The sequence below is a fragment of the Musa acuminata genome, chromosome BXJ2-7 (assembly GCF_036884655.1).
Source record: "Musa acuminata AAA Group cultivar baxijiao chromosome BXJ2-7, Cavendish_Baxijiao_AAA, whole genome shotgun sequence".
Classification (NCBI taxonomy): domain Eukaryota; kingdom Viridiplantae; phylum Streptophyta; class Magnoliopsida; order Zingiberales; family Musaceae; genus Musa; species Musa acuminata.
In genome coordinates this window covers 35,578,953-35,692,500 of record NC_088344.1, presented here as the reverse complement: position 1 = coordinate 35,692,500, position 113,548 = coordinate 35,578,953, and the positions used below count along the sequence as shown (strand labels likewise).

Genomic DNA, 113,548 nt, shown 5'->3' with positions numbered 1-113,548 from the left:
AATGACCTATGGAATGACATGCAAAGCTTATGAAGAGCATGAGGACACCCTTCCAAAGAACATGAAAGATATGACACTTAGAACTTAAGAAGACCACTTGAGAGAAAACAAGTGATGAGGACTTTGACGATGACTTACACTTTTAACAAGAAAATTCAAAAAAATTATTAAAAGAAACAAATTTAAAAATGACACTAAAAATAAATTTGAACCCAAGAAAGATCAAGTAATTTGCTACGAATGCAAGAAGTCGAGACACTATAAAAGTGAATGTCCCCAAGCTAAGAAGAGAACACCAAAGAAGAAGGCGCTCAAAGCAATATGGGATGACTCAAGTACATCCGAAGAAGAGGAGTCCAACACCGAGCAAGTTGCTCATTATACACTTATGGCCATTGGAGAGGAGAAACATATACCATCACAAGCTAAGAGCAAGAGATGATACCTTGATAATGGATGCTCAAGGCATATGACCAGAGATCCATCTCAATTCTCTAAGCTCACTAGCATAGACGAAGGATATGTCACCTTCGGAGACAACAACAAGGGTAAAATCATTGGCAAACGAACCATAGGTAACAAATCCAACTTCTTTATTGAAGATGTTTTGTTAGTTGATAGTTTAAAACATAACCTCTTGAGCATTAGTCAATTATGTGATAAAGAATATATTGTTAAATTCGAATCTAATGCTTGCATCATTGAAAAACCACATAAAAACACATCTTTGATTGCATTAAAACAAAATAACGTATACACCATTGACATCAATGATCTTTGCAAAGAAATATATTTTTCGGTTTTGAATGACGATGCTTGACTTTGGCATAGGAGATTAGGTCATGCTAGCATGAAACTAATCACCCAAATTTCATCCAAAGAACTTGTAAGAGGAATTCCTCATATCAAGTTCATCAAAGATAATATGTGTGATGCTTGTTAATTAGGAAAACAAACAAAAGGTAGCTTCAAACCTAAGAATCAAATAAGCTTAGGAGGTAGCAAATACGCTTGATCCATATGGACTTATTCGGACCAATTTCTACATCAAGCCTAGGAGGTAGCAAATACGCTTTTGTCATTGTAGATGATTATAGTAGATACACATAGACTTATTTCTTGACACACAAAAGTGAATGCTTTAAATATTTCACTAAGTTTTGTAAACTCATTCAAAATGAAAAGGGTTCTATGATTTCGTCAATTCGAAGTGATCACGGTGGTGAATTTCAAAACCGTGATTTTCAAGAATTTTGTGAATCAAATGGATACAACTACAACTTCTCTACTTCAAGAAATCCTCAACAAAATGGAGTAGTAGAAAAAAAGAATAGAAATTTGCAAGAAATGGCAAGAACCATGTTTAATGAACACAGTCTACCCAAATACTTTTGGGCCAAAGCTATAAACACGACATGCTATGTCTTGAATAGAGTTCTAGTAAGACCCTTACTCACCAAAACTCCTTATGAGTTGTGAAACAACAAAAAACCCAATGTTTCATATTTTAAAGTTTTTGGGTGTAAGTGTTTTATCTTGAATGAAAAAGATGCCTTAGGAAAATTTGATGCTAAATCCGATGAAGGAATTTTTCTTGGTTATTCTTTGATTTCTAAAGCATTTTGTATCTTCAATAAAAGAACTTTAATTATAGAAGAATCCATTTATATTGTTTTCAATTAGATTTCCGAAATCAAGAAAAATGATTTTGATGATGATGTTAATTTTGATACTTTGAATTTAAATGAAACCCCTTCTCCAACTAGCAACTTGGATGCATCCACTTCCGAAGCATCCTTACCCAAGGATTGGAAGTATGTAGATACTCATCCAAATGAGCTAATTATAAGATACACATCTAAAGGGGTTCAAACACGTTCTGCTCTTAAAATTTTTTGTGCCAACGTCGCTTTTCTCTCCCAAATTAAACCTAAATGTATTGACGAAGCCATGAAAGATGATTCATGGATTATCGCAATGCAAGATGAGTTAAATCAATTTGAGAGAAATGAGGTGTAAAAGCTTGTTCCTAGGCCAAATGACCATTTAGTTATTGGTACTAAATGGATCTTTAGAAACAAACAAGATGAATATGGTATCGTGGTTAGAAACAAGGCTAGATTAGTGGCCAAAGGTTTTAACCAAGAAGAAGGTATCGATTACGAAGAAACCTTCGCTCCTGTGGCTCGATTAGAAGCCATAAGGATGCTCCTTGCCTATGCTTGTAGTAATAATTTTAAGTTGTTTCAAATGAATGTTAAAAGTGCTTTTCTTAATGGATTTATTTCCGAAGAAGTTTATGTTGAACAACCTCCTGGATTTAAGAATAATAATTTCCCTAATCATGTGTTTAAATTGACTAAAGCTCTATATGGTTTAAAACAAGCCCCAAGGGCTTGGTATGAGAGACTTAGTTCATTTCTTATTGAAAATAATTTATCTAAAGGCAAGGTTGATACTACATTGTTTATCAAAAATTTTGAAAATAATTTTATCATTGTTCAGATTTATATTGATGATATTATTTTCGGTTCCACGAATGAATCTCTTTGTGAATCATTTGCTAAAAGTATGAGCCTTGAATTTGAAATGAGTTTGATGAGAGAATTAACCTTCTTTTTAGGTTTACAAATTAAACAACTAAGTAATGACTTCTTTATTAGTCAAAATAAATATGCTTTAGATTTGCTAAAAATATTTAATATGGATAGCTCAAAAGCTATCAACACTCCTATGAGCACATCCACTAAGTTAGAAATTGATGAAAGTGGAGAAAGCTTTGATAAAAAAACTTATAGGGGTATGATAGGAAGTTTACTTTACCTCACTGCAACTAGACTGGATATCATGTTTAGTGTAGGACTTTGTGGTAGGTTTCAATCTAATCTTAAGATATCTCATCTCAAAGTAATTAAAAGAATACTTAGATATCTTAAAGGTACCACAAATCTAGGGTTATGGTATCCAAAATTCGAGAATTTTAAGCTAATTGCTTATGCTGATACGGATTTTGCTGGGTGTAGAATAGATAGAAAAAGCATATCAAGAACATGTCAATTTTTTGGGACATGCACTTGTTTCTTGGTCATCCAAGAAACAAAACTCGGTTACACTATCTACAACCGAAGCTTAGTACATTGCAGCTAGTGCATGCTGTGCACAAGTTGTGTGGATGAAAAACACTTTAGAGGATTATAAGATTCATCTTAAAAATATCCCCATAAAATGTGATAACACAAGTGCAATATGTTTAACAAAGAATCTCATTCAACACTCAAGAATAAAACATATTAATATTAGACATCACTTTATACGAGACAATGTCACTAATCATGATGTAATTAGCTGATATTTTTACAAAGCCTTTAAGTGAAGAACAATTTGATTTCATTAGAAGAGAATTAGGAATGTTGATTTGTTTGAATGCATGAATTAGTTAAATTTCATTTTCGGACTTTCTTGATTCTTTGATCAATCACTTAAACTCAATGCTGAATAACATTGTGTGACTTGATGCCAAAAATTTCCATGATGATGAGCATGTTTTACCTTCATGATTGTGATTGAAAAGCTATAACAAAATATTGTTCGGATGCATGATTTTGTATTTCTCTTCCGGACTTAATGTATTTCTTGAATGAAGCTTTCATGAGCTTATGTCATATCAAGTTTAATTCATATCAATGCTCCATCACTTAATGATTTTTGACACATGGAATTAATTAACAAATGCATCTCTCATGGATTTATTTTTTAAATTTTTAATCGAGAAATGAATTTGATGTAATGATTCTTTCACATGAATTTCTTCTTGACGAAGGAAGATTTCTTTTTTAGATGAACACTTGCAAGGATTTAATTTCACATGTATATCTTGATCGTTATAAAAAATGAAGCATGACTTTATCATTTTTAATGAAAATGAAATGAAACTCTCTTATCGTTTTTAACTTAATTCAAAATTGGTTATCTATGGCTTTTCCTCCTTACTTTCCTCCTTTATGCAAAGCGTTAATGATAAATAAAAAGGAAGAAGTAATGAAAGCTATCTCTTTTACGTGAGAACTTTTGAATGATACCATGTCATGGATGCTTGAAATATGATTGGTATGATTTTTTTATGACATGAATTTTTACCACACTTATTGTTAATTGTTCTCCTTTTTGTTGATGACAAATGGGGAGAAATATGTGATAAATTGATGATAGAATAAATTGCCATATTTACGTTAGGTTAAGATATCTAGAGCTTACATTACAATTTTACAAAGTTGATATTTTGCCATATGATGAATTGCTATGATTGCTATCATTCATGTTTGAAATATAAGACTTGAAAATGGATGTCATGCCTTGACATCATTTTCAGAAAGTTACATCATGATAGGAATCATGATGGGAGTATTGATAAGTTTAAATGAACTTAACTTATAAATATGTCTCTTGAATTCAAAGGCTTTGAATTCAAGAATGACTTTTCTCAAGTATGGCATATAGATAGGGGAAGTTAAGGTTAACTCCGTCATCAATTGATTGTCATCATAAAAAAGGGGGAGATTGTTAAATCTCAGATTTTGATGATGAAGTCAATTATCATTTGTTTATCTAATCTATATGTTGAGAAAAGTATGCAGGATTAACTACGATGGCAGTAAGACATGCAGCAGGTGTTGAGCCGGAGCCAAGACCAGGATCACGTTAGGGGTTCAAGAGTTCGTCGGAAGTTCTGTAGGAACAATCCGAGAAGTCCAGGAGCTTGCTAAAGAAGCTTGTCGGAACTCGCCAAGAAAATCGTCGCGAATTCCAGGAGCTTGCCGAGAGTCCACCGGAGCATCGCCGACGGTTCGTCAGATGCTCGCCGGAAGTTTGCCGGAAGCTCGCCGGAAGAAGCGATTGACGCACCGGAACACAAATTACAGTAATGATGTCTTAATTATTGTAGTTAGAGTATAGATTAAGTTAGGATTGGAAGGTGATCCCACTAACTTAATCAGGGGCTAATTAGGCCCTTAACAGACCCAAATTGGGCCGAATGGAACAGCCCATTCGAACCTAGAATTCCTGGCTGGTGGTGGCACCGCCCAGGAGACTCGGTCTCCCAGGAATTCTGGGCGGTAGTACCACCCTTGTTAGGCGGTGATACCGCTGGTATTTATTGCTGCTAGCGGTGGTACCACCCTTGTTAGGTGGTGGTATCGCCTGAGCTCGGTCTTCTAGCGCTGTTAGGCGGTAGTACTGCCCATACTGAGTGATAGTACCGCTCAGTGACAGATTACAGACAGTAGTACCACCCAGTTATGGCGGTGGTACCGCCAAGACCTCAAAAATCTAGGAATGGACACTTTTGGGCTCCATTTTCAAACTCATTGGGGCCTATATAAACCCCACCCTTTCCTGCATGAAAGGGCACCGAAATCTTGCTTTAATCTTGAGTATTTGAGGGCTTAAAAGTGTTGTAAAAGCTAGAGTTCTCCTCCTTCTTTCTTCTAAGTGTTGAGATCATTCAAGAGAGGAGTGAAACTTGTAAGGGTTGTCTCCTAAGCCCGACAAAAGGAGAAGAGCTGTAAAAGGGTGGTTGGCCTTCGCCTATTGAAGGAAGGCCTCTGGTGGATGCCGGTGACCTCGTCGAAGGAGGAAGCCAAAAGTGGATGTAGGTCAAGATTGACCGAACCACTCTAAATCTCGGTTTGCATTTACATTCTTCTCTCTATCTTAAACTGCAAACTGCCTCCATTACTTTACTTCAACTCTACTTTCGCTTAATCTTAAGTTGAAGTACTTTCCGAATCGGCTTTCGCATCGAAATCATTTTCATCGTATGAACATCGTTTCCAATCGTCAAAAGTTTTTCGCTGCACTAATTCACCCCCCCGCTCTTAGTGCTCTTGATCCTAACAATTGGTATCAGAGCCTCGTTTTCTCATTTGGTTTAACACCCAAAGAGAAATGACTCTTTTCAGCTTTCAAGAGGGTCACTCTCTCATTCGTCTTCCCTTTTTCAATGGGATGGACTACACTTATTGGAAAAATCGAATGAAAGTTTTATTACTTTCTATTTATTTAAGTTTATGGAATTTGATCGAAAACAGATTTCAAAAGTCTTCTCTTCCAATAAACCATTGGAATGATTTGGAGAAGAAGGCGTTTTCTCTAAATGCAAAGGCTATGAATACCTTGTTTTGCGCCTTAGATAGAAAAGAGTTTAATCATGTTTCTACTTACGAAATGGCTTTCGATATTTAGCGCACTCTTGAAATCACACACGAAGGACCTAGCAAAGTTAAAGATTCAAAAATTAATTTTTTAATGTATGATTTCGAGCTTTTTCGAATGAAGCCGAGTGAAACCATTATTGACATGTACACCCATTTTACGAATATCGTTAATGGTTTAAATGCTCTTGACAAATGTTTTTCGGACTTTGAACTTGTAAACAAGATTTTACGATTGAAGCCGAGCGAAACCATCGCTGACCCGACGCCGGAGGGAAAGGCCCGAGGAGATCGAGCCCCCATTGGGCAAAGGGGCAAGCCACATCAATGGGGGTCAGGGGGACTGCCGGTTGGTGTGGCAGTCGGGCGTGCCGCTGGCACTGCGGGCACTGTCGTGTGTATGTCATGGCGTCCGGGCGCATGGTCGGCCAGTAGTACCCCTGCCGAAGGGTCTTGAAGGCCAAGGTCCGCCACCCGACATGCTCCCCACATATTCCCTCGTGGAGCTCGGTGAGGATGGCTTCAACCTCTGATGGCGCGAGGCAATGCAGGAGGGGTTGAGAGAATGCCCTTCGGTACAATCTTCCATCGATGTGATTTCAATCTTTAACTTTGCTAGTTCCTTCATGTGTGATTTCAAGAGTGCGCCAAATATCGAAAGTCGTTTCGCAAGTAGAAACACGATTAAACTCATTTCTATCTAAGGCGCAAAACAAGGCATTCATAGCCTTTGCATTTAGAGAAAACATCTTCTTCTCCATATCATTCCAATGGTTCATTGGAAGAGAAGACATTTGAAAATCGGATTCGACTATGTGCCATAAATCGAGATTCAACGAAAGCAAGAAAACTCTCATTCGAGTTTTCCAATAAGTGTAGTCCGTCCCATTGAAAAAGGGAGGACGAATGAGAGAGTGACCCTCTTGAAAGCCGAAAAGAGCCATTTCTATTTAGGTGTTAAATCAAAATAGAAAACCGTGGTACTGATACCAATTGTTAGGAAAGAGATCGATCGGGATCGGCACTAAGAGGGGTTGAATTAGTGCAGCAGTAAAAATTACATTTTCAAAAACTTTCGTACGATAAAACCATTTACGTTGAAAATCAATCTCGGAAATATAACTTGAAAGCGTACATTTATGAATTGAAGGTAGTAAGCACTTGAAGAGGTTTGCAGTAAGTAAATGGCCGGAAGTAAATGCAAACCAAAGAACACGACAGTTTTATAGTGGTTCGGTCGTCGTGACCTACGTCTCTCAACGCTTCGTCCGATTCTTCGGCGCATCATCCTCTCTTGCGGTCTATTGCCCAATCGACCAATTTACTCTGCAACTCTGATATCCTTGGCACAATATCTGCTCTTCTTGGCCCGATGCCCAAATCCACAACCCGAAGCCTTCTATCGGTACGTCGACCGTTCCTCCGACCTGACGTCCAATCTTCTAACATATTTTCCCCCGGCACAACATGATTCTTCCTGCTTTAATTGTCTCATCTGGATCAAAGCATCCTACATCACTCAAAGCACATATTAAAACATAAACACTTATCAATTGGTTTCATCATCAAAATACGAGATTTAACACTCATGGCACAAAGTCTTCTACCGATAGGTCGACGTTCCTCCGGTCTGATATCCAATCTTCTGATATGTTCTACTCCGGCCCAACATTAATTGTTCCTGCTTTAATTATCTCTTCATGATCGTAGCTAGTCTTGCATCACTCAAAACACATATTGAATCATAAACGCTATTGATACGGTATATTTTGGCCCAAGACACGTCAGAATCCGACGCTATCAGCCACAGTTAGAATCCGTACTAAGGCATTGCTCGGCCTTGGGAACCCTGAGGCCGACGCCGCCCCCAAGACACGCCAAGTCAGAATCTGTGCTAAGGCACTGCTCGTCATATCCACCACGCCAACCTGCGTACAACCGACCCACGTACAATAATATAAAGACCTCTAGCCAGCATCTAACAAAAGGGAGAGAAAAAGATCAATTGATCACTCCACCGACTTGCTCATCGGAGGGGCCTTATTGGGTGATTCCGACGAGGGCCATTTTTGTAGGAAAACACGGCCACCTCACGAAGACGAGCTGCCAACCACCCGGGAATCGCCATCCAGTGCACGAAGGAGAACAACCAATCGGTCCGGATCCCGACCAACGCCAACCAACACTCCTTCCTGAGGGCACGACCACCTCATAATGACGAGCTGCCTACCACCCCAGAGAAGGAGAGACGCAGCTCGACATACACGGCGCCCGGATCGGCACACTAAGGAATGCTGATCAACACCCTATCGCGAGGGCCCAGTCGACCTCGGCATCCAGCTCAGTCGACAGAAGACTCCCGACATTGACCCGTGGACTAGGCCGTGCTGACTCACCAGCCATGACACATTTGTTCACCAACATTTTAGAATAGGGAAGGACTCAGCGATATGAGATATCCAAGAGCCTCTTCCGCGCTAAGATGACTGAGGGGACACCAATTCAGAACTATGTCCTAAAGATGATTGAGTGGATAGAGAAACTCACAGGTCTAGGAATGGTCCTAGAGGATAACTTGTGTGTGGACATTGTGCTTCAGTCCTTACCAGATTCCTTTTCACAGTTCTTAATGAATATGAATAAGCTTGAGGTGACTCTCCCAGAGCTCATCAATATGTTGAGGGGGGCAGAGAGTACTATTAAGAAAGAGAAGCCATTTCTCTATACTAGTGAGACCAGAAAGAAAAGGAAAGCAGAAAGGTCCCTTAAGAAGGGAAAGGGCAAGGGCAGACCAGGTAAAGCAAAGGTTGCTAAGAAAGACCCAGCAAAGGACAAAGGCCAGTGCTTCCACTGTGGTAAAGATGGGCACCGGAAGAGGAACTGCAAAGAGTACCTTGCAGAAAGGGCGAAATAGAAGCTTGGAGAAGCTTCAAGTACATTCATGATTAATCTCCAATTGTCAGATTTTTGTGATAGTGCATTGGTATTGGATACCAATATTGCTTATCACATCTACAATTTATTGTAAATTCTAGCAAAGCCGAGGGAAGATTGACGAGAGGAATATTGCATAAATGTTTATTTATGCAAGACACTACTCCATATATCATGAATGTAAATATGTCCAAAAGGAAACGAGATGAGTTGAACAGTGCATATATGTGGCATTGTAGGCTAGGTCACATCCATGAAAGAAGGATTCAAAAGTTGCTAAATAATGGTTATCTAGATCCATTCGACTATATGTCATATGTAACTTGTGAACCTTGCATTCGTGGAAAACTGACCAACTCTCCATTTAGTGGAATTGGAGAGAGAGCCACTAAGTTGTTGGAACTCATACATAGTGATGTATGTGGACCCATGTCAACTCATGCCATTGGAGGTTACTCCTACTTTATTACATTTACTGATGATTTCTCAAGGTATGGATATGTGTACTTAATAAAGTACAAGTCCGAGGCCTTTGAGAAATTCAGAGAGTATAAGAATGAGGTGGAGAACTAGACTGGAAAGAGTATCAAAACTCTTCGATCAGATCGAGGAGGTGAGTACTTAAGTACAGAGTTTACTCAGTTCCTCAAGGACCATAGGATATTATCCCAATGGACACCTCCTTATACACCTAAGCTCAATAGTGTCTCTGAAAGGAGAAATCGTACATTATTAGATATGGTACATTCCATGATGAGTTTTGCTAACCTACCCATCTCATTCTGGGGATATGCCCTAGAAACCGCAGCTTACCTTTTGAACAGAGTTCCAACTAAGTCGGTAGTGTCTACACCATATGAGATATGGAAAGGGAAGAAGCATGATCTTAAGGTTGTTAAGATTTGGGGCTATCCTACCCACGTTAAAAGACACAACCCCAATAAGTTAGAATCAAGGACAGAGCGATGCAAATTTGTGGGATACCCCAAGGAAACTTGTGGGTATTATTTCTATCATCTTGAGGACCAAAAGGTCTTTGTAGCTAAGAGAGTAGTGTTCCTTGAGAAGGAACACATTCTTGGCGAAGATAGTGGGAGAATGATAGAGTTGAGCGAGGTTGGAGAACCAAGCTCAAGCACCACTCTACAGCCCGAGTCTGTTCAGGTACCTAATACACAAGTTTCGACTTTACGCAGGTCTGATAGAGTATCCCATCCTCCTGAGAGATATGTGGGACATATTAAAGGAGAGGATGTTGAGGATATTGATCCTTAGACCTACGAGGAGGCTATTATGAGTATAGACTCCGGGAAGTGGCAAGAAGCCATGAATTCTGAGATGGATTCTATGTACTCTAATAAGGTTTGTAACCTAGTTGATGCGCCCGAAGGTATTGTACCCATCGGTTGCAAGTGGATCTTTAAGAAAAAGATCGGAGTAGATGGAAAGGTAGAGACCTATAAAGCAAGGCTAGTGGCTAAGGGGTATCGTCAAAGGCAAGGTGTTGACTACGACGAAAACTTCTCACCCGTAACAATGCTAAAATCCATCAGAATTCTATTAGCTATTACAGCACACTATGATTATGAGATCTGGCAGATGGATGTGAAAATCGCATTCCTCAATGGGAACCTCGAGGAGGAGGTGTATATGATACAACCTCTGGGATTCGTGTCCAAGAACTGCCCAGATAAGGTGTGTAGGTTGCTTAGATCCATTTATGGACTAAAGCAAGCTTCCCGAAGTTGGAACATAAGATTTGATGAGACAATCATATCTTATGACTTCGTTAAGAACGAAGATGAGCCTTGTGTGTACAGGAAGGTAAGTGGGAGCGCTATCACCTTTTTGGTGTTATATGTGGATGACATCCTCATCATTGGGAACGACGTAGGAATGCTATCCATAGTAAAGACTTGGTTATCTAGACACTTCTCCATGAATGACTTAGGGGAAGCATCCTATATCTTGGGGATTAGAATCTATAGAGATAGATCCAAGAGGATGCTTGGCTTGTCCCAGTCCAGGTACATAGAAACCATTGTCAAAAGGTTTGACATGGAAAATTCCAAGAGAGGTCTCATACCGATAAGACATGGGATATCGCTTTCTACGAGTATGTCCCCAAAGACTTCAGAAGAAAGGGCGAACATGAATATGATACCTTATGCCTCAGCAATAGGGTCTATCATGTATGTTATGCTATGTACTAGGCCTGATATAGCGCATGCTCTGAGTGTCACGAGCAGGTATCAGGCGGAACCAGGCTTGGAGCACTGGAAAATAGTAAAGTGTATCATTAAGTACTTGAGAAGGACTAAGGATCTTTTACTAGTATATGGAGGTAATAGCCTTAAGGTTGAAGGCTACACTGACTCAAGTTTTCAGTCTGATGTCGATGATAGCAAGTCGAATTCAGGGTATGTGTACACCCTGAATGGAGGAGCAGTGTGCTGGAAGAGTTCCAAGCAAGATACCACTACTGACTCGACCACAGAGGCGGAGTACATTGCTGCATCAGATGCAACAAAGGAGGGAGTCTGGTTGAAGAAGTTCATCACAGATTTGGGAGTCGTTCTGGATAGCGAGAAGTCGACTTCCTTATATTGCGACAACTATGGGGCGATTACTCAAATAAGGGAACCCGGGTCTCATCAGAAGTGTTCTGAGGAGGTTCTAGCTTATCAGAGAGATCGTAACCCGAGGAGATGTAGCAGTGGAAAGAGTTCCATCCGAAGATAACATTGCAGATCCATTGACAAAGCCGTTGTCTCATATTGTCTTTGAGCGTCACAGGGGTGTGATGGGGATCAGACACATAGTTGATTGGCTTTAGGTCAAGTGGGAGATTGCTAGTCATAGGTGCCCAGTAAGCCAATCACGTGAGCGATGGCACGTGTGACTTGATCCAAAATCTTTTTTGCTTATTATATTTTGGCGTATATCACTTTATAACTATTGCATATGTGCATATATATATTGTGATACCCTTGGATTTGTGCAATGGGAATCGAATCGTGATGAGATCACGATAATGAGATTGATTCACCTTTAAACACATATCTTAAATAATCCCGGTCATAGGTCACTCGAGAGGGACATCATGATAACCGGACAGACTGGTGTGCTGTATACCCGTCCATATGATGGATGTAGTTGGTCTCATAGCTGCTCGTGTAGGGACACTAGGGATACAGTACAGGTGCTCATTGGAGAATGAGTTCACTGATTGATCCGCTTACGCAATGCTGGATGGTTGATGATGCCTTATTGTCAGACAGCGATTCCGTAGTCCTAGTGGTGTATTTGGTCCTTAGACTTGAGACACCAAGGATGTCCTGTATGAGTGCTCCACTCTTTGATACCAGACTTATAGGTTTGGCTGTCCCAGATCTAGTACAACTGGTCATTGGGAGTGGTAGTCGACCTTACGAGGGCTATTGAGTGTCAATAGAGTTTCATCCACTCTCGGCGTCATGAGAGAAATACCTCATGTGTTCTTGCTCAGACAAATCCCTGGCCAGGGTCATTCGGGTTGAGAGAGAAAGAGTTCTCCGGGAGAATCCGATTAGAGCGAGACTCGAGTAGAAACCGTATGGGTCTGACAACACCATGCTCGATATACGGTCTCTGGGATATTAGATAAATGAGGGACTATAGGTACACGGTAATTGAGGACAGACAGGTCCAATAGATTGGATTCCCCTGTATCGTCTAGGGACTACGGCGTAGTGGCCTAGTATGTCCGTAGTCGATGAGTCAAGTGAATTATTACAGAGATAATAATTCACTGAGTTAGAAGGAGTTCTAATAGGTATGACTCACGGCCAGCTCGATATTGGGCCTAGAGGGTCACACACATATGGTAGGCACTGCGATGAGTAGAGGTTCGGATATGAGATATCCGATGGAGCCCTTGTCTTATTTGATGCAGATCCAATACCCACTAGGGGAGGACCTATTAGGGTTTGATAGGGGATCTCTATAAATAGGAGGGATTTAGAGCCTCATAGGCTAAAGTCTTTGCTTGCCTTTCCTATTCTCCTCTCCCTCTCCACCTCAGAGCAGGCCTGGAGTTTTGAGGAGCGTCGTCGCAACCCTGCTGTGTGGATCACCACTAGAGAGGAGGACGCTTGACCTCCTTCACCCTCTCCTAAGGATCTACAAGGAAACAGGGATATACGATCTCCCTAGGTAACACAATCTACTCTATACGCAGTTTTGAGTTTCGCGGATTTTGCGCACCAATCTTCGCACGACGACGAACATTTTTTTGGGAATCGGGGATTTTGTTTTCTTGTTCTTCCGCTATGCATATGATGTCGCCCCCAAGATTTCCCAACACCTGGCCTCGACACCAGATCGCTACTGGCGACCGTTCAATGACCCGGGGTTACCACCTCCCGGACTTACCGTGGGATCCTCGGCCGCGTCGCCCGAGGTGTTCCTCAGCCTGACCAAGCAAGTACAAGCGATGGCAGGGATGATGCAGATGCTCGCCCCGCTCATTACCCAGATCGTGCAGCTAATAGCTCCCTCGATTGACTCGACCCGACAAAGGCCGAGCAGGGAGTAGGTCGGAACGGCAGAAGCCCGAGACCAAATGATGGACCCGAGAGGTCCCCTCGAGCAGAGCATACCTGCTAGTCATAGGTGCCTAGCAAGCCAATCACGTGAGTGATGGCATGTGTGACTTGATACAAAATCTTTTTGCTTATTATATTTTGGCGTATATCACTTTATAACTATTGCATATATGCATATATATATATTGTGATGTCCTTGGATTTGTGCAATGGGAATCGGATCGTGATGAGATCACGATAATGAGATCGATTCACCTTTAAACACATATTCTAAATAATCCCAGTCATAGGTTACTCGAGAGGGACATCGTGATAACCGGATAGATTGGTGTGCTGTATACCCGTCCATATGATGGATGCAGTTGGTCTCATAGCTGCTCGTGTAGGGATACTAGGGATACAGTACAGGTGCTCATTGGAGAATGAGTTCACTGATTGATCTGCTTATGGAATGCTGGAAGGTTGATGATGCCTTATTGTCAGACAACGATTCCGTAGTCCTAGTGGTGTATCTGGTCCTTAGACTTGAGACACCAAGGATGTCCTGTATGAGTGCTCCACTCTTTGATACCAGACTTATAGGTTTGGCTGTCCCAGATCTAGTACAGCTGGTCATTGGGAGTGGTAGTCGACCTTACGAGGGCTATTGAGTGTCGATAGAGGATCATCCACTCTCGGCATCATGAGAGGAATATCCCATGTGTTTTTGCTCAAACAAATCCCTGGCCAGGGTCATTCGGGTTGAGAGAGAGAGTTCTCCGGGAGAATCCGATTAGAGCGAGACTCAAGTAGAAACCGTATGGTTCTGACAACACCATGCTTGATATACAGTCTCTGGGATATTAGATGGATGGGGGACTATAGGTATACGGTAACTGAGGACAAACATGTCCAATGGATTGGATTCCCCTTGTATCGTTTGGGGACTACGACGTAGTGGCCTAGTACTTCCGTAGTCGATGAGTCAAGTGAATTATTACAAAGATAATAATCCATTGAGTTAGAAGGAGTTCTGATAGGTATGACTCACGGCCAGCTCGATATTGGGCCTAGAGGGTCACACGCATATGGTAGGCATTGCGATGAGTAGAGGTTCAGATATGAGATATCCGACGGAGCTCTTGTCTTATTAGATGCAGATCCAATACCCACTAGGGGAGGACCCATTAGGGTTTGACAAGGGACCTCTATAAATAGGAGGTATTCAGAGCCTCATGGGCTAGAGTCTTTGCTTGCCTTTCCTATTCTCCTCTCCCTCTCCACCTCAGAGCAGGCCTGGAGTTTTGAGGAGCGTCGTCGCAACCCTGCTGTGTGGATCACCGCTAGAGAGGAGGACACTTGACCTCATTCACCCTCTCCTAAGGATCTACAAGGAAACAGGGATATACGATCTCCCTAGGTAACACAATCTACTCTATACGCAGTTTTGAGTTTCGCTGATTTTGCGCACCAATCTTCGCACAACGACGAACATCTCTTTGGGAATCAGGGATTTTGTTTTCTTGTTCTTCCGCTGCGCATGTGATGTCGCCCCCAAGATTTCCCAACAATACCCTCACCCTACTGAGTCACACTACCCCACTTCGAGCATGACATCGTATCATCCGACTCGACGGACGACTTGCTTAGGGCCCAATTGTCCTAGGTCAACCAACGTCTAGACGCGTTCTAGCGTGAGTTTCGAAAATCGCGGGGCGAGTCCAGCGAAGGCGGCTCGGGCAGGTCCCCTTTCACTCAGGAAGTACAGGACAAGTTGATACCTCTCAATTTCAAGCTGCCGACATTGGAGACATACGACGGCGGCTCCGATCCCACGGAGCACGTCTTCGCATTCCGGGCTCAGATGGCCCTCTATGGCACTTCCGATGCATTGATGTGCCGAGCATTTCTGACCACTCTAAGGGGACCGACACGAGCATGGTTCAATCGGCTACACCAATCCTCGGTCTCATCCTTCGACCAACTCATCGGGGAGTTTGAGCAGAATGTCCTCGCCAGCGCGCGACCTCGGACTTCTATGGCCACCCTGCTCGCGCTATCCCAACACGAAGATGAGTTGCTCTCCTAGTTCATGGCATGCTTTGCCACTAAGGTCTAGGGATTCCCGGATGCTCACCCTGTTAGGATCAAGAGCACTAAGAGGAGGGGGGGTGAATTAGTACAGCGGAAAACTTTCATCAGTTAAAATATGATTTCGTTGAAAACTATTTCGAAAAGATTTTTAAATTGAGAGTATGCGGAAGTGTAGTTGATGTAAAGCAATGAAGACAGTTTACAGTTAAGATAAATAGCAGAAAGTAAATGCAAACCGAGATTTAGAGTGGTTCGATCAATCTTGGCCTACATCCACTTTTGACTTCCTCCTCCGACGAGGTCACCGACGTCCACTAGAGACCTTCCTTCAATAGGCTAAGGCCAATCACCTTTTACACTCTTCTTCTCCTTTTCATGGGTTTATGAGACAACCCTTACAAGCACTCACTTACTCCTCTCTCAAACTAGTCTAACACTTTAGAAGAGGGAGAGGAGATCATACAAGATTTCAGCAGCGTTTCATTGCTTTTAGACTCTCTGTGCTTCTGTGCTTTAACTAGGGATCAGAGGGGTATTTATAGGCTTTAAGTTGATTCAAACTTGGAGCCTAAAACTTTCCCATCCCGGGTTCCCCGGGCACGGGCGGTGCCATCGCCCAGTGTTAGTTTGACTGACACTGTCCTGGGCGGTACCACAGCTTAGGGCGCAGTGCTGGGCGATACCATTGCCCAGACTAGCGGTACCATTACCTGACACTCTACCAGGGGTGGTACAATTGCCCAGACTGGCGGTACCACCACCTAACATAGTCTCAAAGACTGTGCCATGACGGTGAGACTTCTTGGGGCACTATTTGGGCTTTTTATTGAGCCTAACACAGTTCTTACATGGGCCTAGCTGGCCCCTAATTGTGTTGGCCCAAATCCAAGCCCAATTATGTGCTAACTACGAAATTCTTAGACATTTGCTAAGCTAAACAAGTCCCTATATCTATTCTTCCGGCGAGCTTCCGACGATCTTCCAGCTAACTTCCGACGGACTCCCAACAAGCTCTTGGACTTCACGATGATCTTCTTGGTGAGTTCTGACGAGCTTCTCTGGCAAGCTCCAAGACTTCTTGGCTGGTTCCTCCAGAACTTCCGACGAACGTCCGGACTTCCGACGAACTCTCGAACTCCCAATGTGATTGCGTCCTTGACTCCGGGACTTCATTTTGCTCAATGCCTTGCCATCGTAGTTAATCTTGCACATGTCAAACATACTTCGATCTAGACAATTAATACTAAGCATTAATCAAGTTATCTGGCATGTCATTGGTCCCTCGACGCTTCGTCTGATTCTTCGACGCATCGTCCTTTCTTACGGCCTATTGCCCAATCGGCCAGTTGACTCTGCAACTCCGATATCCTTGGCGCAATGATCGCTCTTCTTGGTCCATACCCAAATCTACGACCCGAAGCCTTCTGTTGATACGTCGACCAATCCACTAGTCCGACGTCCAATCTTCTGACATGTTCCTCCGGCCCAATATGATTTTTCCTGCTTTAATTGTCTCATCCTTATCGAAACATCATGCGTCACTCAAAACATAGATTAAAACATAAACACGTATCAATTGGTTTCATCATCAAAATATGAGATTCAACACACCCTTCTCTTATCATATTGGCGTTTTTGATTGGCTTGAAGCATTCAAGGTTCTTCTGGTCACTGATCGAGAGGCCGCCAATAGCCATCCCCGAGATGCTCTAGCGCGCCAACCAGTACATCATCGCCGAAGCTCTAGTGGTGGGAAAGCGCATGAACAACAAGGGGCCAAGGATGGAGCAATCTCGGGGAACAACTTCAGAAGCCCCGGTGCAAACCCGCCAGAGGCCCGACTGACAAGAGCTACTGCTCCCGAGGCCTCCGCCTCTCCCTCTGAGCACGTTCCATCGGGACTACGGCCATGGCACGGAAGATTGCCGTGACCTCCAGAATCAAAGCGAGGACTTCATCCGTAAAGGTCACCTCAGGTGCTATCTTGAGAAACCCCGAGAAGCAACTCCACGTCCCAAGGGACCCATCGAAAGATGCCTCGTCATCCAAAATCACCCGTTGAAAAGCCACTCACGACAAGAGGTCCACAGGCTCTCCAGATCGGTTCCCGACCTACGGCTCGCTGGCCCAGTTCTTGCCCGAGCCTCTCTAGATCAGTTCCCGGCCTATGGCTCACCAGACAAGCTCTTACCCGAGCCTCGCCAGATCGGTTCCCGACTCGCGGCCCGCAGGCCCAGCCCTTGCTCGAGCCTCTCCATATCGGTTCCCAACATATGGCTCGCCGGCCCAGCTCTTGCCCGAGCTTCTCTAGATCGGTTCCTGACCTGCGGCTCACCGGCTCAGCTCTTACTCGAGCCTCGCCAGATCGGTTCCCGACCTGCGGCCCGTAGGCCCAACCCTTGCCCGAGCCTCTCCAGATCAATTCCCAACCTGCGGATCGCCGACCCAACTCTTGCCCGAGCCTCTCTAGATCGGTTCCCAACCTACAGCTCGTCGGCCCAGCTCTTACCCAAGCCTCTCCAAATCGGTTCTCGACCTGTGGCTTGCCGACCCAGCTCTTGCCCGAGCCTCTCCAGATCGGTTCCTGACCTGCGGCTCATTAGTCCAACTCTTGCCCAAGCCTCGCCAGATCGGTTCCCAACCTGCGGCTCGCCGGCCCAGCACTTGCCCGAGCCTCTCCAGATCGGTTCCTGACCTGCGGCTCGCCAGACAAGCTCTTACACGAGCCTCGCCAGATCGGTTCCCGACCTACAGCCCGCAGGCCCAGCCCTTGCTCGAGCCTCTCTAGATTGGTTCCCAACCTACGGCTCACCGGCCCAGCTCTTGCCCGAGCCTCTCTAGATCGGTTCCCGACCTGCGGCTCACCGGCCCAACTCTTACTTGAGCCTCGCCAGATCGGTTCCCGACCTGCAGCCCGTAGGCCCAACCCTTGCCCGAGCCTCAACAGATCAGTTCCCAACCTGCGGCTCGCCGACCTAGCTCTTACCCGAGCCTCTCCAAATCGGTTCCCGACCTGTGGCTTGCCGACCCATCTCTTGCCCGAGCCTCTCCAGATCGATTCCCGACCTACGGCTCGTTAGCCCAACTCTTGCCCAAGCCTCGCCAGATCGGTTCCCGACCTGCGGCTCGCCGGCCTAGCTCTTGCCCGAGCCTCTCCAGATCGGTTCCTGACCTGCGGCTCGACGGACAAGCTCTTACCTGAGCCTCGCCAGATTAGTTCCCGACTTGCGGCCCGTAGGCCCAGCCCTTGCTCTAGCCTCTCCGGATCGGTTCCCAACCTACGGCTCACCGGCCCAGCTCTTGCCCGAGCCTCTCTATATCGGTTCCCGACCTACGGCCCACCGGCCTAGCTCTTACTCGAGCCTCGCCAGATCGGTTCCCGACCTGCGGCCTGCAGGCCCAACCCTTGCCCGAGCCTCTCCAGATCAGTTCCCAACCTACGGCTCGCCGGCCCAGCTCTTGCCCGAGCCTCTCTAGATCGGTTCCAGACCTACGGCTCGCCGGCCCAGCTCTTACCCGAGCCTCTCCAAATCGGTTCCCGACTTGCGGCTTGCCGACCCAGCTCTTGCCCGAGCCTCTCCAGATCGTTTCCCGACCTACGGGTCGCTAGCCCAACTCTTACCCGAGCCTCGCCAGATCGGTTCCCAACCTGCGGCCCACAGGCCCAGCCCTTGCCCGAGCCTCTCCAGATCGGTTCCCAACCTATGGCTCGTCAGCCCAGCTCTTGCCCGAGCCTCTCTAGATCGGTTCCCGACCTGCGGCTCACCGGCCCAGCTCTTACTCGAGCCTCGCTAGATCGGTTCCTGACCTACAGCCCGTAGGCCCAACCCTTGCCCGAGCCTCTCCAGATCAGTTCCCAACTTGCGGCTCACCGACCCAGCTCTTGCATGAGCCTCTCTAGATCGGTTCCCGACCTACGGCTCGCCGACCCAGCTCTTACCCGAGCCTCTCCAAATCGGTTCCCGACTTGCGGCTTGCCGACCCAGCTCTTGCCCGAGCCTCTCTAGATCGGTTCCCGACCTGCAGCTCACTAGCCCAACTCTTACCCAAGCCTCGCCAGATCGGTTCCTGACCTACGGCCCGTAGGCCCAGCCCTTGCCCGAGTCTCTCCAGATCGATTCTCGACCTATGGCTCACAAGCCCAGCTCTTGCCCGAGCCTCTCCAGATCGATTCCCGACCTGTGGCTTACCGACCCAGCTCTTGCCCGAGCCTCTCTAGATTGGTTCCCGACCTACGGCTCGTCAGCCCAACTCTTGCCCGAGCCTCTCCAGATCGGTTCCCGACCTGCGACCCACCGGCCCAGCTCTTGCTCGGGTCACTCTAGATCGCTCTCGATGGCCGACCCGTCAACACTCAATTCGAAGCCGAGCTCACAACTCGGTCCCCAGACTTAATTCGGAGTCGAGCTCACAACTCGGTCACCAGACTCAATATGGAGCCGAGCTCACAACTCGGTCCCCGTATTCAATTCGGAGCCGAGCTTACAACTCGGTCCCCAAACTCGATACAGAGGCAAATCTACCCACCAAGCCATCCAACGCCCAAGTCACATCTCGGCCAAATCCAGCGTCCGAGCCACGCACATCGGCCATCCAACGTTCGAGCCGCATCTCGGCCAAATCCAACGCTCGCGTCGCATCTCGACCAAATCTAGGATCCGAGCCACGCATCTCGGCCATCCAACACTCGAGCCACGCATCTCGGCCAATCCAACACCCACGTCGCATCTTGGCCAATCTTACGCCCGAGTCACATCTTAGTCAATCCAGCGCCCGAATCACTGGCCTAGTTCGTTAATCCAAGTCGCTCCACGTTGATCCTCGACTCGCTTGCCAACTTGCAAACTCATCAGTCGTAACTCCGAGCCATGCCAAACCCATTATCCGACCTACGACACGTCGTTTTCACCACGTCGGTTTCAACACGTCATTTTCGCCTCGTCGGTTTCGCCGCGTCGGTATCGACACGTCGGTTTTGCCTCATCAGGCCCCTGCCGCTCGATCAACAGAGTCAATCTTGCCCGAAGAACAGGGTGTTGCCCCTCTAAATCGCCCCCCGATGAGTCAATCCAGCCTCACCGCATAGGTCTCGCCTCGCCGGTTTTGACACTTCGGTTTCGCCTCGACAAGCCCCTACCGTTCGACCAGCAAGGTCAGTCCTGCTCGAATCATGGGGCATCGCCCCTCTAAATCATCCCCCGACGAGTCAATCCAACTTCCCCGTATGAGCAGCCAACACAATCGCGTCATTCGGACCCAGGGATGCCTCCCGGCCCTTCAAGGACCCCACGGCACGCCTTGAAGGGGGGGGAGAAGTGATATGGTATATTTTGGCCCAAGACATGTCAGAATCCGACGTCATCAGCCACAGTCAGAATCCGTACTAAGGCACTGCTCGGCCTCGGGAACCCCGAGGCCGACGCCGCCCCCAAGACACGCCAAGTCAGAATCTGTGTTAAGGCACTGCTCAGCACGTCCAGCACGCCAACCTACATACGACCGACCCACGTGTAGTAATATAAAGACCTCTAGCCAGCATCTGGCAAAAGGGAGAGAAAAAGATCAATTGATCACTCCATTGACTTGCTCGTTGGAGGGGCCTCGTCGGGTGATCCCGACAAGGGCCATTTTTGCAGGAAAACGCTGTCACCTCATGAAGACGAGCTACCAGTCACCCAGGAATTGCCATCCAGTGCACGAAGGAGAACAGCCAATCGGTCCGGATCCTGACCAATGCCAACCAGCACTCCTTCTCGAGGGCATGACCACCTCATGAAGACGAGCTGCCTACCACCCCGGAGAAGGAGAGATGCAACTCAGCATACACGACGCCCGAATCGGCACACCAAGGAATGCTGATCAACACCCCATCGCGAGGGCCCAATCGACCTCAGCATCTAGCTCAACCGATAGAAGATTCCCGACATTGACCCGTGGACCAGGCCATGCTAACTCACCAGCCACAGCACATTTGTTCACCAATATCTATAAATTGGTTTCATCATCAAAATCTAATATTCAACACTCTATGCTGGTGAGACTATAAAGAATAGGAAGGTAGAAAAGTCCCTTAAGAAGGGTAAGGGCAGATTAGGTAAAGTGAAGGTTGCTAATAAAGATCCGACGAAGCACAAAGGCCCATGCTTCTATTACGGCAAGTATGGGCACTGGAAGAGGAACTATAAATAGTACCTTACAGAGAGGGAAAAACAGAAGCTTGGAGAAGCTTTAGGTACATTCATGATCAGTCTCCAATTGTCATATTTTTATGATAGTGCATGAGTATTGGTTACTGGTAGTGCTTATCACATCTGTAATTTATTGCATATTCTAGCAGAGCCTTAGAGATTGACGAAAGGAACATTACATAATAGTTTATTTATGGTAGACACTACTCCATATATCATAAATGTTGAGTCTAAGAGGAAACGAGATGAGGTGAACAATGCATACCTGTGGCATTATATGCTAGGTCATATTCATGAGGGAAAGATTCAAAAGTTACCGAGGGATGAATACATAGATCCATTCGACTATGAGTCATATGCAACTTGCGAGCCTTGTCTTCATGGAAAACTAACCAACTCTCCATTTAGTGGAATTAGAGAGAGAGCCATTGAGTTACTAAAACTCATACATAATAATGTATGTGGTCTTATATTAACTCATGCCATAAGTGGTTACTCCTACTTCATTACTTTTACTAATAATTTCTCAAGGTATAGACATGTGTACTTGATGAAGTATAAGTTCGAAACCTTTGAGAAATTTAGGGAGTATAAGAATGAAGTGGAGAACTTTTTGACAATGGTGTCTATGTTCCTAGACTAGGACAAGCTAAGCATCCTCTTGAATCTATCTCTATAAATCCGAATCCCAAAAATATAGGATGCTTCCCCTAAGTCCATGGAGAAGTGTCTAGATAACCAAGCCTTTATTGTGGAGAGCATTCCTACATCATTCCCAATGATTAGAATGTTATCCATATATGACACCAAGAAGGTATAGCGCTTTCACTTATCTTGTTATATACACAAGGCTCATATTCATTCTTAACGAAGTTATAAGATCTAATTGCCTAATCAAATCTTATATTCTAACTCCAAGAAGCCTATTTTAGTCCATAAATGGACTTAAGCAACTTGTACACCTTATCTGGACTCTGCTTGGACATAAATCCCTCATGTTGTATCATATATACTCCCTCCTCGAGGTTGACTGTTGAGGAACATGATTTTTACGTCCATATTCCAGATTTTATAATCATAATGTGCTACAATTGCCAATAGAATTTGGATGGATTTTAGCATAGCTAGTTTCGTCATAGTCAACACTTTACCTTTAACGATACCCCTTAGCCACTAGTGTTTTCTTATAGGTCTCCACCTTTCTATCTACTCCGATCTTCTTCTTGAAGATCCATTTGTAGCCGATGGATATGATACCCTCAGGTGTATCAATAATGTTCCAAACCTTATTAGAGTACGTGGATTCTATCTCAGAATTCATGGCTTCTTATCACTTCCCAGAGTCTATGCTCACAATAGCCTCCTCATTGGTCTAAGGATCAGTATCCTGAGTGACCTCTCAACTGATATGTCCTATATATCTCTTAGGAGAGTGTGACACTCAATTAGACTTGCTCAAAGTTGAAACTTGTGTGTTAGATATCTAAACAGACTTGGCCTCCAGAATGGTGCCTAAGCTAGGTTCTCTAACCTTGCCCAACTATATCATGGTCTCACTATCTCTACCAAGAATGTGTTCCTTCTCAAGGAACACTGCTTTCTTAGCAACAAAGATCTTTTGGTCATCGGGGTGATAGAAATAATACCCACAAGTTTCCTTGGGGGTATCCCACGAACTTGCACCGTTCCGTCATAAATTTCAACTTATCAGAGTAGTGTCTTTTAACGTAGGTAGGGAAGCCCCAAATCTTAACAACCTTAAGATCGAGCTTCTTTCCTTTCCATATCTCATATGGTGTAAACACTAATGATTTAGATGGAACTCTATTTAGAAGATAAGCTACAGTCTTTATAGCATATCCCCAAAATAAGATGGTTAGGTCGATAAAACTCATCATGGACTACACCATAAGAGATATTACAGAGGTATCTCAAATAATCTTATACATATGGGTCTGAACTATATTGGGTTGACTAAGATGTCAATTATATATTCCCCTAACATTTTTAGCGCTAGAAGAAGGGCTCGATGTCATAGGAATGGCCACCCACCAACCCTTTCGATAAACACTTAAGTGACGAGGCATTGCTTCTGACCTATAGTACTTTTACTCAAGGGGAACAACAATCATGCTTTCCATATGTGGATACATCCATCTCAATGCAAACCCAATGTGAAACTGGTGTCTATTTAACAACCTAAACCTTTTGCCCTTAGGGGTGATGGGCCACCTACTCATCCTTGTTAAGGTGTTCTTGAATCTCACATAGCATGTGCAAATGCTAACCGGCATGACATAAACTATCGCTCCACTTTTGCCCTAACTAACCTAATAGGTGACACCACCAGCTCAATTACAATCAATAGCATAACCACTACTAGCACTGACACTCGTCAGGGTCCTCCTACCTAACATTGTGCTAACATCTTAGGAGCACTCGAGGCTCGTCGAACCACTTGCCGAGGGAGCACCTCGATCCCCAACCATAGAGGACCACACCACCACTCTACCCCACTTAAATCCAAGACCCAATCGACAGATTCAACGGACGAGTCCCTACAAATCCAACTATAATAGATGGATCATGTTTGGAGGAGAGATGATGAGAGTTTCAACAATCCAAAGAGGAAGGGTCAATTAATGACATCTTAGGTCGGTCGCCATTCACTCAAAAAATCCAAGAGGAATCGATCTTAGCAAGCTTTCCTCGCTCGTCATTAGAGGCATTCAATGGCGATACCAACCCAATGGAGCACATTATTGCTTTTCTCACCTAAATTTCATTGTATGATGTTTTGAATGTCCTGATATGTCATGCCTTTTTTTATCACATTAAGAGGCTCGACACGAGAATGGTATGCCCATTTGAAACTACTCTATATCAAATTTTTTGGTCAGCTCATAAGGGAGATCAAACTTCACTTTCTCGGGACATGCGCTCAAGGCCATCGGTGGTAACACTTCATAGATTTAGGCACGGGGAGGAGGAAACACTTTTAAACTTCGTCACTCAATTCACTAACAAAATTTAATGCATGAAAGATGTTCATTCGTCGCTCATAATGTCTACCTTCACGAGGGACTCAAGTCCTCTCATCTCTTTTGGTTGTTGGTAGAGAGGCCACCAATGCAGTACTAGAGATACTCTAGAGGGTCAATCAATACACGACCGTTAAAGCAATGGTTTCAAGTAAGCCTGAGGAGTCATGCAAAAGAACAAAACAAGAGTGACTATAATCTGCCCTGATCCCAAGGTCACCACAATGAAGGAGAAACAAACAACTCGAGTTGCCATGTCCAAGGTCTGAGCTAACCCCCATAAATATGACTATTACTAATTTTTTTTATAGATAAATGAGAAGGGGCTCTTAAAAGACTCTTAAATGATAAAGACTTCATTGGAGAAAATAGACAGATCTAAATACTATCACTTCCACCGGGATTATGACCATGACATGGAGGATTGTCAGGATTTAAAAGAGTATATTGAAAAACTCATGCAATAGGGATACCTCAAGCAATTTGTTTGAAGGCACCGAGAACCTTCACCTTGACCTTAGGAGCCACTAGAGAGATAGATCGAAGTCATCATTGGTGATCCCATCTTGAGAGGAGATAGCTCATTGGGTCATAAAGGTTATATCAAGCTATCATTAAAAAGCACTTGAGGATGGGGGACAATTTAGAGATAACCTTCAAGGAGGAAGAGATGGAGTATCTTAACCAGAACCATGATGATGCCTTAGTAGTCTTCATGAAGATGATCAATGCTTGAGTGAAGAGGGTCATGATTAATATAGATAGCTCTGTTGATATCCTCTACTTTGATACTTAACAAAAAATTCAAGTTATTCACTAATGACCTTACTCTTATGACTTCTTCACTAACGGGATTTACTAATGACTCTATCTCACCTCTTGAGATCATGAACTTGCACATCACATTTGAAGACAAGGCATGCTCCAAAATAATACTAGCTAAATTCATATTAGGTTATATCCCCTCATTATACAATGCGATTATAAGTCAATCCACGCTGAATAGACTAAAGGCGGTGCTGTCGCCCTACTATATGATGATTTTTTTTTATATAAGGATTGACATTAGAGAGTTGAGAAGCAACCAGATGGTGGTCTCCCTATCAAAGAAGGCCCAACCTGAGATGCCACCTATGGACCCTTGAGATTTCGCCAAGTCCATCCCATATCCTATGACAATAGAGCCACTAATTGAAGCACCCCTAGATGAGACCTAGTGTTTCAAAAAGCTAAAGTTAGTGACCCAACTATATCCTGGGGAGAGCTAGCGCCAAACTATAAAGGGTCATTTTGAGTCATCGAGGTCTTCTGAGATGAAACCTATCACCTTGGGACAATAGAAGGGGTGGTGCTTCTTAGGACATGACATATTACAAACTTTAAAAGATTCTACCCTTGAGGCATTCTTTAAGGTTAGGTCAAGTGACTATACCTTGAGTGCAAGCCTTGGTCTACCATGCTTATGGTGCTAGTTGTAAAAAAAAGGATCACCTTAGAAGACAAGATAAGGATCACCTCTAGCTCTCGACGAGACGTCACTAGACCTCTTCTAGTGCCTCCCTAACTTAGCTCCTTGAGCCTCCACCTTAGTAAAAAGCACCGGGTCTCCCCTCTTCTTCTTGAACCCCTCCACCTCCTTGTGGAGATTATCGATTATAAGAATTTGTAATGAATGATGAAGCCGGCATCTCATACATAGTCGAGAAGGACTATTACATAATGGTGATGCCATAAGTCAAAGAAGAAGAGGTACCTTGAAAAGTATAAAAGGAACTCGTTATGACGGGAGGCACTAGACAAAATGTGCCTAAGGCACATGTGTCAGAAAAACTCAATCTGCATAAGAAGATACCATACCCCAAGATCAAGCAAGGGTAAAGTCATTGTCACTCTTAGTTTGAATAACTTTGAATCAAATAGCAACAACGAAGATTCATAAGGTTCTTGAATGGGAGAAAGGCATATATTGAATGGATTATAGGGTTAAGTGGGGGAGCAACCAAGGACAAAACAACATAAAGTAAGGAGTAGCAAGTTGACATATGTGGACATTATGATCAATGGCTGAAAGACTCATGTGATGATGGATATGGGTGCTACTGATAATTTTATCAATGACCACAAAGTAAGGCAACTCGAGCTAAATCTAGAGAAGAGCCTAAGTCGAATGAAGGTTATAAAATTAAATGCTATGCAAATATTTAAGTTGGTGAATGAGGTTCTTATCCAAATTGAGATATGGAGTGGAAGCATAAATATAATGGCGATGCCATTGGATAACTTTCAAGTGATCCTTGGAATAGAGTTCATGCATGCAATCAAGATAGTTCCAATGTCATTCCTCAACTCTGTGCTTGATATCGATGAAGGCCTCTATATGGTCCCAATCTTAAGGAGAAACTAAGGATCTAAAAAAGGGTGCACAAAGGTGAACTAACTATTCTAGCTATAGTGAAGTTGGAGCCACTTAATATGAAGATTGCTTAAGAATATATTATAGTGGTAAATGTCTTGAAAGAGTTTATAGACATTATGCCATTAGATTTATCAAAAACTCTACTAGACATTATGCCGCTAGAGTTATCAAAAACTCTACCACCATGTAAAGGTGTAGATCATCTCATTCAATTGTAATCGGAACTGAAGCCTCTAGCGAGACTACCATAACACATGGTCCCCTCTTGAGTTGATAATGCTCAAGAAGCAATTAGATGAATCATTAAGTCTTAGCCTCATTTATAGTTCTAAAGCACAATTTGGAGCTCTAGTTCTTTTTCAAAAGAAACGAGATGAGAGTATTTGTTGATGCATCAATTATCAAGCCCTCAACTAGGTAACAGTGAAAAATATGCAACCTAATATGCTAATCATGAACTTTTTGAATAAATTGGGAAGGCAAAGTACTTCTCAAAACAATGAAATGATAATAAGTGTGGATGACTGAAGGTGATGAAACGATGATTACCTATGTGATCAGTTATGTTGAGTTCTTAGTGATACCTTTCAGCTTAACTAATGCTTTGATTATGTTTTACACTATAATGAACCAACTATTAAAGGAGTAACTGAATAAGTTTGTGCTTATCTATCTAAATGATATCATCATCTATAACTAAAATTTGGAAGAACACATTGAACACTTTTGAGCAATCTTCAAGATTCTTAGAGAGAATACTTTATTTTTAAAAAAGGAGAAGGACTACTTTGCCCATATGAAAATTCTACTCTTACGGTACCAAGTCAATAAAAGGTCAATTAGGATGGACAAATCAAATAAGCAAGCTATGATAGAGTGACAAACACTAAAGAATGTTCCTGAGCTTAGATCCTTTCTTAGATTCATCAACTATTATCAATGTTTTATTTTAGGGCATTTGAAGCGTGTAGCTCCACTAATGGGGTTGTTAAAGAAGAAGCAATCTTGGAGATGGTCAATAAATATGAAGCATCATTCTAAAACCTAAAGACTACTATATTGGAAAAACCTATGTTAATGTTCCTGTAGCATGAGAAGCCTTTTGATATCCACACAAATGGACTTCACTATTAGAATTCTTATGCAAGAGGGTTACTTAATGGTGTACGAGAACTGCAAGCTCAATAAGATCAAGTGGTAGTATCTAGTGTATGAGCAGTTACAATAGTGGTCTACTATCTATGAATGTGAAGGCACTATCTTTTGGGAACATAATTTGTGATGAGAAAGGATAATACCATGCTAACTTCTAGACTAAAAAGAAGTCTCCCCAACGCAAGTCCGATGATAGGACTTTTTGACTAAATTTAATATGGTGATGAGAAAGGATAGTTGATGCCTTAAGCAAAAAAGTGAAGTTGGTGAGCACGGTGCAACTAAAATGTAAAGGCGAAGTGAGTCAGTTATAATCTAACTTTCTTTTCAGGATCAAAGATGGACTATACAGTAATCCCAAATAGTAACCTTGATGTAATTAACTAAAGAAGACAAGACATGATCATTTTACATCCTAAAGAGATTTATCTACACTAAAAGGAATATTGTTTATATTTCTTATGTGGATAATTTAAGGTGGACATCCAAACATTCACAAAACTTGGGCTCTTATGAAGGGGGACTTCTATTGGCCAAAGATGATGACTAATATAGAGGAATATGCTCATATGTGCCTCACTTATCAATAAAATAATATGGAGCAACAAAAGTAAGTCTTCTGGAGCCTTTGCTAAACCAGAGTGGCCATGAAGAGTATGTCATTTGACTTTACATCAATGTTGTTGATGGTAGAGGGACTAATGTCAAGATTTATAGTAGTTGATTGGTTCTCATATTACGTAACATTCATTGCTACTCTCCTACTCAATAGAAGAGATGACCAAGTTGATAATAAAGCTTGTAGTAAAATATTGAGTTCTACATAATGTCTAACATGGTTCTTGGGTGATTTTGGACCAAGTTGTCTAAATTATTAATATCCAAGTTATGCTTCTCCATAAATCTCGGATGGCCAAACTGAATAAAAAAACTCACTTTTGAAGCATTATCTTTGATAATATATGAGTTCCAATCAACGAGATTAGATGAACCTGTTAGATATAGCCCAATTCTTCTACAAATTACAACAGAACTCTATATCTAACAAAATCAACAAAAGCCTATTTGAGATAATTATAGGATAACTACCATCAACTCATCATACATTGGTGATCAATTATACTAGAAATACCACCAACATATCATTTTAGATAGGAATGATACCGAAATACAGGTAGTGTATGGACACTTGCCCTTTAATCCAAAAGTACTTACCAACCACAACAAAACATAATTGATATACATAGATTCAAAAGAGTATCAAATCAATAATAATTTAATATTATAAAGAACACAAAATTTGGGGACTTTGATCTCATAAAATGTATGTTAAATTTTGATAATCTCCATTATCAATATGAATTTATAACATTGATCACTAAGATTTATCTTTGAAAATTGAAATCAAACTAAAAATTAAATCAGAGGTAAAGAGGAAGATGAGTCTCACTCCGATTCTTTCTCTACCTCTCTCAACCTAAGATTTAAATACTTGTGAATCTATTCTGTGATCGATGGCTCATGCATCATACTGACTACGAGGGAGATAAACTTACACTATAGTCATTGAAATTTTTAAATTTTTTTCTTAAAATTAAACTTCTATAATAAGAACTTTGCTCTAATAAAAAAGTTTCCATTCATTTGTTTTCTTGCCTGTGTTAACTAATAAGGAAAAAATTCCTAGTTGAAATTTAGTTTCTAATTAGTGTGGGTAAATTAGGAATATAGCAAAATTAATTAATTAAAATTAATTATTTCTTTCCTTAGTAAGAAACCCTCCCTCTCCTACTTAACAATAGTAGATAACCCCTATCTCCCCCCACCCTAATGTCAATCAATAACGCTACGAGGTTGTGAGTGAAAAGGATTGAAAGAGAGGAAGATCTTCAACTCGGAGAGAGGCAGGTTTTTCCCAACATTAATCAACAGTGCTATGAGATTGCCAACTAGTGAAGGGATCAAAAGAGAGAAATATCTTCTATCTTAGAGAAGGGTAGCTTTTCCAAAGTCCTTGTATATTATCTTTTATTTTTTAAAAATTTAATCTATCATATAAATTGTTCATGATTTTAAAGATTAAAAGTATGTTACTGATTCATAATTCCAACATTAAGGTTAAACTAATGATTCTTGAATATTATGAATTTTCTTTTGTTATGATGCATATTCCTAACATTTGGTAATATGTGGTTTTTGCATGATTTTCTAAAATAGATTTCATCATACATGTTTTAAATCTAGATTTTATGATATTGCAAGTGTAGAACTTCTATTTCATGTTTTAAAAAATAATTATGAATTTAGTTATCGATTGCAAAACTTGTATACTTAATATGTATTCTTTGTTATGTTATAGGTTTTAAATTTATAAATCATTTAGTTTGTATTTTTTATAAAAAAGAAAAATAAAGATAGAAATTCGAATTGTATTGTATTGGAGGGTTCGCTATAGTTGGAATCAGGTCTGATCTAAATTACATTTGAGGGCATCACTCGGTTCGACACAATCAAGATTCTCTTTTGATGGTTACTATTGATCGAGAGTAAGATTATATGTAATTTCTTATTTTTATTTTTTCATATTTATTTTGGTTTCATAATATGGTGATTCAAATATTCTTTTATATTTTTCTAATTAGATTTAGTTTCTTATTGCCAAAAAGGATTTCTCATCTATCTTAGATTTGTAAATGGTTCTACTACTTAGAACTTGGATGGATTAATAGCGATCCATAGTTTAACATAGAAAAACGCCTAAAATATTGATGTGATCTGTAGATAGATTTACTCTACTAGGAGAATTAACATTCTGTTTGTTGATAAGCACATGTAATTTTGGCTGCACCTTTTAAATTAGGAAAATGGGAAACATCATTAGCTCGGAACGGAAAGAAGAGGGGGATTTGCCCATCAGTAGTACCTCTGAAAGAAGAGAATGGGGGGCTTTGCCCGCTGAATTCATTTTAAAGATATTTAAAGAACTAAATCCAAAAGATCGATGTACGGCAGCCCAAGTTTCGCGATCATGGCGAGTGACTTCGTTGGATTCATCACTTAGTCTCCAAGTTCTACGGTCCAACATTGTAAGGGTGGACACGAGAGCGTTGGGGTTATCAGAAGCACTAAGAACAGTGGTTGCTTCTGTTCATGGAAACATCACATCCATTATATTCCACCCCCGTCTGCGCATAAAGGATGAAGACGTGAACCTCATTGCCGAAGGGTAAATGATACAACTATATTGGTTTCTTGTTCATTGCCTTCATTTGATTTGATCAAATGGTTTGTTGATCTGTATATATAGGTGCCCTCATCTTAAAAGGCTCATCCTACCATGTTGGGATCTTATCAGTGAACGTACAATGTTCAAAGCCATAAAAGGATGGCCAGAATTGGAATCGATAACTCTGCCTGGGTTTTCTAAATTGTTTGGGGTCCGTGGTCCGATTTTGATAATAGTCAATATAAAAGAATACTGTGAGAGCTTCTCTACGCTAAAGGTCATGGGTCTCTTCTCTCGATACTTTGCAGCATCTTGTGGTACAGCGCTTTGTGGGTTGAAGGTTTTAAGCTTACGGTGTTGCAGGATAACCATGCAAGGTTTTGATTTTTTAGAATATATGAGACATCTTGAGGTACTTAACCTATCACACGCCCTAGTGCAACTCGGTGAGGGATCGGAAGCTATGCCACTAGTGAAAGCGTTTGAAACTATGGATGGCCAAAGAGCGTTCAAAATGTTATCTAGCTTGAACTTGAGGAGCCTTTTGTACTGCCAGAATTATATATCATGCAGTGAATGCAGGAGAATGATGGATGATCACATGACTCACGAGGATGAATCCTGGCGAAACGATGAGGTGGACTATTTAGAATTGGGTGAAGACGACGACATAGCCAACGGAGGAGCAACGAAGGAGGATGTCGAATCCTTGCGAAACGATGAGGTGGTGGAATCTTTAGAATTGGGTGAAAATAATCGCATAACCGATGGAGGATGACGTGTTGGACTCTTTATAAATGGGTGAATACATACAACCACACAGCTAACGGAGGAGCAGGGAAGGAGGATGTTGATGCTAATGGTATTATTGCATGCTGATGTAGCGCAATGCATGCAAAGGACTAATGTTTTCTATAACCTTAGTTTTTTCTTTAAATATGAATTTTATTTATTAATCAAGATTGTTATTATTGTCTCCAAAGATTACATCATTACTGTCTAAGTGAGGATGAATATTATGTAACAACCAATTATTGGCTTATTATAGTTATATATATATATATGTATATACATATATATATATATATACATATATATATATATATACATATATATATATATATATATAATTTTTTGCTGAGATTAGATACACTTCGGTTAACCCAAACCATGCTCTCTTATAAATTTAACAAAATATTTTTTTATTTTCTCTCACTTATCTATCAAAGAGATACATATAATACTCCGAGTGTTATGTAATATTCTACTTCTTACCAAAAACTTAAGGTATATTAATATATATAGAATAATCAAATTTTAATTTTTAAAATTTTCGTTTTGATTTCATGCCCTTTGAGGGTACTTGCCTAAACAATTTAAAAGCACTTACCAACCACAACAAAACACGATTGATATACACTAATTCAAAAGAGTATCAAATCAACAATAATTTATTGTCATAAAGAACATAAAATTTTAAGAATTTGGACTCATAAAATGTATGTTAATATTTGATAAATCTCCTTTATTACATATTGATTTATAACATTGATCACCAAGATTTATCTTTGAAATTTTAAATCAAACTAAAAATTAAACCAAAAGTATAGACGAAGATGAATCTGACTCCATTTCCTTCTCTACTCTGTCGACCTAAGATGTAAATTCTTGTAAATCTACTGTAACCGATGGCTCATGCATCATACTGACTACTACAAGGGAGACAAACCTACACTATAGCCATTGAAAATTTTAAATTTCTTTTTCCTTAAAATTAAACTTCGATAAGTAGAACTTTGATCTAATAAGAAAATTTCTGTTCATTTGTTTTCTTGCTTGTGTTTACTAATAAGGAAAATTAATTCATAGTTGAAATTTAATTTCATTAGGAATATAGTAAAATTAATTATTTCTTTCTTTAGTAAGAAGCCCTCCCTCTCCTATTTAACGATGGTAGACACCCCCCATCTCCCCCACCCTAACGTTAATCAACAATCCTACGAGTTTGCCTTTGAGTCAAAGGAATTGAAAGAGAGGAAGATCTTCATCTTGGAGAGAGACAAGTTTTTCCCAACATTAATCAACAACGTTACGAGATTTCCTATTAGTGAAGGAATCAAAAGAGAGGAATACCTTCATCTTACATAGAGGTAGGTTTTCCAAAGTCCTTGTATTTTATCTTTATTTTTAAAAATTTTAATCTATCATATAACTTGTTCATGATTTTAAAGATTAAAAGTATGTTACCGATTCATAATTCCAACATTAAGGTTAAACTAATGATTCTTGAATATTATGAATTTTCTTTTGTTATGATGCATATTCCTAATATTTGGTGTATGTGGTTTTTGCATGATTTTCTAAAATAAATTTCATCACACATGTGTTAAATCCAGATTTTACGATATTGCAAGTGTAGAGCTTCTATTGCATGTTTTAAAAAATAATTATGAATTTAGATATTGATTTCAAAACTTGTATACTTAATATGTATTCTTTGTTATGTTATAGGTTTTAAAGTTTTAAATCATTTAGTTTGTATTTTCATTGAAAAAGGAAAATAAAGTTAGAAATTGGAATTGTGTCGGAGGGTATGCTCTAGTTGGAATCAGGTCCAACCTGAATTGCATTTGAGGGCATCGCTTAGTTCGACACAGTCAAGATTCTCTTGTGATGGTTACTATTGACCGAGTAAGATTATATGTAATTTCTTATTTTTATTTTTTATAATTATTTTTTTTGTTTCATAATATGGTCATTCAAATATTCCTTTATATTTTTCTAATTAGATGTCAGTTATCGAAAGGATTTCTCATCTATATTAGATTTGTAAATGGTTCTACTACTTAGATCTCAGATGAATTAATAGTGATCAAAAGTTTAACATAGAAAAGAGCCTAAAATATTTATGTGATCTATATATTTTCTCTACTACAAGAATTAATATTCTGTTGATAAGCACAGGTAATTTTTGTTTAATATGCTTTATTTTTTTCTTCTTTCGTAGTGTCACCCTTTTTTTTGTTTTGACTGCACCTTAAACTAGGAAAATGGGAAACATCATTAGCTCCGAACGAGGGGATTTGCCCATCATTACCTCTGAAAGAATAGAATGGGGGGATTTGTCCATTGATTTAATTTTAAAGATTTTTAAAGAACTAAATCCAAAAGATCAATGTACGACAACCCAAGTTTGTCGGTCATGGCGAATGGCTTCGTCGGATTCATCACTTAGCCTCCAACTTCTACGGTCCAACTTTATGAGGGTGAACACAAGAGCACAGGGGTTATCAGAAACACTAAGAATAGTGATTGCTTGTGTTCATGGAAACATCACGTCCATTATATTCCACCCCCATCTGTGCATAAAGGATGAAGACGTGAACCTCATTGCCGAAGGATAAATGATACAACTATATTGGTTTCTTGTTTACTACCTTCGTTTAATTTGGTTAAATGATTTGTTGATCTGTATATATAGGTGCCCTCATCTTAAAAGGCTCGTCCTACCATGTTGGAATCTTATCAGTGAAGTTACAATGCGCAACGCTATCAAAGGATGGACAGAATTGGAATCGATGACGATGCCTGAGTTTTCTCAGTGGCCTGGGTACTCTGATCCAACTTTCATAATGCTCGATATAAGAGAATACTGTAAGAGCTTCTCTACGCTAAAGGTCATGGGTTGCTACACTGAACACTTTGCAGCAACTGCTCTACTTGTGTTTCGTGGGTTGAAGGTCTTAAGCTTGCGGTGTTGCAAGACAACCTTTCAAGCTATTTTGTCCATAGTAGGTATGAGACATCTTGAGGTACTTAACCTATCGCACACCCTAGTGCAACTCGATGAGGTATCGGAAGCTATGCCACTATCGAATGTGTTTGAAACTATGGATGGCCAAAGAGCATTCAAATTGTTATCATCTAAGTTGAACTTGAGGAGCTTTTTGTATTGCCAGAATTATGTATCATGCAGTGAATGTAGGAGGATGATGGATGATCACATGACTCACGAGGATGAATCATGGCGAAATGATGAGGTGGACTCTTTAGATTTGGGTGAATACAACCACATAGCCAACGAAGGAGCAATGAAGAGGATGTTGAATCTTGGCAAAACGATGAGGTAGAATCTTTACAATTGGGTGAAGACAACCGCATAGCCGATGGAGCAAGGAAGGAGGATGATGTGTTGGACTCTTTAGAATTGGGTGAATATAACCACAGAGTCAATGGAGGAGCAAGGAAGGAGGATGTTGATGCTAATGTCGGGAATTATTGCATGTTGATGTAGCGCGATGCATGTAAAGGACTACAGTTTTCTATAACCATAGCTTTATTTAAATATAAATTTTATTTATTAATCAAGATTGTTATTTAAATCTAAGTGAGGATGAATTTTCTGTAAGAACCAATGTAGTGGCTTATTATTATAGTTAAATATTTGAATCATATGTTGTGCATCAAATTTGATCAAAAAATTATAATACTTTTGCTTCAATTTTTGTTGGCCATCCCATATTGTCAAACATTTAGCATGCAAAGGATTGGAAGCAAATCTGAGTATTTTGTCTAACGAAGAGAGTAGTATCCATCGAAAAAAGTGCTTGTACGTGAACAAAAGCCTCTCCCTACATGTGATTCTATCGAGATATGTAGCTTGCCTCAACATTGTGTTAGAGTTAGATATCATCTGCTAGGATATTCTGGCTCTCATGATCCAAGCTCAGTCACAGAATGTTGTTAAAAAATTCAAAGGAATGAAGTTCATTGATATAATATTCTGGCAACATCCCCTTAGTGACAAAGAGTGTGGACAACAATAGATTTCTCGAATTGGCTGGATCAATGTATGTGATATAAGAGTCATATAGTGTAGGTCTTCAATTACATTTTGTTTGATATGTATAGTTGTCATTGGTTTTACCCAGAAATTAGAACATGTTTTTTTTTATTAAGTTTCTGAAGTAGAAAGTTTTGAAGCAAAACTTCTTGCCATTTGTTGACTGTGTTCCTTTTCTCGATTCATTTTCACTTGAATACATTGTTTTCCAGGAACTAGAAAGTCCTATTCATGATAAGAAGATTTCAGACATGAATTCTCTTGTACAAATATTGGAGCTTCCTTTAAAGGTAATACAGCTACAAAGTTTTCTCCTTTACATTTTTTTTGTTAAATGACTACCATGTATAATCTAACTAGTAGAAATCGTGTCCAAGGTGACTCATGCTTACTTTGATGTGTTTATCTAGAATCATAGAGCGCTTCTAATTGTGGCTGACGATCTAGAAAGTGATGCTCTAGCCATGTTGCTACTGAATAAGCATTGTGCTGGTATCAAGGTACATTCCGTATGGAATACAGATGCACACGCATAATAATTCACTTAATCCTCCATGGTATTTATTCTTGCTAATAGGGTTGATGATTAACTTTCTCTTTAATTGGTTGTAATTATTGGTTTGTTCCATCAGGCTCTTGTTTTTGGTGAAAATAGAAGAGCAAATTTGGAGGATCTTGCCATACTTACAGGAGGCGAGGTTATATGCTGCTTCTCTTGACTTGGAATTTATATGCCCTGGATAGTGATCAGTAACTTTATTCCTCAGCAATCTTCTTTGATGGATACCATTAGTGTTGAGTGCATCATCTTATTTCAGCATTTAAATCATGCAGGATATCACTGAAGATGGTGACATGAATCTTGAGACAGTCAAAGTGGAAATGCTTAGTACCGTTAAAAAGGTTTGTAGTATTTTCACATGCAATGCTGTGAATTCTAAGGTGATACTGGTATATTGTTGTTTAGGTAACTGTCTCTCTTGATGATGCTATTATTCTACATGGTGGTGCTGACAAGAAGCTACTTGAAGAAAGGTTTGAACATGTGCTTATGATTAATTTAATGAGTGTTGCAATTATTGTTTTCTTAACAAATATATGCTCATCATGAACTAATGAGAAATAGGTACTATGTTATTCTTCTTTGTTATGATTAGCGAATAAAAGGTTTTTTTTAGCTTACTGAAAATAGAAACTAATGTTAGCTTTATGTTGGAAACATTTATATGATTATTTTATTGGATTCATAATTCAATTGGCAACTATTTTCCCCTATAAGATATTATGTAGCTGACATAAGTTGACAATGCTGAGCTCTATAATATCTCCAACGAGATAGGACTTCTTCAATTAAGTTCGAGGATGCTTTTCTTGCTAGAGTTGGACTTCTAATCCTTCTAGCCAAGACCGTAAGGGTTACGAGAAATTTTGCATGGTCTCCTTTGCAGAGGTTTTTGTTGCCATATATGCTTGAATGACATTAGCATAGGTTTGGTCTTGATTGAGTGTGTAAACCTAAATATTGTTCTCTTATATCTCGATAGCTTACATCAACTATGGAGAAAAGCACGACAATGTTTGACAAAGAAAAAGCACAAGAATGGTTATCAAAACTTTCTGGAGGTGTTGCTGTCCTTTGCTGAAACCCATACTGGAATTGACTCATTTTCCTTACTACTGTCTATGAATTGGAATTGGTGGAGCAAGTGAAGCTGAAGTTAGTGAGAAGAAAGACAGGGTTACAGATGCTCTAAATGCTGCAAGAGCAGCTGTCGAAGAGGGAATTTTGCCGGGTACGTTTTTAATAATCACTCCATTTTAATATATATATATATATATATATGTGTGTGTGTGTGTGTAATATATATATGTATATATATATATATATATATATATATATATATATATATACATATATACATATATATATTATACACACACACACATATATATATATAATATTACACACACACAAATATATATATATATATATATATATATATATATATATATATATATATATATATATATATATATATATATATATATAACTCATCTTTGTTTATTCTAATCTTATCTGCGTAATTTTATAGGTGGTGGAGTTTCCCTCTTGTATGCCACAAAGGAGCTTGATAAGATTCAAACCTCCAATAGTGATGAGAATATAGGAGTTCAGATCATTAAGAATGCCCTAAAGGTCCTTACCTGTTTGATTTCTCATGCCTTGCTGCATTACCAGTAACTTATCTGCTAACTGGGCTTGGGTTTTGTAGGCACCTACTTTAACTATTGCCGGGAATGCTGGTGTCGATGGTGCAGTAGTTGTTGGCAAACTGCTTGAACAAGAGAATCTTAATTTGGGCTACGATGCTGCTAAAGGTTTGTTTTCTTTTATAGCAATGTATTTTATTCATCTTACACTTAGTATAGGCATATTCTTCAGAAGCATTGGACATGATATGGCAATTTTTCAATAAGCTTCATTGGTCTAGCATTTCCATTTTAGTTTCTGCTATAGTATGCAATGAGATAACAAAGAAAACTGTACTGGAAGGTTAGATCATCCATCCATATTTGTTACTCTTCATGACACTTCCAAAGTTGTGGTAGATTGTTTGGGTGCACCGCTGCAGCTAAATATACATAACGTTGTTGCAAATAAGGTTCCAGGATAAGATAGACAATAAACTGTGTTATTTGCTTTATTTGATTTACCTCTTGTACATATGCAGGCATAGCATTGGTATTACCTATAAGTTGTATCGCTGTATTTCATATTTGATTTTGCTTTGATCTTTATTGCTGTTCCTTCAAAGTTGTTTTTATAGTGGGTTTCATGTCAAGAAATGTTTTTAGGATGATGTGATGTATCATTAAATATCAAATGAGAGCTCTGTAAGATTCCGAAACTTTGTTTAAATTATGCTTAGCATTTTCATGCTCACGTATGAGGGCTTAGAGGTTGCTGGCAGAGCATCTGGAAAGGTGTGTATTGTGCTATCACAAGGTTTAAATATGTGCTAAGAGTCTATCGTAGACTGCTTTTTATAGTTTGTTGTCTTTACTAATGAATAATAAACCATGGTTAAATTAGATAGTTTGTTAGATGGTTACACTGTTTCTGCCTTCATCGAACAACCAAACATCTGATCCTTATCTTCATACGCCATTTTTGTTCATGTTTTTAATTATTAGACACCTTGGATACTGCCACAGGAGAGTACGTTGACATGGTAGAGGCTGGAATAATCGATCCCTTGAAAGTTGTTAGAACTGCTTTGGTAGATGCTGCCAGGTGAAGCTCCATATGTTGATGTGATCACTTTTCTGTTGCTCTCCACAGTTTCTGACATGATTGCGACTTTGATGGCAGTGTTTCTGTCTTGTTGACAACCACTGAAGCAGCAGTGAGTTTTGTTTCGGTTGTATTTGGCCCATCCATTTGCCGTTATCAACTCACTGCCGTTGCATCGAGTGTCAAGAAACCACGAGTTTCTGTTGCGTTGTGATTCGTGTTAACACTAACCTTATGCAAAAAGGATTGATTATGCCTTTTGTGTTGAATGAGTTTTGTTTTTTTTTTGTGTGAACAAACTTGTTTTCATCCAATGGGTTTTGATTTCACAGCACTTTCATGTCATGTACTTTTCAGTCATATAATCGAGAGCAGCAAAAATAAACTAATTTTATTTAATTTAAATTTTAAATGTTTTTATCATTAAGTGATACTGTGGTAATAAGGAAAATCAAAGTCATAGGTTCATATTAGAAATTATAAATAAGATGTTAAAACTTGTACATTGCGTTAGCCAGCGCAATGTAGATAGATATCCAGTCTCATTCTGTGTTGAAATCAAAAAGTTATTTTGAAGAACAAAAATAATAGAAATCAATAACACATTCTGTGTTGAAATCAAAAAGTTATTTTGAAGAACAAAAATAATAGAAATCAATAACACATTCTGTGTTGAAATCAAAAAGTTATTTTGAAGAACAAAAATAATATAAATCAATAACTCCATAGGGAGTCAAGACAATGCTTTATGATGCTTGTTATTACTTTTCAAGAAATTTTTTTTTAATAATCCTCGAAAAGCCCCCCTCTTAATGGTCCCTACTACATCTACAAGTGGAAAAGCCCTCGATCAAACGTCCCTTGAACCAAAAAAAAAAATAATAAAGTTTATTAACTTCTTACGATTCAAATCAAAGATTTTTGTTTGGTCTCTAAGTGATATGCCTAATTTTGTGACTTGGTGCCACCATCTTAGAATTGACTCCGACCATTATTAGGTTAAGCAAAAGCTAAGAAGATTTACTTGGACCAACAATATGCTACTGTAAAGAAAATTCCAAAATATTAAATGTTAATTTCATTCGTGAGGTCTAATATCTTGAATGGCTTATGAATATTATAGTCCATTAGTTTCCCCTTAGTCTAATATTATAGTCAACTTATGTGTAGCACATGGGCTAAGGGGGGTGAATGGGCCAAGGAGGACAATTAATAGTGAAGTCTAGCACATGGATGGGTTCAATACCATATCACATCTTGTTAGATACTACATTAGCGACACATCGACCAAGCATCATGCCTATATCAACTCAATGCCATCTCAAGTACCCAATCAGCCATAACATGTTGTAATATCCATAAAGTGATGTACCTAAGACGTTTTATAGTAATCTCAGATGATTGATTGGAGTAGGTGAAAGTTAATTCGTGGGGGGCAATTACATAGAATTGTCGAGCATTATTCAAACATAATAAGTGACTAAATTGTTGGATATTAAAGTCAATGTTATTATGTATCATATTAATTTGATGAGATATTTGACTAATGTGTTATATAAGGGATGACATCACATACAAACATTCATGTGCCATATTCCCCCTATCATAGTGAAATGGTCCAACAAATGTAAGAAACTCAAGATTGTTTAAGTGAAAAATTAGTGTTGGTTTTGAGATTCATGAATATGAATCTTCAGGTTCATGTTGAAGTCCTAAAGTTGGTCCTATTAATGTGTACATACACAAACATAATGTGAAATGAGCAATACAAGACAAATCTAGTTGAACTTTTGTACCAGTGAAGACCATTATCACGTCAATCTGCAACCACAATCAGCTTGCAGCGTCCATCTACTCCAAATAACAAGATGATCCAAGACTATTAAGTTCACATATTTGGAGGAAGTTCCCCTCCTTGATACACCTTCCAAGGGCCCCAATAGAATTTTGGCCTCATGATAGGCACCGCTTCACCTGGATGTTCTTCCCAGTATTTTTCCTACACGAACTCATCAAATAAGTTCACGTCAAGGAAATTAAGCATCTTAAACTTTGTTCACCAGATCATAGTACATATATGAACAAGGCAAGTTTAGCCATAAAACAACGGAGGAAGCTCAGCATGCTTTGGCATACCATTGCACTAAACAAGCTAAAAGCAGTCCCGAAGGTGCTTTGTACAGCAAGAAGCATCAATTGTATCCATCGGCAATAGAGGTAAGTTTCATGAGAGAATAACCAATTACACAGTGATCACAGAAAGATTCAAGAGACATGAACCAACTGAGCGGTGATAAAGAAATATTCAAGAATGACAAATTACATAGCGACAAGAAAAAGAGAGGCAGTTACCAAAAGCAGTGATGCTGAAAGCATAATCACAAGCAGCTACAATAGTGGTAGAAGGAAATTTTCAGTGAAGTTCGTTTGAAGGATCTAAGAACCAGCTCACACACATTCTCTGAAGTAAAAGCAAGAATGATATCTTTGCCTCTTCAAGTGAGAGACATACCCAAATACATCGTATCCAGAAAAGTTCAAAGTGGCCTCCTCAGGTTAACTCCTTGAATCATTGTTGGGAAAAAAATTGCTCGATTGCAGTGGACACTCTGTTGTGTGCATGCCAGCCAGTAAAAGAAAGCGATGCAACCCACTAGTACTTAGCAAATACAAACCTAGATTAATAACCTCTGTTTTTCTGCCTTGTTAGGAAATCATACAGAAACATACCTAGATTAATAACCTAGATTAAGAATGATACAGAAACATTCCATGAGAACCTTTGGCTGTTTCCTAATAAGGTCCTAATTAGATGCATGCTGGATATTTTAAAATGCCCTAGGTGCTTAGAATTAGCCTTCCCCAATTAACCATTTGAGAGCCATCAACATCAACATAACAGCCCCATGAAATGCACAAGCATCACTATTAGGTGACACAATCTTAGTACACCTTTATAAAAGTACACATCATTTTTAAAATGATTAGGCTTTTCAATATCAAACTTACCTATTGTCTATGAACACACTTGAGGAGCCCTTTTATATGGACTCCAGATATCGTTGCTTCTGCACTAGATGTCGGTTATGGCGGTGGTGAACCTCTTCCGAACTTAACTGTGATTGTGGTACACCGAACCGAGGACATGATAGCATCCAGCTCACTCAAACTCGCGTTGAGGTGTCTACCATGTGGCGTTGCGACATCCACCACATGAAGCTGTGATGCTTGTCATGTAGCGCTGAAGTGCCAGCCACGTGGCACTAAGGTGTTCGCTAGGTGTTAAAGGCTAAGGTTCGAATGCTCCAAATCATCTAAAGGTGTAAGGTAATGAATGAGCTCGACCCACTATTTATCGGGGCCGAGCATGATCTTTCATTTACCCTAAGTGGTCATTCGACCCTCAGACAATTTGAGACATGTGACACGGCATCACTAGAATGATCAAGAATTTTTTGGGTCATCATTGTGATCTTTTAGAATCCTCGATAATCCAACCAACTGACGCATGGAGACTCTTGGTGACACCACATCAGCTTGATGACAGGCTACCATTGAGAAACACCAGGAATCCAATCTTGTCGGATTTTATGCAATGATCAAGATCTCATGCCATGGGCGAAAAGGGCGGTGATGACGCCTTGCACGTGCAGGCACCATACGAGAACCCTCACACGAGGATCACACGTGCAAATAACCGAACCTGATGTGTGTGGCCGAACTAGCCCAAAGTGCATCCTGACGACGTGTATGGCCGAGCTAGCCCAAAGCACATTTCGACGACACACACGACTGAATCGGCCTAAAGCGCATTTTGATGATGCGTACGATCGACTCGACCTAAAGCACATTTTGACAATGCACATGACCAAATTGATCAAAAGCACATTTTGATGATGCACGAGGCCAAATCGGCCAAAAGCACATTTTGACAATGCACATGACTAAATTGGCCCAAAGCACATTTCGACAACGCACGTGGCCGAATTGGCACAAAGCACATTTTGATGGCACACGTGGCCAAATCGCATTTCGACAACACGCATGACTGAATCGACCCAAAGCACATTATGACGATGTTCACAACCAAATCAACCTAAAGCGCATGTCAACGATACACACGATCATATCAGCCCACAATATATTTTGGCAACATGTGCAGCCTACCAGCCTATAGCGTAATGCAGAGACAAACAAAATCAACGCAATCAAACGCACACAAATTCATGATATGCTTCGGTGTTGGCAGACCAATTTGGGCCACTTCCTGACTTGACTTCACTACGCTAACGAGTCACGACATGGGTAGCAACTGATAGAGGAATAGATACATGGGCAACACCTCAGTGAACACCTCGATACCACGTGGTCAACTCCTCAACACCACATGGCCGACACTACAATGCTACACGGTTGACACCTCAACATAAGGCTAAGTGGGCTGGATGTTATCACGCCCTGAGCTTGGTGCACCATGATTGCAATTAAGTCCGAAAATGGCACACCACCTTCTTCGTAATCGACATCTACTATGGAAGTAACGATATCCAAAATCCACTATTAAAATGACTCATCAGGTGTGTTTCACAAACACACCTTTTTCTCACAAAAGTTTAACTTGAATCCTTTAAACTTCTTTCTCACTTACGCATCGGAGGGGCATTGTTAGGAGCAATTTCATAAACAAAAAGTAACAAGATGTTGCTCAATGCTCATAGAGTTATTGAAACACTTTCATAAAATTTAAGCTTTACTTAATGTGAATATCTTCTACGTGAAGGAACAAAGTGAACTATAATTCCGTTCCCTTTTATCAAAATATATACTAATTCACATATACTATAAATGACTTCGTCATGGGATATGCATTAATGATCGTGTGTTATAATCTTGATTATTCATGGGGGATTTGAAGGATTGCCCTAATATGTGGTCATATACAGATTCTCTTGTATAGAAGAGGTTGCAATATGTTCATGATATTTCCATAAGTCTCCCAATAGGATTTTAATAACATAAATATAATCATTATTTATATATATTAAATCCTAACATTTCAAAGGTTAAGAAATTATCATGAAATGTAAAATAATATCATCTCGTTGTTCAAGTAACACGCTTATTTCTATAAGGATTAGTAAAATTTAAGCAACACTATGAAAGCAATGAAATCAATAACAACTTTTTTTTTAAGACAACTCATTAAAAGAGGTTTTCACAAGTTCTAAAGTTTTCAATTTGTCCTCGAAAAGTGTCCCTGATTGATATCACCTTAAAGTGTTGCTTGAATCTCCCTAATCTTTGGAGAAATTTTTAAAATTGCTAGCAAAGTTTATCATTATGTTAAATTGCATATGAAAAACTATTAGCAAAATCTTAATTGATGTTTAATTTCCCTAGAAATGTAGGGCAACTGGGCAACTTCTAAATTCCATATGTAATATTAAAAATCTTAATTGTCATTTGTACTATGTGTATAATAGTAGACATTATAAATTAAAAATGATGTATTTTAACACCCGGCTCACTCTATTTCTTCAAATGAAAGATACCTACACTAAGTGAAACTTAAACTTTACAAAAAACAAGGATCATCGTTTCAGGTACCTAACCCATTTTGGTGAACTGTCGGACTGGTACATACCGGTTAGTACCGGTGTACCATGTGTCATTACACCAGTATGTATCAATGTTTCAGAGAGGAAGAAAAAGAAAGAGAAGAGGAAAAGATAGCATGAATAGAGGAGGAAAGAGGAAGATGAAGAAGCCGTGGAGGAGAAGGAAGAAGGAAGAAGAGGAGAAGAGGTGACAGTGGACTTGGGAAGAAGAAGGAATGCAGCGACAACGACATCACAAAAGCAACAACATTGTGAAACAATAACAATGACAGCAGCATCACGAAGCAACGACAACACCGTGAAGTAATGGCAACGGCAACGACGAAGTAACAACGATTGCGAAATAACAATGATGGCAGCGTTGAAACCGAGAAGAGGGCTCGCAAACAACAGCAACATTGAACATGAGAAGAGTGCTCTCGTTAGCAAGCCCTAATTTCCATTTTAAGTTTTTTTTTCCTTTCTTAATACCAAGTTGGTCAGGCCCCACCACTAATTTTGATTTCTTATTATTTTTACTGAACTGGATAGGCCACCTGAAACGGGAGTAGTCTGCGTATTGGCCCATACCCGAACCGATACATACCGAACATTTCATATTGTTTTGAGCGGTACATCCATCCTTGATAAGAAGTACTTCACCAATCGCATAGTATAAGCATCAAGCAACACTCTGTTCTCTTTTATTAAGTTTTAATCATCGAAAAACATAAGTTTTTTGGGGATCGTTGGAGTTTTTCTGGAGATTCAAAATCTTATAAAAATTAGTTCTTGGTGATTATAATAACTACCTAATTTAAAAGAAGTGTTCCTTGGAATAATACCTTTTAAGATACTTTTTAAGGCATTGTTAGAAGCTATAAAGATAGTTATAAATACAAAAATTCCACCTCTTTTATTTTATTTTCAATTGTGTTGTTCAATTTTATTTAGTTATTTAGTTTGCTAAAAGAGATCAAGTAAAATCTCTCTGCCATTATGCTCATAGGAGGGATGATAAATGTTAAATCTTGGGTACAAATGTCAACTAATTCTCACACGTAATGAGGAGATTTAGCCTTAAAACAACATATACCCGTCTCAAGGTTCTTTATTGAACTTTTTCTTTAAATTTGTTATTTCAATATTCATTATTTTATTAATCAGATCCAAGTACTATTACTTTGTTCTAAATTAAATAAAGAAAATAAGTTTCACAATTAGCATTGCTGTCTTGTCTAAACATGCATCTAACAAACTAAATAATTATAGATTCACAATTCTACATTATTTCACAAGAGACAAGATGAAACATTAGAGAAGAATCATATTGGGAAAAGAAGCCATTACCTATTAATTTGGAAAATGAATAGTAGAACCAATCAATTCTCAGTCAACAAGTATTTGTTCTTTTATAATTTTGCGTTCACAACAAACCGTATATCTAAAAGAAAAACCAATGCAAGAATAAAATCCTATACTTGAGTATCGTTGCCAATAACTTGCACGAAAAAAAGTGACAGTCACAAAGTTATTCAGAAGATAACAATGACTCCATCGTACGGTGATCATTAGCAAATCTAGAAAACACACTTACAACATACCTTACCCGTATAAAATCAATGGTCATAGAAAAGATGAAAAAAACAGAACTCAATATGAAGGGGAAGGGGGAAAAATTTATATAACTTGATTACTTGACAGAGTTAAAAATCAGATCCCATGAAAAAAAGCATACCTTATAAAGCTGCTCGGTAATGGCGGATCCGATAACCCCTGTGTAGAAGGCAGCAACATAGATCGAGATAAGAGGGGTCAAGGATTTGGGACGCCTATATGGCTCGATCATATCCCAAAGGACTGTCTTTTCCCATTTGTAGAACTGCCGGTCGGCATACATCCTCCACAGTCTACTCGCCATCACTGATTGGCTAAGATTACATACAAATATTCTAACGTCATCTTATCGTCCTCAGGACCTTAAACATACTAAACCCCAGGAACGATTTCTAATCTGAATCGGAACCAGACACTAAAGAAATAAACAGAGGAAGAGAAATACCAGAAGCGGGTAGGGAAAGAAAAACTCGGAGAAGAAGGCAAGCGGGTGGTTCCGATGAACCACGAAGTCCAGCATCAAGACGAGGAGGAGATGCTGACAGATTTGTAGGACGGCACGATCGCGGAATAAAAGCGTGCGAGCGGCGAACCTACGTGACGATGGGTCGGATCCGACTGAAATCTGCTACGGACCGAATCCGTTAAAATGAAAAGAGAACCCTAAACCCGATCAGATGTCCAAAAAATACGTAATTGACCCTCTACCGTCCAATGTTAGTGGGTGATCCAATACACTTGGGTGAACTCGTCCATTCATTTCTCTTTCCTGTCGACCACCCGATCACGACGTGATATATATATATATATATATATATATATATATATATATATATATATATATATATATATATATATATATATATATATATATATATATATATATATATATATATACTTATTATTTTATAAATATCGTGACCCGAATTCCTTTTTAATAAAAAGATATTTGTTGAGAAAAAAAGTCTTATTTTTAATCAGAAAAGAAATCATATTTTTCCCTCAACGGTGTATAAGGAAACTTAACTGAAGAAATAAAAATTAGAAATGGAGCCTAAGTAATTAAATAAAAGAAATAAAATTTCGTATAATTTCCTTTAGATTATATTTGATTCAGGTGCTCGACTCAATGCTGGTCCAGAAAAAAGCGAGCATCAATCACGTTCAAAGTCTGAGCTTAGAGTCCAAAAACAAAAAAAATCAGTAATTGTTTCCTCCTGACAAGGACTTGGTGGGCATGTGATACACTTGCTATAGTAAAAGGCAAAAAAGAATAGTAACACATCTTACCCTGATTCGGTGATAAACTAATTACATTATCAGTTTTACTTTAGGTATGTACAATTTTTTACATATATGATACCAGACACAACACAATTGCACTTCTAAGTTTGTATATGGAGACAGCATGTGTGACTTTATTTGTATGTGCATTTCTAGTGGACAAACTGCACGTTTCAACGCCTTCCAAAAGGTTTATGACAGATCAGGCTCACCGCAGAATGAGTCCGGCTCAAATGACCTTGCAGATTCATCACTGTATGCCCCAGCTACAGCTCGCTCCCCAGAATCTTTTGATGTATCCCTTGGGTTTTCGATATTGATGAAAAGGAAGGCACATGCGACTAAGGAGATCGCGAGACCTATTAAAGTAAGCTTCACTCTGCTTAACACGGGTTTCACCTGAAGACAAAGTAAAAAATACATGATGACGAGCATTTGATGAATCCGTAAAAAGTACTATCATTTTCCATGGACTACTACATGTAATGCTAAATGTTCTAAAAGGAAATCATCCACTAGCTACAAAGAATTCAGGCAAAACCCATTAGAATAAGTATGTCAATTGCGGTTCCGTTGAACTCATTTCAGGTATCAACCTTGTCGTCTCATACCAAACATACGTTTTCATGTGCATCGATTCATATGGTATGCTGCATAACAAATCCACTATATTCAGTCCAGCATCAGTCAATTTTGGCTAGTTGGAAGAACTAAGCATTTGCAAGCCAATCAGCATAAATCTTTTAAACGAACTTGCATGACAACGATTGACTAGTGTATCCTGAAGGAATTCAGTGTAGACCTGAAGGTTACAGAGGATAACCCAAAAAAAAGATGTAGTTCGGATATAAATTGGTCAACTTACAGAAAATGAACCTAGAAGACGATCGCGAGCTAAAACTTCAGGGGTCTTCACCCATATCTGTCAACAACGAACAAACATATCACAATACTTAAACCTGAAACTAAAGAGAAAGCAAGCATGTAGTTGGGCATTCAATTGATATTATCAATAGCTCTTTACAAACAAAACATACATTTTTCATGAAAGAAGTGGTGACCCTCATGAAAATTTCATAAACTCCAAGTGGATATAGTTTTGCACTTATGAAAGTTTATCAGCCCTACTTGCAGTAGGGATGCAAAGAACATTGTAAAGTTAGGTCCAAGTACTCAAAATGTGACACTGGATAAAGCAGAACACTCCGACTCTGGATTATGTCTGGTTTAATTCTCAAAACCATTAATAAGCAAAAGCAACTAAGAACTAATATCCTCTTCTAATGACATCAAATCCTAAAAATTTCCTTTTAGTGCCAACTGTTGAATCAAATAGAAGCCTTCATGCTCTCTAAAAATTTGGTCTTCCATTCATCACTGGCTATCTAATAATTATGTCCGTTGTTGGAGAAGTCGCAGAACTTTTTGTCACAGTGCAATTTGCTTTCAATTTAAAGAAGACGTAGGTCATAAGGAGTGGCAGCTAGTTGCGCCTACATATGCGAGCAGACAATGCAGAATCAGAAAGTGAAGGTGCGGTGTAACTTTAACACTGACTTAAATCAACACCAAATAAAAAAAAGAGTTATAAAAAAAAATTCACGTTGCATCATTCTTTTTGCACAGCAGATCTTAGGTAGTTTAGGATATTAGACGTGATGTATTACAGATAGAGAGCTTGAGTATTGGGTCAGGGATGTTATGACTCCAATTCATTATGCTCCAGTTCATTTTTTTATATCAGTTTATTCGATTACTAGTAACATGTATCGCATACTATTCTACTCATGTTGCAGGAACTTCTGCACTTGCAACAGGACTATGAGATCGCATGAACTAGAGAGAACCCATTCAATCCTTTAGAGCATCATTATTCTATCAAGCTCATCTGCCATAGCCAAAACCATCACAAGATACAGGGATAAGATCTAACTGAGTTTGCAATTTGCTTATTTACAGCTGGCTTTCCATTCAAGAAATTACAGAAAGATCAAAGATTGTGATTAGAATCTTAAGTAAAAAAAAACTGAATAGAACCTTTTTTTATCTATTTGATTTAATGCTTAACATAAATATAACATCCAAAATCAAGACGCAAGATTGATAACAACAAAATATGCTCCTTTATCAATGCTTAAAGCTTAAAACACATCCAGACTCAAGAAGGAGAAAAAACCGCATAATTCGGTACCGAGAAAAGAAGGATCGGCGATACATCCTTACCTGACCATCATACCATCCCGTCTCCTCATCTGTGAGGCGAACAGAAATTTCAATCGGAAATTGTTCGAATTAAGAAAACAAGGGATCGGAAATACGAAAGGAGTGAGCTGTCTTACACTCGACAGTGGCGCTGAGCAAGCGGTTGCCGATGTAAGCCCATCCGAGGTACATCCGGAGGACGGCGAGCGTGACGGCGAGAAGACCGGCGGAGACGACCCCGAGGGCGCAGCGGGGGTCGGAGAGGCTGCCGGTTCCGAAGGCGGAGACGGGGAGGCCGACGATGAGGGCGAAGGAGGCGCCGGTGAGGGCGAGGCGGGAGGAGTAGAGGCGGAGGTCGGCGGTGGCCCAGGAGAAGGGGAGGGAGGTTGAGAGGGACTGGTACTCGTTCACCGGCTGCTGATCCAGAGGCACCGGACAGTCCGTCTCTGACGGGCTCCCGTTGCGGAAGGAGGAGGACGAGGAGGCGGATATTGGGCAGATACAATTGCTCTTCTGCTTCTTGTTTGCCGTCCTCCTCGTAAGGACAGGGGTAGAATTAGAAGGGAGCTTGTGTGCGGGGAGGAGAGAGAGGAAAAGAGATGCCGCCATGGAAGGAGCACGGGAGGTGACGCTTCTCCGTCTTCTCCGTTTCTATGGTGGCCTTTGAGTTCGGACTCGGGGGAAAGGGATTGTGCTTCGATGTGGGTAACTACTGTTTCTCTTTCAGCTTTTATTTTTATTTTATTTTTTTTTGGCTTCCGTTTTCGGGGTTTGAACTTCCGAGCTTCGGTATTGTTTTTGTTCTATGAAACTTTGCTTTCAATAGGTATATTCAGTATTTTTTTAATAAAAATATCTTAAATCTTTGTATTTATGTTTTAATTAAAAAATAATAGGATATATTATGACGAAAATCTTATTTGAATTTTATGATAAAATATTAAAATCTTACTAACTAACACCATCAATTATAATAAAAAAAATTGATAAATCAGTTTGTTTAGTATTATGAAAAAAAATCATTGATATCTTGGCCAACCTTATGTGGTCCGAACTCATGTGTACAGGGTTATCTAAGATACATTCGAGATGAAAATATCAAGCATTTGAAGTATCATATGCAATAAGATCGAGGCCGACAGAAGTTTCCTGGCTTAATCCTTCCAATGTCCAGGATAATAACCCGAGGTAGATGAATATGGATACGAGTGATCGAAAAATGATCCCCATTCATTACGTTAAAAATGAGCTTTTATATCTGGTCGTAAAGAGACGAAATATTTCATGAAATATTCTACGATGAGACAATGTCTAACTATCTCAAACAATTTTCCTTTGGCATTTTATCGACGCTAGCCATGGGGGGATAGTCTATGACCGTATATCTTAAACCCTTATCGACATGGGCAGGCAAGCGGGGGCGACTTTTATCTTCTCCTTCTACCTTAGACACCATATAGAAGGAGGGGATCGAGATTTCCTAACCTCTAGGCCTCGGGCAAAGAGGGACTGAACCTCCATGTCTCAGGTGAAGGAGGGACCCGACCTCCATACCTCGGGTGGAGGAGGGGGTCAGGTTTTTTATCTCCACGCCTCGAGTGGAGGAGGGACTCAACCTCCATGCCTCGAGTGAAGGAGAGGGTTAGGTTTCCCGACCTTTATATCTCGGGTGAAGAAGAGACTCAATCTCCACGTCGTGGGCGAATGAGAAGATCAAGATTTCTCAACCTCAATACTTTGGGTGGAGGAGGGGGTCAAGTTTCCTAACCTTAATGTCTCGGGCAAAGAAAGGACCTAATCTCTATGACTCTAGCAAAGGAGGGGACTTAGGTGAAGGAAGGGACTCAACCTCCATGACTTAGGTGAAGGAAGGGAATAAGATTTTCAACCTCCATACTTCAATATAGGAGGGGATCGGGTTTTTTGACCTCCATGACTTGGACAAATGAGGGGATTATAATTTTTCGAATTTCATACCTCGCGCAAAAGAGGGGGTTAGGCTTCCCGACCTTCACAACTTGGGTTGAGGGGATTAGTATTTCTTGACCTCCATGCCTCAAGAGGAGGGACCCGACCTCCATAATTTGAGTAAAGGAGGGGCCCATCTCTCTCTAAGGTGCTCGTTTTTTTTTTTTTTTTTGTCATTGGGCTACATTAGGCAGTAGCTTACCCACCTTAGGTAAAGAGGGGAGGGGGTCGATGCTTGACCCCTCTATTTTAGGCTTTCTTTTTATTGTATCTCTCATCGTAATGAATTTATACTAATATTGGTTAGATTTTTTCGACTTATATACCTCAAGAATATTTTGTCTTATGCCTCCTATCATGATGGATTTTTTCTTACATGGGTTATGTTTTCCCGACTTGTACGTTTCAAGCATATTTTATCTTATACCTCTTGTCATGGTGGATTTTCTTTTAAACGAGTTGGGTTTTTTCAACTTACGCACCGCGAGCACATTTTATTTTGTATCTCCCATCGTGATGAGTTTCCTCTTACATGAGTTGGGTTTTTTTTATTCATGCACCTTAGGTATATTTTATTTTGTGCCTCCCATCATAGTAGGTTTTCTCTTATATGAGTAGGATTTTTTCGACTCATATGTCTCTAATATATTTTATTTTATGTTTCTTATCGTGATGGGTTTTCACTTATGTGGGTCAAGTTTTCTTGACTGACATACCTCAGGTATATTTTGTTTTGTACCTCTTACTATGACAAATTTCTTCTTACATAGGTCGGGTTTTCCCGACTCATGCACCTCGAGCATATTTTATCTTATGCCTCTAGCTATGATGAGTTTTCTCTTACATGGGTCTAGTTTTTCTAACTCATAAGCCTCGGACACATTTTGTTTTATGCCTCTCACCATGGTGGGTTTCCTCTTACATAGTCAAGTATTTTCGACTTTGTATCTTAAGCATTTCTGTGCTCTTCAAGGTTCCTCTTACATGAGTTAGGTTATTCTAACTTATACGTCTTGGATATATTTTATCTTATGCTCCTGTCATTGTGGGTTTCCTCTTACACAGGTTAGATTTTTTTGACTCACATGCCTCGAACACTTATACGCTCTCTAAGGTGGTCTTTGCACATTAATTGCTTTTATGCTTTTTGAGATGCCCCTTCATCAATTAGTGTCACTTTTATACTTTTTGGGATGCCCCTTCATCGATTAGCGTCACTTCAAATTTGATCCAAAGGGACACTTATCTTCAATATAAGAGAAGAGAGACTAGTCCATTTCCTATAAATCTCTCTTAACCATAAGGGTGAGGCTCATCCTCTCTCATTTGAGCCTTTGCGATCCCCTTTAAGAGCTTCTCTCCTTAGCTCTAGTTCTCCTCTACAAAAGGGATCGATCGTTGGTCCTCTTCCTGATGGTAGGTAAATTCCTTAGCATATCATCTTCTAGGCATCTCAATACTTTAGCATCTTATTCTTTTGCTTACAGTCATCGAATAGCCAAGGAGGTTAGCGCTCTATCCTTGGACAACCCAAGGGTGAATGAAATTCTAACTTAACCCTCATGTAGAGAGTTAGTTCTTGTGAATCCAAAAATTCTTCAAGACTTAGAGCCCATGAAAAATATGTATGATAAAGACTCAGTGACAAGCACACAACTCTTGGACCACTTGCGGATCAGGTACTCCATTCTAGTCGAGTTTGATCTATAAGTCCCTTGGCCAAATCACCACCCATATGACCCAATGTTTAGGTTTTTCTACTTATCTTCTAATGCTCTAGAGGCGAGATTTCATTTTTCCCTTCATCCGATAATTGTGCCTTACCTCCAATAGTGGAGGATATCACCCTCATATATGGTTCCCAAATCATGATACTACTTGGTAATGTTCATTAAAGAATGCTGCTACGTTGGTATTACCATGACTTATAAACTATTTGTTACCTGCTTTCGAGTGTCTAGCGAAAAGCTGTTACTACCTAGCTATAGAAGAGGGCTTCAGAGCCAGTAGTACCCCTTCTAACAATAAAGGTTGTAAAGAATACTATTTCCTCGTAGGCATAGGCTAAGATCGGAGATTTAATCTTACATGGTTCATATATTTCATAGATAACAACACACTTCCATTCTTATCGGACAAGGAAGTGGATCAAGTGCTTCAATTGAGAGTCATATTCTCTTCCTCCGAGGTTGTTTGGAAGATGGACGAGGATTGGCTGATCGATGTGGGTCTCAATCCAACTCCTTGAGGTATGCTTTGAACACTCTGTCTTCTCACTTCTTTCTGCACTTTAAAGAATCAATCTATGTAGACTGATGGTTTTGATTTCCTACATTTATGAACCTTTGAGTTTTGAGGAGAAGAAGGGATGGTTCCTCTTTAAGAATGGCAGTGGCTACCTCGACCCCTTCCCCATTCATTTGAGAGTCATCGCTCGAAGTATCGAGCATGATCTCGCTCAGTCGTCCTTCTATCATTGATAAGTCAAGGAAGAAAAAAGTTGTTAAAAAGGTATCCTATCCTCAATGGGACGAGAAGCTCTAGGCAGGGTGGATTCCCAAATGAGAACTGAATGAAGTGCCTCTTGCCTCTAAGACCTCATCATTTTCAAAGGGCCTTCGAAGCTCAAAGTCATCCTCAGAAAGAAGAGGAGAGAGGTATAAATTAATGCTAGACCTATGTAAGGGCAAGTCCCTATTTCCCTTCATAGCATTATAGATAGCTAACTTACTAAACCCGATTCTGGACATGCTACTACAACTAAGATGGGAGAGCCTACAAGAAGGGTAGAAGATATGGGGCGAAAGCAGAGCCATAGAGCAATATTACCGAGGGTCCTCATGCTCTAGGATAGTGAAGTAGATTTACCATTCCCCCTTAGAGGTTTTAGTTGAAGTGGGCTACCATAATAAAGTATTAGTAAGTTAAGTCATAGCTAACCCCTTCAGTACCTCATTGTTTACCTTATTGTCTTTGACTTATAGCATTATTATTACATCACAACCTTACTTGACTATGTATAAAATGTCAACACTCTCATTCATAAGCAATTACTTGTGAACGATAATCTCCATGAGGAGGTGGAAGGGCCAAAGAAGGAGGGGCAACCTCAAAATAGAGGTTTGGAGAGTCGAGCTAGCGAGGCAACTAGAGGAGGCCGAGCGATACCTCATTAACCATACCAAATCATTAACCATACTGAACAATTAAAGTTGTCTGGAGCAACAAACAAAGCATGAAAGATGAGCTACTACGACTTACCTAAGAGTTAAGTTTATTGAGAACATACTATGAGCTCATTTAGCAAATTATCGTGGCCAATAAGTGGGTCATGGGTATGATCGAGCAGATTTAGGATCTGAAGGAGATGTTGGAGTTTGAGCAAAGCATGATATCGCGGTATTAAAAGAAAGTGATCGTCGACTACAAAGCCTCCATCAGGTTTAAGAAGGGCAAAAGTTCTTTGTTCAAACGTTCATTAAGATAGTTGATGACCAAATATTCCTATGACATTATGCTATCCTTTTAGCATCAAAAATATTGTAGAAAGAAGTTATTGACATCTTGGTCAACTCAACATGATCCAAACTTATATGCATAGGATTGTTTGAGGTGTCTTTGAGGTGGAAAACCGAGGTTGAAAGAGGTTTTCCACATTCTACGCCCAAGTTAATAGCCCAAGATAGATGAGTATGGATGTGAGTGATCAAAAAACGATCCTCCTTTATTATATTGAAGATAAACTTTTATACCTGATTATAAAGAGATATAATATTTTACAAAATATTCCATATGACAGTAACCTCTAACCACCTCCAACAACTTCACTTTGATCTTTTATCCACATCCAGATGTGAAAATAATTTATAATCATCTATCTTGAACTTTTATGCACGTGGATATATAAGTAAATATAATCTTTATCTTCTTTTTTTTATCCTAAACACTATGAAAATCATGGACAGATAAATAATGATACTCTCTATCAGAGTATGAATTTTAAAAATAAAATACATACCAGCAAAACATCTCAAGATGCGTGATTGTATTGGCTTCAAGTCCAATTTGCGGGCCATCTGATATCGAAATTTGGTTCGAAGGAAATTTTGGAGCGTCCCTCGACCAACAATACCCTGATTCCTGTTGGCGGAGAATAGTAGGGCCGAGAACTTGGTTGTGTGTAACGCCCACCTTTGTTCCTGAGAAAAGGGAGATTAATTTGAAACAGGAAATGAAAAGCCGACAATCGTCCCCCAACTCTCCTCTCGGAGATAATATCTGCAACGTCCATGTCAAAGCCGACGGACGACCCCAGGGATTGGATGTCCAACAGGTACCAACAAAAGTGATGGAGAAGTATTGGGAACTCCAACTAAGCAGACTCATAACAATTCCTCCATATAAATTTATAATTACATCCTTGATGGAGAGAACTCCAACACTCCCCAGTGGACGCAACCGGCAAGGGCACCAAAGCCACATGATAAACTCCGGTGGAAACAGAGATGACAGGCATAGGTACCAGAGGTGGGATCATCTGCAGGGTTGCCATTCTGTCCAAATTCATCATCAACCATCCACCCAATCCAAGAGATAGTTGGATTTTATCTAACAATAGTAGGATAGGACCTTTCACTTACGATGTCCTCGCATTGAACCAAAAATAATAATAACTCCAGGGAAAGATGCTACCTGAGTTCCTCCGAGAAAGCAACAAAAAATGCCATCTACCGGCTGCAAGAAATAGACTAAGCACTCGTAACATTTATCAATTAGCAGATCCAAGCAAGCTTTCGTACAATTCTACTTCTAAATCACACGCCAAGCCTCTAGTAAAATAGCTTTGAACACCATACATGAATCACCAGCAGCAACATGAGAGAACGCCATCTTGCATGGAAATGGTGTTCTCAAATCTCTGCACAAATCCACAACACATCTACAGCTCTCCCACCACAGCTGCGTCTACAATCTGTAGTCATGTAACTCAAAGTCACAACACATATATGCTTATTATTAAAGTGGCAACCTTTAAGAGCGTCAAAGAATCTAAACATAGAATATCGTATTATCATATTGGTAACAAGGATGAAATGATATTATTCTTAGATACTATTATTCTTGGGAAATTCACAATCTGGAAATACTGTATTATCTTTTGCAAGGCCTAAGTACCTGAATGGAGGTGAGGAAGTCTACTACAGTTTTGGCCAGCTCTTCCTGATGCTCAGTATAGCAATGGTTGGCACCTTCAATAATATGTAGCTTGTGACTGGGTATTAGTTTGGCAATTTCCAGGGCATCTTCTACAGGTATAATTTCATCTGCTGAACCATGAACGGTGAAGACCCTGAAATAAATAATCACGTGATCTCCTAGATCTGCATGAAAATTATATAAGAAAAACAAGCAACCTACATAATGCCTTGTAACAAATCCTATTAAGTTTTCAAGCATACCAAAACTAATTTACTTTATATAATTGGAATCAGTTACCAGGCAATCTATCCAAATAATAAGCTATTTCCTTTGGCTTGTGTGCAAACTACTAAATTTATCAGATAAAATATTGCATTACCACAGGATTTGTATGGTTAGATCATTAAAGCAATCTGCTCACTAAGTCAGGGTTGGGATTTTAATGCATGGTTAGTTTAATAACTTCATATTAACAAACATGAGCAAAATGCCACTATTGGCACACCTGCTGCTCCAACTAATCATCCTCTTTATGTCATAACATCTTAAAAAGCAATAGCACATTTATAAAAACTTTTATAAAGGAATTATCACTTGGCGATATAAGCATAATTACTAAAGTGCAAAGCAGTGCAAAATATAATGGTTACCTGCATCCCTTGTCAATTGAGAGACATGCTGCATGCATATCAATGTTTAGCCTATCCATTAGGCTTTCTTCAGTTACCCGAAATAAAACTTTTCCTGTAATACAGTCAAATCCAAGGCAAGGTTCAGTAAGACACAATATCAATGGTGAACGTGAACTTCCGAATCTTTTTTGTAAAACTAAAAAAACAAATCAGAATAAACAAAACAACAGGCAAAGGAACAAGATTAAAAAAACTGGACAGTAAGGAAAGAGCATAAATTTATATGATACAGAAAACACATCATGCCAAATAGGCCAAAGTAACTTCAAATATCAACACAGGATTTTCCTTATTTCAAGATCTGTGTAACTTTCCTCACTACAAGGTTCTATTCTCTTCCATGGTTCCTACTACACACTTATTCAGTACACCAACCCCAAGTGATAAACTTGCTGACCTGTCAACCTCTTGTCAAAGTCCATTTAAAAGCTAGGCAAGATGGATGTGCACTGTTTGAAGAAAAATTTGCCTCTATTTCTTTTTTGCTTTTATCAAACATGTATTAAACAAGAAGCATATGGAACATGTAAATAAATTGCCTAATACAGAAAATAAATATAACTAGTGAAGCTGAATATGGAGAAATCTAGTGGATGCATTTAGTCAGGAAGGGACAATTCTAGCTTAAATATAAAGTTCTAATAATCCTAACAGCAATGCCACAATTTCACAAAGAAAGTTTCATTTGAAAAAAATAAAGATATTGCATGTTTCTTTTGGCAGATGACTTTTACTTTTTTAATTATAGTTAGCATTACTTTCTTCTTAACTTACACCTAAAGAACAATCACAATTTGTCACCCTGAATTGGTCTAACTTCCACATGCTTCAACATAGATTCCATCTTTTTCGCTTTCTGCCAAATTTTCATTATTCCTAAAAGATATACTGCCTCTTCTCAAAAATCTTAATGTACAGGAGATGTTCCTCTGTTCGAATGGCTGGAACAAACAAAAGAATAAAAGAACATATAAGATACAGAGTCTACAAACATGGGCATGCCATAAATATCAACAAGCATAAATGACATTCACTGGAACATATGGCTATTGACAGAATAAACATTTTCTGTTGAAGGTAGTAACCCAACTAAAAGCTGCATTACTTATTGTAGCCTTGTACCTGTTTTGTCCACCACATCAATGAAACCATCTTTCTTGATTCTCTGGATAAAGTCTTTTCCTAAGAATCTTTCAATGCCTCTATCTAAGGCAAAGCGACCAGAAAGATTAACAACCGTATGCACATCACGGTACCTAGAGGCATATAAGAGCACATCATCTCCCCCTGTAAGAACCATTTCTAGTAAGAAACAAACAACATAAGAAATAACAGGTTTGTTTTATGTGAAAATATGATTGAAGCATCAGAACTTTTTCTTCATGGATAAATGATTATACATAATTTTTTGTTGCATATAATGTAAAATTTTATTGGATTAGCAATAGAGTACAAAAGTATCTCTTACATATTAGCAATTGAAAATATTGTATAGTACATTTATACATCAAAATATAGAGATAAAAGAACTAGTGTATAATGTGAGTGCACTTCAGCTTATTTAATAGAACTAATGAACAAGTCAGCTTGCCATGATATTATATGAAAGCATAACACTTATTAGAACATAACCACCAACATGAGTATAAAAATTGAGAACATAATAAGCTTAAAGACCAACAGGAGAAACCGACATCTACCTTTACTATGTCCAACAATAGCACTTATTTCATACTTTTGCTCAGAGAAATACAAGACAACAGCATGTAAATCTTCAGCCTCTTTCCAGTAGTCGCCAAACTGGAAGACACCCTCACTTTCGCTGGAAATGGAATTCTCATCAGTTTGTTAATAAATGAATAAAAAATTGGCTGCATATATTATTACTGATTTTGTTATCAACATCTAAATGCAGAAGAAATTGAGAAAAAGTCATATAGTCGCCTATAAGTATGATATAATGTCCATCAGAAATAAATTTTCATGAAACCTTACGGACCTATGGCCCATTTGGTTGGCCTATAAGTATCAAAAAATTAATGTGAGACGTTCTAGAATAATGAAAGGAATAATTTATGATGTTTATGTTTCAGATGTTGTTGCAAAAAATAGAGAAAAAGTCAAAAATAAATCATAGATTGTTTCTTCTTAGCATAACAACTAGCAATATGTATTATTTGAGAGTTTGAAAGAAATGGTTATCCAGATTGTTAAGCTTTCTTGGTCAGATAATCTACTCCTAGTATGTGCATCAAGAAGTAATAGTGTTTGAGAAGATATTATGAAATTACTGGCAATCCAGGTGCTAATCCTCAAAGAAATGGGATCCTAAGGTACGTGTATCACAATTCTCAGCCGGCCAGCCTGATCAATTTGTTTTTTGTTCTGGGTATACTTAAGTTTTACAATGTTGCTTTCTGGTTATCAAGTAGAGGAAATCTGCACCCCAAAGTGACCAGTACTTGCACATCAGAAATATTGTTAATTAGGAAAAATCATAGCTATTTTGTAAGGAAACATAGCAATGTTAATGTACCATCCTTCATTAAATGTTCCACTTGGAATTCATGCCCACTAATTTAAATAGTTGTCTTTCAAGTAACAAGCTATGCTACAGGAAATTACAGTTTACATTTCAATTCTTATCTAGCAGAAATGCCAGAAAATTGAGCCTCTTCTTCAGACTAATTTCTTCACCAATCGTTATACCAGAAATATTAGTTCAAAATATGTAAGAATTTAATATAGATTTGATAACGGCACAGTAAGTGACATTTAAAAATGAGTTCTACCTAATAGCAAATGAGCCTAGCATCACTGAACAAAACATAAAACATTAGTAGTTTAGGTGTTCAAGTTTGTCCTAATTTTAAATTGCATTGATAGTAGCCCCGCATTGACAGAAACATCATGCACTGGCACTTCCTTTTAGTAGATGACACCATAATACATCAGAAGATTACAATAGTATTTGCAACTCCGCAGGTATTCATTTTAGAACCATATAATGTCGACTTCATGTTAGAGGTTCAAGTATTTTTTGGTTTTTAGAAAAGCAACGCATATAAGCTAATTCAGATAAAAAATAATTCAATATTTTGTGAAAAATAAAAAAGAAGTCCAAGAAAATATAACATTTTAGTTAAACAAGACTTATGTGAAGTCCACTTCTGAACAAACAAATGGTGGTTTATTTTTTGTTTTACTAAAAGAAGTAGAAAATATGATATTTCTACATTGATGGTGGCCAAAATCTTATGGTTCAGAAGATATTACTGGAATTGTTATATCACATAAGTAAATGGCATATAGTTGCAAAAGATTTAATGCTGTTCAATATGTACAAGGTGCTACGATTTCTGCAATGCAGTACAGTTACCATGTGTATCTGCTAATTTCTTCAAACAAATCAAATATACACACTAGTTAAATATTTTAAAGATTAACAAGATATCAACACTGGTTGCATTCATTCTAATTGTCCCTGTTAAAATTAATCGCTTGGGTCAATACCTAGAACATGCTATTGAAATATATTAACCTTTATATGCTCATCTGTGATTTCCTTGCTTGGATAAGAACAGTTGCATTTGTACAATATAAGGATTATTAGTATTAAGCAACTTATATAAGATGACTACATTACAAGAGCCTACGAATAATCAATAGATCCCCAAATAGCAGTTTTATGGAGTTCTCATTAAGATCATACCCATTTCCAGAAAAATCGAAGCGAAACACTCCGAGACCTTTACTTGTTAATGCAGCAGTAAGGTTAAGTATAATTTCATCATCCTGAAAATGGCACTTGAATTATCAGCTAGCCGGGCATGCCACCAGAACAAAACTCTCAAAAACCTTGTATAATTTATACTGGACGGAAATATGAAAATTTTTGCATGATTAGCTCCACTTTGTTATATTCACTAGTTTACATAACTGAAAAAGTCCAAAAATATCAGAAATTTACCATGTTTCTTCATCACAAAACTGGAACGCAATAAACCAACTAATATATAAGGACAAAGAAATCTTAATGATCAATCCAAGCTTTATTCACACTAGGTCAAACTGCTGCAGACCATTAAAGGAGGTATTTAATTTCTCATAAGAAACCTTCTCAGCATAGCATATGTTTATTCCAATATCTTAGCATATACAAAAATGCAAGACATAACAGTGACAACTCTAAACGAAAACAAACTTTGCTTGAGATCATCACTACAAACACCTTTAAACTGTTTAGGGTTACTATGATCAGATAAATTCTACTGCATTACACGGATGTAATTGTGTCAGTAGCTATCAACTTTGTTTAGAATCATCACCACAAACATTAAGTAGCACTAAACCGATGTAAGTTTGTTGGTATATGCCAACACAGACAAACATAATTATTTCCAAAGTCTCTTGATATTTTGAAACAGATAACCATGCTTTAATGATTCACGAATAAAATGGAGGATGCAAGTCAACACTAAAATTCTAATGAACTCTATGTTACTTGGTGGAAGTAATTACATAAATTTATAGTTTAAGGTAAGAATAACTGAATTCAAACATAACATCTCATGTAGAATCCACAGCAGCCCACCTTCGAAGATCTAAAACCATGGCACAAGATAACAAGCTTCTTTGATCCAGTATCATGTAGCAACCCGACAAGCTTCTCTCCACAACTATTAGTAATAATAACTCTTCGTTGAGATGCAACTGTAACAAAAAAAAAAAAGTGTGACTTAACAAAAATGAACTGACCAGGTAGAGTCAACAATTTTTTGTCAATCATGGCTGAAGTGTTAACCTGTAATAAACAAAAACTATGGTACTATCTTTTGTCCCTACAAATATCAAAAAACAGCATTTGACAAGAAAAAAAACATGAAGCTCCTAAATTATCACAAACAACAGTAAGATCAATCAGAAAGAATATGACAAAGCTGCTAATCTGCAGAGAAATTATTGTATTTTTTAGCAATAACTCCTTACCAAAACTAATATCAAAACAAACGAAGTATTCAATTTGCTCAGACCAACTAATATGCTAGAGAAAACTTCTTTTTTTTAAAAAAAAGATCTAACACGATAATGAGGGTGGGAAGAGGTGGTCGCCCACTTGATTGTTGGCAGTCATACCCACAATTAATTTGATGTTGTAACACACGTTAACACAATGACAAAGGTTCAGCTTTTTTCTAGGATCGAATTAAAGTTTTGGCGTTTATAGGATGCTTGATTCTCAAAGATGGAAGAGGGGGACCAACTTATAGGAAGTATTCCCATTAAATACCCTGAGAAGATGATCGCAAAATAAAGCGAGTGCCTTTCTTATATACTAATTGACTTGATCTCCAACTAACCACTTGGGAAGTGAAATTCCACCGATTTCATTGATCGCCAGTTCCTCCCCCACTAGCCGAAATCTAGGATGATATCACATCTAGAATATAAGTACACCGTTGTCGCCGTCAAATTGGGTGCGCCAGGGCGGGGCGTAAGTGAAGAGACACATCAAAGAGAAGCCCGTTCGTTCTTCGGAAACCGATTTTTGTTATCAACGGCTCTATAAATTTCGTCTGAAAGAATCAAGTTTATACTAATACTTACGGGAAGCATCTAGGGCATCCTCCGACGGGATCGGTTGCGCCATCGTTAAGTCGAGCGATCTCCCAGTCTCGATGAAGGCACCGTGAAGATTCGGGTCTTGAACAAATCGCCTGCCTCCGGTTCTCCGCTGCCGATCGAGAGAGGCGGGTGGCAGAAACCTATCCTGCACGCTCAAAATATCTTTGTGATTGGACGAGTGGCTGCAGCATCCAGGCCGGCGCACGTGCTTGGTTTTAAGTGTCGCCGTGCCGTGGTGGGATTTTATAATCGGGGCGACAGGACGAGGGCTGGCGGTTGATCCTCTTGCTCCGCAGCCGGACGAGAACTCGGGGTTTTGGGGCATCACCGGTGGCTGTGGCGTCCCACTTGGTTTCATGCTCCATCTGCTTGTTGACCAGACATGGACCGGAAGCAGACTTGTTAGACTAATAAATAGGGGCATATAAATGCAGTACATAATAGACTCGATTCATTTCGGAAGATCTCGACTCTAACTAAACATATGATTTCCTTTGTGATTCGTCGTATACAATCCTTATAGTTAATTATGATTAAATTTTGATTTTATACGTCATTATTTTTTTGATAGAAAAAACTGTACGTATAAAAAAAATACATGAATGAGAAGGATAAAAATATATTTTTTTTTGTTTTTTTAATTATTAAATATATATTTTTTAAAATATCGTTTCTTTTCCTCCCTCTTCCCATAAGCAACATGCGCTTTCGATCGTCGCCTTTCCTGCACCATTCATCATCATCGCACCGGAATTGTTCGACCACCACTGCAGCACATAATGTAGGAACAACGATGATCAAGTAAGTTCAATACAATGACGACGAACGGTGCAAGAAAGGTGACGATCAAGCAAAATAGAAACGATAGCAATCTCGAGTACAAGTCGAGCAACGACAATTGAGAGCACAACTCAAGCATGGAAAAAAAGGGTAGAGAAAGAATAATATTTATAAATATATATATTTAATAATTAAAAAAATAAAAATTATATTTTTATCTTCTTCATTCACATACCTTTTACACACGTTCTTTTTTTCATCAAAAAAATTAACGATATAAGAAGAATTAAAATTAAATATTTCATATTCATAAATATAAAAACCTCAATATTATTTTTTAAAGTATAATGATCGAGATACTAATCATAATTAACTATAAAAGTTTATTTATAATTATCCCTTGAACAACAGAAAAAGGCCACCACATATTTGTTACTTGAGTTCCCATTTCACAACCCTCGCCAGTCACAATACAGGAATGGCTTGGCTGAAAGAAAAAGGCAATATATTCTATCTAGAAGGCTTATGGTGAATGAAACATATACAATTTATATCGTAACAACAGCGATGCCAGTCTACAATGGAACACTGCTTTCTGTGAACGGCCGGACCAAACTTTGAACATTTTGCATATAATTTGTTCTTGCTATCAAAGTACTCTGCCATTCACTCGGTCCAGGACAGCTTCTTTGGCAAACACCTACTTGAAAATGATCTCTGTAAGACTACAAAGGTAATTGATGTGGGGATGGAGACGAAAGCACAGCTCCTACGGCTTTATTAGGTCATGCTGGACATCAGTTTGGGCCTAAATCTGAAGGTGCTGATCATTCTTCTACTGCTACAACGTTGCTGCCTGAATCACGCATGAGAAGCAATTCAAGCACCTTGACACCAAACAAAGGTGGAATATACAGATAGGTGATAAGAAGCCAAATGATATGATACGATTGCTGCACACTCATATATAATCGATTCATCATTATTAAAAGTCAAAATTCAAACATCGGAAAGTGGCATAAAGGAAAGATTAGTAACTTCACCTTTAGTGACTTTCTTTCTTTCTGAGATTTAAGAACACCTTCTCAAAGCAGAGGTGGTTGGTCAGCCGTCTGCTTTCTGGAGTATACAACATACATCGGGTCAGAACGCCCAGGGTTGGGAGATATGTCCACAGCCTGAAAGATTGACAACACATCATGTTGCATGTAAAACCTCTAAATAACTAGAAGATAGGGTTATCAACCTATCACGGTGGACTAACTGCCATAGCCATGAACGAGCACTTACATAAGTATTACTGAGCTATTTCGACCATCCCAATAGTTGTTTTATTTTCACTGTCGGTACTCAGCATATTCAACATAAAAGAGGCTTCACTCATTTATTATTGACTTCACAGTCATGACTACAAAAATGCACTTTAAACTCCAAACCTTTTTGCATATCAAAAATCCATCAATCCTAATTGCTTCTCAAGTAATTAAGGTTCAGCCACTCTGTATTCAGCTCGACATTGGTCACTAAGAAAATCCTATGGAAAATCATAAATAAACTGCAGACATTTATCAAAAAGCACCAATTATTCAAAAGCATATAAGACCATCTTATATGATCTAATCCCTACTTGACAACTACGAAGAAAAAAAATTGCTAACAAACACAATTTAGGACAAACAAGGTAACAGACAGGAATATCATTTGAGAATATATTAGGAGAAAAAAGATAATTCATGATATAAGGCAATATGACATACGACGGGTGGTTCAAAACCTCCAGCATAATGAAAATAGGCCCCTACAATCCAGGCATGATCAGCATCACCAGTTGATGTCCAAATAGAGATGGCTTTTGTCCAAAAGCATCGATTTGAAAAACTGCAGATCAACATACAGAAAGTCAGCTACAGTAATATATAAAAAAATTGACGGACACAAGAATCAGCAAAAAAAAAAAAAAGGGCCAGACATGCAACTATAATAAATTAGATCAAAATACACACAGTGAACTATGATGTGTTTTCCATTTTTCTTTTTTTTTCTTTCCCTCTGATTTTTATATTTTTGACATGCCTTTAATATAAACCATAAAAAGAATATTCAGAAACTGTCAAAGATATCAAAATAATTGGAACTTCTCATTTGGGCCTTTGGCCAAAACTGAAACTAAAGTGAAATTTCAATATTTCCTTTGAACGAATTTAAAATAGAAGGTGTGGAGTGTTACCAAATTGATCTAAGAAGAACTAAAAATGAGCAGCAAAACAAAAATGCGCTCTTCCATGTTTTCCTCTTTTCTATTAGTGGTCAAGTAAAAAATAATGAGTTGCTAGATAGCATATCACCTCATTATAGCCAAACCTCCTGGTTTGAGTATCCGCTGCATCTCTTTGAAAACATCATTCGGCTTGGTCAAGTAATCAACACTAACCTACAAAGTACAGGAAGATAGTTTCCAATATGTTGAGTTAGAACTTGTAAGCCAGCATAAGCTTTGCTATTACATAAGTAACAAAAAAATTTTAAAAAGTGCATCTGATTGACCGCTTATTAATGTGAAAGCACTTGAAAAATAAGTTGGTAGACTAGTGACAATGTTGCATACAAAAAGACCAAAGAGCTGCTCAAGTTTTTTTTTCCAAAATATCTGAAGCAAGGTACACCTTGTTAAAGTTTAATAATTTGTCAATGGAAATTAACATATAAAAATATTGGTTCTAATAAAAAAAAAAGCACCAATTGAGGTCATAGTTATTCAAACTAATCATATAATAATAGATCCACAAGTTTCTGAAGAGACATCTCATTTGACCAAAAGGTAGGTCTTAATGATTATTTTAACATAGAATAATCAAATAAATGATTTAAGTTACCATTTCATGAAAAAGACAGATGATAAAGAGACAAAAGTTTCAAAGGTAGATGACTACATGTCTAATTATGGATTCCAAATGCAGCTTAAAGTTCATGGCATCCTATCATGACTCCAAATAAAATTATTCTTCACAAGTACAACTAGAATATATAATATGAAGACAGGAGATAGAAAATCACTGGAAAAAACTAATTAATTTAATAACTCTAATATTTCACGAGACTGATCACGTACCACATTGGTTATAACATCAACAGTGTTATCCTCGAACGGAAGCTTAGGGTTAACATTCAGATCTTGCACAATATATTCTGTCAAAACCTGTAAATGTATGAACTTCTTTTAAAATGTAGAAAAAAAGTTTTTATCCAGAAACATAAAAACTCAATAGATCATCCAAACCCACTGTGAAAGCATAATATTGTTGCCTTGCATGAAGTGACAGCAAACGCATAACAACTTCCAACTTGTAAGTTCACATGTAATTGAATTATGCAAATTTACAGATAAAAGTAACAACAACACCCAAAAGCAACTAAAAATGAAAAATGAAACAGGAAAACCACTCTTAGGTTTACCTAGCCAAGAAATTGATTGCGTGTAACATACTATTCACTTTATATGTTGGAACAACAGTCTTTCCATCCAATAAAACCATAATTATAATTCTTCATTCAGACTCCATGTCTATCAGGTACTAAAGCCTTCCATCTCTTCCACAACTCTGTCACAAACCATCTATGTTGTTTAACTTCAACCAAACTCCAGCATGTGGAACTCTTCCTGTGCTAATTACCATCAACTCTACAACTCCCTTCTGTTGTAAAATATAAATTTCTAGACGCTCAAAACTGATTAATCTTCCCATCTCTCTCTACTTCCTATCCAACATTCTCGTGTTGTTCTATGTAGGTAGTATTTTGGGCAAACCTAACAAAAGTTTATCCAGCTGTATATCATCCATCTTCACCAAAAATATTAGGCAAATCATTTAAAGGTCAAAGCATAAAATTAAAAAATGAGTAAAGATAAAAGAATAATGGCAAACATAAATTATGTTATATCAAAGAGGAGTAATCCTTAATGAGCTAGTTTGGGGTATATGCTACTAACAAAGAGTCCTACTTTCCACTCAAATTGCTTTGAGAAGATGTTGGATCTCAAGGTGTTGGCATGATTCATTTTGAAATAATAGGGGCAGATACAATCTCAAATTTAATGTATTCTAAAATGGGTCATCTCAGTGGTCAAAAAAGTTATATTTGGTCATCTAAAATTGGCAAATTATCAACAAAACATACCGGATTTCGCTTGAGCTCTTCCTCATTCATGCCCATTCCCACAATTCTGTCCTGCCTGTAGCCAGCTGGATAATGGCTAACCTATATCCAGGAGAAAAGAAAAAAAAAGATTATGGTGAAAAACAGAGGAAAAAATATGAAAGAGGCCGAACAAAGCAGGCCAAGATTTACTTACCCAACTGCTACATAAATCTACTAGACAAACACCTGATGAATTACTTGGAGGAAATACTTCCGAATAGTACTTGGTAAGAGCACGAATTGCGGGGTCATCAATGTGTGTAACAAAACGAGGCTCTGAGTAGAAAAGAGAATCCGGTGATCTGTCAAGCATGTCAGTCATAGTCAATTAAACCTGGACAGCATTACTATCAAAGCTAACAATCAGGCATCTAATATTCTTGAAAGCATGAATTTAAGACACCACATATTTATGTATTTAAGGACTACAGATCGAAAAAGATTTCCACTATGGAGGATAAAAATGAAAAAAAAAATAAATAAAGAATAATCATAAAGAGAGCCTCTTGCCAAAGAGTTGATAGAGAATGGAAAAAAAGGTCGAGCCTTTTCTGATCGCTGAATACCAACTCTATGACATCGAAATAGCTGTGTTTCAAAAGGCTCAAGCAAGAAGAATGCTGCATCATTAAAGTAAAGAAAACAAGAAGCTAAGGGTGCGTACTCATCAAAGCGGTTGAAATCCTCGTCCTTGAAAGGAAACGTCTCCGGCCACACTACATTTTTCAGAATCTACACCAATCAGCAACGGACGGGTACAGTTCCATCAGAATAGTCCCGAAACAAGGTTAGAGGAAAGAAACAGTGAAGAAGACCTGTTCGACGGGAGAAACGCCTCGCTGGGGTCGAGCCGAGGCCACGAAGGAGCGGCCGCCGCTGCCGGAGGCCATGTGGGCGACCTGGTCGAGGAAGGAGGCGCCGATGCCGAGAAAGAGGCGGCGAGGCGCCCGTCGGAGACCCTGACTACCGTCTAATGTAGGGCGAGCGGCGGCGGCGGCGGCGGGATGAGGGAGGGAAAGCCTTCGAGGGCGAGTCCTAAGGAGAAGCGAGGCCGGAGGAGAAGCGGAAGCCATGGAGAAGGCGACCACCGGAACGCGTGCGGTAGGGAGGAAGCGATCATCTTTTGGAGGCGCGGGATTGCAGTTGCTGTGGTTGGAGACTGCGAAGGCCCGCGTGGCGGTCCGGGCGTCACAAAAACGAAATCGAGACCGTCATCCTTTGGGCTTGTTGAACTCTACTGGGCCTGTGCCGCGCAAAGTGGAACAGATGGACATGGCCACGGGCACAGTTGGGCTGTGAGTCGTAAAAGGGTGTCCCGCACGCAGGCTCTCGATGCTGCATGGTGGACAGTTTTGCATTGATGCTACGTTCGGCATGGCTCCGCAAAGGCCTATAATTCGAATAGAAACATAAGAATATTGTGGTGCGTTAGATTACCAGGATTGCGCTCACTCAATATAGACAGATGGCACACATCTGATTCTTCGAACATTTCCAGAAGACTTGCTTGCTGATCCATCTTGTTTGGACTCGAAACAGTGTGAAAAAATGGAGAGGGTATAATAAAACTCGACTAAAAGAGAACCCTTTGCCTTATTTTGGCCTTACCTTATCTAGGGGTTCGTTAATGATAATTGATGAAGGATGACATTATGGGACATTCACGATGACGTATTTTGCTTGGGTTTTTGGCTTGTCTGAGACAAGAAGGATCCCTTTATACCATTCATCCAAAAGGAGGAGCTAGGGAAATCGTCGTGCTTTAATATGTACGTGTGGGTCTTTCCTCAACCGTGATTGGGGATATTAGTGGGAGGAAGGTGAGAAGTAGACCTTGTTGGCCTTTTTCGGGGGTGGAGATAAGTAGGGTTGATAGAGATTATTCTCTTGTCGGTGGCTACAAAGGGTTGGTAAGAATTGCTCATCCCTTTGCTTAGGTGACAAAGTGAGTTAGCAACACTATCATTTCCTTATCATTCGACCCCCCGAGAGGTGTGCTTCGAGGCTTCAGTAGGATTTCGAGCCACGTCATTTGGTTATATAGTTCTACTTCGTTCAGACACGTTGAGTTGTGAGCGCTGCCCCATAGTGGTCTTATGCTTCTTATAATGTTTCTTCCCAAGCGTTTGTATTGGGTTTGTCCATCGTAGTGGTTTTTGTCACTAACCATCATAGCATGTGTAGGGTCCCAACGTGGTGGGCTTTGTTACATGCGTTGTGGTAGGTTTTGTCTTGACTTTTGTAGCTGGAGTATAGATTTGTCGTTGTGGCTTCCATCGTGACAGGTTTTATTTCGATCACCATAGTGGGAGTATAGGTCCATCATGATGGGTTTTGTTTCAACCATTGTAGCGAGAGTAGGGGTCAGTCATGGTGGATTTTCTTTAATAAGTTCCTTTGCTTTTTTTCTTCATTTTCTTATAGTCTTCCCGAGGGTCACTTCTTACTTCACCAATCCTACCTCGGGTTGGAAATTTCATCGCAATGATATATTAATATCATTGTCTTTAATCGGTTGAGGGTACATCGACTGATGATAGTATTGTAAGCTAAAGGGATATTGATCATCATAAACTTGGTCGATAAGGTCTTAGAGTGGGGTTTCTCACCAAAGGTGACATATAGGGTTACCCTTCTGCAAGAAGAGATGAGGTCCCCTATGAACCCAATCAATCATGATGCCATTAGGGAGAGGTCACTCATTGTCAATCCAAGCTTTTCGAATGCGTCAAGATAGAGCACATCGATAGAGCTACCTATGTCAATCATGACCCATTTTACCTAGGCGTTGGCTATTTGGACAGAGATGACCAGGACATTGTCATGGGTAGGGTCGAGATGTTCAACTTCTCCTTCTTTGAAGATAATATGTGGCCCTTCCTCAGCCTCGAGCATTTTTTAGTAGAAGCTCAAAGGTAGGCCTTGTGCCCCAAGGAGATATTTCCCCTTGAGGCAAGCCCACTAAAAATAACATTAACCTATTTTTACACCACCTTGGTGGTGAGGTGAGAGTTCTTGGGGCTTGTGGAGATACCTTTCGAGGTGGCCTTTCCATATAAGCTCTTCGATTTGAAACTTCATATCGCGACACTCCTCTATATCATTACCATAATCCTGATGGAAGCAAGGATACTTTGATTTGTCCTTATGATCCATGGGGACTCTCATAGGCATTGGCTCCTTCAGGAGGCCTTTCTCCCTTATGTGGAGAAATATCTCGGTTCTCATCATGTGTGGGAGGGCTAGTTCAACCCTTAGCTATGGTGCCTCGGGTCAGGGATGTCCCTCTCGGGGTGATCCCAGAGTTGGTCCTTGAGGTGATTCTTGGTGTAGTCTCTTGTGGGGCTCTTTGCACCATCTTAAGATTATGGCCTTAGTGACTACATATTAGTTGGCTCTTTAGAGCATTTCAGGTATGATTATAGAGGGTCTTTTCAACAACAACCAAAAGAAATGGTTGGGCCTCAGGCCTATCATGAAAACCTAGGTTACCAACGAGGGGTGGGCATTTGGGACCCCTCCGAACTCACTAGCGAATCGGGTGATGAAGCAGGAGAGGGGCTCATTTTTTCTCTATCTCAACTTGAGAAATATGGCTTCAGATGGCTTCAAACACACACTAGTAATGAAATGAAGCTTAAACTCTTCCGCAAGCTAGGGGAAAGATGAGATGGAGAGGGGTCTCAAGCGGTTATACCACTCTCAAGTTAACCCCTTAGGGTCATTGGAAATTGCCAACATATTAGGGTGTTCGATGTGTCGAATAATAACATCTGGGCCCTGAAGGCCACAGTGTGTTCCATTGGGTCGGAGCTACTATCGAAGGCTTCTAATACCAAACGGTAGAAGTTGGGCAATAGGGGCTCCTCTTGGATGCTTTGAACAAACAAGGAGGTGCTCAAGGTGTTAGGCTCACCTTTCGAGCATAGGAATTCTCATTGTATATCATCTATGTGCTGATTCATGGCCAGAAGTTGTGCTTTGAGTAAATCCTTCATCAAGTTAGCAAATTGCATCTCCGACTCAAGCATAATTGCCCCGTGGCACAACGAGGTGCTGAACTCCAATATCGGGGACATAGTGCTTCGAGAGCCACTACAGCTTGTCAAGGGCATTCTTGGGGCATTGGAAAGGGGCTTGCTAGGGATGCTCCTAAAGGCTAGGGGGCGAGTGAGGGTTAGATTGCTAGTCATATTGCTGGAGCCACCTGTTATACAACTCGGGCAAGAGAGGGGTGATTGCTTGCATCATGTCGGTGAGTGTTTATACTTGGTGGGTGAAGCTTAGGAAGGTATCAGATGGGATGAGTAGATACCCCTCATTTGACCCTAGAGAAAAAAGGCCGGGATTATTAAATAGATACTAGTAGCGTCTCAAGGTTTGTGTCGAGGTAGAGGCATCTATCTATTAGAAGGAGGGCTGATGCTCTCCTTGCCCAAAATGAGTTGGGTGCCAGAGTTGATGCTTCCTCGCTCGAGCACTCATTGAGAAAAATCATGGAGGGATGTTCTTGTGATATTCGGGCCCCCCTTCAAGCATCAAAATATTATTGCTTTAGTGTCATTAACCAAAGAGTCAACATGGTCTAGTTTGATCTTGAAGGCATAAGTCCATTATAGGGGTCCACGCGGGCCTCAAGGGGATGACCCAAGTGGGAAGTTGAAGCGATAGGAAGGTCTTCAAGGTGCTATTAGTCTATTGAAGAGGATTCAGTACTGTCCAAGAGGTATGCTTTGTCCTTGCCAAGGGTGCTCTATGTCCTCCCAAGGAACATCTTAGTAGTGTCGAGGTCCTACACAAAGGTTGGCGTTGGAGGGATATCCCGATCTGACCCTTCTGATGCTTAAGTTAGTAATGTGAAAAAGTGGAGAGGGTACAGTAAACATCACAAGAGTACAAATAAAGTCTACTCACCCCATTTTAACCTAGGGGCTTGGTTTTTTATCTAAGTGGTTGGTGTCGTGAAGTCGATGATAGGTTAGGGTGCCCCTTACCCGGTCTAGGGGATTATTAATGGTGGTTGATAAGCATGTTCTCTGAAGGATGGCATTGGATGGGACAATCGTGATGACGTATTTTGCTTGGGTTTTTGGTTTGTTCGAGACGAGTATGTGATGATCCTTTACACCGTTCATCTGGAAGGAGCTTAGAGAGTCGAGCTATATTGTCCGGCTTTAATGCATGCATACAGGTCTTTCCTCATTTGTGGTTAAGGATGCAAATAGGCAAAAGACAATCATTGGGTCTTAGTTGGCTGTTATTCAAAGGTCGAGATAGGTAAAGGCCAATGAATTGTTCTCTTGTCGATGACTACATGGGTTGTGGGAGTTGCCTGTCCCTTCACTTAGGTGACTTTGGTAAGAGATAGAGTGAGTTGACACCATACCATTTTCCAATCAGTTGTCACATGAGAAAGCAAGTCAATTAGTTTAGTCGATGAAGTTATTTTTTCTTGACCGTTGCCTTGTCAATTGAGAATCCAATAATTATGAAACACTTCCCTCTCTTATTAAAGAGCCCTCCCCCAAAATAAATAAAAATAAAAAGAAGAAACACGCTTCTCTCGTATTCAATCGGATTCATCGTAATGTTTATTAGCATTATAGCATACACGTCTCGTCTATTAACAACGTGGCGGCAATATGTCAATCAGACACCCTATCCGATCTGAACCCTTCGTTTTCACTCGTAACGATCGTCTTCATCTCTAAACCACGGAATCCGCACGAATCTAAACCGTAGCGGATGAGCGGAAGCGATACACGTTGAGGTTGGCACCCGGCGCCACTGCCTCCAGGAAGATCCTCGCAGTCCCCTCGTGGGAAACCGCTGCGGCTTCCTTCTCCACCAGCGCCGCCGCGAAGATCCCCCACCCGCGGTGCTCTCCCCCGACTCCTCCGCACGCCGCTACGTATCCTACCATCGCCGCCTGCACCGGCCCCAGGCTCGGGTTGTACGCCGCCGACTCCATGTACGACCCCGCGTACACCCTCCCCTCTCCGTCCGCCACCGCGAAGCCCGCTGCGCACCCGCTGTACGGCGCGTGTGACGCCTTCGCTGCTGCCCCCGCCGCGGCCCTCAGCCGTTGCTGAATCCCTTCTTTCTCGATCCCCTCGTACACTTCCTCGCCGCCGCCAGCGATAACTGCGGACTCGACGGAGCCGAGATCGTTGTCGTGCGGCTCGAGGAGGAGAGGGATGCCCTTGTGAAGGAGGTCGAAGGGGCCGAAGCGGTGGGGCAGGAGGGAGGATAGGGGGCGGAAGGCGGCATCCTCGTCCGAGGTGACGACGATCTGGATCTCCCCCGCGCCGCGGATCTCCTGAAGAAACTGGCGGCAGTGGCCGCAGGGAAAGGAGGAGACAGCGATGCAGCTGATGCCGGCCTCACCATGGGCGGCGGCGTTGGCCACCACGAACTGCTCCGCGTGGACGGAGTGGTTAAGCGGCAGGCCAGGGAATTCCAAGTTCACCCCCAGGAAGATCCGGCCGCTCATCCCCAGTCCGACGGCGCCGACGGGGTAGTTGGAGATGGGCGGCCGCGCCAGCCGCAGGGCGGTGGGAACTAGGAGCGGGAGGAGCTCCTTGAGGGCGGCGACTCCCGCCGTCTTGGCCATCGCCTCGGCCTCCTGCGCCGCGATCACGAACTTCCCACTCTCCATCTTCTTTCTTGGTAATTAAGAATCTGATAGAAACCCAAAATACAAGAAACAAGAAGGAGATTTGGTGTCATCAGACATGCTATTTATATGCTTCGAAAAGAAAAATGTTGAAACCTCTTTTCTTAGATCATGGTTGTTTGGTGGGGTAGTGCAAATAATTGAATCAAATAATGGTAGTCTATCTACGTCTGTCTTAATAATTGTGGCATGCTTATCTTGTTTCTTTCTCGTCAACCACATTGCTCGTTGATTAATGGTAAACTAAAAAGATATCCTCATACGGAAAATGTACCGAGGGAATGGTCCACGGCTTGGTTGCTTTAGCGCTGCTCTCCTAATTGAGTGCTTCTTTTCTCTTCTTTTGGTTGTGGTGGATTGTTGTTGAGACCTTATCACCGGTGACGCCACCAACATCTGATGAGGATGGGCGAAGGATGCTTCACCTCTTGCTACACACGAGTAGTCGTTTCTTCGTGGATCGCGTGACGGTGGAATTTGTGCATGCAATGGGGAGGAGAAGTAGCGTGTGCTTTCTGGCGCCATGATCGGGATATGGTTGGCTGAAGAGGATTTCCACCACTCGACCAACGTGACACTGCATAGGATTCGCACTTAGCAAATGGAAGGAGGCTTTCCGGTGATTAGAATACGGTGCCATGCATTATTGGATGGTTTGGTGATCGTCCGACGAGGATGACAACGAAAGAACATAGAAAGTGCCAACCGCGAAGCAGCATGAAGGGCTTAGAGGACATATACTGACTTAAGCTTCATCGAGGTCGTGCATTGCTCCGATGTCATCATCTTGACCATTTGTTTTTCGAATGACGCCTTCGCAACACTGGTGCTTCTTCTGATGAACACTTTCCCTCTGAGGCCAAGTGGAAGCTATTGCATGGATCTTTTCACTCGTTTAAATATTTCGTTGATAGTATGTTTGCCAATAATGCGCATCGGAAAAGTTGATTGACACTAGAGATGAACGTTCATGTTACAAAGCTTGGTCCTCGGCCAAATCAAACTGTCGAAGCTAGCAAAGAAGTCACTCGGCGGCTTCTCTAACGATGTATCAGAGCAAGTAGCGACGTCGGCATCGACTGTAAGTAGCAGGAATCTTACCGTTGCTTCGGCTCTTCTGATGAAGCGCGAGAGCTCATCAAAGCTTCCGCGTACTTGGTTATCCGAACAGTCTCAGGTTCTCCTTGGTGAAACGAATCATCTTGACCGATCGTAATCGTATTGCCGTCTCCGGTGACCCTCCTTCTGTACTCAAAGGAAGTACCTAGGTCGCTCTTACAGCGTGCGCTCTTGCCCTCTTCTTCTAACCTGAGTCTCCTTTCTCCCGGAAGATTGAAGGGGGATCTAAAGGCAGCTCGAGACCAAGCGGTGTCACCAGTTTTCGCCAGATGACCGGTCAATGAATGCTCCTCGGTGAAGCAAGAGGCGATGCTGTCAAACGAATTTCTTCCGGTCGCCTCGTCGAGGGAACTTCGTCTCTCGGGAGTGGCACAGCTTGAAGGATTTATTGCAGGAGTTCCGTCAACCGAAGCAGCTTTGTTGTTCTTGCTGCCTTTTCTTAGCACCAACTTCTTAAGCTTGCCAAGGAATTTTGGTTTACGTGAGGTGATGATGTCTTTTATCACAAACGGAGGAGTATCATCACCCTCACCAGTCGATTCCAGAGACGAATAGTCCGCTTCGAGGTCCCTAAAACTCACGTCTCCATCATCCAAACCTGCACATGCGTACTCAAGTATGAGTCGTTTGGCTTTCTCCTCTGATTCTGGACTCAAACTGTTGCTAAGATCCTTGGCTATCGTTTTCCCGGGAAGCGGATGATGGTCCCTCTGGTCATACCTTAGGCAGGCATTGAGCCACCTGAGGTAGACCAGTTCCTCGACGTCGGTGCAGCGATCGGTTTGATGCTCGATTTCGTTCTTTAACTTCTCATTTGCTTCCCTCAGTAGGTTGACTTCCTCTACAGCTTTTGCCTGCATGACATTGGTGATGGTTAAGATCATTTTTGACCAACTCTGGGTGATGATCAGCGGTCTCCAATTAGACAGAATCTTATGAAAGGAAACATAATAATAAAGTGGTAGAAGACATCCTTGCAGACTAGATAGAGTATTCTATTTAAATGATGAGAGACCAAAATACTAATCTCTAGGGAAGAAACAGTTGATGTCGCAAATGAAATAAATCCAAAGCTAAAAGAAATGAAATCACCTGCACTCTCTCAAGGGTGGTGGAGATGGACGATTCTGCGTACTCCAGCCTTCGTGCCAAGTCCAAGTTTTCCTGCGTCAGCATCGAATTCTCCTTTCTCAGTACACCAGCTTCGTCTTCTAACTCCTTTACCCTCTTCAACTTGTTCTGCACCTCGGCTTCGTCTCGACTCTCTCTGCGCTTTATAGCATGCATCAAGCTGATCCTTTTCTCCAGAGAGCTTATCTTCTCCCTCGCCTGCACGTGAATATATTTCTGTCTCCTCTTGAGATGCTTCACTCTTGCTCTTGCCAATCCAAGCTCTCGCATTGTTCCGGAGAACTCTGACGCCTCAAGTTTGAGCCTTAGGTTCTCATCCATCAAGGACTCGACCTTCAGAGACAAACACTTCGCCTCTACCGAGTTTAATTTCAGCTGGTTCTCGAGTTCTTTGACGGCAGCCTCCTGCATCTCCTTCAATCCATAATACTCGAGCATTTCCATCTCAAGGCTCCTGTTCCTGTCCCAAAGTGCCTGCGCCAAGTTGCTAAGGTACACGATTTCTGCATCCATTTTCGCCTTCTCGTTCTCCAACTCGATGCTGACAGGTTTCTTGGGACAAGAACTCTCTGATTCTTGTTCAGCTTCCTGCAACGGAAGTCCCTCTTCATCCCGTGAACTTGTAGCGGACTGTTCAGTGTCGTCGTCGCTTGTGGTCGCAGTTAGAGCAGTTTTGGTGACGCTGCTGGGCTTTGTGGAGGTGCCATGGATGATGTTCGCCAGAGCGTCTTTCTTTACAAACAACAATACTAATCAGACTATTAGAACGGCTAAGAGGAGGTGTATAAACTATGTGGGAGTAATATTTGGAACAGGGGCTCCATTCTTACATTTTGTAGAAATAGTAGCCCATCTTTTAGGCCACTTCCAACACATATGTGTGCAGCCATGCTATATTTACGACCCTTTTTTGATTCGTCTCCTGCTATTACACCAAGAAATACACAAAATGGGAAAAACAATGCCAGAAGGAAATCATCATGCATCAACTGTGAAGAAAAAAGTAACGGAGGTGCGAACCAGCAGCGGCTGAGGTCGGGAACTTGAGAAGGGAAACGAGGTAGCTGGATAGGTGGACGGCCAGAGCGACGCCGAGTCTAGGAAGCAGAGGTCTGCGGTCTTCCATCTCCATCTCCATCTCCAACAACAGCTTCATCATCCCCAACCCTTTAAAACACTAATGGTTATCCCGTACGTCTTCGTATAGCCAGTGATGAAACATGTATATACGATGGAGGAGAAGAATCAATAGATGAAGGAGAGCAAGTAGGTCGGTGGTGTTGCGGGAATCGTCAACCCAACTCAAATCTAGCTGCTTCTTACTGTCTTTCTCTCCTTGAGGTGGAGGATGGCTGACGAGAGCTCATCTTCTCCCTTCCCTGTTTTATATCGGCAACACAGAAGAGACGACGGAAGATTCTGACCTGGAGAGAAACAAATAAAAAAGATTGGCTGTTTCCTTCCGTTGTTTTGTTGTTGTTGTTGTGAATTTGCGGCTTGGGCTCGTCCCTTTATTGTTCCTATGGAGTATGGACACGCTGCGTTACTACCCTACCGGTGTTCCCGAGGTTTTATGTAGATGGATAGATCTCTGTCGCTTGTCTGGACTGTTAATTCGTCGTTGCCGTGTCTGTGGGTTTATTGCCGAAATTTTCCATGACTGGTCGGTCGTCGCACAACGTGGACGATTTGGCGCGTGTGATCCCGGAGATTGCCGGGAGACGAAGTTTCTCGGGTTCTTCATCCGCATTAATTTCTTCTCTCTTTCTCTCTCTCGCAATCCAATCTAGTTGAGAAAGAAAAAGAGTTTGGGTCCCGAGACGATTGCTTAGAGGAGCACGATTGTCATAGCATCTTTTCTTGGCAACTCGATCGGCTCTCTGTATGCGCCAGGCGCGTACATAACAACTCCATATATGATTCTATTGTGCGGGACGATGAACATAACGCTCTCAGGAAAGGTAGGTGGACACGCATCAAATGAATAATGCATCGCCTCTAATAACTTGGACAAAAGTAACATTTTCTCCGTCCCTATCTCATCTTCAATTACGATGGACGGATAGTCTCGAGAGGGGCCCATGCAAGAGCCACTCTGAGGGTAGGTGCGGCCTCAGAGTGAAGGTGTAATTATAACCAGTGAGACGGGTTAGTCAATGACATCAGACATGACGATTAAGAACAGTGAAGGTTACCGATCACTCATACGGACACGCGACATATTTATAACTCAGCAGACGGTGGCGGATTATATATGGTTCCTGGAGACATACTTGGCTTGGCCGCCAAGATGCCGAGTGCAGTACATACACAGAAGAAGAAGAAGTACCAGAAAAGAGAGATTCCATGAGCTGCGACTGGTCGCACGTTGTTTTCCAGCGTTATCAGTGTGCCGCACACTGCTTCCTTCTCCTCTCCTGCAAACAGTCCAATCGTCTCTATAGTCACTCGTTCGATCATCTTCAACTAATTCACCTTCGATTAATTATCTGATCCAGCCCACTTGATCTGGTCAATTTTCTTTTTTTGTCATGTATAGATAACGAAGATGAGATTACTCGGCCTTGATCAATTAGTATTATGTGACATCCGATAATACTAATTGTTGAGGTCGTGTTCAAGATCGTCCCCACACAAATCCCAGATTCCATCTCGGCGTAATGAATACGTCTGATCCTCTCTAGCCCATTACGAACTCAGGTCCAACTCGCAGCCCGTCTTTAACTCCACGGGCGACGAGGAACTCTGTTGAGGCCTAATGGGCCCCTTTCTTGTACGTGTTTACCAAATGCGGCGCACGAGTGCGGTTCTCATGGAGCGACTTCCTCGACTCGCCTCTCTGCGTATAGATGAGGGGTATTGAGTGAGTGGGAAAGAATAGATCTGGAAACGCAGATCGTTTCCGTTTGACGCCAGCTGTTCCCGTCCGTCGCCATGGAAACCGAGACGAGGAGCCCGATCGTCGGCGGAGGAGATGGACAAGAGGAGGTGACGGCGGCGTCGGCGCTTCGCCTCCTCCCCTTCGCCGGGGCCGCACAACAGCACTACGTCTCCGAGCTCCTCTCCTTTACCCTCGATCGCCTTCACAAGGTCACCCTACTTCCTCCCCGTCCTTCAATTTTGTGGCAGATCTGCTGAGGAGGTGTGGTCACGCAGGAGCCGGAGCTTTTGCGCGTCGATGCGGAGCGTATCCGGAGGCAGATGCAGGAGGTGGCCGTGGGAAACTACCGCGCTTTTATTGCCGCGGCGGATGCTGTCTCTGTCATCAAGGAACAACTCTCCGGCTTCGATAAACACCTTGATTCTTTGGTACGCCTTACTCATTCATCGTAAACCCTCCTTACGCTCTGATATAGTTTGTGAATTTAATTATTCATTGCCTTCCTGATGAATTGGCTGCTCCTAACATTTGGATTTTGAACTGTCTTTCGTTGAATCTAATTTTTCCTAGTCTTCTTGTTGCAATGTCTCGTCGACAACATTTGGGTTTCAATCTATCGGTTTATTTGAAGTAATCTTCATAGAGGGCTTAGAGGAAGAACATGACATTGGTTGTGACAAAATGGGTGTTGAAAATTATTAAATGTGATGTGATCTCATGAAATGATCGGATGAAAATATATGACCAACTCATCTGGGGACTGTTTGGCTGATGTTTTGAAGGAGTCTGGTTGAAGGCATAGGATTCGGCACGGAGTTTATTCCTATAAGCACGGCTTAAACTGATAAAATGAGGGAGGTTGTTGTTCCTTCTCTCCTATAAAGTTTGAGTGTGTCACTGCTTGTTCTATCACCGAGGCTTATATAGTGCTCCTCCTCTCTTTTATTTGGAAACTAGCCTTTTAATCTGTCACATCGTTTCACATCAATCTCTGCATTTGCATATTCATATTTGCCTCTATATGGACAAATTTTTTTTTTTTTAAGCTTTCTGCTTTTTGCCGATTAACCAAGAGAAAGGGAAACATGTTTAAGGGGTGACTTCTAATTCATACCTAACGAAAAGGAAAAACGTTTGACTCCTTAGCTTTTCTCCATCATCTTTCATTTGTTGTTGTTTTAATAAAGTCTTTCTTCCTTTTGTACCTGACGTGATTTTTCTTCTTGTTTATTAAATCTCATGAACATGGATCTTAACCGATTTCAGTATAGAGCTAGGTCGTCACCCGAAAGTGATGTGAGGCACCTTCACCACCTAGGTGTCCCAAATTGGAAATAGTGGGCTAGGGGGTTCACCTGGAAGCGGTCCATCATGTTGGCGTTCAAATGTGGTGCCAAGTAGACAAGAGTTCTCATTGTTTTAAACCAATAAGAGTAAAGAAGTTACTCTAACAACAAAGGGCTAGGTTAGTAGCTTGGAATATGAGCACTTTTAGAGAAGGGATTATAATTGATAGACACTATGCTTACAAAAAGAATAAATATTATTTGCTTGCAAGAGACTAAGTGCGTAGGAAAAAAATTAGAGAGATTGTGAGTATTGGATTTAAAATTTGGTATATTAGAAAGGTTAAACACAGAAAATAGTGTCGGAATTATCCTTGATAAGGCTCTTAAGAACAATGTTATAGATATAAAAAATTTTGAAGATAGAATTATAGTTCTAAAATTTATGAAAGGATAAGATGTTTTGAATGTTATTAGTGCTTATGCCCTTCAAGTCAGATTAGATGATCAAACCAAAAGAGAATTTTGGGAAAGCTTAGATGATATCATTCAAGGAATGCCTATAATAAAAAAATCTTATAATTAGAGGGGATTTGAATTGGTCATACAAGGAAAATATATGGTGAATATAAATGGGTGCATAGAGGCTATGGTTATGGGAAGTGAAATGAAGATGATAGTATGATTTTGGATATTGCAACTTTGTATGATCTTATGATTGTAAATATTCACTTTAAGAAGAGAAGTGAACATTTGATTATTTATAAGAGTGGTTACGAGTATGGTCAAATAATTTTTTTTTTCTCACTAGAAAGGTGGATAAGGTTATTTGTAAGAATTGTAAAGTTATACATGGTGAAAGTTTGACGAATCAACATAGGCTAATGATATTAGATATTTACTGTAGATTATGGAAGAAGAAAAAGATAGTAGAAAAATTTACTAGGACTAGATATAAAGAATCTAAAAAAGAGGCTAAAAAGTGATTAATATGACAAGATATAAAGCTTATGATAATTTTTATAATAAATTAGGTACTAAAGATAGTGAAAAAGATATATATCGAACTACTAAAGCTAGAAAAGTGTAAAGATTTAGTTAATATTAGATGCATTAAAGATGAAGATTAAAGAATACTTATTAATGATAATGAGATCAAGGAAAGATGAAAAAATATTTTTATAAATTATTTAATAAATATTCCACATAGGACAGATTTAATGATAGATAATAGTAGTAGATTTAATAATCATATATTTGTTCGTAAAATTAGAGCTAGTGAGCTAAAATACGCATTAAAGAAAATGAAAATAGCTACTAGTGTGAGGCTTGATAGTATCCCTATTGAGGTCTGAAAAAGTTTAGTGGACAAGGGAGTAGCTTGGTTAGCTAGCTTATTAAACAAAATCATGAGATTCAGAAGGATGCCTGATGAATGGATAAAGAGTTTTTTAGTGTCAATTTATAAAAATAAGAGTGACATACAAATTTGTTCAAATTATTATGGAATTAAAATTATGAGTCATACTATAAAATTTTGAAAAAGAATTATCGAAAGTAGTAAAAAGCTTGAAATAAATATCTCTGAAAATTAATTTAGTTTTATGCTTGAAAGATCAACCATAGAAGTTATTTATTTATTAAGATAATTAATGAAAAAGTATAGAAAAAAAAGAAAGATTTGCATATGGTTATTAATTTATTGATTTAGAAAAAGCCTATGATAGGATTTTTAAAGATTTATTATGGTGGGTTTTAGAAAAGAAAGGTGTATCGATTAATTATATTGATGTTATCAAAGATATGTATGATAATGTAGCTACTAGTATTAGAACAATAGGGATTGTGTCTAGTGAGCTTCCTATTAGTATAGGATTATATCAAGGATCTGCATTAAGTCCATATCTTTTCACATTGATAATGAATGAATTTACTAGCCACTGGCACGATAGACCTCCCTGGTGTATGTTATTTGCTGATGATATTGTCTTAGTTGATGAGAGCTTTAATGGAATTACTTATAAACTTGAGCTGCGAAGACAATAAACTAAAGGTTTTATATTAAATAGGACTAAAATTGAATATAGCAAATGTAATTTTAGTGATTCTAGGAATAGACAGGAGAATATAGTTAAGTTGGATTGACAAGAAATCCCCTTAAGTAAAATCTTTAGGTATCTTGGATCAATTATTCAACAAGATGAGAAATCAATTAAAATATTATTTATACGGTAAAAACAGGATGGTTAAAATGATGAGGGGTGTTAGGAGTCTTGTGTGATCACCGGATACCTTTGGGATTAGAAGAAAAATTTTATAAGACAGTTGTGAGACCAATAATATTTTATGGATGTGAGTATTGGGCAGTTAAGAAATAACATATATTAGAAGTTTGTGTTGTTGATATGAGAATGTTTTGATGGATGTGTGAAGTTGCTAAGAAAGATAGGAAAATAAATACTTTTATTCGTGAACAACCAGGTATCATTTCAATAGGGGATGCGATGAGAGAAAATCGTTTAAGATGGCATGAGCATGCGCTTAGAAGACATTCAAATCTGATGGTTAGAAGAGGTGGAATAATTAACGTTGGTAGTACGATGAGAGGTAGAAGAAGACCTAAAAATACATTAATAGAAATTATAAATAAAGATTTAAGTACTCTGAACTTAACTACACATATGGTTTTTTATAGATCTCAGTGAGGACAAAAGATCCATGTAGCTGACCCCAAATAGTTAGGATTTATGGTTTTGTTGCTGTTGTTTTGTCATTATATCTTATTTTCTCTTTGCCATCGTTCTACTTTTAATTTTCAATTTTTGCTCTTTCTTCTTCCATCTTCTCTTTTACCTGCTTTTTATTCTGGATTTTTTGGATAACAACTTAGACTCTGTACATTTCTTTTCCAGATTACTATTCAGCTGCATTGATAGTTTGATGTCACTGTTGTATGAGTTTTATAAAAACTTAATAGTGTGTTTGTCCTTTATATGTACTTGTAAGATTATTGTTTGAACCAAAATATATTTCATTCTAAATAGCATTTATCATGGTGGGTTGACAGGTTTGAGTTATGATGTATTTACATTTATAGGATGTTAAAGAGATCTACACTGACTTTCTAGCTGCATGCTTACTGCAGATAACAGAGATACCAAGTCTTACTGCTGGTTGTACAGAGTTTATTGAATCTGCTCAGCAAATTTTGGAGGAAAGGAAGCTCAATCAGACGTTGCTGGCCAATCACACTACTCTGCTTGATTTGCTTGAAATTCCTCAGCTAATGGATACGTATGTACTTTATTTTGTAAAATAAATTATACCTGTCAAATCTTATCTTAATGCCTGTACATGGATTCTGCTGCCATAGTTGTACTTATGGAAATTTTAATTATTTTAAATCATATTACATGCATCTTGATGCCAGCAATTTTAGATTTTAATTGTTGTAGATGTTCCATTAGACATATTTTATATTTTTTTTTATTGTGCTTACTTGCCATGTGGGACATGTTCCATGTGCTTATTTCCTCTTTGTGAATTCTTTAGCTTTTCTTCAATTTCCTTTTGAACATAAGGCATTGCTAATTTTGACATTGTGGTTTCATGTACTTATTTTGTTGATTCGTGAATAATTAGTTGTAACTTTGATAGATGAAAGAACTGTTTAATATTGCTCGGGAGACCTATATATGTGTAGGTAGAAAATGCAAAACAACTAATTTTACTGGTCTAAATAGAGATAGAGAGACCTAAAAGATTTTATTAGAAACTATAAATACAGATTTAAATACTCTTAATGTAACTGAGAATATGATTTTTTTAAAAGATCCATGTAGTTGGCCCAAATGTTTGGGATATTACAGCTTTGTTGTTGTTTTTTTTCTAAAAGATTAATTATAAATTTTCATTACATTAAACAACAGATGCTCAAATATGGACTCGAAGTCGCTTGTCGCCTGTCAATGTGTATCTATGTAGGCTGTTCTTTTTTCCTTGAGCAGGATGATCCTAATTCCAACATACAAACTAGATGGATTTACATTATCATTATGTTAAATCTTGAAGTATCTTGGAAGTGATATCTTTGGTGGACATCAGAATTTGATAATAATTGGATGTGTATTAGTGTTAGTTTGTAGCTTGTTCTTTGAGCCAAGAAATAAGCTAGTGCTTGCTAAGGGTGTGCAAAGGAACTGATCCAACTGATTAACCAAACTGGACCTTACCAGTGCATCTGTTTTGGTTTGCTTCAATTACATTTTGTCTCATAAAATGCAGAGATGATATATCTGATTCTTACAGATGGAGCATATAATATTATTTATGATAATTAATATATACAAGATATAGTTATCATGAATTCTATCCTTATAGATGGAGCATATCTTCTGTAAACTATAATATTTATATCAAACAATATTCTACAAATACAATATGATTATAAAAAATGAATATAAAATGCCACAAAAACCAAACATATTTTGGTTAGATTCAGTTTATTTCCTTTACAGATCAATGCCGCATGGTTAGTTCTGCATACTGAACTTGTTTAGTGTAATTCGAATTTTTTTTCAAAATTGAATTGATCTATATGCATTCCTACCAACCACATGTAGTGCTAATTCTGATCGTGGTCATTTGCTACCATTTCATGCACGTAGCCCCCTGTCTTCTGTACAATGCAGGACATAATGTTGGACCAGTAATTTGATGTCCTTGTTTAACTCTTATTTATAATCAGTTCCTTGAACTATCTTCTGATATTGAAACATGTTTTAAAGTTGATGAATTGTTACCATTAGGTCTTTTGAGGTAACTTGAGATAGCATAATATTCATACTGGTATCCTTTCCCTTTATCTTTTTGGTCAATTTTCTGTTATGGTTGAAAGTTTGGTTATGTTGTGCATTATAATAATATCTTTGTCTTAAATTTATGAGCCTCTTTCCCTGGATATTATCATTTCACTGTCAAGTGGATCCAGGTAGATGCTAGTAACTTGTGAACATGTGTTCGTTCTCTGCAGATGTATAAGGAATGGTAATTATGATGAGGCTCTTGACCTAGAAGGTTTTGTCAACAAGCTGTCAAAAATGCATGCTGAGTAAGTTTTTTCTAGCGACTGAGTTTAGGTCTTGCTATTGTTTTATTTGGAAATAGTCCAACCAGTATTATTATTATCTATATATTCCATTATGATAGCTAGCATTTGATATTTGGAATCAAGGTTACCTGTCATTCAGGCATTGGCAGCAGAAGTCCGGAAGACAACACAATCTCTACTATCTCAACTTCTGCAGAAACTTCGAACCAACATCCAGGTAGTTGTCTAAGTGTGTTAAAAGACCCATAGTGGATTTTGTATACATCAGTATGTCAGTTATTTCTTTTTGGATATGTGAACTTGTGGTTTCCCTGAAATGGTTCATTTGATTTCACAAGATATATTTATAACTGTGGTTACACAACGATATGCAGTTACCTGAATGCTTGCGCATTGTTGCACATCTGCGACGAATAGGAGTATTTACTGAATCTGAGTTACGTTTACAGGTTGGTCTACTGATGAACGGATTTGTATATTTTTCTTTTGGCTCAAGTAGAATAAATGGACCTTTTGTTAGCTAGAATAAACTACGTTTCTTTGAGCTCACTAATCTTTGACATCTCAAATGTATAATCTTATGTTAGTACATTTTTGTAAATGTATATTAAATTGAGAGAACCTCCCAAATGTATATTAAATTGCAGATGTTGATGTGAACTTGTGAAGAAACATCTCATTCATTTGATTAATGTTCTACTCCTGACTATAACGTTTTGAAATGTTCATTGTAAAACACTTGGAATAAAACAAATTAACCAAGTTGGAAGACACTAATATGTGATTATATAATTTTGATGCCATATGAATGTTTGTTTCAAAGACTATTGTACCGTGCTAACTGGTGGTATTGGTCCATGGGGGGATCGGTTGGTAGTAGCGTACTGTATGTCGGTATATACCCTGTATGTCGTTGAAAAATGACTGAAAATTTATAAATTTTTCAAAAGGTTTTTTTAATCCTAATTTAATCATAATTTTATTATATTTAATTAAGAATAGAGTGTATATGAGACAAGTAAATGCATAAGTCTGTGATTAACCCTAAGTACCCCTAGTTTGGGCCTAAATGCAAGATGATAGGCCTAATTGAGGTTAACACAAGAAAATGACCTTAATCATGTTTAATCTTTGTGAATATGCATTAATACGCTTCTAATTATATGAAATGATAGATAAAACATAGAAAGAAGTTTAATATTTTCAAATTGGGGAGAAATTCCATTAGATCCTGAGTTTAAATCACTTCTTTATCCAAATCAATAGCTTGAATACCACAAACTGTCAATTAGGAATTTTAATCATAGGTGAATGTGAGAAAGAATGAAAAAGAGGGTGAGAACGAGAGAGTGAATGAGAGCGAGTGAGAGTGAGTGAAAGAGAGGGGAAGGAGGAGATTTAAAGTCCCAAAAGAGACCCCAATGGTCAATTTGATAATTGGGTCAAACTTGACCCGATTTGGAATTTGATCGATATTCGATATCGACCCATATCGTTTGATACAAATTAGTTTCAACCGTATTGGTCGATACATCACCCATGTCAGTCGATGCCTAACCCTTTTCAAGCATACCACTCAAAATGGGCTGGTCTGCATATCGATCAGCTGGCGGACTAATATGTATCATCCGTTCCATACCATTTTGAGCGGTATGTCAAACATTGGTTTGTTTTGCTAATCTAGAACCTTAATCTTCTAAGAAATACCAGCATTAAAAATATTAAAAAAAGGAATTTGTAGACAACTTTCTAGTATTAAAGAGGGTTTTCCATAATAATTTACATATTTTGATAAATTTCTGATGATAAGTTTCTAATTGATTGTTTAAATTGCTAATATAGCAAAATCTTAAAGAGCTTAGATGTTTATTCCATTTGGAAGTAATTTTTTGGGTGCTTCAAAATCTTCATGATTCTGCAATTTTGAGTTGAATCATGTGAAAGTATTTTATGGTAACTTTATTCTTGTGTATGATAATTATCAAATGAAAAATAGTTAATTAAACTTAGTTTTGTTAATCAATGTACAAAGAGTCTTACGCCTGCTTTTGGATTTTCAGGACATGGAACTCGAAACCTTTTGGCCATAGATATATCTGTGCCTGTGTATGGTCCCTAGAGTATATTTAAATATAGTAATAGAAGACCATGAGAAGTATGCCATAAAAATGTAAACAAGCTTTTGTAAATATGGTCAATGAAGGTTTTCTCTGTTTTCTTAATATGTGCAAGTCCGTATTTTGGGCATTCTAGAGGTGGTACTTTGGTGTTTAATCATATATAAGATAGAACTGCTTGCATTTTTCCAAACTTTTGATCCTTTGACCAATTGTTCTGACTAATCTTTCAAATTGCTTGATTTATTAATGAATATAGATATATAAATTTTGTTTAAGTGCTTTTTGATTGTCACGAATTGTGCAGACTTTGTTATCCTTTGAACTAGTCTCACTCACTGGATCTGTTTTATAAACAGTTTTTGAGGTGTAGAGAGACATGGCTTTCAGGCATTCTTGATGACTTGGACCAGAGAAATGTCTATGAGTACTTGAAAGGAATGGTGAATTGCCACAGGATGCATCTATTTGATGTTGTTAACCAATACCGTGCTATATTCAACAATGATAAATCTGGGAGTGAGGAGAACTATGATGGTGGGCTTCTTTTCAGCTGGGCTATGCATCAAATAAAAAGTCACCTTAGCACACTCGAAGCCATGCTTCCAAAAATTACTGAAGGAGGTTCAATGTCGAATATTCTTGACCAATGCATGGTGAGAGATTGTTTCTATGCAGTTTTGTCTTTTAGGTAAACTTTGATCAGCCAGAGCTTAAGATACTTCACCTTATGACTATTCAGCACAACTCCTATTTTGGGTTACAATTTATTTTGGTATTGCTTTGGTGAACTTTATATTTTCTCTGTTGCTAGCATGTAGGATTTTCAGCTACTTGCCAATGTGCACTTGTCTGTGCTTAGAAAACATATTTTTCTCCCATTTAAATATTTAATTTTTGAGGTCCTTAGAAATTCATTTTCAGTCCATATCTTTTTGTAGTCAATTCTTTTTTATGGATTAACTTTTCTAATCCTTTGGCCTTTCAGTTTGATGTCTATGCTTATTTAATTACTAGACTACCAGTTTGTATAATTTTTTGAGGATTTTTGTACTTGATGCTATCTGCTGCATTTATTTTTCACATGCTCTATAATTTTCCTGTTGCATTACTACTACAATCATTTCTGACATTGTTAATGTATGATGCATAATTAAGGGTGTTGAATGCTCTTCGAAGCTGTACATAGCTTGTAGGCTATAACAAACGTTTATTATACAAACATTGTTGCTATCTTCTTAGAGTTACATGCCTTCTCTAAACTACTTTGACAAATCTATTTGCCTGATTTCATTAATTTTGTTTTGTCATTTTTGTGAGCATCGGGATTAGTACGAGGCACTTTCTCCAGCTAGTTTTGTTTGCTGTGTTCAATTTAATGTTAATTTTCTGTTGCCTTCAGTACTGTGCAATGGGCCTTGGCTTGGTTGGACTTGATTTCAGAGGCTTGCTGCCTCCACTTTTTGAGGGGTAAATGAGCATCTTTATTTTGTTCTTTTAGACTGAATAATATTTGGTTGTATTGTCATCTTGTAACTAACAATCTTTCGTCAATTACAGTGCAGTTATCAACTTATTTTCAAAGAATATGAGAACTGCTGTTGAGAATTTCCAGGTATCCTTGCAATTAGTACATGTACAAACTTATGGTGATAGTTTATGACTACCTTTTTCAATCATTATTCAAAGAACTAATGCCTTATTTTATTCATACCTAATATGTTCAGAGTGAGCTTTTTTTGTCAAATTGGCCTTTGGCAACTGCTCGTACATAATTCGTTTTTACTACTTTGGCCTTTGTTATAAGTATGTATGACGTAGTTCTGAGAAACTCTTGAATTACTTGGCTACATGGATCCGTAGCACAATTAGACTCTTGTCATTCACAACACCTAGTTAGTGGAACATATTCTCTTTACTCGATAAACAATTTATTTACACAAGAACCTCAGTTTTCTCTATTTGGTGATGCTATCCGATAATGCTGAAAAATTTTACAGTCACTCGAGACCAATGCCTCCATTTAAAATGTTCTCCATCTGATGTTTAGTTGCCCTCAGTTAGAGATAGAATATCTCAGTAAAATTTCTTAGTACAAGCCAATCTGGTTCAGTGTCATTCATGATCTATGATCTATCCAATGAAGATCTCCGCATCCTATATCATAATGCTCTGCTGATGAAAGTATCATCTCCTTAAATGGTCATAATATTAGTTTCTAATAGAAACGCTATCATACCAAAAAGGTAATGTTAAATGTATTTGTACTTTTTGTTTGGTTAGATTGTCTTAGATTCACATCGTTGGGTTCCTTTGCCATCTGTTGGTTTTGCCACTAATGGAGCAATGGATGAAGGCAAGGATGATGTATCACCACCTTCAGTCCTGATGGAGCATCCACCTGTTGCTGTGTTTGTTAATGGTGAGTACAAATACTTGTTTACCACAAATTCTTCTTAGCATGCACTGGTCAGAATGATCAGGTTAATGCTACGATATATGTGAGGTGCAAATAAACTTTAAGCAATTGCAATTGTTCAGTTTTTCTATGTGCCTTTGCACTGGGATTGCTTATCGGGGGTTGGGGTTGCCATAGATGTAGCTCAATGGTGAACTCATTTAACCAACCAATAAGGAGAAAAAGATGCTTCTTAGCACTTGGCTTTTGCGATTGCAATCTTGCAGCTGATATGTTGCTATGCAGGTGTTTCAGCTGCTATGAATGAATTACGACCATGTGCTCCGGTGAGCTTGAAGTACAATCTGGCTCAGGAGGTTGTGAAGGGCCTACAAGCTGTTTCCGACTCCTTGGTGAGATACAATGCCATGCGAGTCCTCCGAAGAAATGAGTCTACCCTCTTTCTGTCACTGTGTCAAGCTTTCATCGAGGTCAGCTGAATTGAATTTATTCTGCTTCATGCTGTTTTCATGAAGTGACACTATTGTATGACTAGCTTGTGGTGTTGATAGGTAGCTTACCCGTATTGTGCAACTTGCTTTGGCCGATGCTATCCAAATGGAGCAACCTTGATCATGGAACACAGAGGCATGTTGGATGGTGTCAGCCAGTTATTAGCAGCGATCCCACCGATGAAAGGATCAAGAAATTCTTTGGACAGCAAGGAAGAGAAGCATCCAACAGATGGCGGTGGTGCTACAATGGCCGAGAATGGGGCTTCGGCTAATGATGAAGAACCAGGGAGTGATAATCGTACTGATGATCAAAGCAGCACTGGCATAGTGCCAACAGATATGGATATGGATGACAAATAAAGTCCGACAAATGCTCCATCAGCATGGTTGTCGTGATTAAATGGCATTTTGCCCAAGTTTTACTTGGCAGCAGCTACCATTATATTGTATCAGTACAAGTTGTCTACACATGGTGGTTGACGAGGGTGAGTTTTAACTTTGTGTTTTGAGGCTATATCGACACCAAGTACGACTGCCATTCTTCCGTGTAGTGCTCGCGTACTCTGGAGGAGAATAAAGATCATTTGCGGGTGTGTTTCTGTCGATGTGGTATGTTCCTCAGCCCCTGATCAAGTAACATCATAACAGTCCTGACAAATTTTAGGGTCGGTATGATCTCTCACACGATGTGGTGTCCGTATGCATCGTGTTCGACCGACATAGGCATTGGGTAAAGGTGCGATGCCTCGGACGCCATCGCCAACGGAATTCTCTGTGCCTCCGATAACAAGTGCTCGCCGCTGTTCTGATGAAACCCTCGAGGTACCTCTAATTCGTTCCTTGATACAGGATACTTCGAGAACCTAAACTATGTGCTCTTACTATATTTTCGTATCCCCTCACGAGTCTCTCCAACTATATCTTCACATCTCCTCACGGGTTGCTCGGCTTTGACTTCTTCGTATGTGTCCAAATGTAATATTCTTTTAGTTAGTTACATGTCGGGAACAATCTTAGAGGCATACATTAAAAAATTGAAATAAATGTAAATGGGGAATCGACACCATCCGTCTACGGACATTATTCGTTGATGGTTCAACCACCTTCGATAAAGACAGTGTCGACATTATCTTAAAGGATCCAGACCAACAGATATATGAGTAAGCCCTCATATTTGAAAGTATTCGAACCAAACAGATATACGAGCAAGCCCTCATATTCGAATAATTTAAGATATCTAATAATGATGTCAAATATGAAGCACTCATCTCGAAATTTTAGCTCACACATGAATCCCAGGTTCAAGAGCTAACGGTGTTTAGTGACTCACAACTAGTCGTAAGCTAGGTGGGATGAAACTATGAAGCCTGAGATACAATTATGGCAAAATACCCCGTCGAGATACAAATATTAGCTCAAAACCTTTTCTAACTCCAGGTGTTCTAAATACCATGTGAGGAGAATATTGAGGTAGATGCACTCGCCCAATTAGCATCCACTCATCGTGTTGAGCTTCTTAATGCACTCCCGAGCCATCAAGAAGCTCGATACGGTTATAGTTGAAGAGGAATTGAGCTAGATGAATGAGATCCTACATTACAAGAAAGACGAGATTCTCCCAACCGACCCTATAGTGACTTGAAGAGTTAAGCACCACCAAGCCTAGTATTGTCTAATTAAAGGTTGACTATATCGTAGGTTTTTCAATTAGTTGCTCCTTATATGTTTAACCCCTCACGAGATCAAGAGGGTACTTGCTGAGGTTCATAAGGGTATTTATGGAGAACACATCGGTGAACGTACCCTTGCCTTTAAGGTGCTTTAGCAAAGGTATTAATGGCTAACACTACGCAAGGATGCAATCGAGTATGCCCAAAGGTGTTGCAGGTGTCAGGAATTCACTCAGGTACCACGACAATCAACAATCCCCTTGAGCCCAATCGATTGTGGGTGGTCATTTGCCCAATGAGGTATGAATCTTCTTGGGCCCTTCACACCTGCTTTGGGTCAGTGAAAGTTTCTCATTATAAGGATCGATTACTTCACAAAATGGGTGGAAGACAAGCCGCTAGCATCAATAATCGACAGATAGGTTGAGTGATTTGTATAGAAGAATATCATCACCTACTTCGGGATGCTGAAGGTTCTTATCATATATAACGAGACTTAGTTCAACAACCCAAAATTCAGATAGTTCTGTCAATACTATGAAATCCAACTAAGGTTCAGTGGTGGCTTACCCTCAAACTAATGATTTGTCGAAGTCATCAACCAAGGTATCCTTGAAGGTCTCAAAAGACGAGCAAGGGCATATGGGTAGATAAGTTGTCGAGCATCCTATGAGCCTCCCGAACGACACCAAAGATAGGGTCGGGAGAATCATGCTTAAGTCTAGCATATGGCACTGAGGCCATCCTACCACCTGAGGTAATTTTTCCAAAACTCCATATCGAAAACTTAGATAAGAAAACCTCCAAAGCAGGGCTTTCAGCTGGGCTTGATTTAATCGATAAGACCAGAGTAGCTGCATACCTACGAATTCTAAGATATAAGAAGGCAATGACCAAGCTCTATGACAGAGATATTTGCCCTTGGAAAATTCAATTATGAGACTTAGTACTATGCAAGGTTGAAATAAGTGACCTAACCCGATCTCAAGGAAAGCTAGCACCGAGTTAGGAAGGACCATACTGAGTCATTGAAGTCGTCTAAGATAGAACTTATTGTCTGGGAACAACATAAGTGGGACATTACCAAGAACATAACATATCTCCAACCTAAATAAGTTTTATCATTGAGGCTCATAAGGGGCCTGATCGAGGTACATTTTTAGTTCACAAAAAGTATCTTTTTTAGTTCTCCAAAAGAAAGCTACAGTAGATGGATTGGGTCTTCACAAACAAATTTAGATGCTGAACTACAAAAAAGCAAAAGAAAATTGCAACAGATCAGATGCCCGAGCAAGGCGACGAGTTGAGGTTGTCATTGAAAGCTAACTACTTTCCATCTGGATGCCCTAGTCCTCGGGATTATCAGTAAATGGGTCCTCCTTAAGCTCTATTCCTGGATATTGCACCTTGAAACGAACTAAGGTGATCAAAGACCCAAATTTATATGAAGCGAAGTCAGATCTTTCCAACCCTTTTTAAAATCCGATGGATGCTTTGTACTTAGTGATCGCCTCCTCTTGATTCCTTGGCACCTTGCCCTGTTCAACCTTCAGCATCTCCTCGAGCTCCCGGGCTTGCTCTTTCGCTACGCCACCCTTCTTCTCAAGCTCTGAGTTAAGTGCCTTTACCAAGTCCAGATCTTAGAGGAGCCCCAACAACTCATCACCAGGTTACTTCCCCAAATGCTTTCCAACTATTATCTAAGGCAATAAGCTCTTGCTCAGTCTCCTTCAACTTTTGAACCAATTTGTCACCTCGAGCTCTCGCCTCAGCAAGAACGACGACAGGAGAATTAGCTCCTGCCTTCCTCAACCTCTACCAGAAGGTCGACATTCTTATGAGCTTTTGGTTGATGACAACACCGACATCCCAAACCCGGTCCAATACGGTCGACATATAATGATGGTGCACAAACATGTCATGACCTATCTTACTAGTACTTCATGGTGATAACCCTGATCAAGCAACACCTCAGAAAAAGAGAGATAAATCTTTTTTGCTAGACCCAAACAAAGAGATCATTGATAGTACTACTTCGAGGCTTTGTTTTCATCCCAAACCTTTTGTCCTTCCGCCTCCCCATCTTGGTTGTAGTAGAGAACCCAAAGTCAAAACGGACAGGTCGACTATTGTCGAAGTAACGAAATGCTGGGATTTCCCCTTGCATAGGTCAACCATTGACCTCGGCCCCTCTTCTCCTTAGCCCAAGAGAGAATAGGGGCCCTTGGGACTCTCCACAGGTTTCAGCATTGGCAAAACAAGACTTTTCATAGGCTCCAATGCTGCCAAAACATGACTCTCTATAGGCTTTGGTGTTGGCAAAATAGAGCTTTAGCTAACGGTGGACTTCTCGGACCTCCTCCTTAGAAGATGAGGGGCCATCTTCACGACTATTTTATACCCCTTCTTTGGCTGGACGATGCTCACATCTTGGCCTGGTTGGGTCGAACCCACCTCCTTGGGTAGCACCTCACGGACAGGAGCCGGGATTATCGAGGTCGCAATTGCGCCAAAAGAGGAGTCACACCCTTGTTTCTTCAAGGAATGCAAGTTCATGCTCATAAAAAAAAAAAATTGATGTTATAAAACTACATAAAATCAAAAGAAGGGGACCGAGATATATCTCGAAAAGTCAGACTGAGAGACATATCAACAAGCTAGTCCTCATCAATCTTTTGTATGACTTCGAACAAAGAAAGAATATCCCTCAATCAAAACACCTGATCCACTTCCTCATCAACAATAGAGGAGAGTTATTATCAAAGGAATGAGCCGATCAAAAAATATTGAACCCCCAATCCCGACCTAGATTTTTTTACAAAGAAAAAAAAAGCTCCTTAACAATATTTTTACTGAACATATCCCAACACTTTTCACAATGAGGAAATGATAAAGGAATCTAACGCATGAACATTTGAACGCCATGTTACCAATAATCGAATACCAATTAACTATCACATAACGTCTAAGAATCTCACATCAACTTTCCTCGAAGACCACTTGGATATAATTCTCAACCTTATATTTGAATCTTATGAGCACTAATTTAAGTAACAAAGTAGCTTTTGCCTGTAAAACCCAACACATCTGACATAATTTTGCAAGATCTAACCGAATGCAACTATTTTATGACACCGCAACTTCCGATGCATTTTAGTTGAAGAACTTTGATTTCAACTAAGGTTGAGACCAATTCCCATCATCCGATAGATACAGACGAAATCAGCGGTCGACCATCTTGTCATAAAGCTATGGATCGTCTCAGTAAGAACAATACTACATTAAGCTTCACATCACGGCTAACAGAATTCTACAAAATGGCAACCAAATATAAGATTTTATACACTAAAAACCACAGAGACGGAACACAACACAAAGTAACTTTCCTCTGATTTAGACACTATCAACACAATTTCAGAAATCAGGTAAAGTTGACAGTAAATAAATAGCCTATTGCAAGATCATCACCATATGGCAAAATTTTGTCACAGTAAAACATCTTCATGAAAGTTCAAAGTATAAATATTGTTAACATCAGCAAGAGCCTTCTTAACAGTTCATACAAAACCAACACAACCAATTTGAACAGCCAGAACAGATGCAATTCAAGGGCCTAGTTATATTGCCATGCAACAATGCCATTTTCCTCACCTTACCTATGCAATCTCAATCGGCTAGCACCAACAGAAAGAGGGGTTAGATAGGGCAAGAGAGACATAATTATCTTACGTGGCTTTTGTCAGCATCATGCCAGATTCGCTCGCTGCAGCCAAAGGGTTCACTTGTAGAGAGGGAGATAACCAGAGCGTAGATGAGAATCTATAGACATGGTTGAAAACAAAACAACCTAGACTGGTATATACCTGACAAGTAAATAACAGCCCCACGGAGAACCGGGTTGCAGGCCAGCCCCCATTTTTTTTTTATTTGACAGCAACCTACAACTATGAATCCCTACCTATCTCTCTCATCTTCTCTTTCTCAAATCAAGATTCCTTTGATTTAAAAGATTGTCAAGAGGCAGAAACTTGGAGAAGTTTCAAAGTAAGTGTCAATTCTTTCTAGATAATGTTCAACGGCAATACAAAAAATAAAAAATAAAAATTTCTACACATGAGATCAAGTACTTCAAAATTCAAAGCTGCTAGGCAGAGATCATCCGCATATAATGCTAACCTACTTTATTAAATACAAGGTGCTACCGTTACTGTCATAATTCAGGAACTGCTCTTGCAAACAGCATCTACAATATTCACTCAAAAGGCATCCAAACCAATATAAATTTTCATAAGCATAAGCATATGCACCTTGTCAAACATTTCTACTCTGGGTACCTCGGAACTATCACTGAAGATCCCAGAACCCGTTTTACTTCTCTTATGTCTTTATAAGTCTCATATGCATTAACAAGGTAAGCCATTTTGTATAGCAATTATCATCTAGGATAAATGTATCCCGACGAATGCTCACCACAGATATCCTATATGGATGTGGCTGAAGAGTCAACTATGAACTAGACTTTTGCAGCTGCAGTTGCAAAATGCAAAAGATGTACTTAAAGCAAGCTAGATAAACGAAGGAACCATAATGATCCTGGAGGTAGAACTTGATCACTCATCTTTTAATGTATAACAAGTTAAATTTGTTCAAGTACTCTGTAGATCTCTTGCATGGAAAGATTTCAGGTTCTAATGCCAAACTAAAATGACCCTGCAGGTAGAGCTTGATCTTTTTCTTTTGTTATAGAACAGGCTCCTTTATCTGAGTACTCTGTTCTATTAAAGCCATATTCAGGTCTCCTGCTTGGAGAGGTTTAAGGTTCCTCATGCCAACTCTTTAAACACCACAGCATTTTGACCAACCAAACAATTCGTGGTTTGGATTTCGGATTTAAGATAAGAGGTCCAAATGATATAACTCAACTAATGTAATCAGTTTTGAACACTTGAGATACAGCTACAAAAATCATTAGATGGTTAGAGGTCCAAATGATATCAGCTCTTGGCATGTCTAATTTTGCAAGCAAAGGAAGACCACAACTCCATAAAAACACAAAATAGTAGCTGACAAAATTTCGAATGGTTTTGCTCCTAACATTTTATACCAAGTGACAGTTCTCGAACTCCATATCTCCAATCATTCATCTTCCTAATGATGCTATTTATAAAGCTGTAAAAAAAAAAAAAAGCCAAGTTGCCAAAGATTCATGTTAGGACCCAGAAATCAGGAAGATGCTTTTCTCATTGAAAGTCATAGAGAAGTATCACCTTGATATGCTGTATAAAAATGTGGCTTAGTGCACAATGCTCCCATTAAAGTGATATCTAGGGAGGGTCATTGCATGCTCTATCTAACTCCTACAAATAGATAAGCTGATTCTGTGGCACATATGTAAAAATACCATGGAACCGAGGCTCATCCTTAGTCCAGACTTCTTACTGTTGTTGGTCAAGTGAACAACCTCTGAACATATAGTTTATGCATTTTTTAGCTAAAATAAAACTCAAAACACAACAAGCTTGACATTTGCCCAATGCATGCAGTTCATGCACAATTCTGATCTATTTGATGCCTAAACCAAAGAAAGAAAACATAAGATCATAATTTGATGAGTGATGGAAAGTTTGCTGTCTTCCAATATCATACACCATTTCTAATTGAACAAGATAAACAAAAGATGTCTTCCAGCATGAATTTTACAGTAAACTCACTTTGTCAATGTCATAAACAATTTGCAAGAACACAATATTTTTCACAAGGTTATCGCTGAAATGGAAACAGAATTGAATATCTTGTGACCACCATTACCCACTTGAAACAAAAAAACAAGCAAAGTTAAGAATGGCATTGATGCATAACATCAAAGAATTCCCTATCAACCTGAACTTTTCTAGTAACTAAGACAACAGCAAAGCTGCAACAGGGTCACTGTTTTCTACCTCTCCAAACAGACTCTACGCTAACCTAATTAAGTACTCAAACCTTACAGTCATTAGGAACGACCAACCTTGCTTTACAGTCCTACCAACCAAAAAGCCCAATCAGTTTTATTCTGCATGGTTCCATAAATGACAACAAACAAAAGAATTTCAATTTTGTAAAGAGACTAAAAGAAAGCTGTGCCGGCAAGGCCATGATGTAACAAATTATGAGCAATATTGTCCCTGGCCTGTGATGCACTCACCGACCGTATGCTGTTCTCAGGCACCATCTCATCGTCCACCAGTTCGTACTTGAGATCCGGCTCCATCTCCTCCTTCCTTAGCTCACAGATGTTATGCAGCACACAGCAAGCGCCAATAACCACAGGCAAATCCTGCAGTTTTACTTCTGTTCGCTTCTGTAAACAAGTCCACCGCCCCTTCAACCTTGCGAATGCCTCCCGAGCGATCCGCTGAACCTCCCCGATCTTTTCATTGAAGGCATGCTGCGTCCACGTCAAGTTTTGGTGGGTGTACGGCACCAGCACCCAATCCATAAGCGGATAGCCCGAGCTCCCCACGATCCAAGTGTTCTTGAGCATCCCGGCAGCTGCCCTCTGGTGCAGAGCCGATTGCTCGAGCACCTTGTCGTCAGGCATCGATCCGGGCCACCCGATGCAGACGTCCGTGAACACACCGTCGGGGTTGACCACCCCTTGGACGGTGATGGAATAAGATGTCTTTTGATTGCGCTCTGTGTGTCGGCGGTTGAAGTAGGCGGCGACACTTATTTTGGGCGCGATGATAGGTATGTGGGTGGTATACATGGACCCGATGACATTGGGGATTCCCGACGCGGCCTCGAAGTGGGATTTTGCTTCGGCAGCGGCGGCCCCGTCGGGCCACTGGACGAACTTTGGCATGAGAAGGGTCTTGATCGCGGTGCAGACCTCGAGGACGAGCTTGTGGCAAGTGGAGATGCCGAGCCCGAACCGCTTCGAGACGAGCCGGAGCGGCTCGCCGGTGGCCAACCTCCAGATGCACACCGCCACTCGCTGGCGGACGGGGATAGCGGCACGGAGCATCGTGTCCTCCTTCGCTACTGCCGACCCAAGTTCATCGCAGATCAAATCGAACGTGGTGCGGCCCATCCGAAACGCTCGTAGGAACTCCGCCTCGGGGAAATCCGGGTTGTTGCATCGGTCCCACCACGCTCGCGACCGGTCCTTCACCCAAAGCCGCCTCTGCTGGTGGCCGCTTCCGGCGGCGGAAGTGGCAGGGCCAGCGTCGTTCTCGACGGAAGCGGAGGCCGCCGCCGCTGCAGCGGCGACCGCAGAGGCGGCTACTCGGACGCGCTTGGAGCGGAGGGTGTCAGCGTCATCGTCGAGGGCGGAGAAGTTGTCCTCGAGGCGGGAGTAGTAGTCGAGCATGACCTCAGCCTTCCGGTGGTGGTTCTCCTCGAGAAGTGAGAGCTCGCGGCGAGAGTCTTCGTCGGACTCGCGCCGCTCGGACTCATCCTGGGCGTCGATCGCCGCGATGGAGGTCAGCAGATTGGCGATCGATTTCCGCTTCTTCCTCCTCTCCTCACCGGAGGCGGATGCGCCGGCTTCTCGTCTACGGCGACCCTTGGGCATGTCGGAGATCGACGTCGGAGGCGAAGCGGGTGGTGCGGCGGAGTCGTCCTGAAAAAAGGAGATGTAAAAGGAGAAGTCGTCTTCGAGGAGGGGTTGGGTGGTGGCGGCTGCCGGAAAACTATTCATATATGGAAGATATTCCTATCTTTCTATTGATCTATTGCGGCGGTTGGTGGCGTCGTTTGGAGAAGCAAGAAAAAAAAAGGGTCGGATGACGAAAGGGGCGGACTCGAAAAAAGGCGGAGGCGCAGACCAGATGTGAACGGTGGACGGGGATAAGAGGAGCGGTGGGCGGTTATATAGGTTGCGGGGAAAGGTGCGTGTGAACGCGGTTTTGGGAGCTTTCCGACGAAGGCAGCCATGGAGGCTTCTAGTAGACCGTGGCTCACGCGGCGGGGGGCGGTGAGCGGATCAGGATAAAGTCGAGGGGTGGTGCGAAGCGAGACAAGTTTAGGGGTGCGTGGGGGTGACGTCGGTGTGATGCATTCGTTGTGGAGCACGTTAGCATAAGGGGATAGCGAGAGCTCATGTGATCTGGAGTCGGAGTTCCGTGTTGGTATGCTACGCGGACCGAACTTTTTGAGGTGGATCATAAAATAGAAACAAGGTCGAAGGGGCATGTGGTTGAAGCCTGGATTGGTGGCGATCAATAATAAGAGGAAGGTGAGGTCGGCAAGAATTGGATCGTGGGGGGTGGGTCTGAGGAACCGAGGATATATCACATGGTGGCTGGTGGTCTCCTGTTAGCGGAAAACGGACGGCTTTTATTGGACGACGATAGATCGGTTGGTGGTGCGTGGTTTAAAAAAATACAGCCGAGTGTTATGAAAGCCAATTTAATGGGTGATGACTTGGGAAGTAATTGGCATGTGCGAATCAGCAAGGAAATAATATTGTGTTTATAGAATATATTAAAATTTCTAGGCTGGCTTTATTTTGCTTCCTCAAACTGATTCTGATTTGTGTTGCATGCAGATGAGAATTCCGCCCTCCGCGTTGTAAGGAATCGTTTGGATCCAATCCGATTTCACAGGTCCGGCCCTTTCTTATGATCCGCGTTATATTCTTAAGATCCGGCCTTTTATTGTGCCCCAAAGCGCCGACGGGTGGCGAAGTAGTAAGCACCGACGGATGGATGAACAGACCGCCGAATCAAAAGCTGATGGATCCCTTCCACAGTCAACGACACAAGTCACGGACCTGAGAGTCGTTAGACATGGCAGTGAGATACAAGAGGCGGTGGGACAGGTCGGATGCGACTGCCGATGAACACGTCGATGAAAGGGAGGACCGAAAGATAGAGCCATACCGCGACGGACGCGTGGCGACCGGCACGTCGGTACGCACCGTCGACCCGGCGTCTCCCGCTGCGGTTTCCGTTTCTCTCTTCCTTTCTCTTCTTATCGCTTCGGGACGCGTGTCAGGCCTCCGGGGGCAAGGTGTAAGCTAGCTGCCAACGCTCCAAAAAAAGAACCTCTTCCTATCCTTTGATGGCGTACCCGTCTGCCGAGTCCTTCTAATTACCGACGAGCCTGCGTGTGGGTCCCGGTAATTCCTCCAATCCCAAGAATGGGCAGCGATCCTGGTAGAAAAGCATGGAGATAATGATTAGGTCCGGTACTTCTCGTGCAATAAAAGAATGTTTTAAGCCACGTGCCAATAAGCCGACCACGTGTTCGGTGCCTACCGGGGCTAGCTTCGATTGGAGACGGATGAAATCATGGGGCGACGATGATTACCTCGGCCATCCAACGGTACAGATCACGTGGCTGACGGTGATCCGGAAGAGGGAAGGGTGCCGTCGAAAAGAGTCCGGCTCCGTGGACTTCATATTTCTAGGGCTATTTTCGTGATATAAAATCTTCCCCTTACCTCTAATGGCAACGAGATCGCAAAAGTAGGACAGATCTGCTGCTCTAGGGAGACCCAGAGATTCTTCTTTTCTAGGAAGGACCCCAGTCATAGGACCAATGGAAGGGAAGAAACCATTTCGTCCCGGAAGAACACGAGTCAGAGGACCAATCGAAGGGAAGAACTATCGTGGTTGCGGGATGGACATGCAATAGGTGATCCGTGGATTATTATGATGGCCTCGCACGACCGACACCTGTCCGTGGTGATCGTCTCCATCCCACCTCCCCATCTTTCCATCAGCCTCCACCAAAATCAACAAGGGTGGGAGAGCACACAAAACAGATCCCTTGCTTTTGGTACTCGGGAAAATTCCTCTTCTCCTTCTTCCTCCTCGTCTCTCAACTTCTTTCGGGGTGGACGTTGCTTTCTTCCTTCTTCTACTTCTCTCCTCCCTCTCGAATAAAAAGTTAATCTGAAGGTGTCAACAAACACGCGCTCGGATCTCTCACTATATTTGTCGTCGAAGAAGGAACTGGTGAGAAGCAACAGGTTGGATTTTCTTCTCCGCTCTTCTCTCTTCTTTTTCTACGTCCCCATGGTTGTCATCATTCACTGCTCCTGTCTAGTATGGTGACAAGTGATGGATTGAGTCATGCGTAGCTCTTAATGGAGGAAGCGACGGGTGCCCGCAGCCGCAGGTAACTCAGATCAGAAATGGTGCTGGGATTCGCTTTGATTCTTCTTCTTTTTCTCTGGGGTCATTCCCTCCACCTCACCCCTCTTTGCTTTTTCTAGGGATAAAAAGGTTGCAATTTTGCGCAACAAATTTGGTGCGGTTGTTACGCGCATGTGATTATTGCTGACTCTCCTCTTCTCTTCTTTTACCCTTCTTCTTCCTTCTGGTGTCAATGGAGTGCCCTGTATGAAGGGGAATCGCCGACTCTGGTCCAGTTCCCCGTCTTTCTCTCATCCGAGACCCTGGAATTTTGCTTTCCTTAAGAGGTCAAGCCTTAGATCTGGGATCAGTAGTTGCATCCCGTTGTCAGATCTTTTCGCGATGCGGCACGGCGAACCCGTGAGATGCGGCCGGAGGCGACTTCGAGCGTGATCCACAGGCGGGGGAGGCCATTCGTTAGAAGTCAGTAGGATGTGTCACTTTTGAGCCCAGCGTATAATAACTTCTGACCGCCACGACGGCCCAGGACAAGGAGTTAATGGAGGAGATGCCTCCGGCGGTGGCTTTATCATTTAGGACGGCCAATTCGACCTGTGACAACTCGATGGAGATTGCCTGCCTGAAGCTGATTACCGAGACTGCAGGCCTGCTGCCCAATCCAATGGATGCTGCTGCCACGGGTTTGTCACCTGAGGTCGAGCAATCTGAGGTGGTGGCCATGGAAGAGGGAGGGGATGGGGATGATCTGGACGTCCGCAGAGCGGTGGGTAGTTTCCATGAGGATTTGGTCTCCATGGAGCGCAAATTTTTGGGAGGAATCGCTTGTTCAGCCGCTACTAGTATCGGCGGCAGCAGCAGGAGTATCAACAGCACGGCCGACGAGTTGCTGGATATGGATCTGCCATCCGAGACATGCACACCGACTGCCCTTGAGGTGGAGAAGAGTGGTGAGATCTTAAACGGGCGTCCTGCTTTTGAGTTCGGTGTTAATGCACTGACAGTAAGCATGGTCGATTCTGATTTTATAATACCAGTAACGCCCATTGTTGAGCTTGCAACTCAGGAAGATCAGCAAAGTCAGGCAAGCAGCAGCAGCAGCAAGCGAAGTGTGTTCTTGGTGGATTACTTACCCTTTTGGGGGCAAGTGTCAATTTGTGGACGAAGGCCAGAGATGGAAGATGCTGTTGTGGCAGTGCCTTATTTTTATGAAATCCCCTTGTGGTTGCTCATCGGTAATCAAGACATAGATGGCCTTGATTCGAGCTTGATTCGCTTGCCAGCCCATTTCTTTGGCGTCTATGATGGCCATGGTGGTTCCCAGGTGCAAAACTTTTTAGCTATCATTCCTAATCATCTGTTGCTATGTTAGGCTACAGTTATAAAGCTTTGCAGGTGGCTCTTTCATGCTGCAGGTCGCTGATTATTGTCGTGAGCAAATCCACCATGTGTTAATAGAGCAGTTAAGGAATTGTGCTAGAGATCTGAGGAGCAATACTTGTGATGATTGGAAGAAGCAGTGGGAGAGAGCCTTCATTAACTGCTTTCAACAGGTTGATGATGAGGTTGGTGGAAAAGTAACTGAAGGGAATTTGGGAAGCTCAGATGATAAATCCAAGGACGAAAATTTTTCTGATGCACCATTAACACCTATAGCTCCAGAGACAGTGGGATCTACAGCAGTAGTTGCTGTTATCTGTTCATCACACATCATCATTGCAAACTGTGGGGACTCAAGGGCTGTTCTTTGCCGTGGCAAACAACCTGTGCCTCTGTCAGTTGATCATAAAGTGAGGCTTGTATATTTTGCTTTTATTTTGTGTGTGTATCTCTTTGTTTCAATTGAAAATTTGTGATCTCAACCAAGGGAAAACTCTTCTTGTATATCAGCCAAACAGGGAAGATGAGTATGCAAGAATTGAGGCACAGGGAGGCAAGGTCATACATTGGAATGGATATCGTGTATTCGGTGTTCTTGCCATGTCACGGTCAATTGGTGCGTACCCTTTCCTCTAGGACAATGTCATCAAGGATATCAAAGTTGCTTACAGAAAAACAGATATATTTATATATTACTAATCTTTTTTTGAGCAAAATTTTGGTAGTCATATTTGTCAATTATGCATAACATAAACTAGTAACCGTATAGTTAAATTTCGCTCTGAGAAAATGGCCTTCTATATTACAAATTTACAATAGCATGAAAATGAGAAAAATACAATGGATCTGTTGCTCAATACTTTGTATGATAAATTACCATCATTATACACTATTTATGGTGGTTTCCAGAAAATGAGATGGTTATCTTGTCAACTTTTAGGAAAATGATCGGTAGACAATTTTCTGCATGGAGCAAGAAGTTATAGGGCAGACAAAATATATCTTCATCTTTTAGTGAGGAGACCATACCTTGAGAAATTGCTGGCCTACAGAGTATAATGGGATTTCACAGAGAGATGACTCCTATGGTGAATTCTAGAAAATAGAGAGAAGACTCCTGTTGTGACTGCTAGAAAATAGATCCGTGTGTCTTTTTCTGTTTACATTCAAGCAAGATGTTAGGTGTAAATTTTCCATTCTGATTATACAAATTACATGATAGTTGCAAGAATTAGGTACTACTTATCTATGCATTTCTGTCTTTTGAGGCCTTATCTGATCTTAAAACAAAAGACTTTGTCTTGCTGTAAACAAGCTCTGGCTCACAAAAAAAGAATGTTGGATAAAAGCTGAAAGAGAACCTTTCATGCTGTTAGCCTGTAACAGACATGAGAATGTGCAGAATAACCCCGTAATATACCTTTTGCTTAGGTGATCCATGCCTATGGTGTCTACCTTTTAAGAATCAGTGATACATGGACTCTTGCTTTCACATCCGCAGGATGCATTATTTATTCCACGTGTATGAGCTGCGCTCTTATCAAACTCGTTAGTTATACAAATCTAGTACTGAAGAATTTTACGATATGAGAAGTTGATTTCAGTGATTTAAAAAGGCGCTCGGGCGCTTACCTAACCGCTCGAGCGAGGCGAGGCGAGGCCCGAGCGCCTCTCTTCGTTTCCAAGCGACGAACTTCAAAGAGGCGTCGCCTAGGCGCTCGCCCGAGCCCAGGCGCCGGGCGCTTCGGGCGAGTGCCTGGGTTAAACCAGGCGACCAAACCAGCGGTTTAGGTTTGGCTCGGTCTCCGGTGCTTTATTGGTTCAATCGAACCAACTAAAGCACTGATATCAGTGCGACTTCCCCAAACCTAACCCTGCTCGCCATTCACGCTGCTCGCTGTCGCTGCCGCTGTCACCACTCCCGCTCCCACTGCTCACTGTTGCCGCTCGCCGCTCTTGCTACCGTTGCCACTGTCGCCGCTCGTCGCTCTTGCTACCGCAACCGCTCCCGCTGCTCGCTGCTACCGCTGTCGTTGCCACTGTTGTCACTCGTCGTTGTCGCTACCGCTCCCGCTTTTCTCAGCACCCTCGGTCTTCCCTTACACTCTTATCTTCTCTTTTGCTTCTCCTCTTTTGAAATTGAAAGTATACTGTTAACAGTATATTGTATACTGTTAAAAGTATACAGTATACTGTTATACTGTATACTGTTATATTGTATACTGTTAACTGTATACAGTATAACACTATTATTTTGATTTTAATACTATTAATTTTTATTTATTTGAAATTATTGTTAGGTTTCAGGATAAATGACTAGTGTAAATTTTGAAACTTTTTGTTAATGTGACATTATGATTTTGTATCTTAGATTTTCTTAATTTAATAGTATATTTTTATTTAAAATTTTAAATAATTATATTTATTAATTTTATTATATATATTTATATTTAAGCGTCTCACGTCGCTCGGGCGAGCGCCTAGCGCCTCGGGCATTTTTGGACCGTGGTGCCTTTTGGCGTCTAGCACTTTTTAAATCACCGGTTGATTTCAAGGATTTGTATAAACTGCACATCCAGAAGTCATGTTCTCACGGTTCTTAGTCTCACAGCATCACAATATAAGAATCATAAATATTATCCTAATTGTTTCTCATGCACATGTTGGCACATTTACATTTTTTCCCCTTGTTGGATCTGGCACATAGATATGTGTCCATGTAACGTGCTCCTGTTTATTCTGATTTTCTTATTTTTATAAATAAAAGTGAGCTGACATCTCCAGAGGACCATTTCAAGATAAGAGTGAAAATTTAACTATCTCAAGTTTTTATTTCAGTAACTTCATACTGTAACAATCTTTTGACAGACTAATATGCAAGACTTCTAGCATAGTGCATATTATAAAAACTGATAACAATGGCTTAAATTATACATATCAACCTAGAGAAAACTGCTTGCTAAAGGAAGTGAATTTCTACATAAATGATTTGTATATATTTTTTTTCTGTAAAACATTAGGCCTTCAAATACAAGAGTCCAAGTTCTGCTGATTTTGAAAATTTTAAAGGTGCAATTTTCTAGTGAGTTTTAGCCTGAAAAGTAAGTTTGCCATTTCCCTTGATTATATAAGAAAATAATTCCTTTGCTGTCTACATATCACCATCAGGCAATGCAAGAACACAGGCAGCAATATCATTCCCTTCTCGGCTCATCTTACATGTTATAACCGAAGATCTCATTTTCTTAGCTTCTTTTATCAACAAATGTAGTTTGCTTGATGTTGTCAATTGTCTAAATTCAAGCCAGAACTTCCAATCAAGTTAAATGAAAAGAAAAGAGTATTTGTATCTCAGAAAACCATTGCAACTGATTGTCTAATTAAAAGGCTTATCCATTTAAAAAAGGTATTAGTGAATTTGTAGATTATTCTGATTATCTTATACACAGGTCTAATGAGATGGCCACTTCTTGGTTACTGTTGCTGATTTTTCTTTTGGTATTTTATCTTGTATAAAGTCTTCCAGGTGAAGTTGCAATCTTCTTTTCTAGGTTCACATTATTAGTCTTGATTGCTCTTGTTTTAACATCTTCAAGATAAATACAATGCTGTGTTTCAATTTACACGTATTGATAGTAGGTGTTTGTATTGTTCTGTGCCCATTTTAATCCATGGCATGACAAAGTTTCAAGTTATCAGAGCATAAAATTATATTAGAAGAATTCATGGATTTGTTTTTTGGGAAAATTATCTGGAGTTAAAACGTAAACCAAAGAGTATTATTGTTGAACATAGGAACAAAAACATGGCATTTGAACCTACCTCAATAAGATGATCAATTAATCGTTTGTTATACATTTTTCGCTTGGAACCTCTCTATCTAAGAAGACCAAGATAGTAGCTCTCATATGGAGCGTTCTTATTTTTACAGCCCAGGGGTTTACTGGGCAGAAACAATCAATTTTCCAAACTAATAAACTTTTTGAAAGAGTTGACTTTTGAGGATTCGTTGACACTGCTATCAAGATCTGACTGCTATCATGTTAAACGAGGTCGAATCAACTTGGTGTTGACAGAATGGAACGCTATTTCTTGTTTTGGCAGCTATTGTATACACGACTTCATTAATTTTGAATACAGTTACTTGCTGGATCATATGCAGGGGACCATTACTTGAAGCCGTGGATAATTCCAGTACCAGAAGTTACAATTGTTCCACGATGTAGAGAGGATGAATGTCTTATCCTAGCCAGCGATGGTTTGTGGGATGTCATGTCCAATGAAGAGGTATGCGATATAGCCCGAAGGCGGATACTGCTATGGCACAAAAAGAATGGTATTGTATCATCACCAGTCAACCATCGAGGTGAGGAAGCTGATCCTGCAGCTCAAGCTGCTGCAGATTTCCTGTCAAAACTTGCCATCCAAAAGGGAAGCAAGGACAACATCACAGTCATTGTGGTAGATCTAAAAGCACAAAGGAAGTTTAAGGCCAAGTCTTAGGACGGTCATGGTTATTCATCTGGTTAGTAACTTACTAGAGAATTATAGCATTTCAAACTTGGTAATTCGATGGCCTTAAGTACATTGCTTGGCCCATTTGGTTTTTGTTTTGTGGGCTACAGGGGCTGTACTCTACATACACTATAGAATCTTTAAAGGGCTTATGTGTTAATGCAGGTCTCTAGAATCTTGTAATTTTATTTTGTTAAGCCAGGCCATGCGGTTGACATTGCAATCGAGCCAATGTAGCCCTCCATGTGGCTGCTTTATGCTGCCTTGGTGCGGATGCGTTCAGCTGGTGGATATAAGCTTTTCGATTCTACCTCCAAGTTTTGGAGGCTGTGCGATGTCTTCTTGCGCTTCGTTCTGCTTGACGTTGTCTTTGTTATGGTAAGTAACTTTTTTAGCCGTGGCCTCGGGGGTCGTCGCGGCTTGGTTCAGGTCCGGATGACGGGGATCTTCCTGGGGACGCTCCTCGGGGTCTCCCGGCGGCCGAGCTCGGTGGTTCGGGTCGGGAGGTCGGGTCGGTGGATCGGGTCGGTAGGTCGGGTCGGGAAGAAGCTCCGCCGCAGCGTCGGGAAGAGGCGACACCGTCTCGCACCTGCACACAGGTCGGGCCGGGAGTTCGGCCCGACCCCTCCGACGATCAAGTTAGCGAAAGATGTGGGGGGGGGGGTTTAGGAGGAGAAGAAACCTCCGTGTGGTGTGTTGAGTGTGTCCTCTCTCTCTTTGCCAAGGGCTCGGGAGTATTTATAGAGGAGGTTTGATGTTACCTGATGTAGCTGTCTGCAGGGCAGGACTGTACCTTTGGTTGCGTGGGAGGCCGAGCTGCTGCAGGGTATGGCGAGCCTCGGGCAGTGTGTTGCTCAGGGGGATGGCGTGTCACACTGCCATTTTTGTCCATATCATATGCCCCCCCCGAAAGGAGCTATGCGTCGGTTTTTGCATGCAGGGAGTCCGATGCATGGCTTCTTACTTCAAGTCGGCTGTTCCTGCGGATCCGAGGGGCATGACGCAGACGGGTTGGTCGCGCGAACGCGTCTCGAGCAGCACGAGGCCGAGGTGCGCAATTCAGTCAAGAAGTCCAGCAGAGTTGTACTCGGGAGAAATGGAGCTGATGAGGGCCGAGGAGCACTGCGCAGGCGAGCTGGGTGGCGTAAAGCCGAAGATCCGAGGAGCACGACGCAGGCGGGCAGGCCGCGCAGGCGTGGTCTCGGGTGGCGTAAAGCCAAAGAGCCGAGGAGCACGACGCAGGCGGGCAGGCCGCGCAGGCGTGGTCTCGGGTGGCGTAAAGCCGAAGAGCCGAGGAGCACGGCGCAGGCGAGCAGGCCGCGCAGGCGTGGTCTCGGGTGGCGTAAAGCCGGAGAGCCGAGGAGCACGACGCAGGCGGGCAGGCCGCGCAGGCGTGGTCTCGGGTGGCGTAAAGCCGAAGAGCCGAGGAGCACGACGCAGGCGGGCAGGCCGCGCTGGCGTGGTCTCGGGTGGCGTAAAGCCGAAGAGCCGAGGAGCACGGCGCAGGCGGGCAGGCCGCGCTGGCGTGGTCTCGGGTGGCGTAAAGCCGAAGAGCCGAGGAGCACGACGCAGGCGGGCAGGCCGCGCTGGCGTGGTCTCGGGTGGCGTAAAGCCGGAGAGCCGAGGAGCACGACGCAGGCAGGCAGGCCGCGCAGGCGTGGTCTCGGGTGGCGTAAAGCCGAAGAGCCGAGGAGCACGACGCAGGCGGGCAGGCCGCGCTGGCGTGGTCTCAGGTGGCGTAAAGCCGAAGAGCCGAGGAGCACGGCACAGGCGGGCAGGCCGCGCAGGCGTGGTCTCGGGTGGCGTAAAGCCGGAGAGCCGAGGAGCACGACGCAGGCGGGCAGGCCGCGCAGGCGTGGTCTCGGGTGGCGTAAAGCCGAAGAGCCGAGGAGCACGACGCAGGCGGGCAGGCCGCGCTGGCGTGGTCTCGGGTGGCGTAAAGCCGAAGAGCCGAGGAGCACGGCGCAGGCGGGCAGGCCGCGCTGGCGTGGTCTCGGGTGGCGTAAAGCCGAAGAGCCGAGGAGCACGACGCAGGCGGGCAGGCCGCGCTGGCGTGGTCTCGGGTGGCGTAAAGCCGAAGAGCCGAGGAGCACGGCGCAGGCGGGCAGGCCGCGCAGGCGTGGTCTCGGGTGGCGTAAAGCCGGAGAGCCGAGGAGCACGACGCAGGCGGGCAGGCCGCGCAGGCGTGGTCTCGGGTGGCGTAAAGCCGAAGAGCCGAGGAGCCGAGGAGCACGACGCAGGCGGGCAGGCCGCGCTGGCGTGGTCTCGGGTGGCGTAAAGCCGAAGAGCCGAGGAGCACGGCGCAGGCGGGCAGGCCGCGCAGGCGTGGTCTCGGGTGGCGTAAAGCCGAAGAGCCGAGGAGCACGACGCAGGCGGGCAGGCCGCGCTGGCGTGGTCTCGGGTGGCGTAAAGCCGGAGAGCCGAGGAGCACGACGCAGGCAGGCAGGCCGTGCAGGCGTGGTCTCGGGTGGCGTAAAGCCGAAGAGCCGAGGAGCACGACGCAGGCGGGCAGGCCGCGCTGGCGTGGTCTCGGGTGGCGTAAAGTCGAAGAGTCGAGGAGCACGACGCAGGCGGGCAGGCCGCGCAGGCGTGGTCTCAGGTGGCGTAAAGCCGAAGAGTCGAGGAGCACGGCACAGGCGGGCAGGCCGCGCAGGCGTGGTCTCGGGTGGCGTAAAGCCGGAGAGCCGAGGAGCACGACGCAGGCGGGCAGGCCGCGCAGGGCGTGTTCTCGGGTGTTGTGTGACCGAGGTTGTGGCCTCCGGCGTTACACGACCGAGGAGGTGGGCTCGGCAAGCATGGAGCCGAGGCATTCGGCGCAGGCAGGCTGCGACCGAGGGGTGTAACCCAGGTGGGTATGGTCGAGGAGTTCGGCGCGGGCCGGCTGACCGCACAGGCGAGTCTCGGGGTTTATGGAGCCGAGGGGCACGACGCAGGCGTATTGGCGGCACTGCCCTGTCTCGGAAACATGGAGCCAAGGAGCACGGCGCAGGCGAGTTGGTCGCGCAGGTGTGTCTCGGGGATGATGAAAGCGAGGAGCACGACGCAGGCGGGCAGGCCGCGCAGGTGTGGTCTCGATCATCACGTTGCCGAGGAGCACGACGCAAGCGAGCAGGCCGCGCAGGCGTGGTCGCGAGGGCCATGCGGCCGAGTAGCACGAGCAGGCGGGCAGGACGCGAGGAAGCGGTCTCGGGCACCATACGGCCGAGGAACACGTCGGAGGCGGGTAGGGCGCGCCGAGGTAGATCTCGGCAGTGTGTGTCCGAGGTGTTCGGTGCAGGCAGGCTGCGTCCGAGGGGCATAACCCAGGTGGGCATGCCGCCTTGAGATAGACTCGACAGTGAATACAGCCGAGGAGCTCGGCGCAGGCAGGCTGCGACCGAGCGGGTGCTGCTCAGGCGGGCAGGCCGCGCTGGGGTGGGCTCGGCGCAGGCAGGCTGCGCAGGGGGCTGAGGTAGCGTAGTGCTTGCTGCGCATGAGGCCGAGTGGCCGAGGCAGCGAGGCTGCGTGCTGGCTGCGCACGAGGCCGAGTGGCCGAGGC

The 113,548-nt window shown here is 41.0% G+C and overlaps 9 protein-coding genes across 16 annotated transcripts; 3 read left to right on the top strand and 6 right to left on the bottom strand.

Moving 5' to 3' along the window:
• Positions 1-35,409: 35,409 nt before the first annotated feature.
• On the top strand, positions 35,410-40,183 carry LOC135616424 (chaperonin CPN60-like 2, mitochondrial). The gene is made up of 12 exons (XM_065115618.1): positions 35,410-35,643; positions 36,887-36,964; positions 37,085-37,183; positions 37,307-37,372; positions 37,509-37,577; positions 37,642-37,719; positions 38,219-38,309; positions 38,363-38,467; positions 38,768-38,871; positions 38,948-39,053; positions 39,891-39,969; positions 40,048-40,183. The coding sequence occupies exons 1-12, from the start codon at positions 35,410-35,412 to the stop codon at positions 40,181-40,183; spliced, it is 1,245 nt and encodes a 414-aa protein (XP_064971690.1).
• Positions 40,184-48,454: 8,271 nt separating this feature from the next.
• LOC103992697 (uncharacterized protein ycf36) lies at positions 48,455-51,381 on the bottom strand. Of its 2 annotated transcripts, XM_009412507.3 has the most exons (4): positions 50,807-51,380; positions 50,691-50,719; positions 49,333-49,389; positions 48,455-48,866 (listed from the first exon to the last, which is right to left on the bottom strand). In XM_009412507.3, the coding sequence occupies exons 1-4, from the start codon at positions 51,276-51,278 to the stop codon at positions 48,660-48,662; spliced, it is 765 nt and encodes a 254-aa protein (XP_009410782.2). In that variant the 5' UTR covers positions 51,279-51,380; the 3' UTR covers positions 48,455-48,659. The 2 variants fall into 2 exon arrangements, with proteins under 2 accessions (XP_009410782.2, XP_064974626.1); XM_065118554.1 differs by lacking the exon at positions 49,333-49,389 and having other exon boundaries at positions 50,807-51,381.
• Positions 51,382-57,381: 6,000 nt separating this feature from the next.
• Positions 57,382-64,540, bottom strand: LOC135617855 (uncharacterized). Its single transcript, XM_065118553.1, has 8 exons — positions 64,136-64,540; positions 63,123-63,241; positions 62,241-62,323; positions 60,229-60,350; positions 59,651-59,815; positions 58,487-58,580; positions 57,813-57,987; positions 57,382-57,609 (listed from the first exon to the last, which is right to left on the bottom strand). The coding sequence occupies exons 1-8, from the start codon at positions 64,509-64,511 to the stop codon at positions 57,577-57,579; spliced, it is 1,167 nt and encodes a 388-aa protein (XP_064974625.1). The 5' UTR covers positions 64,512-64,540; the 3' UTR covers positions 57,382-57,576.
• Positions 64,541-65,421: 881 nt separating this feature from the next.
• On the bottom strand, positions 65,422-70,287 carry LOC135617854 (uncharacterized). 2 transcript variants are annotated; one of them, XM_065118552.1, is made up of 9 exons: positions 69,946-70,287; positions 69,795-69,862; positions 69,285-69,432; positions 69,110-69,190; positions 68,043-68,129; positions 67,279-67,364; positions 66,691-66,811; positions 65,977-66,111; positions 65,422-65,820 (listed from the first exon to the last, which is right to left on the bottom strand). In XM_065118552.1, the coding sequence occupies exons 1-8, from the start codon at positions 70,201-70,203 to the stop codon at positions 66,019-66,021; spliced, it is 942 nt and encodes a 313-aa protein (XP_064974624.1). In that variant the 5' UTR covers positions 70,204-70,287; the 3' UTR covers positions 65,422-65,820; positions 65,977-66,018. The 2 variants fall into 2 exon arrangements, with proteins under 2 accessions (XP_064974624.1, XP_064974623.1); XM_065118551.1 differs by having other exon boundaries at positions 65,422-65,789.
• Positions 70,288-74,696: 4,409 nt separating this feature from the next.
• Positions 74,697-76,097, bottom strand: LOC135617853 (cytidine deaminase 1-like). The gene is made up of 2 exons (XM_065118549.1): positions 76,081-76,097; positions 74,697-75,811 (listed from the first exon to the last, which is right to left on the bottom strand). The coding sequence occupies exon 2, from the start codon at positions 75,786-75,788 to the stop codon at positions 74,862-74,864; it is 927 nt and encodes a 308-aa protein (XP_064974621.1). The 5' UTR covers positions 75,789-75,811; positions 76,081-76,097; the 3' UTR covers positions 74,697-74,861.
• A 582-nt stretch (positions 76,098-76,679) lies between these two features.
• Positions 76,680-79,783, bottom strand: LOC135617851 (protein CHUP1, chloroplastic-like). Of its 5 annotated transcripts, XM_065118548.1 has the most exons (5): positions 79,077-79,783; positions 78,887-78,981; positions 78,018-78,788; positions 77,646-77,779; positions 77,390-77,523 (listed from the first exon to the last, which is right to left on the bottom strand). In XM_065118548.1, exons 1-5 carry the CDS (start codon positions 79,213-79,215, stop codon positions 77,514-77,516), a joined length of 1,149 nt encoding a protein of 382 aa, XP_064974620.1. In that variant the 5' UTR covers positions 79,216-79,783; the 3' UTR covers positions 77,390-77,513. The 5 variants fall into 5 exon arrangements, with proteins under 5 accessions (XP_064974616.1, XP_064974617.1, XP_064974619.1 ...); XM_065118544.1 differs by having other exon boundaries at positions 76,680-77,779; positions 79,077-79,779; XM_065118545.1 differs by having other exon boundaries at positions 76,680-77,779; positions 78,887-78,978; positions 79,077-79,776.
• Positions 79,784-80,864: 1,081 nt separating this feature from the next.
• On the top strand, positions 80,865-92,968 carry LOC103992691 (conserved oligomeric Golgi complex subunit 8). Its single transcript, XM_009412501.3, has 12 exons — positions 80,865-81,146; positions 81,213-81,365; positions 85,369-85,517; positions 87,256-87,333; positions 87,457-87,550; positions 87,708-87,782; positions 89,810-90,106; positions 90,853-90,920; positions 91,011-91,065; positions 91,734-91,872; positions 92,155-92,339; positions 92,421-92,968. Exons 1-12 carry the CDS (start codon positions 80,991-80,993, stop codon positions 92,721-92,723), a joined length of 1,752 nt encoding a protein of 583 aa, XP_009410776.2. The 5' UTR covers positions 80,865-80,990; the 3' UTR covers positions 92,724-92,968.
• Positions 92,969-99,845: 6,877 nt separating this feature from the next.
• On the bottom strand, positions 99,846-101,871 carry LOC135617850 (protein ALP1-like). Its single transcript, XM_065118543.1, has one exon. The coding sequence runs from the start codon at positions 101,712-101,714 to the stop codon at positions 100,140-100,142; it is 1,575 nt and encodes a 524-aa protein (XP_064974615.1). The 5' UTR covers positions 101,715-101,871; the 3' UTR covers positions 99,846-100,139.
• Positions 101,872-103,745: 1,874 nt separating this feature from the next.
• On the top strand, positions 103,746-110,174 carry LOC135617849 (probable protein phosphatase 2C 6). Of its 2 annotated transcripts, none has more exons than XM_065118542.1 (6): positions 103,746-103,977; positions 104,069-104,140; positions 104,238-105,439; positions 105,531-105,905; positions 106,006-106,111; positions 109,658-110,174. In XM_065118542.1, exons 3-6 carry the CDS (start codon positions 104,657-104,659, stop codon positions 109,996-109,998), a joined length of 1,605 nt encoding a protein of 534 aa, XP_064974614.1. In that variant the 5' UTR covers positions 103,746-103,977; positions 104,069-104,140; positions 104,238-104,656; the 3' UTR covers positions 109,999-110,174. The 2 variants fall into 2 exon arrangements, with proteins under 2 accessions (XP_064974614.1, XP_064974612.1); XM_065118540.1 differs by having other exon boundaries at positions 103,746-103,991.
• Positions 110,175-113,548: the final 3,374 nt, after the last annotated feature.

Excerpts from the sequence above, each read along its gene's own strand:
- LOC135617851 (XM_065118544.1), bottom strand. The coding sequence starts at position 79,215 with ATGATGAAGCTGTTGTTGGAGATGGAGATGGAGATGGAAGACCGCAGA. Across the intron at positions 78,982-79,076 it reads CCCGACCTCAGCCGCTGCTG|CAGGAGACGAATCAAAAAAG; the intron begins GTTCGCACCTCC and ends TTGGTGTAATAG. Across the intron at positions 78,789-78,886 it reads GGCTACTATTTCTACAAAAT|AAAGACGCTCTGGCGAACAT; the intron begins GTAAGAATGGAG and ends TTGTTTGTAAAG.
- LOC135617850 (XM_065118543.1), bottom strand. The coding sequence starts at position 101,714 with ATGAATAGTTTTCCGGCAGCCGCCACCACCCAACCCCTCCTCGAAGAC.
- LOC103992697 (XM_009412507.3), bottom strand. The coding sequence starts at position 51,278 with ATGGCGGCATCTCTTTTCCTCTCTCTCCTCCCCGCACACAAGCTCCCT. Across the intron at positions 49,390-50,690 it reads CGGGATGGTATGATGGTCAG|ATATGGGTGAAGACCCCTGA; the intron begins GTAAGGATGTAT and ends CGTTGTTGACAG. Across the intron at positions 48,867-49,332 it reads GTCTTCTAGGTTCATTTTCT|GTGAAACCCGTGTTAAGCAG; the intron begins GTAAGTTGACCA and ends CTTTGTCTTCAG.
- LOC135617849 (XM_065118542.1), top strand. The coding sequence starts at position 104,657 with ATGGAGGAGATGCCTCCGGCGGTGGCTTTATCATTTAGGACGGCCAAT. Across the intron at positions 105,440-105,530 it reads ATGGCCATGGTGGTTCCCAG|GTCGCTGATTATTGTCGTGA; the intron begins GTGCAAAACTTT and ends TTCATGCTGCAG. Across the intron at positions 105,906-106,005 it reads CTCTGTCAGTTGATCATAAA|CCAAACAGGGAAGATGAGTA; the intron begins GTGAGGCTTGTA and ends CTTGTATATCAG.
- LOC135617855 (XM_065118553.1), bottom strand. The coding sequence starts at position 64,511 with ATGAAACCAAGTGGGACGCCACAGCCACCGGTGATGCCCCAAAACCCC. Across the intron at positions 62,324-63,122 it reads ATGGTTTTAGATCTTCGAAG|GATGATGAAATTATACTTAA; the intron begins GTGGGCTGCTGT and ends TGCCATTTTCAG. Across the intron at positions 57,610-57,812 it reads ACTTCCTCACCTCCATTCAG|ATTGTAGACGCAGCTGTGGT; the intron begins GTACTTAGGCCT and ends ACATGACTACAG.
- LOC135617854 (XM_065118552.1), bottom strand. The coding sequence starts at position 70,203 with ATGGCTTCCGCTTCTCCTCCGGCCTCGCTTCTCCTTAGGACTCGCCCT. Across the intron at positions 67,365-68,042 it reads TTGATGTTATAACCAATGTG|GTTAGTGTTGATTACTTGAC; the intron begins GTACGTGATCAG and ends TGTACTTTGTAG. Across the intron at positions 66,812-67,278 it reads GGAGGTTTGGCTATAATGAG|TTTTTCAAATCGATGCTTTT; the intron begins GTGATATGCTAT and ends GTTGATCTGCAG.
- LOC103992691 (XM_009412501.3), top strand. The coding sequence starts at position 80,991 with ATGGAAACCGAGACGAGGAGCCCGATCGTCGGCGGAGGAGATGGACAA. Across the intron at positions 85,518-87,255 it reads ATTCCTCAGCTAATGGATAC|ATGTATAAGGAATGGTAATT; the intron begins GTATGTACTTTA and ends CGTTCTCTGCAG. Across the intron at positions 90,921-91,010 it reads CTGCCTCCACTTTTTGAGGG|TGCAGTTATCAACTTATTTT; the intron begins GTAAATGAGCAT and ends CGTCAATTACAG.
- LOC135617853 (XM_065118549.1), bottom strand. The coding sequence starts at position 75,788 with ATGGAGAGTGGGAAGTTCGTGATCGCGGCGCAGGAGGCCGAGGCGATG.
- LOC135616424 (XM_065115618.1), top strand. The coding sequence starts at position 35,410 with ATGACGATGCCTGAGTTTTCTCAGTGGCCTGGGTACTCTGATCCAACT. Across the intron at positions 35,644-36,886 it reads TAGGTATGAGACATCTTGAG|GAACTAGAAAGTCCTATTCA; the intron begins GTACTTAACCTA and ends ATTGTTTTCCAG. Across the intron at positions 39,054-39,890 it reads GGGCTACGATGCTGCTAAAG|GAGAGTACGTTGACATGGTA; the intron begins GTTTGTTTTCTT and ends ATACTGCCACAG.